This window comes from Perca fluviatilis, chromosome 24 (genome assembly GCF_010015445.1).
Source record: "Perca fluviatilis chromosome 24, GENO_Pfluv_1.0, whole genome shotgun sequence".
Taxonomy (NCBI): Eukaryota; Metazoa; Chordata; class Actinopteri; order Perciformes; family Percidae; genus Perca; species Perca fluviatilis.
In genome coordinates this window covers 17,983,519-18,127,697 of record NC_053135.1, presented here as the reverse complement: position 1 = coordinate 18,127,697, position 144,179 = coordinate 17,983,519, and the positions used below count along the sequence as shown (strand labels likewise).

At 41.3% G+C, this 144,179-nt stretch overlaps 2 protein-coding genes across 10 annotated transcripts in view; both read left to right on the top strand.

Moving 5' to 3' along the window:
- The window catches only part of abi2b (abl-interactor 2b), a 29,459-nt gene extending 15,756 nt beyond the window's left edge, over positions 1-13,703 (top strand). The window contains exons 6-10 of one of the 4 annotated variants that reach the window (XM_039793726.1): positions 4,585-4,709; positions 7,271-7,435; positions 9,574-9,660; positions 12,273-12,458; positions 13,348-13,703. In XM_039793726.1, the coding sequence (XP_039649660.1) occupies positions 4,585-4,709; positions 7,271-7,435; positions 9,574-9,660; positions 12,273-12,458; positions 13,348-13,523 (739 nt within the window). In that variant the 3' untranslated portion in view covers positions 13,524-13,703. The remainder of the gene's footprint in view (positions 1-4,584; positions 4,710-7,270; positions 7,436-9,573; positions 9,661-12,272; positions 12,459-13,347) is intronic. The other 3 variants (XM_039793723.1, XM_039793724.1, XM_039793725.1) reach the window with 3 other exon arrangements.
- An 11,963-nt stretch (positions 13,704-25,666) lies between these two features.
- On the top strand, positions 25,667-97,862 carry LOC120554632 (collagen alpha-1(XVIII) chain-like). Of its 6 annotated transcripts, none has more exons than XM_039793650.1 (43): positions 25,667-25,900; positions 62,311-62,843; positions 67,179-67,259; positions 67,353-67,412; positions 67,793-67,868; positions 69,359-69,418; positions 70,651-70,796; positions 70,884-70,901; positions 71,241-71,447; positions 73,215-73,241; positions 73,357-73,419; positions 73,778-73,861; positions 73,952-74,002; positions 74,456-74,587; positions 74,735-74,788; positions 76,124-76,168; positions 76,315-76,377; positions 77,206-77,337; positions 78,900-78,956; positions 80,319-80,345; positions 80,607-80,705; positions 80,827-80,862; positions 81,731-81,814; positions 83,385-83,417; positions 83,532-83,567; positions 83,663-83,722; positions 85,141-85,218; positions 86,290-86,325; positions 86,447-86,500; positions 86,861-86,932; positions 87,543-87,608; positions 88,363-88,387; positions 89,329-89,382; positions 89,492-89,526; positions 89,608-89,733; positions 90,875-91,022; positions 91,108-91,172; positions 91,556-91,684; positions 91,773-91,805; positions 92,548-92,958; positions 93,721-93,918; positions 95,298-95,407; positions 95,990-97,862. In XM_039793650.1, exons 1-43 carry the CDS (start codon positions 25,810-25,812, stop codon positions 96,201-96,203), a joined length of 4,209 nt encoding a protein of 1,402 aa, XP_039649584.1. In that variant the 5' UTR covers positions 25,667-25,809; the 3' UTR covers positions 96,204-97,862. The 6 variants fall into 6 exon arrangements, with proteins under 6 accessions (XP_039649584.1, XP_039649579.1, XP_039649583.1 ...); XM_039793645.1 differs by lacking the exon at positions 25,667-25,900 and adding an exon at positions 46,140-46,742; XM_039793649.1 differs by lacking the exon at positions 25,667-25,900 and adding an exon at positions 46,141-46,640.
- The last annotated feature ends 46,317 nt before the right edge of the window (positions 97,863-144,179 follow it).

The window sequence follows — 144,179 nt, the reverse complement described above, 5'->3', positions numbered from 1 at the left end:
GTTTGCCAGTTAGATGGAAAAAAAAAAAACAAGCACACAGTGTACATCTTTTGTTTTGGAGGTGTGGTTTTCCAGCCGACAGCAGCGACAGTGCGCCCCCTGACTGCCCCTCTCCCCTGTGGATTCTCATCAGCCAACCCCCAATGTTCACCTGTCATAGCCCATTTTTTAGTTTGCACTTGTTTTGTTTCTTGCTTTCCTCCTCCTCCTCCCCCCAAACTTCTCTGTTTTTGATGTTTCCCCTCTCCCCTCGACTCCTGTCCTCCTGACCTCTCTCACGGCGCCACTCTCTCGATCGCCGTTCGGCCTTTATCCTAAACGATTACGTTCGAGTCCGGCGACGAATCGCGCGCCAGCAGAGGCTCTACACCGTGATCCGTATCCGCGACCGAGAACCGCACAGCCTTTACTCACCCCCCACTCCCCACCCACCTTCCCAGCATGCCTCTCTACACTTCTTAAACACACTCCCCCTTTTTTTCTCTACTTCCTGCCCCCTCTCTTCTTCTCCTCTCACACTCTTAAAAATGCGAGCCAGCTCCTGTGAACATGCCTTTCCCTTTCCACCTCTGAAATGACTCACCGTGGGAATCCCTTTTACTCCCTTCTCCTTTTTGTTTCACCTAAAGGTTGACCCAGACGTTAACCTTTTTTGTACAACAGTTCCTGCTTCCCAGTGAATGTACCGAATTGGTTTATTTTGGAAATCCCTCACCTGTTTGCTTTCCCTCCTCGCCGCTCAAAAAAAAAAAAGGATAAAGAAATGAGGACGAGGTAGAGCTCCAGAGCTGTATTTGTAGCATGGCTAGACACAGGTTCCTATGGCAATAGTCATTAAATAGGCAGCGTCGCCCCCGCAGTCCTGTCAACCCGATGTCAGCTCATCCCCCCCCCCTCCCCACAGATTCCCCCTGTCTGCCGTGAGAGAAGTAAAAGCCTAAGGGTGAACAATATTAAATGTTTGATCATTAGGCCTAATCTGATGGCCAAATGTTTTCTGGTCCAGAAATAGATAACTTTCCCACACTCTCCTCTCAGCACGAGTCTTAATCTGCACCGCTCCATCCACAGCTCTTATTTTTTTTTTATTTTATTTTCTTTTCATCTCTCAGCAACGTGTCTTGACTCTTCCTGCTTTTGTTTTACAGCGTGTCATATCTTTGTTTATGTCTTGTGTCGCTACCGCTTTCGCCTGTGTCGTGTGTCCTTGGTAAAGGCTTCCAGCTGCTTTTTCATTATTTATTTTTTTATCACTGTGACATAGTCATTTCAAAGGCATAACAGCTCGCACTATAACATCAAATTCTCCTTGAAGATGCCACATTAATAATGTGAGTTATTGAGGAAGGGAAACTTCAAAGACTTCAACACGGCGCACAGGATTGGTCCTGGCCGGCTGCAGAAAGATGAATCCTTTAGGGCAGGGGTTCTCAAACCTATCCCTCAAAGGTCCACTTTTTTTTTTTTTTTTTTTAAGTTTAGGGGTACGAAACGATTGTCAATAAATAAACAACAACATTGAATCAACTCACTTTTAACTTTTAGTATTGATTTTGGAAGCGTTACATGGATGTAGGTACCGGTACCTTAATTCAGCTTCCCTCTCTTTCCTTCCCTCCCTCCTTCCCTCTCTCTTCTTCCCTCTCTTTCCTTCCCTACCTCCTTCTTTCTCTCTCCTTCCCTCTCTTTTCCCCTCCCCCCCCCCCCCCCTCTTCTTTCCTCCCCCTCCTCTCCCTTTCTCTCTCTCTCTCTCTCTCTCCCCCCTTTTTTTTTTCCCCCCCTCCCCCTTTTTTTTCTCCTTTCCTCCCCTCTTTCTTTTTTTTTTTCTCCCCCCCTCTCTCCCCCTCTCTCTTTTTCTCTTTTTCTCCCCTTTTTTTTTCTCCCCCTCCCTCTCCCTCTCCTCCCTTCCCTCCCCCTCCCCCCCCCCCCCCCCCTCCCTCTCCCCCCCCCCTCCCTCTTTCCCCCTCCCTTTCTCTTCCTTCTTCTTTCATTTACTAAACCCTCTCTCTCCTCTCCTTCTCCTCTCCTCCCTCCTCCCTTCCCCTCTCCCCCCCCTTTTTTTCTCCCTTTCTCCCTTTCTCCCCCTCTTTTTCCTTCTTTCTCCCCTCCCCCCCTCCCCCTTTTCCTCTCTCTCTTCTTCCCTTCTCCCCCTCCCTCTTTCCCCTCCCTCCGGCACTTTTGATTTCGCCTTCGATCTGCCGGTAATCACCGCCTGTTTATTTTTAAATATCGAACCAACCCACCTGACAATCATCAATGGTTCTTTCTCAACTAGACAGTACAGGCCAAAAGTTTGGACACACCTTCTCATTCAATGTGTTTCTTTATTTTCATGACTATTTACATTGTAGATTCTCACTGAAGGCATCAAAACTATGAATGAACACATATGGAATTATGTACTTAACAAAAAAGTGTGAAATAACTAAAAAAAATGTAAAAGTAGCCACCCTTTGATTTTTTTGATAACTCTGCAAACCCTTGGTGTTCTCTCAATGAGCTTCATGAGGTAGTCACCTGAAATGGTTTTACCTTCACAGGTGTGCTTTGTCAGGGTTAATTAGTGGAATTTTTTCCCTTATTAATAAAAAAGCAAAGGGTGGCTACTTTGAGGAATCTAAAATATAAGACATGTTTTCAGTTATTTCACACTTTTTTGTTAAGTACATAATTCCATATGTGTTCATTCATAGTTTTGATGCCTTCAGTGAGAATCTACAATGTAAATAGTCATGAAAATAAAAAGGAAACGCATTGAATGAGAAGGTGTGTCCAAACTTTTGGCCTGTACTGTACGTAAATTGCGCTGTAGCAAAGCGGTACTTGTGCTATGATATGACTGAGTGCAGACTGCGATATTCCCACTGCTGATGCTATGACTGTTTGAAATGATCCTGATGCCGATATTTGTAATGTAGCGAGGAGTTTAACAACTGCTGGAATGGGATGTGAACGCTGAGTGGGAGATTCAATTTCATCTTTGATTTCTTCCAGTAACTCTAATATTGCATGGCTGCTTGATCTGTAACGCTAAATGATGTTGTGTTCACTGACAAAGTGCGCCCTGTTTGTATATAGCCCGCATCGGTTACGTCCGTCTTTGCGACCAATTAGCGCCTGGAAACAGGCGCAAACGGCTTGATAAATCTAGCCCTCAGTCTCTCTCCTTTCCTCTCTTTCCTTCACTACCTCTTTCTCTCTCTCTCCTTCCCTCTCTTTCCGTTACATGGAATTGGGTACCGGTACATTTTTTCAGCTTCACACAGTAAAAGGAAGGATGTTTTTGTTGCTTTTTTGACTTTTCTGCTGTTACTTTTTCTTCACCTTTTTATTTCAACTTCATTATGTAATGTATTCATAACCCGAGGGCTGACTGGATTGACTTGGCGTTTGGTTCCGGGTGCGAACCTCGGTCAGGACTTTGAGAAGCCCTGCTATAAGGGTTTTTCTTCCAAAATGAGAGATCCACTGATCTACCGCAGGAACTTTTCTCAGGAACTCATGAAGCTTACCTGTGGGACTAATGGTGTGGTACAACCAAACTGCATGTTATTTAAGCATTTACACAACTATTTCTGGTACTTTTTATGCGTCATGTTAAACAATTTTACATTGCCGGCCTTTTGATTCATCTAAATAGAGTGTTAAATGGTTTGCAAATGAGCTCAGAAGAACACGGAGCGCAAGTGAGCGAAGTAATTCATCACGCTTACTAGCACCGAAATAAAGCACGAGGCACATCAGATACTTTGAAGTGTCAGTCTCCGTTCCGTCTCCGTACAGAATGTCTCCTTTCCATTTATTCATCATTCATCACATCCATTCAAATATCGGAGTTACGCCACAGTACGTACACTGAGCAACACGACGACTTGTGTGGTTTTACGCTTCATATGCAGATGTCGTCGTCTTCTCAGCCGTCGGAATAATTTGCAGAATCTTCGCGGTTCAAAAGACGCGACAATGACCCAGAAATGCTCTTTTTAAGTTCCTGAGTTTAGTTCCTGTTGCTGCATAGTCTCCTGGAACTATTTGGTCGAAAAGGGGCGAGAAGTCCAGATTTGATTGCATTATTTATTAATTTTTTTTAAGGTAGAGCCATTTTGAATAAATGGAAAAAAGGGCGTCACATTTTCAAATAATCATCTTTGTCAAAAGAATCAGGCGAGCCCAATCTGATCACAGAGGTGCGACGTTTGCCTGGGCCACGTTCAGCCGCGACAAAACGTAGCACCACGTTTTTCTTTTTATACTGAAACCGGGGTGCGTCGAACACCGTGTTGTTTGCGCTCTGCCTTGTTATTACCACGAGTTCACAGACGCGTCTCTGCTGATTGGGTATCACCTGGGACCCAGCCAATAAACGAGAGACACGCCCACCAAACCGGAGAAAACGCAACTCAAAGCCGTTTCACAACCGTTCCGAGGAAACCCGTCGTTCCAACGCGGAAAGCGTAGCTAAACGGTGCACGCCGTTTTGAGATTGAACGTGCCCCAGGAGTGCGAGTGTATGGCAGTGTGACGGAGTGCGTTTGTTTGGGCGTTTGGGGTCTGACGTGTGTGCTGCCCCCCCCACCCCCTCAGCAGCGGGAGCAGCGGAGGCAGCCATCCCAGCAGCAGTCGCAGCAGCAGCCGAGAGAACAGTGGCAGTGGCAGCGTGGGCGTGCCCATCGCCGTGCCGACCCCAGCCCCGCCCACCGCCTTCCCAGGTAACGCCCGCTTCCTGTTTCTTCTCCAAACAGATGACCGCTGTGTGTGCGTGCGTGCGTGTGTTCGTGTCTGAAACTAACTTGAATTAAAGTGAGATGAAGATGTTGTAGGAACCCTGGATCTACTGGACTCCTTCCCCCCCCCTTTCTCACTCTGATCTTGTCCTGACGTCCCTCAACTATCTTTTTCTCTCCTCCCTTTTTATCTTTTACCTCTTCAATCCCCCTCGGTTCAGCCCCCGTCCCATCCAACCCGGCTCAACCTCCCCCCAACACTGCCACCACCCCCGGAGCCCCTACCACTGCACTAGACGGCCCCCCACAGGCCCCGAACCCCCTATAGAGATCCCGCCTGTACCCCCACCCCCTCCCCAGCTCCCTGCCTCTGCGGCCCCCACTGGCACGGGCCCCGCTGCTTACGGCAACCCTGCACAAGGTGAGTGTAACCGCCGGCAGGAGAAGCTCACCCGCTCCCCTGCACACCCCTCCATCCCGCCTCCCCCCCCCCCGACATGCATCCTCCTGCTTGAAAGACCCAGATGGGTTCATCCGCTGGCGTCACCCTTGATATTCAGTGGTATTGTGTGACAGCTTGCTCTGACTATTGACGGCTATTAGAAGGTTTCTCCTAGGAAGAAGTTCGGAAATGACGTAATGTAACAGTGTCAGTTCCCATTTGTAAAATCAGGGGATGAACTTCAAATATGTCCGAACTTTCGAGCAAATGGGATACCCAGAAAGAAGTGGCAAAAGTGCTTCTGGTATCCTTTTAACCACCGGTGCTCATGGAAGGAAATACAATTCACAAAAAGATTTATGGCCAAAAGTCATAAAAAAATCCGGTTACACTTTACTTGAAGGTATCTAAGTAAGAGTGACATGACACTGTCATGAACGTGTCATAAACATTATAAACAAGTAATAAACGTTTGTGACACAACGCTTCTTTTAGTGAGTGTCATTCGGTTTTTGTCGTAACAGGTTAGGTTAGGCTTCATGTGTCATGTGTTCATGACAGTGTCATGTCACTCTTATGTAGATACCTTCATGTAAAGTGTTACTCCACTCAAGGTTGGTTACAAAAAGTGATTAAAAAGGCCTTTAATTCATAGGGCAAGACATAAAAAATACACTGTGTCAAGCCAACACGCGTTGGTGCATTTTGAATATGTTGCCCTATGAATTAAAGGCCCTTTTTATCACTAAATAAATGATCGTTCTAACTGAACTGGACTGCCTGGCGTAAACGAGGCTTAAGAACCATTTCAAAATCAGATGGATCTGGTCAGTGCATCATGTATTTGTTCCAGGTTACGACTACTTTAGGAGATAGATAAAGCTTTCAGATACCAACCACAGCCTTCTCTGCTTTATCTTCAGAAATGTCCACCTCTCAAGGTGCTGCACACCTAATCAAATCTTTTTTTAAATGCAATCTTGAGTTAAGAAAGTGTAAGGTAAACACGATAATGAAGTATGGAATTTCCTTTTCAAAAGGAAGGCTTTCCATTCAGCCACTGAGTCTTTATTAAGTGCTCGAAAAGAAATTCTACTTTGAAGGCCATCGTAGAGCACTTCGCTCATCAGAACCTGTGTCTGGAATATCAAAAAGTCTGCCCAGTCTGGCCGGCCTGCAGCTCTTCTGCCGCCTACCTCAGATTTTCTGCTGCTGCTCTTCATACCGCACAGCATCTCATCAGCCGCCCGTGTCTGTGTTGATGCTTGTGCTGTTTTCTAATGTAAAATGCATGAGCTGTGTAGTGAAATGCTTGAACATTTGAACTCTTCATTCATGTGTATTTATTCAGGCTTCTTGTTGTTGTTGTGTGGCTGGATATTGTACAGTAACGTATCTGTGTGCAGTGCTGCTGTTAGCAGAGTAGCCAATGGATGAATGATGAATTTAAGGACATTTTAAAAACGCATTTTCTCATTCTCATTCATTTCTCCTCATAAAAAACCCGATTCGGCTGATAAAGTGTGAGTAGACAATGAATTTAGGAAATCTATTGGCCAATGAAAAGTTTATTTGTTGTCGTTGTGTGACCGTTTCTGCAAGGAGTTGTCACTGCTTGGCTTGCAGCCCCTGTATTTTATTATTATCGTTAATGAATGTCATTCGCAGATTATTTTGGTCGTAGCGCTTTCTGCGGCAATGCACCGTTATTACAGTATATATGAAAAATTCATATCATACAGGAAATTAATACAAACCGGTATACCGCCCAGCACTACTTGCTGTGCTAGTCTATCATTAGCTAGCTTTTAGTGCATTTAAAATGCCTAAAGCAAAGCGGTCAAAAGCGTGGCTTTAAACTGTATAAAAGAGCCTTTCTCGGATGTCATTTTTCAGTTTTTCAAGAATCGGTTTAGGAATCGGAATCGTAAACGATGCCCAACCCTAGGAGAAATGCGTCTGGTATGAACAGCCAGGCAAGCGATCAGGCACGACTCTGCCCTTCACGGGTATATGCGACGCTTCCGTGTGCGGTGTTGTTTCTGCTGTATGACCCCTGTTAATTGACCCTGTGCTGTGCCCCCCTGGTGTTGTCTCTTCTCAGGCGCTCCTCAGTTCTACAGCATGAACCGCCCGGCGCAGCCACCCCAGAACTCGCAGGTGGGAGGCTCGCTGCCGTATCGCCGACCCGCGTCCGTCACCGGTCAGCCCAACATGGCCCACAACCAAAGCCAGCTCAACGGGGGACCACACTTCGCCCAGAACCCAGGTACCGCTTACGTGTGTGTGTGTGTGTGTGTGTGTGTGTGTGTGTGTGTGTGTGTGTGTGTGTGTGTGTGTGTGTGTGTGTGTGTGTGTGTGTGTGTGTGTGTGTGTGTGTGTGTGTGTGTGTGTGTGTGTGTGTGTGTGTGTGTGTGTGTGTGTGTGTGTGTGTGCAAGAAGAGACGTTTACTATTTTCACATTTAAGTCCATGAAAGCTTTTGGTAGAAGTTCCCAAACATAAACCTTTTAACCCTAATACTTTTCTGTGTATTTTCACATTAATACATATAATTGACTCTAAAATGAAATGGGTAAACATAATTGAAAATCTGGAGGAATAACGTGGAGAGAAAAAAAAGGATATTGCTATACAAAGTGGACAAAATAAGTAAATAAGTAAAATGTATTAATAAAATCAGTATAAAAGGAAGACAAGCTGAATGTATCTACTCCTAGAGAAACATTTAAATGAACAGTGAACATTTGAGTAGCCTGAACAAAAAAACTAGGAGGAAGAAAACGTATAAATTAGATCATCATCAATTGAGTAAAGTCTGATCTAAGTGTGGATATCTCTTAAACCCAGGATGCCCAACAGTTTTTAAACTTTAAATCGTGCTCAAGTCTTACAGTAAACGTGAGTTTCTCCATCACGTGTCACGAATCACTTGGAACCGATCTTCAACCTTGGGTAAATCTGTTATCAACCACTTTCTTGTAAGGGCTTTCCTACTGTCTATCAATATTAAACATATACTTATTTATAAATCCATAACAGTTTACAGGTACACCCAGGTACATACTCTCAAACTTGAGTGGGATTGCCACCTTCAGCACCTTTTTCCACAAAGGTTTTCATTTGTTTCCAGTTTGTCTACACCTTGTTAAAAAAGGTTTTGTGATCTGTCATTTCCCGCCAACTTAACTTAACAACTACACTTTTCCCCCTTCACCAGCTCTCTCTGTCGTCACTGCTCTTTGCAATCTTTTGTCCTCCATTTGTCCGGTTTCAGTGCCACGCCTATGAACTTTATCCTTATCCTTTTTTCGATAAGAAATCTTCACTGGAATACGTTTCAGTCTAGATTACTTGACCTAAGGGTTTAGTCATCAACATACAATTAAACTTTGATCATTGATTAATTGTTTTAAGTAAATAACACGTAACCATTCTCTGGGTCCAGCTTCTCAAATGGGAGGATTTTCTACTTTTCTCTCTTTTTATAACATTGTTAATTAAATATATTTTGGTTTTAGACCATTAGTCAAACAAAATAAGTCATTTGTAGGACGCTCCCTTGCGCTCTGGGGAATTGTGACAGGCAGTTTGAACTCTTTTTCCGTTTTCTAACGATTAATCAGTAAATATTTTGACTCTTTCTTTTTTGGATTAATTGGTGGGGGAAGTAGATGCAGCTCTGACTCATGGGAGTGCTGTCACATATCTTCCATCTCTGTAGCCAGAGATGGGAAGAAAAATGAATAATTATGGATATCTCAGGTCTGTACTTTGCTGAAATCATTGTTTACATAATGTTAACATTGCATTTCTACTGTTATTCTTATTCCTGTTCTTTAACTCTCTTCTAGGGCTGCACAATATATCGTTTTTTTAATCGTCATCGCGATATCTGCCACAATAGCACCACAATAAACCCATCTCGAAAGGCTGCGACATATCGCCAAAGACACTCAAAGATTTTCTGTGTTAGTTGAAAGAAAATATCAGCAGAAAATTGCATTTTATAACATAACTGTAATAATTCTTCTTTTAGTTACGCCTATTATATTGAATTCAATGAAATTGAAAACAAATTGTTCAATAAAAGAAAGTTTGAAATGATTTCCTTTTTAATTTTATTATAAACTCAACAAGCAATGTGTTGTATTTTTGCAGAATACTGAATGCAGCAGAACTTGAGAACACTTTAATATCTGGTTATTTATCGCATCTAATATCGTTATCGCCATATTCAATTGCGTTGTATTTTCCTCATATCGTGCAGCCCTGCTCTCTTCTGTGCTTTCCTTGAATGTTCTAAGCTAATTTCTCATGTCTTTGCTGTTTGTTACGTCTGTCTTCCTCCCTCTCTCTCTGGCCTCGTCCTCCTCTGCCTCTGTGCATTGATTCTGTTTGGTGATAGCCGGCCCGCTCGCGCCCCCGCCCCCCTCCATGCAGATCACCCCTCAGCTGCCTCTGATGGGCTTTGTGGCCCGAGTTCAGGAGACTAGTAAGTGTGTTTTTTAGCCCCTCGCTCCCCCACCTGCATGACCGCCGTCCGTTTCAAGTCCCCTCCCCAACAGTTAAGGCTCCGATATAGATTTTTTTTTTTTTTAACTACACGTTCGATGGCTGCCACGCGTATCCTGCGTTCCTTTGGAGCGCATGTTGTGCATGTCTTCAGAAATTCACGCTACGCGCCCACAAGATATCATCTGACAGGCTGGTCAGCAGCTGTTCCACACTCCGTGTCGGCCAGGTATGATGTGGCCCTGATCTGCCCCCAGGTGGATATATGCTTAATCCTCAAGTAGTCTCGCATTGCCAGACCTTCCTCCACAGCGCTGCGGAGGAGGGTCTGGCTAGTCCACACAGCATTCCTGGATGGGAGAATAAACGTGCTCTGGTTTATTGGCATTTCTTTAAACAAATCACAATCGTCTTGGGCACCGGACGGAGACACGATGCCTCTGCTAAAAAGCCTCGGGAAGGACCTTGTTTTGGTGGAACTTGTGTACATTCAAAAGTAGTTTTAGTCGTGGAACAGAAAACTCATAACACGTCGTCGACTAATCCTCCAGGTACGCGCAAAGTACGCAGGCAAGTATGTGAACAACGGCGTTCACGTCTCCGTCTGCTTTCTGCTTACATTACCAAAAAGCGAGTATATCGGAGCCTTCAGTGTCAGTCATTCGTCCCCTTGGGTGGAATATTTCCTTTATTGAAGTAAACAAGTGATCAACCTCCAACATCAGCTCGGTCAGGGATCTGAAATATGTCAGAGTGAGAGCTCGGGAGACAGTATGATCGGATTATTCTATATTCTGTTGTTTGACCTTTATTATCTGCCAAGTAGATTTTCTTTAAAGTTCTCATACTGTGAGTGAGCGGCACTGTAACATATTTTCCTGTGGATCCAAATCCCGGCCCCTTCCAGTGTAGGATTCTAAATTGTTTTGTGTGAACGAGAACATTGCGTCCATGGCTAGCAATTATTCCAAACTTGAGCAAGTAGCAAAAGAAGATAGGATTCTTTTTCGGACACCGCGTGTTACAATAGTTGTGAATTTTGAACTAGGGCTGTGCAATTAATCGAAAAATGTTATCGCGATTACGATTTCGTCTCATACGATTTCGTCTCATACGATTTCGTCTCATACGATCACAGAAACGGAGTAATCGAGAAAAACGATTATTTTGCACATGACGTTTTGCACGTTTACTCTTATTTTGTCTTGTGTTCTGAAACAGGAAATTTCACAGTACAAGTGTATTGACTGTTGATTTGTTTTAACTGTTTCACAATTATTATTTTTTACATCTTTCCAAAAGTCTTGATTTCATTATTGACCAAAATAATCGAGCAGGCCCAGTTTGAACAGCAACCAAGTGGGAGATAACTTCTGCTCCCTGTCGCAGGAAATGTTTGTCGTTGACCACTTGTTAACACTACAATAAGTGAGCAAAGTAATGAATGAACGGTGAAGCATGTCTGTTCAGGAGCATGATCACGTTTCCGTGTGATTTCTATTTTTTTTTTGTTTCTGTGAGTGTCGTGGGATTTCTCTGGAGAATCCCTTTAACCAAGTTCCCTACTTGAATTTCGTTTTAAATGCACGTTGAATCAGTATGTGTACATTTTGTTCCTGTTGTGTCACAGTTTTCTGTGTTTGAATGTTGGTGCTTACAGGTCAGTCTCAGTAAAGGGCTGTGGCTATGAAGTTCCATGGTGAATAAAATACACAGTGCGGAGTATCTAAGGATACATTTACAACGATACGTTTTGGTTTTTAAGCGGAGTTTTGAGCCAAAAGTGATCTCCGTGTAGCAAGTGTTTTTTATCTCCAGTATAACTAATCTCTGTTTAAACTAACATGGCCAAACCTCATATCTCATCAACATTCTGGTATACTAGACATAAACAGGAGGCAGCGTGGAGACTCCGCCCACTACTGGTAGTTGCTATGGTGACGTTTGTAACTTAGTCTCAGAGAACGAGACGCCGTGACCCATGAGACCCAATCAGGAGGAGAAACGTTGGCGTCAGTGTCGCCAAAGAGAGCACCAGAGCAGGGGGAATGAGAGGAGGAAACACCAGAGCAGGGGGAATGAGACGGGGAAACCCCAGAGCAGGGGGAATGAGAGGGGGAAACCCCAGAGCAGGGGAATGAACGGGAGGGGGAAACGCCAGCAGGGGGAATGAGAGGAGGAAACGCCAGAGCAGGGGAATGAGAGGGGAAACCCCAGAGCAGGGGAATGAGAGGGGAAACGCCAGAGCAGGGGGAATGAGAGGGGGAAACCCCAGAGCGGGGGGAATGAGAGGGGGAAACACCAGAGCGGAGGGAATGAGAGGGGGAAACACCAGAGCGGAGGGAATGAGAGGGGGAAACACCAGAGCGGAGGGAATGAGAGGTTTAAGATTAAGATTCTCTTTTAAACCAAAACGTAGCGGTGTACATGTAGCTTAAATGTTGTCTGAATGCATCCAGCATGGACTCTTTCTGTTCCTCTCTCCAACGCATGGGGAATGCCGGTCCGTCATGTTGTGTCCCTGACTAACTCGTCTTTGTGCTCCTTTCTTTGCCTCTAATTGTTCCTCTTTGTTTTTAAACCTATTTCTAGTCTCAGACGTGCCGCCTCCACCTCCGCCCGCCGAGGAGCCGGTGTTTGAGGAACCCACACCTCCTCCTCCGCCGCCGGAGGACTACGAGGACGACGAGGACGAGGAAGAGTCGGCCGTGGTGGAGTACAGTGACCCGTACGCCGAGGAGGACCCGCCCTGGGCCCCGCGCACCTACATGGAGAAAGGTCCGCCTCTACCGCTCGCCGCGAAGCACCGCTCCGACCGAAGATGTGCGGCGAGACCAGTTGAAATTTGTAGCTACTTGCAACGCGGCGGTCGGCAGCGTTCTCGTCTCACATTGCCAGACCTTCCTCCACAGCGCTGCGGAGGAGGAGGGTCTAAGTCGGCGCTTGACGTCTTTGACTTTTTCTTTGAGTTTTTTTTATTTATTTATTTATTTTAAGTTTATGACACTTTGACGGCCTTTTTTTTTTTTTTTATTTGTATGGTTTCATTTATTTCGTGTGTGTGTGTGTATGTACACACACACACACACTAGAGCCCGACCGATGAAGGATTTTTAAGGCCGATATCGATACAAATATTTGGTGATTTAAAAATCCAATATTCCGATATATCGGCCGATTATATATTTAAAAAATAATCCAGAAACGCGTAACGAAACATAAACCGATTAGTTATTTAGAGTTATTTAGAGTCCTCACTAAAATAATATGATAATGCAGTTTAATAATATTATTGTCAGAACAGAGGAACATCAAAATATATTAAAGTTCTGATAAATAAAATGTATAAAAATACAAACTTAAGATATGAAACTTAAAGTCCTTGGAACAATAGCACAATAACAACAACAAAAAAACGAGTGTTGCCAGCAGGGAGGTTGTAGAGCGCCCTCTGGTGGACAGACTATTCAACGCCAACACTCAGAACATGGTTGAAGGGTGTTTCGTCCGATTTTATAAATATTAATTTATCGGCCATTATAAATGCTGATACCGATAGTTTGGAAAATGCCTAATATCTGCCGATAATATCGGCCTGCCGATATATCGGTCGGGCTCTAAGAAAAACCTTCCGGTTGCACCCTGACACTTCTTCTCTCCCCTGCAGTGGTGGCCATCTACGACTACGCCCGCGACAAGGAAGACGAGCTCTCGTTCCAGGAGGGCGCCATCATCTACGTCATCAAGAAGAACGACGACGGCTGGTACGAGGGCGTGATGAACGGCACCACGGGCCTGTTCCCCGGCAACTACGTCGAGTCAATCATGCACTACGCCGACTGAACAACCCCCCCGCCCCCCTGCCCCCTCCCTCTCTCAGCGGCGGAGGAGTAAAGGGAGGAGCGTTAGACGGGGGGAGTGGAGGGGGAGGGGGAGCCGTGGGTTTAAAGGTCAAAGACTTTGATCAGACAGAGCATGATCACCTCCGGGCGAAGAGAGAACCGGGAGGGAGGAGGAGGAGGAGGAGGAGGAGGAGGAGGAGGAGGAGGAGGAGGAGGAGGAGTTTTTAAAGAAGTCGCAACATGACAAACTCTGGACACAGGCGCCATTGTAAAACAACCACTACTCGACATATATCCTTCCCTGTAACATTTCTGTCTTTGTCTTCTTTATTTGACTGAGGAGGACCGGGACGGTGGTGGATTTCTTGCGTTTTGAGAGTTTTTTTGCGTTACCTTGGACTACGTTTGATTTTTTTTTTTTGGGTGCTTTTCCGCCTTTAATCGACAGGACAGCTAGGTGAGAAAGGGGAGAGAGGGGGGGGCAGGCAGGAAATCGTCACAGGTCGGACTCGAACCCTGGACCTCTGCGTCGAGGCATAAACCTCTATGTATATGTGCGCCTGCTCTACCCACTGATCCAACCCGGCCACGTTTGATTGTTTTTTGTAACCGATTTTCCCTTATTTTAAAGAATATTTATTTGGATTTTGTAGTGGGACAGATGGTTTGCAGGTAGATGGGGTGGGGGGTTTCCGTGTCGCAGCCTCTGGACAAAAAGGGCTGGAGGAGAACGCCTTCATGTGTCGATTTTTAGAGAAAAATACTGTAATACTGTAATGAAGTATAACACAACAATATCCTCGATGTGGGGCGGTAGTTTCAGTACTTGACTTTGTATTTGTGTAGGTACCTCAGCAGAGAGCGTGCCAAAGCGGACATTCACTAGGATAAAGCACATCAAATGTCTTACGGCGACGCACACGAAGCTAGAAATACAAGCGGGTCGGACAAAAAGGCGTCTGAAAGCAAACCGAAAAGCCCCCAAGAGTGCTTTAACCCCCCCCGGTTTTCTTTCTTTCTTTTTTTTTTTGTTGCTGCTGATTGTGTTCAAGTTCATTCGATAATCTGAACTATCTTAACGCCACGCCGGTCCGCGGTTTAACTTGAAAGAGGCGAGTTCAGTCCCTCTGCAGCGTGAACGTAAAACCAAACCAAAACTGAAAACGCAGCCTTCTGGCGGCTCCGAGCCCGAAGTCCACCGAGCTGTAGGTTACGCCGAGGTTTAACTTGAAGAGTTGGGTCACTACGTGCTTCACTTTGCCGGCCCGGCGTGCATCGTTTTCCGTGAGAAGGAATCGTCTTTCGGCCCTCGAATATGAGAGGAAACGCGGGATTCCTCGATTGCGCAGGGACCTGGATTTTGAAGTCTTTGCTTCCGCAGCTCTTGTCATGACTAGGGTTGGGCATCGTTTGGATGTTTCTACGTTTCCGATGTGACATGTTCACTAGCGATCACGTGCAGTGAGCGGTGATTACGCTTTTATGTCCGTTTTTTGGTGAGCCCAGAGGGAAGATATGGCATTTTAAAAGTAGCCTACATTTACGGTGGCTAGCTAACGGCAGACTACAGAGGAAGGGGGATGTTTTGACGTCCGTTTCGGTGCGACAGAGGGGAAAATATTTCAGTCGACACATTAAGCGGAACCGGAATTGGCGTTCTAATCCGGTCCGATTCCTTACCGGTTGCGTAGTGGAACCGGCTTTCGGTACCCAACCCTAGTCGTGAATACTGGAAGTGTATTTGTTGGGTTGGCGAGGCTAATCATTTGCAGTGTTCACATGCATTTGAGATGAAGGCATTTTAATTTTTATTTCTGGTGTTTCACCCAAGGGGTCCAGGGTTGTTTTGTTTTTTTTGCTCGCAGAGCGGCAGGCTGCATGTTTCGACTGATGATTAATGTCTTAATATTTTTTTTAGATATGGTGTGGTTTGGTTTTTTGATATTCACCCACGACGACGAAGATGCATTTAGGTCATTTCTAATATGCTTGTGCCATATTGAAGTGTGTGTGTGCATGTGTGCGTGTGTGCGTGTGTGTGTGTGCGTGTGTGTGTGTTTGTTGCTGTTCAGAGGTTATCACTTCATTTGCAATAAATCGGGCCGGAGTGGAGTGGCTTTTCGTTTTGAACTGCAAATCTTTATTTTAGTTTTCCCGAGTTTGAAATCAAAAGCACATACATTTGTAGAAAAAAAAAAAAAAAAACGGTGTAGAAGAAGAAATAATAATATAAATGTGAGATGTATTACGTCCTTAATACAGGAATTATTGAATATGAAAAGATGCCAGCTGTTGTGTTGAAAATGGTTTTAACCGTCGCACCCTCGAAACTTCTTAACGCCGTCAGTTTAGGCGCCGTTCGTCCTCCGTACAGTTTCCGATACGCTTGGCTGTTGGGTGTTTGCGAGGGCTCCAGTGCTTGTACTTATGTCAGAATCTTTATTTTCTATTAAAAAAAAAAAAAAAGCAAAGAAATACTAACAAGTGGGTGTGTGTGTGTGTGAGTCTTGCATGCCATTGTTCGTATCTGTACCGGTGTCCCCCAGAACGAGATCGCCCCTTCTTTAAAAAGACAAGCAGCCCTGCAGCTCTGACCAGGTACCGCCCGCCTCATCCAAAGACACTGGACGACTTACGTCAAGCCCACAGCCCGAGGAGTCGCTCTCTGACCCGTGGGGGGGGGGGGGCGGGGCAGAGGCACGTTCAGTCTCAAAACGGTGTACCCCGTGTTGCTCCGGATTTCCTGGTCGAACGACGCGTTTCCCTCGGAAACGGCGGGAAACGGCGGGAAACGGCGAGCAATGGGCTTTGAATGACGTTTTCTCTCGTTTTGGTGGCTGTGTTCAAAGGGGTAATTTAAATTATTGGAGGGGTGGTTCCAACCCCTCCAATAATCAAAACTGGCCAGCGCCAGCTTTCTTTTTTTCAAACTAATAAAATTAGGTTTCTACATAAGCGTGACCTGACTGTCGGCCCCCCGGGTCATCAGCGTCAGCTGCGCAGTCATGAGATCTGGACTGGCGCCTCGATGCTCTTTCGTGCGTCTGGCGACGGAGCGAACGCCGAGCCGTTTTTTTCTGGGACCTCGGCGAAGCGCTTGTGTGTTGTATATAATTCCTCATGACACGTGAACCCTAACACTAACCGTAACCATAACTTGTCATGACAAAAAAACCGAAGGACGCTCACTAAAAGAGGCGTTGTGTCATAAACGTTTATGACTTGTTTATGACACGTTCATGACAGTGTCACGTCCAGATGTCGTGACTGAGCTGCTGACCCTGATGACTCATGGCACTCTTATGTAGATACCTTCAAGTAAAGTCTACATTAATGAAGACATTTGCACCATAAATAGAAAAAAAAGCACCGGAATACAGAAAATTAAGTGTTAATTGCTCAAAAGTGGGCTGAACGTGGCCCTGGCTTTTACGGCCGACGGTAGCCGTCATTACATCAGTGGTGAATAATCGTGTTTTTAAAGCTGCTAGTGAATCCTGCAGAACGAGGGGAACCCTGACCGGTCCGAGGTCAGGAGGACACTAAGGAGGAAAAGAAAAGCCCTTCTTCTGTCTGCAGGATTCACAGCTCCCTGGAGTCCCGGGCGTCCCCTCAGGACGTCCCGTTTAACAGTCCATAATGCCATTGTGTTGCACAGTTGAAGTTGAATTGCAGAATTCATATTTGTAAAATCATGAGAACAAAGATAATAAAATTATTGAGATTTACTGGTGTAGTACCGCTTGGTTCTTGTTTTTATCTATAAATCACTGGAAGGCAGAAAGTCTGGCTTTCGAGGGGTTTTTAAAGCGCCGTTTTCTGCTGATGTTTTCTTTCTACTGACACAAAAACAATTCTTGCGCGATATGTTGCAGCCTTTCACAATGTGTTTATCGCACCAGCTGACGATAGAAATATATATATATATATATATATATATATTGTGCAGCCAGTGGCTGAATGATTTAAAGATTTTCATGCAAATATGACTTTAATGAGAACTGTCCTTTTAATATTCCTACAGGGTCTTTGAATGGTGAATATAATAGTATATACATTACATATTTTATAATATATAGAGCCAATATTATGCTTAATTTTCAGGTATAGACTCATTAAAAGTAATGTCTGTAAAACCTAAAACAACATTGGAAGTCATCTAATTTAAGCCTCCTTTGTTACTACTCCTACCTACTGTATGTAATGTTCTCCCACTTTATTAGTAGAAGAAAAAGCTTTAACTCCGCTATAATTTAGTCAGACAAAATCTTAGTGAAATACTGTCAGTAATTACTAAGATTTTTATTTTTAATAAAACATGCAAACTAAAACTACAAAAATCCCCTTTCCAGGAGAGTTCTTATTTTGAAGGATGCAACCGGAAAGTATTGCCTATGTGCAGTTCCGCTACCTTGATATTAAAGCAGTTGTAGTTGCTGACCGCGGCCACTAGAGGACGTGAAACCCCTTTCAATTCTACATCCATGGCAGTGGTTTTCAGTGCAGTCTACATGAGAACAAAAACCTGTCAAATGTCCCTTTTTTATTGCGTTCTCAGAAGTATAACAGAGCTTCCACAAAGCTGAAAGTGTGTTTCGGACATCATTCCTACTTTACCTGAAATGTCAACACGTTTTCACAACAGTAAGAGGCGCAACAAACATCAGTCGCTCTGCAACCCTAAGTTATGTTTCCCTTATAACCTTAAACTCCAGCGTTGTATCCAAGGTGACAAGAGTAAACCGTATAATGTGGATGTTTATGAAATAAACCTAACTGGCTTGGATTCAAAGTAAGGACTCCTCACATATTTCGACACTGACTACTTTCTATTTAAATGTTACCTAGGCCTATATTATGCATGGATGTATTAAGAGAACATAGATAGGCCTAAATAAGATTGTCGCGTAATTACGTTTTTTTTTCTCTTTGCTTTGGCGCACAACCAGGTGGGTCAAAATGTATTGATTTTGCGGGCCGGATCACAATTTGCGACGGGCCAGATTCGGGCCGCGGGCCTCGAGTTTGACCCATGTGCTCTATTGTAAGCAGCTGCTACACAGAACACAGAGGGAGATTTTCACCGTGTATCACAGTGTAAACAGATCCTACTGTAGGGCTGTTACATGACAGCGTGTTGAGTGACGCTGTGACAATGAACCACCTGCCTACCGTGGGGGGGGGGGGGTACTTTTGTCACGTTTTACTCGAGCTGGAGCGACATTTTGATCAACCTCTCAGTCTGAAACCACGGCGAAACCAAGCCTGGGGACTGACCTTAATTTAGTTGCTAATTAAGGTCAGTCCCCAGGCTTGGTTTCGCCGTGTCTTGGCTGTCTTGAAGAGAGGGCCCCTAAATCTAAATCCAGTTTTTAAAGGGCCTGTATCACGCCCACTTTCAGGTTCATTGTTGTATTTGGGGTTTTCTATTAGAACAGGTTTACATGTATAAATGTTAACAAAAACATTTTCTCATACTGCCTCTGTCTGATACGCTCTGTTTTAGCGCCTGTCTGTTTAAGAACCCCCTTCCGAAAAAGCCCAGTCTGCTCCGATTGGTCAGCATTTCGGGACTGAGTCACTGCAACCTCATTGCAGCCGGGGAATGACTGTAACAGCACTGTAACGCCACTTTCTACTTATATATAAGGTATGAGAGGGAAGGAGAGAGAAAGAAAGAATGAGGTAGGGAAGGAATGAGAGGGAAGGAGAGAGAAGGAATGAGGTAAGGAAGGAAAGAAAGGGAAGGAGAGAGAAGGAAAGAGAGGGAAGGAGAGAGTGAAGAAGGAGAGAGAAGGAAAGAGAGGGAAGGAGAGAGTGAAGAAGGAGGTAGGGAAGGAAAAAGGGAAGGAGAGTGAAGAAGGAGGTAGGGAAGGAAAGAGAGGGAAGGAGAGAGAAGGAAGGAGGTAGGGAAGGAAAGAGAGGGAAGGAGATATATATATATATATATATATATATATATATATATATATATATATTTCCTTTTAATCTTAGTCTAGTTGTGACATCACAACCGTACGGAAATCCTGACGGCTCGTTTTAAGGCCCAGTTTCTGAATACGATTGAGCCAAACTAAATGATCTCCGAAAGAATAATAGTTTACTAATCTATGACTAAGAAGAAGAGGTCTGCAGGGTTCAACGTTAAGGGGCGCGGGTAAGACATGCAGGAAGACCGTCACAGGTCAGACTCGAACCCTGGACCTTCTGCGTCGAGGAACCAACCTCTGCATATGTGCGCCCGCTCTACCAACTGAGCTCACCGGCCACTTTTCAATGTTTTTTTTACGCTTTTTCAAACTTTTTTGGGGAGTTTTTTCTCTCGGCAAAAACTATTTGTATGGGGAGGGACAGTAAAAATGGACTTTGGGCCAGTACAATTTATCACTTGCCTGACTGGACAAGTAAAAAACAAACAAAAAAACCTTAACGTTAAACGTCTTACTTTCTTTATTCTTTCAAATAAGGGTCGGTGTGGCCTGGTTGGTTCAGCGGGTAGAGCAGGCGCACATTTACTTTGAGGCTTATGCCTCAACCCAGAGGTCCAGGGTTTGAGTCTGACCTGAGACGGTTTCCTGCATGTCTTCCCCCCCTCTCTCTCTCACCTAACTGTCCTATCAACAGTTAAAGGTGGAAAAGTCCAAAAAAAAATAATCTTAAAATGAAAAAAAAAAAATAGGGGCCGATCACAGAGACGTATACACAAACAGGATTTGGGATAGTGGGCCCCCAGTGGGAAATTCCACCCTAGGAAGAGACCCACAGTCCAATATTCTTCTCCAACTCTCACACACTAAAAATAAATCAAAAATGACGAGAGTGTTGCACTCATTTCCAACATAAGTGCTACCTGGAGATGACTCTTCCTGAGCGCTGACAGCTGAGAGCGGAGAGACAAGAGGGATGGAATTTAAATTTGAAGTGTGTGAGTGTGAGGGACACATGCACCCCGAATACAGCCGCTGGCGCAAAAAACGTGGGACTTTATCTTTGCCTGTGAGTCAGGATTAACACTGGAACGAGGAGCCGGGGGATCCAGACTAAGCAGTCCAACGGTTCAGGTGCTGGGGAGGGCATGTCCTAACAGACCCTACTGCACTCTCCTTGTGCCTACGGAGCTGTGGAAAACCAAAGAGCAGCGTTGATGCTCGTCTAAGGGCCGATTCTTATCAATAACACTCGCGTGATTGCATGATACTTGCTATCATCTATAAGAAGAAACAAAAGGTGTGTGTGTGTGTGTGTGTGTGTGTGTGTGTGTGTGTGTGTGTGTGTGTGTTTTTTTACCACATATTTCCAAGTCAGTAAAAAAAAGGTTTAAATGCAATAACAACAAAAAAAATATATGTAGTATCTCTCCCTTATATCATTTCAAAAACCAGGAGTTATTATTTGTAGGGCTGGGCGATATGGAGAAAATCAAATATCACGATATTTTTGACCAAATACCTCGATATCGATACCGCAACGATATTGTAGTGTCGACTATTGGTGCTTTCACAAAATATTTACACAATGAGATTTTTGAAAAATAATAATCAGTAATGTTGATATAATGACTAAGTGGGTAAAGGCGAATAATAGCAGTTACAGTCTGGTAAGTTCAGAAAAGTACATCACTTTATTGTAATGTAGCCTTTAAAACCAGGAAAAGACACCACTTATGCCATATTACCATATCCAAAACCTTAGACGATATCTAGTCTCATATCACGATATCGATATAATATCGATATATTGCCCAGCTCTAGTTATTTGTAATTTTTCTGGTATTTAAAGTGACAGCTGTGCTGAAAACATCTTTGAAATCTATTCAAATGTATTTTTGTGAAGTGCAAAATTGCAAAGCATTTGTATTCACATGTCCATCATAATATGTGAACATGCTTTGTCCGATGATGTCCATTTTATGAAATATGGATGTTATGGAACAAAACAATGAGATCACTATTTACAAAAACGCAAAAGAAATGCAAATACTTAGTTTCTTAAGCCAGTGGCTGGACTTGTAGGCCGTTATATTGTTGGCTAGTTTACTTTAGAATCAAACATCAGATTTTATAAACTACATGTGTTCTGTGTGCAGGAATCTTAATGTGTAAAGTAACTAGTAACTAAAGCTGTAACAGATGAATGTAGCGGAGTAACTAAAGTAACTAGTAACTAAAGCTGGAACAGATGAATGTAGTGGAGTAACTAAAGTAACTAGTAACTAAAGCTGGAACAGATGAATGTAGTGGAGTAACTAAAGTAACTAGTAACTAAAGCTGTAACAGATGAATGTAGTGGAGTAACTAAAGTAACTAGTAACTAAAGCTGTAACAGATGAATGTAGTGGAGTAACTAAAGTAACTAGTAACAAAAGTTGTGGTGGAGTAAAAAGTCCAATATTTCTCTCTGAAATGTAGTGGAGTAGAAGTAGAAAGTGGCATGAAAAGAAAAGACTCAAGTAAAGTACAAGTAACTCAACAGTTGGACTTAAGTAGAGTACTGGAGTAAATGTACTTAGTTACATTCCAGCGCTGGCAGTGATGGAGCGTCTGTCATCACAACAAGCCTTTCTCTCGCTCTCAGGAATGCAGATTTTTTATACCGGGCAGCAGACAGGTGCCGCGCTGCAGGCCGACGTGTCTGAACAGAGAGACAGACACTCGGAAAACCTGCATCAGCCCGAGTCTGTGACCCACTCAGCGGTGAGGAAGGAGAGAGGGAGGGAGGGAAGGAGGTAGGGAAGGAGAGAGAGGGAAGGAAGGAGGTCTCACTGTTGCTGTTATATGGAGGCTGGTTAGACTTCTGATCACTTTTAGCTCAAGAATCTCACCACGAGGGTTGCTTAGCTCCATACGTATATTGTATGAAATTGAGATGCATATTAAACTGGCCTATAATCAAGGGCGTAGGTTTTGTTTCAACATGGGGGGGGGGCATTGTAACTAGGGGCTATGGTTCCTCCTCCTCTCTCTTTCCTTCCCTACCTCCTTCCTTCTCTTCTTCCCTCTCTTCTTTCCTCTTTCCGTCTCTTTCCTTCCCTCTCTCTCCTTCCCTCTCTTTTCTTCCCTACCTCCTTCCCTCCCTCTCTTTCCTCCCTTACCTTCCTCCCTCTCTTTCCTTCTCTACCTCCTTTCTTCTCTTTCCTTCCCTACCTCCTTCTTTCTCTCTCCTTCCCTCTCTTTCCTTCCCTAACTCCTTCCCTACCTCCTTCCCTCTCTTTCCTTCCCTACCTCCTTCCTTACCTCCTTCCCTCTCTTTCCTTCCCTACCTTCTTCCCTCTCTTCTTCCCTCTCTTCCTTCCTCTTTCCGTCTCTTTTCTTCCCTCTCTCTCCTTCTCTCTCTTTCCTTCCCTACCTACTTCCCTCTCTTTCCTTCCCTCTCTTTCCTTCCCTACCTCCTTCCCTCCCTCCTTCCCTCTCTTTCCTTCCTTACCTCTCTGCCTCTCTTTCCTTCTCTACCTCCTTTCTTCTCTTTCCTTCCCTCTCTTTCCTTCCCTACCTCCTTCCTTACCTCCTTCCCTCTCTTTCCTTCCCTACCTACTTCTTTCTCTCTCCTTCCCTCTCTTTCCTTCCCTATCTCCTTCCCTCTCTTTACTTCCCCCTTGGTGTAAGGTTGACATTAGACTTGAGGCATGATGTTGGGTGTAACAGAAAGGGACTTGATTAGGGCGTTGATTTGACCCACAAAAAAACAACTTGGACCAAATGACATGAGACTGACTTGAGCACCACGCCGTCATGTTCTCACAATCCACTTTTTTATCTGAAAATGTCAAATCTATGGCGGTACAGTGACTTTTTTTCCCTTCCTTTATTAACTTTCAGATTCTCCACTAATTGGCATTTCTCACGTATTAAATTCATTTAGAATCAAACATCAGATTTTATAAACTACATGTGTTCTGTGTGCAGGAATCCTAATGTGTAAAGTAAGTAGTAACTAAAGCTGTAACAGATGAATGTAGTGGAGTAACTAAAGTAACTAGTAACTAAAGCTGTAACAGATGAATGTAGTGGAGTAACTAAAGTAACTAGTAACTAAAGCTGTAACAGATGAATGTAGTGGAGTAACTAAAGTAACTAGTAACTAAAGCTGTAACAGATGAATGTAGCGGAGTAACTAAAGTAACTAGTAACTAAAGCTGGAACAGATGAATGTAGCGGAGTAACTAAAGTAACTAGTAACTAAAGCTATAACAGATGAATGTAGTGGAGTAACTAAAGTAACTAGTAACTAAAGCTGTAACAGATGAATGTAGTGGAGTAACTAAAGTAACTAGTAACTAAAGCTGTAACAGATGAATGTAGTGGAGTGAAAAGTACAATATTTCTCTCTGAAATGTAGCGGAGTAGAAGTAGAAAGTGGCATGAAAAGAAAAGACTCAAGTAAAGTACAAGTACCTCAACATTTGGACTGAAGTACAGTACTGGAGTAAATGTACTTAGTTACATTCCACCTCTGTGAAGCACCATTTTGTCAGCTCAAGTGAGCACACTCCATGTTTCTGAGTCTGTCAGCTGCCACTCTCCTCCTCTCTGATTGGACACGGGGAGTTTAACAGCTTATTGGAGCCTGCAGGGAACGTTTTTGTGAAACTTCATGAAGTCAGATGGATTGTGAAGCCTCGAGGCTGCACTGAACAGCAGGAGGAGTCCTGCTGGGAAAAAGGTTTCAAGATAAAAAATGTTTTCTCAAAATGTCCCTCACCTTCCGCTTTCTTTGTGTTGGCATTCGCAGCGCTACGGAGGAGGAGGAGGAGGGTCTGGTGAGTCCACACAACACTCCTGGATGGTAGAAAAACGTGCTCTGGTTTATCAGCATTTCTTTAAACCAATCACAATCGTCCTGGGCGGTGCTAAGCTTCGGACGGAGCCACGGTGCCTCTGCTAAATAGTCTCAGGAAGGAACTTGTTTTGGTGGAACATGTGGACGTTCAAAAGTAGTTTTAGTCGTGCAACAGAAAACTCAGATTGGACAGATAGTCTAGCTAGCTGTCTGGATTTACCCTGCAGAGATCTTAGGAGCAGTTAACCATAGTCCTCACAAATCCACCAGAGGTTAGAACACCAACACAGAGACAGAGGAAGGGGACGGACATCCGGCCGAAAATGAGGGTCATCTGGCGGAATTTCCGTCGGCATCGGAACAATCCTAGAAATGAAATGTGGTGGATATAGACTAGGCCACAGGTGTCAAACTCGAGGCCCACAGGCCTCTCACAAGTTTTGATCTGGCTCTGCGTATCAATTAAGGTTCCCAATAAATGTTGGCCCGCCTAGTTGTGCACCAAACCCAAAAGACAGGAAACTGTTTTTCAAACTGTAAATTACGCGACACTCGGAGCAGAATTTGGCCGATTTTCCGATCGTTGAGACTCATAAATTTCCCCAGAAACAGAGTTTTAATATTCAGGCTGTGAAACAGGTTGCTGTTGAGTTGGTTGTGTGGTAGCCTGCTTTTAAAAATGTAATATTTACTTTGCTTGTTGATTTTCTAAATTCTATCATGGCTAGGGAACTTTTTTGCTGACTTTTTGTAGGGCTTTATGTCAACAAAATGTGACAAAAGTAAAAAAAAAAAATAAGCCACAAAATAGTTATAAAAAGCAACAAAACTGTCAAAAAGCTACAAAAATGTGAGAAATGTCTAAAAAGGCGACAAAAAGTTGAGTTTGACCCCCCCTGGACTAGGCAATGCCAGACTACTGAACTGTCTACTTCTTCTTTTGACTTATAAGTATTTATTTCCGTTTTTATTAATTACTTATTAATTAAGTACTCAGTGAAATGACAATAAACTTCAATTTATTCTTTTAAGAATAGGTTGGATGCATTTTGCCTAACTAATTTATGAATTGTTAGACAATTTTAACCATGACATGAATGTGTTTTATAAAAACATGTTAAAATGTGAATATATATATATATATATATATATATATATATATATATATATTCGTTTTGTGTTGCTTGAGTCTGGAATAGAGGATTTTATATCCTGTACCAGGAATCTTTTCAATAAAATTTCAATAAAGTGAATTGACTTTATTACTGCAGAAAAATGGTCACCAGTAGAGCTTTTATTTTGAAAAATAAAACATGCAGGGAGTTCCCTCCAGCTTGCCGCCGATCTCATTTAGCACCCAGCCCCTCCACAGGTAGACGGAGAGGTCGGTGACAGAGACTTATCCCTCCCCCCACCCCCCCAACAAGCTGCTGAAGGTGTCCGCCGGAGATGAACACAGCCTCGGAAGGATTTGAACCGATTTTTTCTCCTAAATAACGAACGGTTGAAGGATGCGTGGAGCCGGCAGGTGGTCGGCATGGAGCTCGCGGACGTGCATCCTCCTGCTGATGGTCGTCACACGGACCCTATCCCAGCGCACAGGTAGGTGGACGATGCACTCTGTACTTTATTCTCGGAACTATTTTTTTTTTGCATGTTTGCAAGGCTACCTGAATTAATACGGCGGAGTTTTGAAGAAAATGTGACTGCAAAAAAAAATATTTTGTACAGTCCATAAAAATTGCAGAAAATACTGCTTTGAAATGATGTCAGACACCAGCAGGTTTGGGATCTTTGGAAATAGGCTACTTTCTAGGGGTCGACCGATACTGGTTCTTCAAGGCCGATATTATATTATTATTATTAGTAGTTAATGAAACCGATAACCGATATTTGGAACCCCGATATGCATTTATGGTAAAAATTAAAATCTTTTCGTCAAAATTAAGATTTTGGAATGTTACAAACGCCAACGCAAATGTTTGTTTCAATGCTTTATGCAATTATGTAATAAAATTGAAACTTTAAAACATAATACACAGTTAAAAAAAATCAAACAAAAATAGCTTCCTGGAGTTTGAACATGTTAACAGTTTGGTTGCAGGTGTTGCAGACTACTTACAGAGCTGTAGCGGAGCCAAAGTAGCGCACTTTTTTAATAATTAACTTTATCGGTTATCGCTAAAATAAAACACAGATACAGATAATCTGCTAATCGCCAAAAAAAACGGGCCGATAATCGATTTATTCTTAGCTCTGGATGAGTGTGTTTTTTGTTTTTTTTTCGTCACTGTGCAGACTGATGTCATGAAGTGGCGTAGGTATGAAACGCCAATTTGTATGCCATTAGTGGCGTGTTATCAGGACGCATACTCGCTTTTTACCGTTGGGCCTCCATTGACTTACATGACCTTGCGATTGCGTTTGACGCCGTAGCGAGTAGTATGAAAGGGTGAAAATCCACGTAGGGAGGTTGGTCGGGGTGGAGGATGGGACTTTTACCCAGGAGACGTGTGACGTTTCCTCACCACGTTTGTTCTTTCCCTAAACCCAACCTGCGTGTGACGTTTCCTAAACCCTACCGTAGCCTCGCGATAACGCGTAGCCTCGCGATAACCCGCCACGTGGCTTTAGAAAGTGGCGTGTATGTTAACGCTGTGACGTTGTAGCGTGCCGTCCGCTGTGTACAGCGTAGACAAACCCGTGGATAACTCAAAATGCGTACAGATAACACGCCACTTGGCTTTTATTTAGTAAAGTGGCGCGTATGTTTACGCAGAGTCATGATATCATGTTGCACTGTGTGAGCATCAGCGGGGTTTGTGAACAGTACTTGCCCTCGACCGATACCGATAATCTGCAAATGGCCGATAATCGGCCCCCGATAATCAGCCAGGCCGATAATTGGTCGACCCCTGCTACCTTTAGTGTCGTTAACTGGCTCTACAGCACTTCTTATCTCAGAAAAAAAAAAAAAAAACTTTTGAATTGAATTTCTGATATTCTCATCCACTGCTGAATTTCTCTGAATAATGAGCAGGCTGTGTGTGCTGACACATGATCTCATCGCTTGGTTTTTTTAGGCTGGAATGAAGTTGTGGTTGATGTGTGAATGCCTGGACTTGTCCATTGGGAATGATGAATGGCTCCTAGCATCCCCTCTACTGTGTTCTGAAGCCTTTGTTTGCTTTGCAAAAGTGAAGCATGTAACCTCTGCGTCTCTTTTTAGTTTGAGTCTATATACTTTTTTTGTAGTTTTGCATCTCTCTCTGGTGGTTTTTACACCCTGAGGTTGTATGGTACCTCGTTGTAATAGTCCTAATTGACTATTTGAAATCACGATTATTTCACACGATTAGCGGTCGACTTTTGGAAAGTTGTTGCATTTATTGAACTTCAAAAAGTAACAGTGAAAACACCTTGAACTGTGAAGTTTCCCTACATGCTTTTTTCCCGTTTGAACTCTTTTTTTTAATTCCTCTTCAGAACACGAGACAAAATAAGAGTTTGCGTGCAAAATGTAACGTGCAAAGTAGCAGTTTTTCTCGATTTTCATTGTTGTTGTGATCATCGGGAGCCGGAATCAAAATTGCGATCAAAATTGGATTAATTGCACAGCACTAAGTTCAACAGAGACTCTGTCCTGGGAAGCCCCCCTGACCCCTCGAGCCCCTGTTCCCGGTCGGCCCTTTAAGTAATCCATCAATGATTTTGAACTTGTGTGTGTGTGCTGGTGTTTTATGCCTTCTTTAGGATTCATATTTAGGTTTAGAGTTAAGAATTAAGTGTTCATGCAGGTGAGGGATGTTACTTGTGAAGGTGCTTTTCAGCATGTTCTAGTGCAGGACTGTGTGTGTGTGTGTGCGCTTTGTGTGCTACTGTGTGTGCTACTGTGTGTGTGTCTGTGTGTGTGTGTGTAAAGGGTGGTGATTTGCGGTTTGTTCATATTTTCCCTTCTTCAGGGCTCATCAGTCTCTGCCCCAGAGGAACAGACACACTCAATCTTCAGCGCCAAGTTTTACCACACACACACACACACACACACACACACACACACACACACACACACTGCACTGACATTCAGGCATGCCCACACATTCGTGTAGAGACTTATTTGCAGAAACCCTCTGACAAACTTCACACAAGAATTCATGAAAAATCTGCTCACACTCAAAGAAATCCATTTTGATGGTGCAATTGTTTTTCTTTCTCTTGTTGTTGTTTTTTGTACATTTCTTATCTCAGTGTCATGTCATTCAAAAGAATATTTGCAGTGTAGAAGGAAAAACTTTCTGCAAGCAATCGTCAACATATGAGTCCGATTTGAGTCCGTCCGTCAGAATTGAAGAATTCTCTCTACGCTCATCGTTTTTCTCCGATGTCCAACAATGATCCAGGGAGAAATCGAGTCACGTATGGAGTAACGTTAGTACAGGGGGAGTGACGGCTGGAAATCTGAAGAAGGATGGGAAACAGTTTTAACATGACTTTAAAATCGACACCCACCGAGCCAAAGTGCTTATGTTATCATTAGTTAGCTCGTTCGTGTTTCCTAACTGCGTCGCGAGTTTTGGAGCTTAGCTGGGAGCTTCATGGAGACAGCTAAAGGTAATGTTAGCTGTCCTACAGCTGCCAGAGTTAGCTTCCACTTCCTATATTACCTTCTAACAGCTGGATTCTCAGTAACGTGACAATCTGCCAGAAACAGGTTGCTTATAAATCACTATATAGTAGTGGCGGCACCATTTGGCTTAGTTATCAATGCCATTAGCATCGTGGCTAACACGTTTGTTACCTAGTTTCTGACAAATCGTTCCGGCTGTGCTTTGTAACATGATGTCGTTGTGCTAACCGAGCACCGTTAGCCTTTACAACCGAGCCGCTTCACTACACTTGTTAGATAATGTTCCATTCCAGAGTTCTCTGTTGAGTTGTGTTTGTCGCTGTGTGCTCGTGGTGGAAAATAATGTAAACGGAGAGCGGTGTGTTGGAAATGCAATGCGCCGTGACGTACAGTAGGTCCCCTTTTAGGCCAGGCTGATGTTAGAAGTCCCTCTAGTGGACAGAATGTGTAAGAAAAACCACATGCTTACAGTAGCATTGACAATGCATAAGAGTAGTGTAGTACATATTAATTACAGGCTGCATATGAGCATTAAATATTAGAATATTATTAGAATATTTAAAAAAATAACAAAAGAAATTTGAATGGTATTATGGTTGAAGACTGACAGCTCTAGTTTACACTTAGCTACAGTAGAGCTCCAGAATGTGGCAACACAAGACATGCATTTTGAGAAACAGATTTTTGCAGATTGACATTGTTTTGTTTTGAGTCCCAAGTTAGTCTCGAGTCATTTGGTCAAAGTCTCAAGTTATTTTTTTATATTAAGACGTTTTCACAGGTTAAGAAACTGTCTCAATTTAATAAAATCCTTTGGCTCTGGCTAAAACCTCTTTGGGGGGGCGCCATCACTTTCTCTATGCAGGAAAAAACCCTGAAGTCGAGTCCTTAGTTAAGGCAAGTCAAGTCCCACCTTTTTGAGTCGTCCAATCGTGATTCACAGTTTCCGCTACTGCATCGCATACTTGATAGTTTGACAGAAACACGACAACGTTAAGTTATATTAATATTAATTATTAAGTTTTATTATTTTATATTTAACAGCTAACATTCAAACTCGTGATGACACAAGTCGTCGTCATGCCTCAAATCAAGTCGTCTCGAGTCACTAACACACAAGTCCAAGTGTTTTTTTATTTTTTTGTCAAATCATAAGTCATCAGAAAGGTGACTCGAGTCTACTCGAGTCCAAATGACCAAGTCTGAAGTCCACATCTGTGAGCAGATTTGAAAGGTTTTCTGGGAAAATGTAGGAAATTGATAACTGAAGTACAGAAGGATGAATCAGGCCTGTGGGAAAAGTGGCTCCACCAAAAAAAGGGATTTGCAAAAAACTGTCAAACATTGAGCATCGTTAATTAATAATTTACTGACTAACGGTGTCAGAGGAGCAGAGGGCGGGTTTTTCCTTCCACGCAAATCTGAGGATTCACAAGCCTTTGTTTTCTTTCTCTGCATTTAACAGATATAGCGCCTCTCAGATTTACTGTGTTTACATAACATGTAAGTACTTAACAAAAGTATGCTGCAACACAGGCAGCAGACGTTTCCCCTGGGTGGTCCTTGATATATGACGCTATATATTTTATCAAAGCGAATGGCAACAAAATGGTCATAAAACCGTCGTACAAATTGAGTAACTGTTCACATAACTGCATGGCATATATTCGGGATGCAAAGGGAATATAATACAGGGGATAGTTACATCAGAAGGGACATGTCAGACTGTTTATCTCATGATTTAACATTTTCTTTCCTGGATGCACAGCCTGTCTGAGCATGACGCCCATTTCTGCTATCACAAATGTGGAAATTTCCCTTGTGTAGGGCCTATATATATCTTTGTATTATAGCTGCAGGCCAAGTTAGACACTGGATACTTTCATGAAGTGATATATTATTATAGCATTTTATTTGCCATCTTGTACACAGAGTCTTGTGACTATGAGTTTGTTTCTTTTAAAGAGTTCTCACAGAAGGACATGTGTGGATTTCTAAAGGAGCACTGCCCCTGGTTTGCCCCATGTTCTGATAAAGAGTAAGATCCCTTTTTAAGGGGGAATGTGTTTGTGGTTAATGATTAAAGGGTGTAAATTGCAAGTCTAGAGTGGGATAAGAGGGTGAAATGAATGGGGACTGGACGCTGGACTAGAGCTGGGCTATATATCGATATCGTGCTATGAGACTAGATATTTTCTTAGATTTTGGATATCGTAATATGGCATAAGTGGTGTCTTTTCCTGGTTTTAAAGGCTGCATTACAGTCATTTTCTGAACTTACCAGACTGTAACTGGTCTATTATTTGCCTTTACCCACTTAGTCATTATATCCACATTACTGATGATTATTTATCTAAAATCTCATTGCGTAAATATATTGTGAAAGCACCAATAGTCGACACTACGATGTTGTTGCGGTATCGATATCGAGGTATTTGGTCAAAAATATCGTGATATTTGATTTTCTCCATATCGCCGTCTGTCACCACTACAGCATCAAAGAGTCTTCTTACCGGACAGCTTAAAAAGCAACGCTTGGTCAGGTGCCTTTTTGGCGTTTGTTACTGATGTAAAAAAAGTCTACTTTAACGCCTCACAGGACAGATCCATTTTTGCGACATGACTGAAGCGTGCGGCGGTTGTGGTTATCGCCAACATCCGTGGTTATGCTCCGCCGATGGGCCGCTGAGAAGAAGGGGGGGGGGGGGGGGGGGACGCCCCAACAAAAAAAAAAAAAGAAAGAAAAAAAAAAAAAAAAACTTTTAAGTGACAAACAGTCACTTAGTTGCTGAATCTGATCGATCTGAATTTCAGATCGACAAATTGTTAAGTTCTGCATCTACTGATCGTAGAAGCGTTCAACAGATTCATTTTCATAAAGATGGGCATCGGCCAGCTTTTTTGACGCGCAGCATTTTTTCAAATGCAGCTCCGCCTTCCCGGGATGCTTTGCGGGCGCGTTAAAGTCGCTTGACGTCACCCGTAGGAATAAAGTGGTGCGCTGCGCGACCGAAGCGTTGCACGGCCAGGTGGATCTGCACTGTCAGTCAGACGCAGTAGGTTGGGACTAGGGCTGGACAATATATCCATAATGTATCGACGTCGATAACGATACCAATACTGTGACTTCGATACAACATTTACACATTACAGCACAAATCTTTTCATTTACGTGTCAGCTTCCTACTACGTGAGCCTCGTCTCTGTGTAACCTAGAGTTTTTCCTGCATGTCTGTACGATGTGTAGCGTTAGACAGCCAAGCTGTTTTTCACACGTACAGGCAATTTGCTTCTCGTTCCTCGCCTTCAAAGTTCAATTCATTTTAGCTTTTAGTCGTGCAACATTGCCCCCATTTTCGCTTGTCGCATGGACGTTCCATGGTCTCGTGCACGGTCCGAAATTCATTTTGGCGAAGCTGCAGCTACTTTATTCTGTTGCTCTGCTGTCTGCACATCAGAGCTTCGCGGGGGGGGGGCGGGCCGACACACAAACACTGGCGCAGCCACCACGTCACTTCTGTTTACTGATAGACAGCGTTTACCTCAGGCTAATTAATTAGGTAGTATGTGTGCCCCCCAACAACTCTTTGGAGTGGGCCAAATCTGGCCCCTTGCAAATTTTTATCCGGCCCGCATATCAGTTTAGCTCCACAATAGATTTTGGCTCGCCTAGCTGTGTGCCAAACCAAAAGGACGGGAAACTGTTTTTCAGAGTGCAGTTACGCGACAATCGGAGCAGAATTTGGCAGATTTGCCAACTTATAGACTCAGAAATACCAGAAAGTTTACATATTCAGGCTGAAAAAAAAAAGATTCCAGGTCGGTCCATCTGAGCTTTCATTTTCTCAAAGGCAGAGCAGGATACCCAGGGCTCGGTTTACACCTATCACCATTTCTAGCCACTGGGGGACCATAGGCAGGCTGGGGGAATGCATATTAATATTTAAAAAAACCTCATAAAGAGAAATTTTCATCCCATGGGACCTTTAATGCGATTCTCATTTTCCAGTGTGGCCCTTAGTGAAGTCCACTTTGACACCCCTGCAGTAGAGAACAAGGTGTTGTATCCTCAGATTGAGCAAACGGCAGCACCTTAAAACAAACTTTATGTTCCACGTAGCCGGGAGGACATTTCTCCACTGCGGTTCATTCCCATTTTTTTTTTTTTAAATCGGTAATTACAGTTTTTATCCTGCGAGCATCTCAAATTCAGCCCTCAGACTGATCCGACCTGTAGACAGTAACACATGGAACATCAAAGCCCCTTTTTACAACCGCACGAAAATGATGAAACCTTCCCTACAGAGGGCTTTAAAAAGGCCCCATAAAGGCAGCTGTGGGTGTTTCCTACCTGCTGCCAGCTACTTAAAGGTGACAGTGGAAGTGTATGTATGATCTCATGCTGAGGGGGGGGGGAGAGGATGTTTTGCTTTCCATCTTTCTATGCAATCTGCCATCTAAACCGGTCGGTCAGAAGCCGCTCTGTGTTACTGGGGAATGCTTTGTTTTCTCAGCTGCAGAGCTTTGAGGTGGTGATGGCGGTGATGGCGGTGATGGCGGTGATGGCGGTGGCTGTGGTCTGCTTCTCCCACCTGCTCCGCTCTTCAAGTTCTAATCAGCTGTAGTCGCCCCACAAATGGCGGGTAAACATTAGGGTTTAATTTCATTTCTAAACGTAGGAATTAGGGCTGCACAATCTTATCGTTATCAGCTGGCACGATAAACACATCGTGAAAGACCCTCAGATAGGGCTGGGCAATATATCAGTATAAATCCATATTGTGATATGAGACTAGATATCGTCTTAGATTTTGGATATCGTAATATCTTGATAGGACTTAAGCTAGGGCTGCACGGTATTTTGGTTGGTCGTCTACATCGCGGTGTGCGCATGCGCGATAATGTCTCATCGCAGGACGTTGCGATGTTGACGCTAAAACCTTTTTTTGCTGCTTGGTAGAAAAGTAAACTTTCACCGTTCTCCTTTTATCGTGATCGTTACCAGCCGACCCTTCCCCTTTTAAGGCCGGTGGTCATGTGACTTAAGATCAATGTATTAACCAACCAGAGCAGGCCCCGCTAGTCGACCACAACCTGAGATTTAGAGAAAGAAACATTCATGCATTATTACTATCATTCACTTTAGCCTGGATTGATAGCATTGGTATGATAGTATGGTGTCATGTCAGTCAACCAGTGTATTTCTTCCTAATGCCCCTCTCCAAAATCACTTGAGAAGAGTAGTCACGGCGCATATTTGCTTTGGTTTTTGTAAAGCATTAAAGTTCAACAGAGAGTGGTTCACATAAGAAAATTTCCTTTTTCATTTTTATTTTCTATGTAGATGAACTCCCCCACAAAATCACCGCAGTAGTCGAGAATGATTTAGTATATCTAAATAGGGCTATGTATGTGATCTTGTAAAAATGTGTCTTTTTTTCATATCGCAGTATATATCGCAGGAAGAAAAAAAATATCGCAATGCCAGTTTTTTTTCAATATTGTGCAGGCGTAACATGAGCTTTGTCTTTCCCTAGTTTTACAGGCAAGTGATGTCATTTTCTGAACTTACCAAACCGAGCTGTTTTTTATTTTTTTTTGTTACCATATTTGCCTTTACCCACTCAGTCATTGTATCCACATTGCTGATGATTATTTATCACAAATCTCATTGTGTAAATATTTTGCCAAAGCACCAATAGTCGACCCTACAAGATCGCCGCAATATCGACATCGAGGTATTTGTCAAAAAGTAAACAAATATTGTGATATTTGATTGTATCGCCCAGCTCTGCTCTGAGATGTTTTGTTGGTTGAAAGAAAATATCAGTAGAAAATTAAAAAATGTCATTCTTATTTCTAGTGCTGCCTTTTATATCCAATTCAATGTTCAATTTGTTCAATATAAAAGAACGTTGGGAATGATTTCCTTTCATTTGTTTTAAATTCAACAAGCAGTTTGTTGTATTTTAGCAGCAGAACTGAGAACACTTTAATATCCGTTTGTTTATCGCGTGTGATAGTTATCGTGATATTCCACAACGTTAGCGCATATTTACCCCATATCGTGCAGCTCTACTAGGAACCGGAATCTGGCTCCTGGTTGGAGCTTTGGACGCAAGTTTGATTGCCACAACAATGCAGCCGAGGTGCCCTTAGGCAAGATATTTCATTTAAGCCTATGTGGACAATGACATCAGCTAAAATCCCTGAAACGTACTGCTAGGACTGACACTGACTCTTAACCCCACCCCCCACCCCCCCATCCATAGTCACTACACTTTGCATTAACCTTCGTCCTGGACTATACATCTGCCAATTGCACATACTATATATTCTTTGCACATTCTGCAAACACTACATTTTTTTCTTCCACCAATAAAAACTGATGGAAATATGTAACTTGTGCGATATAACGCCACAGGTTTGTGCAGGCTTAAGGAACCGAGTGTTAGCAAGGCAATTAACTTCAGCCTGGAGCTAAGTTCATATAAAAGACTTAAGTATCCTTCTCGCACTTGAATCTACAAGCCATGATACCAATAACTGCGCCCAACCCTCCGAAAACAGAAGCGGTTTGTTCACAAGAATCAGTAGCTCTATTCCACGGCTGACTCATTTCTACTTATCATTCAAGTTTACTGGCCGACGCTGCTCTACAGTGGAACTTTTCTGCGTGCAAGACTTGAGCCTGAACTGCCCTCAACCCGAACCCAGAGTTGATTCATCCATTGTCTTCTCTTCCTATGGAGGCAGCAACATGTTTTGCATGGCACATCTCGTCAGTCTTTGTATTTATTTATTTTTTAAATCATTTCCACCAAGTAGGGCCAAAACCGACTCTTGTGTGCACATATCAGGCACAGGGGTGACTGGCCAGCAGCGCTGGAATGTATCTATGTACATATATTTCAGTGCTGTGCTTAAGTCCAAATGTTGAGCTACTTGTACTTTACTTGAGTCTTTTCTTTTCATGCCACTTTCTCCTTCTACTCCGCTACATTTCAGAGAGAAATATTGGACTTTTTACTCCACTACATTCATCTGTTCCAGCTTTAGTTACTAGTTACTTTAGTTACTAATTACTTTACACATTCAGATTCCTGCACACAAAACACATGTAGTTTATAAAATCTGATGTTTGATTCTAAATGAAACTAGCCAACACTATAACGGCTACAAGTCCAGCTGAAATGATTAGATAGATAGATAGATAGATAGATAGATAGATAGATAGATAGATAGATAGATACTTTATTCATCCCGACGGAAATTGTAGGCTTCCAGTAGCTTAACAACCATAACATAACATACACACATATATCTCGCATACGTAAAAATCATAAACACATATTCACAACTGTTTGGATTCTTTTCCTTCTACAATGGGAGGATCTTTCTGCATCGAGTTCTTTTACTTTTGATGCCGTAAGTACATTTCCCCTTATGACTCTTACATTCTTTTACTGAAGTAACATTTTCAATGCAGGACTTTTACCTGTAACAGAGTATTTATTTTTAACAGTGTGGTATTAGTACTTTTACTGAAGTAAAAGATCTGTGTACTTCTTCCACCAGTGGAATGAGGACTAAGTGTCAAAATGCCATGGAGGAATGTGGGAGGACAAAATTCTAGTTTGAAGCAGCTTTCATTTCTGCGTTGATGTCATATATTGGACAAGAGTAGAGCTGTAACTTTCTGGCTAGAGTGTTGATGAGCGTTTGGGGGTTTTTGCGGTTGGTCACATGATGACTCACCGCGAGCATCGGCGGGGTTTATGAACAGTACGTGCCCTCGAGTCCAGTATCTGGGCTGCAGGAATTTGAAACTCTCGTGCAGCACCGAGGCCTCGGATGTCACGTCTGTCCAGGCTCATGGTGCAAAAATGTCCCCGCGGCTGTTGAGATCAAGTGAAAAATATGGAGGATCCCTTCAGATTTCTGTCAACACTGAACTAGAATGGGCAAAACTTGGCAAATTACACATACAGAAACACATTAGGAATGTATATCTGTAATTTGACTTTTACTCGAGTATGTTTATAATATGTTTTAATAGGGCTGGGGCGATAGGGAGAGATTCAGATATCACAATATTATTGACCAAATACCTCGATAGCGATATTGCGGCGATATTCTAGGCTTGACAGTTGGTGCTTTAACAAAATATCTTCACACTTAGATTTTAGATAAATAATCATCAGTAATGTGGACATAATGTCTAAGTGGGGAAAAGGGAAATAATAGAATGGCTAGAACAGTCTGGTAAGTTCAGAAAAGTACATCACTTTAATGTTATGTTAACTGTAATGCAGCCTTTAAAACCAGGAAAAGACACCATTTATGTCATATCACGATATGACGATATCCAAAATCTAAGACGATATCTAGTCTCATATCACGATATCAATATAATATCCATAGGGGAGTGTATAAATTGCAGCATATATTGCCCAGCCCTATGTTTTAATATGTTTGAAATATTGCACTTCTACTTACTGTGGAAAAAAAGGATATAAAAAGTATATAGTCAAATCGAAAGCTGGAAATCTTTTCTTTGGCTTTTTATTGCTTTTTTCCAACATTATTGTTGCTTTTTTTTTCACCGAGTTTTAATCTGCCAGCTGTCAAGATCAGGAACAGTGGTTGTGTCATTTAACTTGTCTCTGCTTATCTGTTCTTGTTCTATGCCCATGTGTTGTATTGTTGTGGCTTATCTCGTGTTTTCTCTGGAACCGCCTCACACCCTCTCGTCTGTAAAAAAAAAAAATCCCCTGCTTTTGTCTGTGCCAAAAACCAAGTTCGACACAGCGCCGCAGGGTGTAAGGATCGGGGGGTGGAGGAGGGTGGAGTGTCATGGGTGTTGATTTCTGCTGAGCATCTGCCAGGAGGCCCCATGGAGGGGCGGAGGGGGGGTTTGCTCCTTTTGCTTTGGAGAATTTGAGTTATTTGATAACTGGTAAAGCACAGCAGGCATGATGGGTTTCTGGGTTAGTAAAATTGAGAGATTGAAAGGCTAAGGACCCAAATGTTGGAACTCATCGGTTCATCTCTGTGCTACTCCAGACTTAGACAACAGGTGGCAGCATTTCACCTTTATTTTCCTGTGTGTCTGTGTGTGTGTGTGTGTGTGTGTGTGTCTGTCTCTGTGTGTGTGTGTGTGTCTCTCTGTCTGTGTGTCTATATGTGTGTCTCTGTGTCTGTATGTGTCTGTGTGTGTGTGTGTGTGTGTGTATCTGTTTGTGTGTGTGTGTGTGTGTGTGTGTGTGTTTGTATGTGTCTCTGTGTCTGTGTGTGTCTGTTGATCTGTGTGTGTGTGTGTGTGTGTGTCTGTGTGTGTTGTGCAGAAACCAGGAAATACTGTTTTTAGTTTAGTTTTGAGTCTCCAAAGTACACTTTGGAAAGTAATTACCAGTAGGTACCTTTTGGCTCAGTAGAAAGAGCAGATACACAATGAAATGACCAAAACTGTGATACCAAAAAAAACTGTTACTGTTCCATATGAACATATGCATATCCATTTCTTTTTATAATCCTAAAATCCTTTGCACCCTTTTTTCCATCATTTCTCATTGCAACCAGTGATCAGTACGGTAACGTACAGCAGACCTGACCCCTGCAGCCTCTGTGCTGCTTCCATCTGCTGGTTCATGGAAGTACTGCGAGTACATGAATGGATCCACTGCAGGGCCAAAAGTATGTGGACATCTGAACATTAACACCCATACGTGACGAAAACACTCCAGTTCCTCCCAAAGGTGTTGGATTGGCTTGTGCAGGCCTGTAATGTTCTTCCACACCAGACTGGGAAACCCATTTCTGCGTGGACCTGGCTGTCGCTGTGATGGAAACCGTTCCCTTATCCACTCCCTCACTATTCCCTAGCTAGTGTTTATTAAATAGTAGGGATGCACCGAATCCAGATTTTTCGGGTTCGGCCGAATACCTGAATCCACTGGTTAAGATTCTGCCGAAACCGAATACTGAATCCTCCTCCCATCTTCAGTCCATGAACACAGTAAACTCATGAATGAAGTAAACGACGTCCCCAGCAGTGTATTTTTCATTTTATTTACCTGAAATTGCTGCATTCTGGCTGCTGTCTGGAGATTCCTTCATGCACAACTATTCTTTCGTACGTTTCATACGCACATGTCTTAACAGCGGCCATGTTGTGTATAGTTTAGGGCCCTCGCCACCACGAGACAAATCGGCATTGCTAATTGAACATGTAGCTGGACTTGAATGGCCTTCTTTTGACTGAAAGTACTGCCAAACTACACTTCTTCTGCTCAAGAGTTCCATTTCCACTTTCTCACAGCCTACTGCAGTGAACGCTCCACCTACGGAAACACCTTCCCGTGATCAACGGCGGCGTCATTACGTCGACCAGCGTAGCGCGCGTAACGCAAGCGTAGGGTTCGGTTCGGTGGGAAAAAAATTTCGGCAGAAACCCAACCCTGTCAAAAAGCCCAATATTCGTGCACCCCTGGTAAATGGGGAACTATATCGGCCAAACCAGATGTCGGACACCGAAGGCATCGTTGCGTACCGGTTGGTTGGTGTGGCGGCGGGCGCACCCGGCATCATGTAAACAAACCCAAACTAAAATCCTTCTAATACGTCCCTGGAACAAACCGAGCACCCAGGAGAATATTGAAGGTTGTGTATTATATACAGTATGTTGCATGTTAAAAAGCGAAAGCCCGCTCCATTTTTCCTTTTTAAATTTTCCGCGGTGACTTCTGCTTGTTCTTCTCCTCCTCCGTGAAAAAGTAAAATGTAGGCTACATCGTATGTACTCTCACATTAGCTGTGCATTGCGGGTATTTTATAGTGGACTATATAGTGAATGAAATGAACTGCAGAGAATTTGAATACCGCTACAAAACGACAAACTGTTAAACAACATTTCCATGATAGGGAACGGTTTCCGACACAGCTTTTGTCACGTGGAAACAGGAAATGGTCTCAATATGGAGAAGGAAAAGAAAATCCTCAAGTTAGTTTTTCAGAAAGGAGGGCGGGACCTAGTGTGGATCGACACAGATGTCCCACCAAAACGAGTTCCTTCCCGAGACTATTTTGCAAAGCCACCGTCGCTGCGTCTGGAGCTTAGCGCCGTCCAAAACGAATGTGATTGGTGTAAAAAAAAAAAAAAAAACCAGAGCGTTATGTCCGAGCCTGTCTCCAGCGCTTCCTCCAGCAGGTTGTCGACTGTGTGGTTTGGAATGAAAGGTAAAAAACCTTCTCGACGACGTAGTTAAGGCGGCAGGCGTGTGTTGCTTAGGCGGCCGCCTTAACTGCAAAGTGCTGCGGGAAACCCTGGTCTGGCAACGCGAGACAAGACGGTACCCGACAAGTTAGTGCTGTTGTAAGATGCCCATTTCCCCTTCAGGAATCCTCTATATATCATGCTGTATATCTGAAATGAATACCCTTCCTTTTCATTTCTGTAGTTTTGCATTTGTTTCAGGATCCATCTACTTCTCTGGCTGTTTCATAACATTGTAGAAGCCCAATATTTCCTCCTTAATTCTGCCAGACACTGACAAACATCGTACCAGAACACATGAACCCACAGTCTAATCATTGAGTTCCCCCACCACTGTGTTATGGTTGAAGAACATACATGGTGTAGCGTGTGAAATGTGGGGTGTCCCCTGAGGAGAACCGAGAGAGAAACACGATACAGCCATTAAACGGAGAGACAAAGAAGCTGCCGGGCCTGAGAAAAACGCCAGCAGAAACATTAGCTCCTGTCATCCTGGACCTTTTTTCTTTCTTTTATGAGATAATAAAAGACTTGTAGATGAGAAGAAGAGCGATGGAGGCTTTCATGTCCCAACAAAGAGGTTAAATGAGGCGAGGAAAGTGGATGACAAATGCCTGTAAAAGTTTGTTAACTTTTAAGTAGGTGGTCGGTGCGATTACCGTCTTGTGTGCGACAAGTTGTAAAGATGGAAAGGCAACTAATCAACTGTGTGATTATATACCGGGGACAGGTATATGAGCTCTAGAAGCCCCAAATATGGAAATGTTTTAATCAATTAAAACACGACAGTCTTACCAAGAGCTCAAAAGTCTTTCAACTGAATTCAGAGAGATGTATTTTTTTTATTTATTTTTTTATTTGCAGGTCTGAGAAAGTTAAACACACACACACACACAAACACACACACTCATAAGTCCCCCGACAGTCTTGCAGCTCTGGAGGAATCTGGTCGGCGATTAGTTGAGGTCGGGGAGATTTAGACACTCACAGCTGCAATTTATACACTCCCCTCTTTCTTTTCACCTCTTGTTCTGTCTCTCTCTCTTACCCCGGTATCCTAAAATGCTCTATGACAACGTAGCTCCTTCTCTTTATTCTGCAGAAGTACTATGTGCCCCTGTATCTCTGGTCTGGCGCTGATGAGTGGTTAAAGAGGAAGTAGACATAACATTCCCGCTGGAGCGTTAATGTGCAGCTGAAGTACTGGAATGTTGTGTGTGTGTGTGTGTGTGTGTGTGTGTGTGTGTGTGTGTGTGTGTGTGTGTGTGTGTGTGTGTGTGTGTGTGTGGGTGCACGTGCATGCGTGCGTGTGTGTGTACACGTGCGTGTGTGTGTGTTTTTGTGTATGTGTGTGTGTGTGTGTGTGTGTGTGTGCATGCGTGTCAGCTGTGCAGAAAACAAGAAATACCGTTCTTAGTAGTCTTGAGTTTCCAAAGTACACTTTTCCTTGGTTTTATATTTATTGTCTTTCTTTTCTTGTGTGTGTGTGTCTGTGTGTGTGTGTCTGTGTGTGATACTCCAAAATGAAAAGCACCAGGGGCCCTTCATGAACTGACATTCACAAACTCACTGAAGCACAATGCCGTGGTGTGTTTACTTACCCTGCTCGTGGCCCTGTGCAGGTCAGAGCAGCTGACAGCTGACAGCGATGAAAAGTTGTTGGACGCACAGCGAGAGGGCTAACATGCGTGTGGAACAGGCCGCAGGGCATGTATGTTCCTTATTGACTAGCGTGTTGAACATGCAAATGGGTTTCACCTTTTTTTTTATATATATATTTAAAATCCAGATGTCTGTAGAAATGGATCTGTAGCTTGTTCCTTCTCTCTCAGGTCATTTTTTTAATGTCAAAAATATCCACATTCTTTAAAGGAAATGTGATCAACTCCCAATTTCTCATCTCATGCTTCTGATTCATGTGATGCTTTTTATTCTGCTGCTGTAGAGGAAGGAAGGAAGAAAGCAAGAAAGAAAGAAAGAAAGGAAAAAGCTTCATGGCACAATCGGCATAGGCAAAAAAAAGAGAGAAAACAAACTAGACAGGAAGTCTCGCTCTCCCCCAAACACACTCTCTGTAATTGCTTTTGGTAATTACAGCAAGACTGAGGCGTATATGAGCCGTTCTGTTATTTGTCGGTGCTCTCTGCTGTACAGTTTTCATATCCATGCTTTGTTTCTGTATGAAAATCCCACCATTGTCTAGTCAGAACGTAGTGAAGGCTGAGGTTCTCAAAGGTCACCCGTATTCACTTCATGTTTTTAAAGTAGCGCAAATCAGTTAAGATCATTTCCAACTTGATTTATTTTTTGTGTTTATTTATTTCTTTTGTCCCACATTTTCTCCCCACGCATCCAAAAGTTCTGTTAGTTGCTGCAGGAACTTTTTTATTTTATTTTTTTTTACCACGCTGGGCATTCACTCTGTCCCTTTGCAGATCGCTCCCTGACAAATCTTTTTGGTCACTTTTTTCAGTTTTTTTTTCTCACTTTTTTGGTCACTTTTTTTTAACAAGTTTTTGTCACCTCTGGCAATGTTATTTATTTGTTGTCACTTTTTCCGATTCTTTTTGGTCACTTTTTTCAGTGTTTACCAAAAAAAAAAAAAAAAGGTTTTGTCAATTTCTTATCTGCGATTTTGTAGCTTTTTCCAACATTTGTCACTTTTTCAACGTTCTTTTGTCATAGTTCTGACATAGGAGGGCTAAGACGAGTGTAAAAGCCTCCTTCCTAAAAGGTTCATCGAGTTAACAGTCACTTGATTAAACTGTTAAATGGGCTTTGGGAGAGAGCTGATCCACCGACTGGTTGTAGACCTCTCTGCACCAGCTGGCTTTCACACGCTCCCCACAGCATCCAGTCGGGAGGACTTGGCTCCTCTTTTCCTGTTCAGTGTCCGGGCAGAATGAGCACATATGCTGACAGCGGTAGCCGCGTTGTATGAATGCCCACATTTTTCAAACTGTGGCAGTTTCCAACCCCTTCAAATGTCATGCAGCGTGGGCGTGGGAGGTCTGAGGGCTGGAATGTGCAACAGCTGGATGTCCTCGCTTGGTGGATGAGGTGGGTAGCTGGATGATGGGGGACACACACAGGCAGCGCTGGAAGAAGCAATCAGATCCTTTTACTTCAGTAAAAGTACTAACGCCACACTGTTAAAAGTCCAGCACTGACAATGTTACGTAGGTAAAAGTGTGTAAGTATCATCAGGAACATGTACTTGAAGTATTAGTAGTAAAAATCCTCACATTTTAGAAACTCAAATAAGTCAAAAAAAGGGTCATTATCGAAAACTATATATTGTTTGCTAGCTTCATTTATAATAAAACATCAGATTTTATAAACTACATGTGTTCTGTGCGCAGACATCTTAATGTGTAAAGTAACTAGTAACTAAAGCTGTAACAGATGAATGTAGTAGAGTAACTAAAGTAACTAGTAACTAAAGCTGTAACAGATGAATGTAGCGGAGTAACTAAAGTAACTAGTAACTAAAGCTGTAACAGATGAATGTAGTGGAGTAACTAAAGTAACTAGTAACTAAAGCTGTAACAGATGAATGTAGTGGAGTAACTAAAGTAACTAGTAACTAAAGCTGTAACAGATGAATGTAGTGGAGTAACTTAAGTAACTAGTAACTAAAGCTGTAACAGATGAATGTAGCGGAGTAACTAAAGTAACTAGTAACTAAAGCTGTAACAGATGAATGTAGTGGAGTAACTAAAGTAACTAGTAACTAAAGCTGTAACAGATGAATGTAGTGGAGTAAAAAGTCCAATATTTCTCTCTGATATGTAGCAGAGTAGAAGTAGAAAGTGGCATGAAAAGAAAAGACTCAAGTAAAGTACAAGTACCTCAACATTTGGACTTAAGTACAGTACTGGAGTAAATGTACCTAGTTACATTCCAGCGCTGCACACAGGCCGTGTGGAGGAGGAGGAGGGTGTGGGGGGATCCCTTTGTTTTTCTCCCATCTGTGAGAACCTGGGTGTGGTACATTTTCCGAGGCTGTTCTCCGATGAGTTGATGAGGTCGCTCCCCCGGGAGGGGAGCTCCGATCCGATCTGCCCCTCACTTTGTCAGCTGCTGTCTTTCGTTCATCCCTCGCTCACTGTTCGCTGCTGCTCTTCTTTCTTCCCCTACGCTATGTCAAAAAAAAGACATCACGCAGTTTGTAGCGCGGCCGTTTCACACACTGAGCCCCAGTTTTAACGATCTGAGCGCACGGTGTGAAGCGCCTGGCGCAGGTGTGTTTAGGGCGTGTCCGAATCCACTTTTGCTAGTTTGACGGCAGAAGAAAGGGTCCTGTGCGCCGGGCGCCTGGTTCTAAAGGGTTGTACTTAGTGTCCTCATTAATCAGAGGTGTGTTTTGGGCGTAACATGCAATCAACCAATCAGAGATCATCTCCCATTCCCTTTAAAAGCCAGGCACGTTTGGATCTTAGCGCATTGCTATTATGATGGAGGATTTGCACCGGAATATTGTTATATGTAATCTTCTGCAATATTTGTGTGTTGCTGTGCGTCCCTGTGTGTGTGTGTGTGTGTGTGTGTGTAACAAGCATAGTGTGCGCGCTGCTGTGCACGAGCCTAGGAGCATTTTACTAATGCTCTGTTAAAATAACAATGAAATGCTGCGTTATTGACTTTAGACCAGGTTTTTGTTGGTCAATGGCGTGATCAGAACACTTCCCGCTGCCTCAAGATAGAAATATTCCCCAGAATGCACCTGAACACACCTCCCTGTAAGACCAGCACGGCCATGGGCGCACAGATAGATGCAAGGTGCATTTGCTATTTAAATGACGCGGGCGCTGGACGGGATATTGAGAAGTGCGTCGGTCTTAGACTAGCAAAGACACCGGCGTCAGGCTTTGCCGGGTGCAAGACAGGGCCCAATATCACATGTTACTGTTTGGGTGTTTCCAGTCTTGTAAAGTACTTGAAGGGCAGTACTTGAGTAAAAGTATCTCATCAGAAAATGACTTGGAAGTGAAAATCACCTTTTAGAATATGACTTGAGTAAAAGTCTTAAATTATCTGAAATGTACTGTACTTTAGTATCAAAAATAATTTTCTGATATTAAATGTACTTCATTTTCAAAAGTAAAAGCCAAGATCAAACTTTGGTTATGAACTTTATTCTGGCTTCCTTATTGTAATCCGCACCTTCTTAAAACGTCAAACTCGAAGAGAAAAACAGAAGAATTTAAATTTTAGAATCTTTCAGAAACATTTCTCGCAAGTAACGAAGACGCTGAGGGGAAATGTATTGGAGAAAGAGTGAAAGTTTCCTGAAATATAAATAAAGTACAGATACGTGAAAATTCTACTTAAGTACAGTAACGTTACATTGCAACACTGTGTATTGCCTATCTAACCTTATGACCCCGCCCCCCCAGGTAGGTAACCACAGCTCTACTCTTCCCCTCACTTTGCTTATTATTACTTTTATTCTAATACATGCATTTTCTACCACACTTACCCATGAAACCTAACCTCTCTGTTGCCCTTATTTTAAGACACGGAGTAAACTCCGTTTAGACCTACAGTAAACTTCTTACTGTTTTTTTTTTTTTAAATACTTTATTTATACTGATAAATAGGGAGGCTGCAGTTCAGCATGTTCCTTTTGATTCTTGCCCATTTTGATACGCATTGGCAACTTGGAATTTAGACACTGAGCCCAATGTGAACCAAACCTCTTTATTATGGCCTATATTTGTTTCAAAAACTCCATGTTTCCCTCCCCAAGGTTATTTCCGTGCAGGACGGGCATGTGGTTGCATGCTTTTTTTTCTTCTCTCCATGCCGCAGAGAAGGTCTTAGTGGACCCACTCATCAACTCACACAGAGGGAGGAGTTTGAGTGTGCGTTGGGGCAACTTGGAGTAACCAATGGCATCCATCATCAGTGTAGCAAGCCAGCCTCTGCACTTTGGGTCTCCCCCCCTGTCCATGCAAGTGCTTTTTTATGAGTTTGCAAGCACTGGGAGATCTAGAGGGAGGGTCTCTGAGTGCAAGCAGAGTTTTTATGTCTTGGTTTTCATTCAGTGGATGCTCAGTGGCCCTTTGAGCAGCTTGGATTTAACTGTTGACCGGCTGGCTAACAGGTGGCCCTTTGGGGGATACAGTGAGAGCACTGTGTGGGAGCGCTGCTGCACGCTGAGACATTTTGGAGGACCGTTAGCCCGGAGCCAGCAGCAATGTCGAGGAGGATCCAGACGGGGTTGCTTCTCCTGGTTCTCTGTGCCGGGAGCTTGGACGCCTGGTGGTGGAACAAAGCTCCGGAGGCCACCACGGAGGCCCCGGCGGACAAGACGACGCCGGCAGGAACGACGGCCGCCGCCGTGACCACTGACATCACGCCGAAGAAGGAAGAGGAGGAGGAGGATGACAACTTGTCCGGGGTCGGGGAAGAAATCCTCAACGTGGCCACGGGAATCCGTAAGTTGGTCGAGGCGTGGGACGCAACCCCGGCCCCGACCGCCAGGACTACTAACGGAGGACTGACAGAGAAGGTGGAGAGCGCTAACCCTAACACCACGGGTAATGCAAACGGGTTCAGAGGGGAGAGGGCGGAGGGGGGGTCTGGGATCCGGGTAGGGGACGGGGATGGGTCAGGATTTGATCTCGGGTCAGATGCAGAGTCAGTTTTGAAAGATGATAAAGTCCCGGCTATCAATTTAATCAGAATTCTAGCCGATGTTCCTAAAACCAATGAGACTGTTGAGGGCGTTACGGATTCCTCGCTAACCCCCCCCGCTAGTCGCCTCAGTGGTTCCGACCCACCTTGTCTCTCCGTGCCTTCCCATTGGCCCATTTGCAAGCGGCCCAAGTTTTTCACGCTGCCCAACTCTTTCAACCACACATCTGTGGAGGAGGTGGGGGCGGTCCTACAGGAGTGGGCGTGGCTCGCGCGGGCGGGGTGTCACCACAGCGCCGAGTGGTTCCTCTGCCTCCTGCTGGTGCCTGGGTGCCCGTCACCGGCCGCGCCCCCGAACCTGCCCTGCCGCAGCTTCTGCCACGTGCTGCAGGACCGCTGCTGGACGTCCCTGGAAAACGGGCGCCTCCCGGTCGAGTGTCACCTCCTGCCCGAAAGAGCGCAGGAGCGCGGGCGTCCTGCGTGCGCGTCGATTAGTAACCTGAAAGGTAACCCCAGCGGGTTAGAATGTATCCTGTCTGCTGATACATTTTGAATCCCATGTCCCGTCACTTTTTCTGTCGATTGTTTTAAGCGTTAGTCTGTGTGTTTGTGCGGTGTTTGTTTTTTTATGGTAACACGTGTCCGAGTGCATTGTCGCTTGTTCGGGGTCTCACGATTCACTTTAAATGATGATTTTTGCATGTTTTTGCCATTTCTTTTTTATGCAATTACAAGGACTTTACGTTACAGCTGACGAAATGTTTGAACTGCAAATGTTCTACTTCTGAGCAACCTTTTGGCACATTTCTTTAACCTGCAGGGACTCCAACGATTTAGTGGTACACTACTATGACATTTTCACAAAAAACATGCAGCAGAACCAGAGATATCATCTTTTTATTTGAATTTCACACATTCTTCTTACTTGTCAAAACCTGCCGTCCACATTATCCACAATTCAGCTCGGCCGCTGACCGTTGAGTCGGAGATTAGCAGCAGGCTCCAGAGGTCTGGTAGGGTTCTTTACAACGTCGCAACCTCAGATTTCTTTTATTTTCAAACTCGTAGTCTTCAGACCCAACCCACGCGAGCTGGTGGACCTCCCACCCTTAAGCCAAGTCCATTAAACGAGCAAACATGTCAGCTTTCATTGTCGTCAAAGTTACATTTGCAGTTGCAGACTGATTGGACGGTCGATAAAAAGCCGACTGAGACGAATGCTCTAACTCAGTGGTTCTCAAGCTTTTTTCAATAAAGTCCCCCCTTTGAACAGTGTTTTTAAGCCATGAAACCCTAACCAGTGCAAATTATTTTTGGTAGAACAAAAAAAAGTCTCTATAAAGAGGAAGAATACAGCGATGTCAGCGCTAGATTTACTAAACAACAGCCTTGGACCTGGAACACATTTAAATGCTGATGAAAAATAAACGACAAACCTTTGAAAAAGACCGTAGAAAGAAGACCGTAGAAGTAACTACAGCCTTGGAACTGAAAAACATTTAGCAAAAAAATGTCCCGTACCCCCTGCAGTCCTCCAAAGTACCCCTAGGGGGACACGCACCCCCATTTGAGAAACGCTCATGTTTCAAGTCTCTGCAAGTTGAATATCCAAGACGTGCATTGGACCGAATGATGCCTGGAAGGTGGGACATGGTTGCCAATAATGTAAAGTCTAAACAATCTGCAACAAATGGGTTGAAACATGCAAAAACCAGCGGTGTTATCGTTGCAGTCGTCGCTGCTGTTGTCGTGCTGCTTTCTGTCCACTTGCACGTGCCCCGAGGAAAAAGAACGCATGACGCAACACCTGAGTTCACGTCACTGTCCCAGGCTGCATGCCGCCTCCATGTGATTGTCTTGCCGATCTGTAAAAGCACCGTTTTTTTTGGACAGCAACGTAACTTTGTAGCTTGTTTTATGTTATTTATGTTGTATTTCGGCAAAGCTGAATGTGAAGACCAAACTAACTAAAAATGCATTCCGGAATATTCCGCTTAGTACATGATTACGTGAATCCAAACCCACTTAACCCTCGTGTTGTCTTCCCGTACACCAGGAACTTGTTTTCCTTCCGGGTCAAAATTCAAAATTAACTTTTTTTTTGGCTCTTTCCCCTGATGCTTTTGACAGTTTTTGTCACTTTTTCCAACGCTTTTTTTTAATTCATAGTCAATAAACCTAATTTAAATGACATTAAACCTAATTTTTTAGTTAAAAAAAAGCAGAAATGATGAATTATTTTGACTAATAGTTAAGATCAGTGGATGTTGAGTGAATCACAGACTGCTTTATGTCAGAGTTCAGTCAGGAGAGAGTTTTAAGACCATTTTAAATTATTTTTTCAAATGCTATGAAATTGAATGAAACGCCCAACATTCAGTGGAAGTTTTCATTAATTTTACCTGCGAAGAACGTTGGATGGGTCCCATACAACATACATGCATGTATCCAAGTTATTTTTCGGCAATTGGGTTGTAAGAAACCCATATTTCGGATTTTAAACAAACTTTGAAGATGGGTCAAATTTGACCTGAGGACAACAGGCGGAGGGTTAAAATGACTTTCTATATTGAATCAAAGGTCTCTAAGTCCATTTATATTAAGAAAAGCATAGAAAAAGCATTTGATTTACACAGTTAAGAAGTATTTCCCCCCCCCCGGGTATAAACCCTTAAGACAGGAAATGCTCCAGAGGCCCATGTCCAGCCTGTTAGCGGCGCCATAAATTGTGCAGTCTTCATCAGCGGAGGTTTGTTGCTGCATGGACTCTTCTTTCAGGGGTTAACAGTATGACCTTAAAACATGAAGCCATCTTTAGAATGCATTTTTCCCACAGGGATATTTAATGCAAATCTCATGGGTTAAAGTGGCAGTTAGTTTTGTTATTTTCCATGTGCCACAAGTGAGGCTCTTGTTTGGATAACCTTTAAACTCCGATACAAGCCATACTGTTGAACACAGTGTTAACTTCTACTATCTGTACAGTCCTTACGTATGCATGTGCTGCAGAATTGAGATTTTCCCTGAATTATAATGATCAAGATGTAGTGAAAGTGGCTTCCTAAATGGGACCCTTTTTTTACATTATACAGTACAGGATGTGAGGCATCGACGTGTTTGTCGTTAGACTGTTTTTTATTGGGTGTGGATTTTCCAAACACCTGCGTTGGCTACCTCGTTCATTAACCAATGCACACACAAGAAAAGGAAGAGGGAGAAATGGGACGTTTAGGGTCTTGTAAGCTAATTATTTTCCAGCAGACATGGTGTACAACAACATTTAACTTCTCTCACTTGATTTTATGGACATTATGTATAATCCGAGAATCCGAGAGGGACCTATTTGTTCTATATATTGCATATAATCAGTCACCTGATTTAGGTTTTAACCCTGCTTTTGTCCTTTGTTCCTCTTTTTAAGTTTAATTCACAGTTTATTAATACATACACAGGGAGAGACACACACACACACACACACACAGATACGCAGAGAGAGACACAGACACACACACACACACACACACACACACACACACACACACACACACACACACACACAGACAGAGACAAATACAGAGACACACAGACTGAGAGACACAGAGAGAGACACACACACACACACACACAGACACACACGCACACAGACACACACACAGACAGAGACAAATACAGAGACAGACAGACTAAGAGACACAGACACACACACACAGACACACACACACACACACACACAGACACACACGCACACAGACACACACACAGACAGAGACAAATACAGAGACACAGACAGACTAAGAGACACAGACACACACACAGACACACACACAGAGACACAGACAGAGAGACAAATACAGAGACACACACACAGACACACACACACACAGAGACACAGACAGAGAGACAAATACAGAGACACACACACACACACACACAGACTGAGAGACACAGACAGACACACACACAGAGGCACACACGCACACAGACAGAGACAAATACAGAGACACACACACACAGACTGAGAGACACAGATACACACACAGATAGAGACACACACACACAGAGATAGAGAGACATGGTTCCAAAAAATGTAAATGGTTTTTAAAACCTTTTTCCTTTCATGTTTATTTGAAAAGGGACAGATGCTTAGCCATAGACATTTGTATACAGCATCACAGCGTTCAAAGCTATTGCTAGTTTCCAATGGCCGTCCCTAGAAGGGCTTTAAGACAGTCATGATACCAAACACTACGTACATAAAGCAATACATAAAGCACATAACACATACATCAAACTAGTGGTAACAAGTCGGAATGAAGTTGGCTATGAAGATGCAACCCAGAATCGGGTGATGATCTGTACTTTATGTTTTAGAAACGGGTAAAACAGACGGAGGACAACACAAGGTTTGATTGTAATAATTGTTCCTACATGCAGCATAAGTCTGGTTGGACAATAATTACTCTATTTGCTTCTGTCAACTCCTGCTCTTGCATGCCCCGTCACACATTTCTGTCCTGGGTTATCTGCTTGGCATCATATTTCACAATTTCTGATCAGCATTGGCGTTGGAATTCTGTGTGGATTTCGAGGCGAATGCTGTTTGAGCTTCTAGAGTCGCAAAGAGGGGGGAACAATTGGACCGTCTGTGGCGGGGAGGATGGGCAGCGGATGGCATTTATGATCGCGCCTGTGGGTGGGAAAGTGGTCTCCCCTGAAGAAAAGAGTGTCGCGATTGTGTGCTCGGTTCGGGGAGAAAAGGGCAACGGTGTCGCGGCGAGTAACAAGAGAGCCTTGTGATTGGGATGAGACTGGGCGGCTCGACGTCTCCACCAGGGGTCAGAGGGCACGGCCAGTCCCCTACCCTCTCTGACCAGTAACACTTGATGGGCGGTAATTAGGCGCATGTGCCAACCGTTAACCCTCCCTCCTCAAATCTGACCCATTTTCAAAACGTTTCTATATCAGAAATATGGGTTTCTTTCAACCAAATTTTAAAACAAAATAACGTGGATGGTTCCGAATTAATTTTTTTACATTTTGACCCAGAAAAACAAAAAGTTGCATGGTCGACGGGGAAGACTAGCCTAGAAATCTAGACGCACCCTAGCGGCGGCAAATGTAATTTGCAGCCAGGGCCAGTCTAGCAACTTGGCTTGTGAGCTGGAAAAACAAACTCTGGTCAGGCCAATCACATCATGTATAGAGTCGGTGGGCGGGGCTTATGGCTGCTGCAGCTGGCGAACAGCGATCTTTCGAAATCGGCTTTGCGACTCTGGAAGACTTGGAGTTGAGCTTTTCTTTGAGAAAAGAACAAAGAACTAGCCGGACAAGCCAGACCCACATCCAGATGTTGGGTCTGGGAACTCACCATTGGCAGGGCTCAATCCGAGGGGCGGGATAAACGGTTGTCTTTCAAATTCCCTCTGCACGCAATAGGATAGCGCTACAACCAGGAAGAGCAACGCTAGTTGATAGATTCAGCTTTAAACTGCGAACACATCTTCCTTTTTTAAGAATGACTTCAGAGCCGTTCTAGGCTAGGGGAAGACAACACAAGGGTTAAAAGCTGAGCAGAGACGGAGACTGGGACAAAGTGTGAGAGGGACTTTTGTGCGAGCGGGAATGAGCCACTCTTTAAAGGAAAAGTGGTCCACAGTCAGTTCGTGAAAAACCCTTTAAACGCTTTAAGCTGCTTATTGGGCCAATTTACAATGAAAAGGGTGATCATGAGTCAGAGTCCTTCCTGTTTGCCTGGACATTTTTGCTCCATTTCCAGTTAGTTAGTGGTGAGCTGCTCGCGGCTGCTGCAGCCATGGCAACGGCAGCGAAGGCGGAAAACAGTGCGAGAGAGAGCACAAAAGGAAACTGCAAAGGAGGAGCTCACCCATTTTAACATGCACGCTAAGAAATAAATCCATAAAATAACAGAAAAAGTTCTGTCTGCTCATTAATCCGGACTTTGTCCCATAATTTAAAAACAGAAATTTGGTGAGTAGCTGCAGTAAAAATACAGAACATTTTCTGTTATTTAAAATTCTCTCATACAAAGCTGCTCAGTTAGTAAAGAAATTAAATCTGTTCTTTAATTTATTCAAAGCCTCTTTTTTTTAAGCCCTTTTGACGCTTGTGGTGATGCCCTTTCCTACGCTTTTAAAAATCTTTTTTGGCGCTTTTGACTCTTGGTAATCCAAGTGCTGGTTAATAATTTACGATAATGGTGTAATTGTCGGGGGGAAGCTAAAAAGTCCCATGATGCAATTTGAAATGTAAATGAACAGAAATACAACCGTAAATCGTGTTCTATGGACAATTTCTGTTAAAATATACAGTCAAACAACTGTCGATACACGGATATTTCTTAGAGTGTAGTCTACTAGTCATCAGGCGTACTAGTAAGCTTGTAGAACAGTTATAGAACGTCTTAACGTTTGGGCTTTGAGATTTGAGTTTTTTTTAAGACGCCAAACAGTGGCGTGGCCTTGAGCCGGGACCAGGCTCAAGGCCGGGGCATTAGCTGTATAAACAAGTCGCCCAAATTAACATCAATGCTGTCGACACATCTGGGACCGACAGACGCTCCATATTCATGCTCCATCTTGAAATACGTTAGCCGGTAAGTGACATACAGGACATACTGCTCCGCCTTTCGCTTTTACGCTGTCACATGATAAACTCCCAAGGTGCTGCTAATGCTGCTAATGGGTATCGTAGCTTCCCGGCCCCGGCAAGTTTGAAGAAGGAAACATGGAGGACCACACGTATTCAAAATCACAATTTCAGGAACAGGAGTCTTCTTCTTCTTCGCCCAGAAAAAGAAAAAGGAGATTGAAAAGAGCAAGAGGCTCATAAAAAAGAGTGAAGGCTACCGTAGCTGTAATACCTACTTTGAACTGCGTGGCGTGAGAGAGTTGATTTCGACATATGATCTCAACGCTAGATGGGAGAAATTCCCACACATTGGACCTTTTAATGCCCATTTTGAATGTAAAGTCGCGAAAAGTCCGAAAACTTTCAGACCGGATGTGTCCGGAACGGTGTCCGAACATGGAACATCCCAACATCCCAACAGACAAGGGGTGTCATTCTCCTTATCTAACTCACAGCAAAAAAAAGCTAGTAAATGTTTTTTCCCCAAATTCTTTAATCATTTCTTTATTAGGGAGACACTATGAGGTTACTCTGTGGAAAGTGTCCAGCGTTTATTGGAGCTCGACCCTTACTGAAGACGAGAAATCATGGTTACCGTTTAGACATTTCTTGCGATTTCCCCCAACCAATCATAACTTTTAATCCAGTGTTTAGAAAAAAAAAAAGAAATGTAAAGAATAAAGTGTTAAAAAAAGCCCCCCCCCCCAATAAAAACAGGAAAGTATGCACACATTCCATCAGCAGCTTATAGTTGATGGTATCTGTTGCAGCTTTCATTTCTCCACACTGCCCGAATACATTCTTCACACAGCAACAACATTTCATTTGGACTGCAGCCAAGAAACCAGACAATTTCACAGCTTAAGAAAATGCTGGATGAGAACAAAAAAAAAACACCACCACCACCACCCGTGTGATGTAATCTGAACTCCTCACTGATCCCCCCCCCCCCACCCCATCAGTCAGTCAGGATTAATTTGCTCTGCGTTGATTTAAACGTGGATTAAAGTGTGGCCGTGGAGCAGAGGGAAGCCGCGGATGTCACAGCTGCGTCGCCTCCGTTTTGAAGTGTTGACTGACGCCACTCGGCTTCTCGGAGGCGTGAAGTCCAGTTGGTTTTCGGTCTCGAGAGGTTCAACTACAGCTGGGGGGTGTTAATGGTTGAACCCGCTGGTTTAACTGGCATGTTTGGTGTCAGAAAGAGACACTGAGGACTTAACATTTCTGTTTCTTAAGTAGGGCAGGGGTATCGAGTTCTATATTCTTTAGGCACCGACCAAAATTGCCTTGGTTAACCGCAAACCCCTACTCTAGTAGGTAAGGGCTCCTGCACACTGGCTGCGTGGCGTGAGCGTGTCATCTGCGTGGCGTGTCCGTTTTTATTTCGGCTCCCATGTTAACCGGTTAGAGCTTGCACGCTGCCTGCGTGACACGTGCGTCTCAGGCGCGGACCGCACCGAAAACGCAACTATTTTTCACGCGACACGCAAGCGTGTTGGAAGAATTTCCAGGGAAAAGATTTTATGTCATTTTGACACGACTACATTTAATAAATGACATGTTGATGTTTGAAAGTCTTTAGGTTTTGACATAAATGCAGATATAAATGTCATTTAAAAAAATAATAAATAATTATTGATTTTCAAATACTGCACCTGTCAATACAGAACCAAATATTCTGGAGCCTATTTTGCCGTCAATACTGCTGAAATTGTCTTTGCTGTTATCAAATCAGTATATGTTTATGTTTAACATGAAGTAAACTACTGCTTGAGTGCAGTACATTTCCACAACTCTCTCCTAGGGCTGGGCGATATGGAGAAAATCTGATATCGCGATATTCTTGTCCTAATACCTCGATGTTGATATTGTGGCGATATTATAGGGTTGACAATTGGTGCTTTAACAAAATATCTTCACAATGACATTTAAGATATGTAATCTTCAGTAATGTATAATGTCTGGGTAAAAAAAATAATAGAACAGCTAGAGTAGTCTGGTAACACAGAAAAGTACATCACTACTGTAATGCAGCCTTTAAAACCAGGAAAAGACAACACTTAAGCCATTTACGATATTATGATATCCAAAATCTAAGACAATATCTAGTCTCATATCACGATATCAATATAATATCGATATATTGCCCAGCCCTACTCTCTCCCCATATGTTGAACAAGGGTGACAGCGCCGCGTCAGAAACGTTTCTGGTGTGCAAAGACATAGAAAACGCCACGCAGCCGCCATGCAGCAGAAACACAACAGAATCGCCACGCTCACGCCACGCTCACGCCACGCTCACGCCACGCAGGCAGTGTGCAGGAGGCCTACGCTCGAAAGAGAATGGCAGGGCGCCGTAAGCGAGTGACGTCAGCGCTTACGGCGCTTACGCTTACAGCGTGTGGTCGCGCAAGGAGAGCGAGCGGTAACGGAGAGTAGCGTACGAGTGCCGCTGTGAGGAAAAAGATAGTAAAGATGATGTAAAGTGAGTTAAAAGTGAACAATAAAACGACAAGCTTGAGCTTCTTGTGCAAAGCTGAAGTGACGATTTTATATATATTTTTTAAATAATTTGTTTTGGCATTTAGGCCTTTTATTGTGACAGCTTAGACATGAAAAGGGGAGAGAGATGGGGAATGACTTGCAGGAAAAATTACCGCGGGCCAGAATCGAACCAGCGGCCTCTGCGTCAGCGACGGAGCCTTTATATGATATGCCTGGCGTTAGCCAGGACCAGTCGGGGTCACTTTACTGGCTGTCTCTCAATTAGTTTTTGCGAGTAACCAACTTGGGTACTCTAGCTATATAATTCAATGTGGGTACACGAATGTTGACATAAATTGGTGTTTGGCATCTTAGCATGTTTCCTTAATATCTGATGTAGGGCTGGGCGATACGGAGAAAATCAAATATCACGATATTTTTGACCAAATACCTCGATATTGATACCGCAACGATATTGTAGTGTTGACTATTGGTGCTTTCACAAACTATTACACAATGAGATTTTTGATAAATAATCATCAGTAATGTTGATATAGTGACTAAGTGGGTAAAGGCGAATAATAGAACAGTTACAACAGTCTGGTAAGTTCAGAAAAAGACATCACTTTACTGTAACGCAGCCTTTGAAACCAGGAAAAGACAACACTTATGCCATATTACGATATCCAAAATCTAAGACGATATCTAGTCTCATATCACGATATCGATATATTTCCCAGCTCTAATCTGATTGAAATTGGGGGTCATTTTTGGATTTATTACAGTAAATATATTACATATTGGACCTTTAACTGCTAATGATCAGTACTGGCCCTGAAAAAAACAGTATCAGTCGATCCCTATGAACAACATTGCGTTCCGTCCCATAAACCTCAAACCTACAATCTGAGTCATCGCTTCCTTCGATCAATGAAAAGTGTTTTGGGTCCAGTTTAAAGAGATTCCAAGGGATGCATAATCTGAATTTTGAAGGTATTTTTTGTGCCTCTTTTCTTAATGTTTCTTATCCTTCAGGGAAGCTGTTTTTTTTTTTTTTGCCCCTTGAGAGGCCAGAAGTTAGCACTCCTTAACTTCTGGAGGAATCCCACCAGTCCCACAATGACGTTTCAGGCTGTTTTTTTTAAACTGGCATGTTGGGTCTGTGCAGGCTTTTGGGACTGATGCAGTCTGTGCGCATCCTATCAAAAGTCCCTAATGATCCACTTTCCCATGGACATCTGACAAGCATTTCCTTCCTCTGCCTCCATCTGTCTGTCCGTCTGAGTCTCTCTCCACCGGCAGTATCTTTTTTTTTTTTTTTCGTTCTTCACACGGTAAAACAGGCATTGGGTTTCACCGGGGTTAAATGTTGGAAAATACGGACGTGGCACTTGAAGTAATCCCTCTGTAACAGAATACATGAGGTCATGTCTTATTGGCCCATGCCTTCAGGGCTGTGGAACGTCGCTGTGTGTCGTTCGGCCATACAATTGGCCGTGTTAGCACGGAGAAAGGGGAGGGAGGGGACAGAAGCAGGGTCAGCAGCATGGTCGGTACATGCCAGCTTCCATCTGTGCTTTGGAGAACAGCCAAGTCAAAAAAAAATATAAAAACATCTGGTCACTGACTCGAAGTAAACAGTCTGTGTTGGTAAAATAGTCATATTCAATAGCAGTAACCAAGGGCGTAACTTTGGGTTCCACATAGGGGGGGGGGACTTAATGGGGGAAATTATGTAGAAATGAACTACAAAACAATTGCCTAGTTCGTGTCCTGTTAATCATCTTGCTTGTTTTGCATTTGGTTAACGTGAAAAACAGAAATAAGTTCGGAGCTGGAGACGTGCGATTGCAACTGCGATAGAGAAATTAGAAAAAGTGTGTGTGTGTGTGTGTGTGTGTGTGTGTGTGTGTGTGTGTGTGTGTGTGTGTGTGTGTGTGGGTACTGTATGAAAGGATAGCTTGCAGACATACTGTAGTTGTTGTTCAGGACTGGGCTGTTGAGTGGGAGAGCTGTGGTTTTACTGGATAGCTTCCAGATGTGAATGTGTACACTGTGCACGAAGTCAAACAGGGTCTGGTATAGAATGTCGGAAACAAATTCACATGCTGGTGCAGAAGAAAAGTTTCCCTATTGCCATTATCATTTAAAAAAATTTTTTTTATTCCAGTAGGCCTTTAACGATGATTACATAATTTTCTAATTGTCAATCTTTTTCCATAATCATGCTTTCTTTGTTTAACCAAATTAACCGCTAACATTAGCTAAGGGCTTTAGGCGTGTGACTGGTAATCGATGATGTTGTTTAGATGTGCCAAATTGTAATTATATAAGTAATTATTGATCAGACTATATATTCAAATTATTATTTAAATTGTTAGTTGTTGGTACAACAAAAACAACAAGGGGTATGTTTTATGATGATAATAAAGAGGCATAGTTTACTTCATAGGCTGTGTGTTTGTGTTATTACATTATCTGGGTCAATGACAGCGATATATATACCCAAAAGATGTCTCCTGGGATTCATTCATAACTTTCATTTGTTTAAAAAAGTAATACATAAATACATCTTTTTAAATTTGACTGAAAGAGACTATTATATTATCGCAATTATTTCTGAGACAATTAATTGCGCGGCAACAGTGTTGAATTGTTACAGCTCTGAATTCCACCAACCCAATTTGAGCCGCCTGATTGGTGCAACAGCTGCAGCAGCTGTGTCACTGTGGGATTAACCAATAGCAGGTGCCCTTGGTGGGAAGTGGACCACCCGGCGCGCTCCGGTTGGATTCTATACTCCTACTGCGCTACATTTCAGAGAGAAATATTGTACTTTATGTACTCCACTACATTCCTCTGTTACAGCTTTAGTTACTAGTTACTTTAGTTACTCCACTACATTCCTCTGTTACAGCTTTAGTTACTAGTTACTTTAGTTACTCTACTACATTCATCTGTTACAGCTTTAGTTACTAGTTACTTTAGTTACATTCCTATACTTACTGACTTCATTACATTCATCTTTTCGGTTTCAGCTTTCGTTACTAATTACGCTACATTCCTCTGTTACAGCTTTAGTTACTAGTTACTTTAGTTACTCCACTACATTCATCTGTTACAACTTTAGTTACTAGTTACTTTAGTTACTCCACTACATTCATCTGTTACAACTTTAGTTACTAGTTACTTTACACGTTAAGATTCCTGCACACAAAACACATGTAGTTTATAGCATCTGATGTTTGATTATAAATGAAACTAGCCGACAGTAGAACGGCCTACAAGTCCAGCCATAGGCGTAATTTACTTGGGGGGTTGTAATAATAACAATAATTAAAACAGGGCTTTTTCCGAAGTTTTTGTTCCTTTTCAACATTTGTGTTGCTTTTTTCATAGTTTTTGTCCCATTTATTGAGGTTTTTTGGACAAACAAACTTTTAACACTTTTTTTGAACACTTTGTTGACGCTTTGGACCCTTTTTTTGATGATTTTACCGCACTATGTGACCCTTTGTTTCCACTTTCTAAAATGGGAGGATTTGTCTGCATCGAGTGCTTTTACTTTTAATACTACTAACTCCATTGTCCTGGTGATACTTACGTACTTTTACTTAAGTAACATTTTCAATTTGGGACTTTTACTTGTAACAGAGTATTTTTTTACAGTGTGGTATGGTATGGTACTTTTACTGCAGTATAGGATCTGAATACTTCTTCCCCCGCTGCATACTTGACACCGTGCTTGAGCCATGTTACTGGTTAGCGGTTGCACGGCGTTCGTGGTTCGACTGGTCATGACTGTTTTCCCAAGATGGCGCCCGCCTGTATACGTGAACGGTTCTGTCTTTATAAACTATCTTTTTAATAAACTGTCTGTACACTTACAAAGTTCTCAATGCTTGAGTTTACATGTAGGGACCCTCATTATGCTACCGTGGAAGTGTGGTGATATTTTGAGCCTTGTTAGTGGTGTAGAAATAGCGATTTCTTTTTACTTTAGCATGTCTTGACGACTAGCATTATAAGCTAATTAGCGGTTTGGGCTAAAACTGGTCACATTCGATTATTATGAAAACATATCCCAGAGAACGGTCGACTCGGTACACGTGTTATTAACCCCTAGGTTCATTTAGCGCCGGATTTGTCCTTTAAACTCAAACGGAGTCTTTGTCAAAGTTACAGTTTTCCTTTTACTTTCTCTGACTGAACACTTCAGATTTATTTAAAACTTTCACATAATTATCATCATAGACCTCCAACCTCTGTGACTTTAAATTTGGTACATTCTGGCTGTCTTCTCTGGCGAGTCTGCGACGACAGGCCACCCCCAGGAGATCACTAAGTGGAAGTGTCCTCAGAGACGGAACCTTTTTCCTCCCCTGTGATTCTGATTTATGAGAATATAATCTATGGGAACTAAAACATCAGCAGTTTCTTCACATCAATTTGAACCCCCCCTCCCGCCGCCCCCAGTCTTACAGAACCTGTCGAAAATAGAAACTTAGGAACTGGAATCCAGCGATAGTTAGGTCATTGTTGGTTTTGTTTAGATATGCCTAGTTGTAATTATATTAGTGATTATTGGTCGGTCTATATGCAGTTATTATTTCAGTTGTTAGTTGTTGGAACACACACACACACACACACACACACACACACACACAGACACACTCACAGACAGACAGACAGACACACACAACAACAACACACACATGACCCTATACACCAAGGGTGTAACTTTGGGTTCAACATTGGCGGGGAGGGTGTTGAGATCTCCAACTATCTGGGGGGAGGTCCGGGACATGTCTGCGTGTATTGAGAAAAGCAACAAAAGCATAGAAAAAAATTGTAGATAAAAAAAAATATATATATATTTGAAAAAAGAGACAAAAATGCCCGAAAAATTGTCAATGTCAAAAGGCAACAAAAAAAACTGGAAAACCCCCTCAAAAAAGACCTCTCAGAAAGAACCAACAAAAACTTGGGGAAAAAACCCTCCAGAAAGGCTAAAAATGGTCCCAAAAAAACCCCCCTCTCAAAACATGAGTCAACTATATTGTTAAGAGCAATTATTTCTGAGACACTTAATTGTACAGCAAACATCTGGAATAGTTCCAGCTTTATTTCTAAGAAAGCAGATTGATTTCAGCCAGTGTTGACCAATCCGACCCGTGGCTTGCAGTTTGACCCTGGGGGGTCAGCGTGGTTTACTGTTTGTTGATCCAGAGCCACTCGGGCGGATCAGTGGAGTCGCTGACTCATTTAAAGCACTCTCCTAACTCGCTGTTCTTCCTGCAGTGAAAACCTTTTGCGTTTTACCGAGTTTTAACACGCCCTAACCCAGTGGTTCTCAAACGTTGTTTCAATAATGTACCCCATTTAAATTGTGTTTTTAAGCCAAGTAGCCCCTGACCAGCGATAGATTTATCAAACTGAAAAACATTTAAATGTTAATGAAAAAAGGCAACAAAAACTGTAAAAAGTGTGTAGAAAGAAAGAAGTAAGGCAAGAATAGGTGGAAAATAGTATCAAAAACTTAGAAAACCGCGACAGAAACTTCGTAAAAAGCGACCGAGAAAAGTAGAAACTTCGAATACAATATCATCACGATACTTATGTCACGATACGATATTATTGCGATTTACATAAACATATTGCAATATTCTGCGATATATTGCAATTTATTTCCTTTTTTCCCAATTTCAAATTATGTCCCCAATGGCGTCTGTGTATCGTTACAGCATTGCCACGGAAAATATTGCGATGCTATGCTGTATCGATTTTTCCCCCCCCAAAAAAAAAACACCCCCCCCCCCCCCCCCCCCCCCCCCGTTTTCCCACCTATCCCCCGGAGAAGTCTGAGCCACCAAAACATTAACACTTTCTAAGTTTTCCCTTTTTAAAGAACTTTTCATCATTTCTGTGATTGAAACTGACCCTGTCTTTGTCACTTTTCCAGTGTTTTTTTTTATTCATGGTGATTAACCTAATTTATGACATTATACCTAATTTTGAGTAAAAAAGAAGCAGAAATTATGAATGATTTTGACTAATAGTTAAGATCAGAGGATGTTGAGTTATGTCAAAGTTTAGTTTTGAAACCATTTAAAAAAAAATTCAATTTATTTTTCAAATGCTCAAAAAGTAATCATTAATTTGACCTGCGAAGAATGTTGTATCCATACAGCATACATGCATGCATCCATGTTATTTTTGGGCAATATGGTTGAAAGAAACCAATATTTCTGAAATAAAAAAATTGGTCAATTTTGACCCGAGGACCATACGAGGGTTAACTTTCTGGCTCTGAATTTCCCGTTCCTCCCTTTCCTGCAGGCATCTCTTTGCTCCAGCTAATCGGAGACCCGCCGCCGGATGAGATCGGCCGCAGCTACGGGCCGGGGGGAGAAACGGCCTACGTCTTCACCCCCGCGGCGGTGTCGGGCCAGCCGGCCCTGGCCCACGTCCCCAACCCTTTCCACCGCCACTTCTCTCTCCTCTTCCACATCAAGCCGTCCACCCCCGCGGCCGCCGTCCTTTTCTCCATCACCGATGGGCCCCAGAGGCTCATGTACATCGGCGTCAAGCTCGGCGCGGTGCGCTCCGGCCGCCAGGCGGTGCAGTTCTTCTACACCGAGCCCGACTCGGAGGCTTCGTACCAGGCGGCCAGCTTCCAGGTGCCGAGCCTGGTGGACACCTGGAGTCGCTTCTCGCTCGCCGTCTTCGAGGAGCAGGTGACCTTCTACCTGGGCTGCGACTCGGAGCCGCAGGTGGTGAAGTTTGAGCGTTCGCCGGATCCCATGGAGCTCGACGCGGGCGCCGGGATCTTTGTGGGTCAGGCAGGAGGAGCCGACACTGACAAGTTCCAGGTAACGTTAGAATAACACCAAATGATGTAGTGTTAAAACTGTAAACGGACCATTGGTGGAAGAAGTATTCATATCCTTTACTTGAGTAAAAGTACTAATACCACACTGTGAAAAAATACTCGTAAACGTAAGTAAACGTCCTGCATTGAAAATATTACTTAAAGTGCTCATATTATGCTCATTTTCAGGTTCATTATTGTATTTAGAGCTTATATCAGAATAGGTTTACATGGTTTAATTTTGAAAAAACGCCATATATTTGTTGTACTGCACATTGCTGCAGCTCCTCTTTTCACCCTGTGTGTTGAGCTCTCTGTTTAGCTACAGAGTGAGACATCGCACTTCTGTTCCATCTTTGTTGGGAGTCGCACATGTGAGGACTGATAAGGACTACTAGCCAGTCAGAAGCAGAGTATGAGGGCGTGCCCTGACAGTACCTAGGTAAGGACTACTAGCCAGTCAGAAGCAGAATATGAGGGCGTGCCCTGACAGTACCTAGGTAAGGACTACTAGCCAGTCAGAAGCAGAGTATGAGGGCGTGCCACGCTAGCAGCTAAGCGAGCATTATAACGTGTGTTCCAAAGTGACCACGTCTGTCTCTGAAGTAAAGGCTGGACTACAATAGAGCTGTTTGGAGCAGTTTGTGAACAGTGTTTTCTGTTGGAGATGGTAAGTCCCTTTGGGGGGGACTTTGGGCTTTTTCACTTTGTAAACCTATAACCTACACATAAAAGATATATAACACAATAAAGGAAAGGGAAAAAGTCAAATAGCATAATATGAGCACTTTAAATACAGTACTTGAGAACTGACACTATTGACGTTTTTTGTAACATGTTTTCAAATGTTTTTTTTGTTTGTTTTTTTTTCTGGGAAAAAAAATTTGTCCAGGAATATTTTTTTGTGTCTTCTAAATTTGGACAAAAGAAGGCTGCACTTTTCATCTGCTTTTGGAGAAGTTATCATTACACTTTAAAATACAGACTTCAGAAGATCCACGTGCAGGTTTGAAACATATTTCACTATGAATATGATGAAGAACAACATCCTTGTATATAAAAATATTCTTTTACTGACATACAGACACTAGAGTACATTATATAACTGAAGCATTGTCTTTAATGAGTGTGTGTGTACATCTCTTCACATCGTCTGCTGTGTAACTGGTGAACAAAATAATCACTTTTACAGACTATAACATCTGTATATTAGAGATGCACCTATTTTACACACTAGCATTTGGAAGAGAAGTCCATTTTTTTTCAGGCTATAAACTCTGGGGTACCAGCAGAGGAAATGCTCAAGTGCTGAAGAGATGTTTTGCTCATCACATTTCTGTCAGAAATTAATGAAAACCTGCTCCAAATGTCACCCACGGGACGTGGAAAAGTTAGAGTAATTCACTGTGTGCTAACAGAGCAGGTTTGTGTGTGTGTGTGTGTGTGTGTGTGTGTTTTTTGTGTGTGTGTGTGTGTGTGTGTGTGGGTCTCTGGGTGTGTGTGTGGTTCTCTGCGTGTGTGTGTGTGGGTCTCTCTATGTGTGTGGGTCTCTGTGTGTGTGTGTGTGTGTGTGTGTGTGTATATGTATCTGGGTCTCTGCGTGTGTGTGTGTTTGTGTGTGTGTGTGTGTGTGTGTGTGTGTGTGTGTGTGTGTGTGTGTGTGTGTGTGTGTGTGTGTGTGGAACACCACAGTCTAATGCCTTGCTGTGTAATATACTCTCTGTGATCTACCGACAGGTAACTTCTTAACCACAAAATAGCTGAGTGTTTATAACCATAACCCATAAGTTTACCAATTAAGAGAGCATGATCAATCACGTCAAACGCAGCACTGAGATCTAGCACAACTGTGCCCACAAGCATCGACCGGTCAACTGATACAAGCCGGCTATCAGACATTTGTAACACAGCGGTGCCAGTAGAGTGACCAGCTCTAGATGCATGTTGGAACATAGAGGTTAAACCATTTGTAGAAAGATAGTCTTCAATTTGCACGGACACAATTCTTTTCTAAAAGTTGACTGAGCACAGGCAAGATGCCGATAGGCCTGCTGATTGGACCATTAATAGTTGACTTTTTGTAGGCTACAATCTGGTCTCCAAGGCAGAGTATTCTCACATGTCTTAAATCCGAACTGTCTGCAGTGTTTTCCACAGATTAGAAAGCAATTTGTGGCGCTCATCTGGATTGAAGCAGCAAACATTCAGTGTAAGAGTAAAAAAATGACATAACATTATTTATAATACGTTTATTTGATTCACAGCTGCTACATATGGTGTTTTGACCTCGACAACCCAACTGCATTTTACCGCAAACTTGATACTAGTTAACTTTCTGAAGCAGGCGCAATAGCTCTCGTTTTCATGGAGACAGACGCTGTGGGCACGGAGGGGAGGGTGTGTGTGTGTGTGTGTGTGTGTGTGTGTGTGTGTGTGTGTGTGTGTGTGTGTGTGTGTGTGTGTGTGTGTGTGTGTGTGTGTGTGTGTGTGTGTGTGTGTGTGTGTGTGTGTGTGTGTGTGTGTGTGTGGGTGGGGGGGGGGGGGGGGGGGGGGGGGGGGGGTGTGTGTGACGCGTGACTGACAGAGAGACGGAGGAGAGCAGGGAAAGGAAATGCAGCTGAATGAATACGCTGCATGTTTTGAATAGCGTTAAAAAAAAAAATAACGAAACGCAATATGTGGCGGCCGGTGTTGGTTGTATGGCGCACCGCCACAAATTAGTCTGTGTGGGAAACACTGGTCTGTATCGTGTTAGAAAGCCCGGATACAGCCCCCTGGTAGAGGACAGCTGACACAATATTCAGCTCGGAATGAGTCCTTTCTCATATTTTCCATCTCTTTGGAGATTTCAGAGGAATCTAAAATCATTCATGACCGACTGCCGGTGGTGGAAAGTAACTAAGTACATTTACTCCAGTGCTGTACTTGAGTCCAACCAGTAGAAGATGTCCTGTTCTGTAGACATGGTCCTTATTTCTATATTTTATACTGTCCAACCAGTAGAAGATGTCCTGTTCTGTAGACATGGTCCTTATTTATATATGTTATACTGTCCAACCAGTAGAACATGTCCTGTTCTGTAGACATGGTCCTTATTTCTATATTTTATACTGTCCAACCAGTAGAACATGTCCTGTTCTGTAGACATGGTCCTTATTTATATGTTATACTGTCCAACCAGTAGAACATGTCCTGTTCTGTAGACATGGTCCTTATTTATATGTTATACTGTCCAACCAGTAGAACATATCCTGTTCTGTAGACATGGTCCTTATTTATATATGTTTTACTGTCCAACCAGTAGAACATGTCCTGTTCTGTAGACATGGTCCTTATTTATATATTTTATACTGTCCAACCAGTAGAACATATCCTGTTCTGTAGACATGGTCCTTATTTATATATTTTATACTGTCCAACCAGTAGAACATATCCTGTTCTGTAGACATGGTCCTTATTTATATATTTTATACTGTTCAACCAGTAGAACATGTCCTGTCCTGTAGACATTAGGGGTGGGAATCACCAGAGGCCTTACGATACGATATCATCACGATACTTATGTCACGATACGATATTGTTGCGATTTTAAACATATTGCAATATTCTGCGATATATTGCAATTCATTAACTTTTTTCCAACTTCAGATTTTTCCCAATTTCAAATTATGTCCCCAGAAGGAAACTTTGTCAACATTTGTTTTAATCTAAAATGATACATTTCTCTGTTTGTTCATCTCACTTCAATTGTATTGCCGTAAAATCAGATTGTCAAGCAGACAGACTGACCAACACATATATAATAAAAGATTGATACTTGGCGTCTGTGTATCGATACAGTATTGCCACAGAAAATATTGCGATACTATGCTGTATTGATTTTTTCCCCCACCCCTAGTAGACATGGTCCTTATTTCTATATTTTATACTGTCCAACCAGTAGAACATGTCCTGTTCTGTAGACATGGTCCTTATTTCTATATTTTGTGCTGTCCAACCAGTAGAACATGTCCTGTTCTGTAGACATTGTCCTTATTTCTATATTTTGTGCTGTCCAACCAGTAGATCATGTCCCGTAGACATGGTCCTTATTTATTTCTTCATGTTGGACCAGTCCAATATGACCGTCAGTTGAAATAAACCTTGTGTTGTTAGAAAACTTGTTTAATTTGTTACGAATCTATTTTGATGGGTTTTCCCGTAACTTTTTCAATTTTGCGTATGTTTAAAAATACTGAAATTAATATCGACATCGCAATATTCATAATCGATATTGCAATATCACATTTTGTCAATATCGTGCAACCCTAGAATGTGTGTGTGTGTGTGTTTTCAGGGTGAGATTGCAGATCTGAGAGTGGTGGGAAACCCTCGGGCGGCCGAGCGTTTGTGCGACGACGAGGACGACTCTGACGCTGTGAGTGTTCGGTTTCTTCCCACGTCAGTGTTTCAGTCAAAGTGTCTGAATGTCGTTTTTTTTTTGCGTGAAAAATCTCTCTCCGTCTCGCAGGCGTCTGGTGACTTTGGCAGCGGCGACGGCGACCGGAGGCACACAGGAAACATTGTGAAGGTCGGTCTTTTCAGTTTTACACCGCCAAACAAAACTTGTGACTGCTGTCATTTGAATTTTAAAAAATCTGCTCGATACGAATCCCTGCAGTTATTTGGTATGCAAATACATGAATGCATGGGCTGGGGGGTTGGGAGGGTTACAACTAATTACCACCAATACAGCATATTCATTAATTCATAATAATAATAATACATGAATAAAGACATTTGCATGCAAAAAAGGCACAAATTGTTGCAGAAAAACCCACCAGAATGCAGGAAATGAAGTGTCTGATGCTTAACATTTCCTGGAGGACGACCACCAGACCCCCCGGTTATAATTTGAACCCCCGTTCTCGCTAGATAGGTGGAGATCTCAACCCCCATTCTGTTTTGCAGACCACACCTGCTTCCCTCCGGCCGGTACCTGAACCCCCTCTGATATCCTCAACCGGAAGCAGACTCAAAGAAACAGGTAAAAGGTCGTCAGCGGCGCCGTCAGTGGAACAGGACTAATATTAATAATAATATATTCTAAACTCAAATATCGGAACGGTAGAAAGACACAAGACATCATGAGAGAGACAAAACATGGTACTACCGCGGCTATCTGCCACACACACATATACACATGTACACATACATGCACAAACAAATACACATACACACATGCACACACACACACACACACATACACACACATATACACACAAACACATATACACACATACACAATCACACAAACACATGCATGCACACACATACACACACACACACATATACACATGCACAGACATGCACACACACACACACACACACACACACACACACACACATATACACATGTATACACATGCACACACACACACACACACACACACACAAACACACACACACACACACTCACTACAACTTCCAAACTTTCTGAATTGAAGAATTGATGAATAACATTTGATAAATTAGGATAATACCGATACAAAAGAAAGTACAAGTAAGTAAAGCAAGTACAAGTAGAACTTTGCAAGTTTAAAACCCGATTTTCTAAATTGTCTGAAAGGCACAAGTGAGCTGTTTAGTTTGAACGTGCTGGTGAGATCTGGAACTCTTTGGCTCCCTCTGGTGGAGAGTTAAACAAGTCAAGCACATCTGGTTCTGCATTAGATTCGATTAGATAGACTTTAAAAATACTTATATACAAGTGGCAAATAAAAATGTATAACTCACTTAAATAGTATTTATAAAAGATATAAGTACACTCAATGAGGAAGTGTTAGATGAAGTGGCAGGAATGGTTTCTTGAGTATTAAATAAGTGGCTCGTAAGGAAAAAAGAAATTCACTTTTGGTAAAAATGTATTTGAAAATCCTAAACCTTTGTTTTTTCTCTTTTTTTTAACATTAACAAGCCAACACTTGCCTCATGCAGCCGGTAAAGTTGTGTTTGTGTCAGCGGCGGAAGAAGTATTCGGATCCTTTACTTCAGTAAAAGTACTAATACCCAGTGTTTCCTCGATTTTGTAGTGGCGGCCCGCCATGGCAAAAGTTTTGCCGCCACACTATCAGAAATAAGGCAGACGCACAATGTAGTCGTGGTTGCCTTTTAAATTATCCTGCCGACATAATGCACCCCCCCCCTTCCAACTCAAAATCAACACCTTTTCAAAACTGGAAACGAAAAGCGTAAAAAAAAAGCTTCAAAACTGTCAAATAGAGCGTTATAAGCATAAAAAAATGGGTCCAAAGGTTCAAAAAGAGTGTTTAAAGCATCAAAAAAGGGTCTAAATAGAATACTATATATTGTTGGCTGGTTTCATTTATAATCAAACATCAGATTTTATAAACTACATGTGTTTTGTGTGCAGACATCTTAATGTGTAAAGTAACTAGTAACTAAAGCTGTCAGTACCTCAACATTTGGAGTAAATGTACTTAGTTACATTCCACCGCTGGTTTGTGTTGCCTGTAGACGTCAGGTTTCAGCAGCCGCCGGTGGACAGCAGCCGGCCCGGATCGCCGGGCCCGAGAGGTGGGTCGCCGGGGGCAACAGGTCGCGCCTGGCAGAAGGACAGATTAGGATTATGTCCTAATCAACCATGTGGCCATCCTATCACAGGATAGAATGAGCGCTGCGTCTCTGCAGCTGTCATGTGTTAAACCTAAGTAACTTTTCCATAATGTAATGTAATGAACAATTCCGCTTCCAGCCTGTAGCGGGAAAAGTTCTCTAGTGTTGCTTTAAACCGGGGCGGTGAGCATGTTGGTGGAGGTCGGTCGACATCTTGGTGTTCCTTTTGTCGCTCAAATTCCCCGACAAAAGATTTTTATTTTATTAACCCATCGGTGCAGCAGGAAATTCTGTGCATCGTCAGTTTGCGTCCACTAAAATTTCTGTTTTTGCCGCTGACAGGCTCAGATTATTATTCTAAGTGTCTGTCAACATTAATGAAAGGATCCCTACAGAGATAGACCTTTGAAACCTATTTGAGACCTTTCTGTTTAACCAGAAACAGATCTGAGGTCGCTATCGCTAAACCCACCGGACTCCATTTAAATAAACAGCGCTTTTAGCGTGTATAGAGCCAACATATTTTCACATGTAAATCTGTAAACTATGTGTTTATTTCAACCCAAACTAGAGTTGTGATGGTTGGAAAAGTGGAAAGACGAACCCAAAACGGCTTTTCATAGTTTTATTTTGTTTCTGTCGACTGTGAATGAAATGTTTTACAATCCTAAAATTATTGTTTATATTCAAGGAGTCTGGTGGGTTTAGCGAACGCAATTTTGCAGATATATGTTTAAAAAAAGGATCTTACCCTTTAACAGAAAGGTCAACCTCCTTAGAAATCCTTTCCATAATGTTGTCAGACACTTAGAATAATAATCTGAGCCTGTCAGTGAACAAACAAGCACTTTTGTGGACGTAAATTGAAAATGCACAATTGCCCATTAAATTGCGTTGTAGCTTGTTTCACTGACTGCCGACTGCAGCGATCTCGCTTAATACTGGACCAATGTCAAAGATTGTTGTTCCCATCAGTCACGTAGACACAAAAACATAGGAAAATAGGGTTGAAAAAAAGCGAACTTACCCTTTAAGTGCATAACATGTGGGGTCAGAATGTGTACTCTTGCTTTTGTTTTGAGCATGCATTTACAAGTGGAGCTGATTACCGTCTTCTGTTCTGCATGATGTATCGACGCCGGACTCCAAAACCAAGTTCTTCCTTATTTATTTCGATGTGACGCGTCCTTCAGGTCCCGGCGGCGCTAAAGGGGAGAAAGGCGACAAAGGAGCGAAAGGCTCAGCGGGGGACACGGGCCCCGCAGGGCCGAAGGGAGACTCCGGCTCCAGCGCCGCTTCCTCCGGTTCGTCCTCTCAGGGTGGAGAACGCGGACAGAAGGTAGAAACATCCCTCTGTGTATCAGTGTCATCAGCTGCATACAGTACTTATACATTACATATTTGTCTTTTTCTTTCTTTATTTCAGGGAGAAAAAGGTGCAAAGGTACGTTAACGTTGTTCACACGGCAGGAGAATTTATTCTTATAGTTTTTTCTACGTTGCTTTCACACCTACCTCGTTTGGTCCGTTTTATCCAAACCAACTGAGCTACCCAGGCGCCCCTGTTTGATGCTTTTTTTCCGCCATTTGATGCTTTTTTCAGCAGCTTATGAAGTTTTCTTAATTATTTCATTTTCTACGAAATTTGACAATGTTTTGGATGTTTGTGTGTTGTTTTTTTTTTACGTTTTGGACTTTTTTCGCCACTTTTTTCAATTAGACAATTATCTGATAATTGTTACAGGCCTATCTGAATATCTCTTCTCCATTTCCTCCCCACCAGGGTAGTTCTGGCTTCGGATACTCCGGCAATAAAGGAGAACGTGGGGCCCCGGGGCCTCCGGGGCTCCCCGGTCCCCCTGGTCCTGCAGCGGAGGTGGTTCGGCTCGGGGATGGCTCTGTGGTGCAGCAGGTGTCTGGACCCCCCGGACCGCCGGGACCACCTGGGTCAGACGGGGCCCCAGGACCTGCAGGAACCGATGGAGAACCTGTGAGTACAGGGTATTTTTAGGATAAACCCTTGGAGATGAATCGTTTCATTTTGCGCGGGGGTCCTTAAAGGTGCCGTAGGTAGGATTGTGAAGATCCAGGAATTAGCCAAAAAACATAGGCAATTTCTCAGTCCCTCCCCCCTTTCTGCTAAAGCCCAAAACGGTCTCCTAAGCCCCTCCCCCCACAAGGGAGAATGAATGCGTGGGCATGAGCAGTGATTGACACGCAGTTAGACCTGGAATATTAGTGGTGGAATATCACTTACCTAATACATAGGTTGATGCAAACATTGACATTAGCTTCAGCTTAGTCTTGCGTTGCCAGACCTTCCTCCACAGCGCTGCGGAGGAAGGTCTGGCTAGTCCACATAGCATTCTGGGATGGGAGAAAAACGTGCTCTGGTTTATCAGCATTTCTTTAAACCAATCACAATCGTCTTGGGCCGCGCTAAGCGCCGGACCGAGCCACGGTGCCTCTGCTAAATAGTCTCAGGAAGGAACTTGTTTTGGTGGAACGTGTACGTTCCAAAGTCGTTTTAGTCGTGCAACAGAAAACTCTGATTGGACAGATAGTCTAGCTAGCTGTCTGGATTTACCCTGCAGAGATCTGAGGAGCAGTTAACCATAGTCCTCACAAATCCACCGGAGGTTAGAACGCCAACACAAAGGAAGAGGAAGGGGACGGACATCGGGCCGAAAATGAGGGTCATCTGGCGGAATTTCTGGCGGCACCGGAGCAATCCCGGAAGTGAAATGTCATGGATATAGACTAATTTGAGTGCAGCCTGTCTAACGTTGGAATATCCGTCTGTGGGCACTGTTTTCACAACTCTGTGGTTCCTTCTCTCAACACAGATTTGTCTGTCATCCTCCGAAAGTTCAATCATCTGGACGCTGGTTCATTTGTCACTAAAGGGGCTTTCAAACCGTCTGATTGAGCAGTGAAAGGGTTAATTAGGAAGGGGATCTGTGGCTGTTTTTTTCCCTCAGGTTGCAGAATCTGTCCTCAAAAACTCTGCTGCATTGTTATTTTAACATTATTGGCAGATTTATTGGCAGTATTGGCAGATGCATTCCAATGCGTTTTGACTTATCTGAGATATGTTTCACGAAGTAAAAGAAAAGCCCGCCAGCCCCACAGTAAGGGCTCCTGCACACTGCCTGCGTGACACGCACGTTTGCGTGCTGCACGTTTGCGTGCTACAAATAGAACCGACGCCTATTTTTCGCGCGACACGCACGCGTGTTGGAAGCGTTTCCAGGCAAAATAAAATAAGAAAAGATGTTTATATGTCATTTAGACACTAATACATTTAATAAATGACATTTTGATGTTTGAAAGTCTCGAGGTTTTGACATAAATGCAGATATAAATGTCATTTAAAAAAAAATTTAAATAAAAAATAATCAATTTTCAAATATTGTACCTGTCAATACAGAACGAAATATTCTGTAGCCTACTACGTTGTCTTTGCTGTAATCATATCAGTATATATTTATGTTTAACATGGTATTTCATTTTATCAATGGGAAACATGCATGTTTCCAGACAAGGCTAGCAGCAGCAGCGCCGCGTCAGACACGTTTCTGGTGTGCAGAGACATAGAAAACGCCACGCAGCCGCCACGCAACAGAAACGCCACGCTCACGCCACACAGCCGGTGTGCAGGAGGCCTAAGAGCCTCACAGGGGCAGGCGAAGAGCCGCAGGTTTCGCCACCCCTGTTCTATATGAATGTCCCTCACTGGTTGTTCTTTATCTTTCAGGGCGATCCAGGAGAGGATGGAAAGGCTGTAAGCATCTTTGTTTGTATTGAACACAATGGGATCTTTCTGTAAAAACATAATAAGGTCTTTGGCGTTTCTAGATCATTTCATTTTGTTTTCTTTTTTTGCTCCCATTTCCCAGGGTCCCGCTGGGCCACGAGGGTTACCAGGAAACGCAGGATCTTCTGGAGCTAAGGGCCAAAAGGTTGGAGTGGAATAAAGATAGATGGATTATTTTGTGTCTTGCAGGGCTGCACAATATATCTGTTTTTTTATGTGTGTGTGTAATTGTCACCTCGATATAAGCTGGCATAATCAAAATATCGCGAAAGACACAGATTTTCTGTGTTAGTTCAAAGAAAATATCAGCCGAAAACGGCACTTTAAAATGTAAATGTTCTTTTTTTTTTTTAACTCTGATTTGTTTGAAAAATAAATTCATGAATAAATATTTTCATAAATTTGACCGGAAGAGACAATTATATTGTTAATTACAATTATTTCGGACACAGTTTGCAGATTGTGGGATTGTTACTGCTGTAATAATGCGTGAATGTTTGCAGGGGGAGGTTGGAGAGGGTCAACCCGGACCCAGAGGCCCCCCAGGTCTACCAGGACCGCCCGGACCGGGCACCGGGGACCGGCCCGTACGTCCACACACTTCAGACTTTTTTCTCCTTTTTAACATTTTAGTTATTGTTTCAATTTTTCATGTGTTTTTTACTATGTGTTGATAGACGTTCTTTGACATGGAGGGCTCGGGATTCCCAGACCTGGACAAAATCCTGGTACGCCGATGATCATTTAAATTATATTAATAAGAGATGGTCTACTTCTACTCCGCTACATTTCAGAGGACAACTTTAGTTACTAGTTACTTTACACATTAAGATTTCTGCACACAAAACACATGTAGTTTATAATATCTGATGTTTTATTATAAATGAAACTAGCCAACAATATAAATGATTAGCCGATTAATCACTTTGTTGATTGACCGAGCTGTTTGGATGTCCAACGAATGCCTCTAAAAACCCAATTATACACATCTTAATTGGAAAATGCTCAATTCTTAAGATCCAGATTGGTAGATGTTGTTTACATGACCTGTATCAGATGCAGAATATTGTCATATTCGGAATAATCATGAAATATTGGATGTGCATGTAAACGTACTCAATGACTTAAACCGTGTTTTGGTCTTTTTATACAACGTAATGACTTTGTGGTTTGTTACTCAGGGTGCCCGTGGTCCTCCGGGCCCCCCAGGCCCCCCCGGCCCCCCTGGGGTCTCAGTGGCTCTGGGACCCAACGGTCCCGTAGCGTTCGGACCCCCTGGACCACCAGGACAGGACGGAGTCCCCGGTCTGCCGGTGAGTAGGGTGACACAGTTTTCATCGTAAAAACGTTGAGTCTTTCAGTCGATTAGATGATTTTCAGGAAATGAGTCGGTGTTACCAAAAAATAGCGACACATTCTTAAACGCTGATTGCTTGTGCCTATCCTGTGTGCCGTTTCAGGGCCCCCCCGGTCCTCCCGGTAAACCGGGTCAACCCGGACTCAGAGGAGAGAAGGTGAGAATGCACGGACTGATGCGAGATTGCTGAATATTTCTCACAAGTTCCAGATAAAAATGTGCAGTTTCCTTTTGCTTTCCATCCCGATCCATCTAAAGGCGCTGACACACCAACCCGATTATGGGCCGTCAGACAGTCTGGCGAGGTCGGTGACTCGAGTCTGTTCGGTGTGTTCCGTGCCGTTGTCGGTCGGAGGAGCCGTCGGCCTTCATTTGGGTTGATTTGACTTGTTGAATCGGAGGGCGGGCAGTCGGACTCAATGGCCAATCTGATTGGTGGAGTGCTAACCCGGAAATGACGAGCGGGATGAGCCTGACTAGAGTCTCTCAAAATCTGACCTTTGTTGAGCTGAAATGAAGACAGATTCAGCAACTGCACGGCCTATTTCTCGCTTAAAATGTTTTCAGAAACACGTTTCGGTGAACGATTTTCATAAAATACGAGATAGTATTTCCGAACGAGCCGCCATGATGGTCCGGCTTTGAAATTCGGGAGAAACCAGACCCACATGACGTGTTCGTCCAGTCAGCTGCCGGTTTAAATTTTTTGGGCCGACAATACTGATTAGCGCCGCCTGCTGTTATGGAGACGTATTACGTCTCGCGCACGCGCAGAACCTACGCTCAAGTCGGCGTCGCTTTGATGTGTTCCGAGGCACTTTTTGGACCGAAGGGAGCCGACTGATCGGTCCGACTGGCTTTTCTGCTGGCGGTCGGCCGTCGGGTTGGTGTGTCACAGCCTTAAGGGTTGTGGAGGTATTTCAGCGAGTTATTATAAGCTCCTAGCGTGGCTATGAACCGTTTAATGTTCTTTTTCCCTTTTCGGTAACTCTTTACAATAACGACACACTATGAGGAAGGGTTCAACATCAAGGGTTGCCCGATGGCCCGGGGCAAGTAAAACGCCACTTCGGGCAAGTAAAGTTGTCCGTTGGGGCGTCATCGTATCATAATCATGATGTGTCTAAAATGTTGGAAAAGCTAGAGCAGATAATAAATAAATAAATAACATTAAAAAAAGCTTAAAGACAAAACTCACTAAAGAAGTCCAGCTACAACGTTAGATCTGAAAAAAGTCTTTTAGTCCCATTAATGTTTTCTTCAAAGTTTTTGGTGCTTTTTTTGCCGCATTTCACATTCATTAAGCTTAGGTGCTGCCAAAACCGGCTCAGGTGCTGCCCCTATTTTTTTATTTTATTTTATTGAAAAACATTTTCTTGAGGAAAGACCCTTGAACCCCTCGGCCAAATATGCGCAAATAAGTCTTGGATGAACCCAGGGAAACCGCTGAAAGTGTTAGCGCATTTTCTCATCACATCACATCCCTCTCTAGGGGGACTCTGGTGATCTTGGTCTTCCTGGTGCAGTTGGAGCAAAGGTGAATTCAGTCAGATTATTTATTTTTAACCTTAAAAGTCTGTGTCTTTTTCTTTAAAAACTAAGTGAACTGAAATGAAAATGAGGACATTTGTGGCGGGTGCATCCACCTAGATTCTCTCCTCCCTGTTTGTTGCCTTCCTCTAGCAAACCTCGCAAGACTCCAACTTTTTCACGGGCCTGTTTTCTTACTTTGCTCCATCCTCTACGGTGTGTAATGGGGCGCGCAGGTTACTCGGGTCTCTGCTTCCGGGATTCCCTTCCTCCCTTTCTCTTTCCCAAACCTTTTGTATCAGTTTCCATCTCTTTGTTTTTAACCAGCTGTGAATGATTCCACTTTTCTGAAACCACATCCTCCAAGCTATATTTCCTAAACCTTTCACTGACAAGAGGTGCTTTACTTTCCAGCGCTGGAACGTAACTAAGTACATTTACTCCAGTGCTGTACTTGAGTACAAATGTTTGAGGTACTTGTACGTTACTTGAGTCTTTTTCTTTTCATGCCACTTTCTACTTCTACTCCGCTACATTCATCTGTTACAGCTTTAGTTACTAGTTACTTTAGTTACTCCACTACATTCATCTGTTACAGCTTTAGTTACTAGTTACTTTACACATTGGGATTCCTGCACTCAAAACACATGGAGTTTATAAAATCTGATGTTTGATTCTAAAGTAAACTAGCCAACAATATAACGGTCCAGCTGATGTTTGGATCCTTTACTCTTTCTACAATGGGAGGAGAGTTCTTTACTTTTAATACTTTAACTACATTTTCCTGATGATACTTACAGACTTTTACTGAAGGAACATTTTCAATGCAGGACTTTAACTTCCACCGCTGTTACTTTTTCCAAGTGTGACATCTTGTTTCTGTTGTTGTTAAGACTTCTGCCTAACCCCTGTCTCTATCTCTGCACACGTTTCATGCACGTCACCTTATTCTCCTCTGTTCCTCTGTTATTCTGCTGCTGTTGCATTAGGGTAATCTCACTACCTGCTAATAACAGGAGTGTCTACCTGTGCGTCCCACCTCAGGGTGCTCAGGGTGATCTAGGACCGCAGGGCACATCGGGGCAGATCGGGCTGGCAGGGCTTCCAGGTCCCATGGGACCAGTTGGACCCCCTGGACCCCCCGGGCCACCGGGGCCACCGTACGGCGTCGGTCATGTGAGTAAACACACACACACACACACACACACACACACACACACACACACACACACAGGTGCATGGGTTAGGGTTGGGGTTAGAACGCAGCGCCCAGGATGGGTGCCAGTTCAATAGAATTAGTCTGCGCGCTAGAGGGGTTATAAACCTTGCTACAGAGAGAGTGGGTCCTGTAAGACAGTGTTTCTCAAATGGGGGTGCGTGTACCCCTAGGGGTACTTTGGAGGACTGTAGGGGGTACGTGACATTTTTTGCAAAATGTTTTTCAGTTACAAGGCTGTAGTTACTTCTACTGGCTTTTGTCGCCGTTTTTGAAGTTTGTCACCTTTTTTTGAAGGTTTTGTCGTTTGTTTTGACCTATTCTTGCCTTTTTTCCTTACTTTTTCTACAGTCTTTTTTTCTTTGAATTTTTTGTCACTTTTGTCACCCTAGTATTGCCTTCCTTCTTTCTACTGTGTTTTTTTTTTTCTCAAAGTATTTGTTACTATTTTCGACCTACTCTTGCCTTACTTCCTTCTTTTTCCAAGTTTTTGTCTCCTTTTTCCATCAGCATTTAAATGTGTTCCAGGTCCAAGGCTGTTGTTTAGTAAATCTATCGCTGACATCGCTGTATTCTTCCTCTTTGTATAGTCTTTTTTTGGCATAGACTTTCGTCAAAGTCTATGCCATAGACTTTGACGGAGATCAGTGAAGTCCCTTTTCCGGTGCTGGCTGAGCGTGCTGTGCAGCCTCAAACTGAGCTTAACGACGTAGATGTGACGTGAGCAACCTGTCTGAAAGTGTGAAGTCTTCTGGTAGCTGTGCCGAGAGAAATCTCAATCATTCCCAGTCTTACAGAGACGGAGAGCGTAGGTATATGTAAGGAGATAACATAGGCACAGGCTAATTACTGATCACTAACATGCTAGTTAACATTAGTCATTAAACCTAAACAGCTAATGGAAGTCCAAACTGCCTGTGAGCTTCTCCTGTACTATACGGTAATTCCTCTACTATGGGACAGTAAGTGGCGTGGTTATTATTATTATACACTATTTTTATAAAAGCGTCTGCTACGGAGCCATAACGTGAGGTACAAGGTAATGGAACCTTTTATACATTGTCGTGTTTCTTTAGAACTAAACAATGGACAAATAGAGTCTTTAAACGCTTCAGATGTAAAGTTATTCTCTGTCAAAGTGACGCCAAAATGAATGGGAGTCAATGGGATGCTAACGGGAGGTGATCGCTTGTTAGCCTAGAATTTCCCCATAGGAGGTACGCTTTCCGATGCTCGCTTACCCCCTTGCTTCAAACGGCGAGGAGCCTCTCAGGAAGTGACGTTGAAAGTTACAGCTCAATGCGTCCGAAAAGATACACACTACTGTTTTTTTTTTTTTTTTAAAGTACGTTAAACGATAGCGTACATGCTGAGTCTGTAGTGCATGGGAGGAGATTTCGGACGCGACCACAGTCTTGTCTCGGTCTCGATACACTCTGGTCTTGGTGATGACTTGGTCTCGGTTTAGGTGGTCTCGACTACAACACTGACCTGTACTCCTCTCTCCTCACACGGTAACCAGGATGGCTACGAGACGAACAACGGCTGGTCTGGACTCAGTGGCCCACCTGGACCACAGGTACGCACTCACCCATACGTGAAACTTTAGCTGTGTTAGAAACCGTTCCCTATCACGGAAACCCTCAGGAGAGACTTTGTTGCAGATATGCAAAGGTTTATTGTACATATGCATAATACGAAATGTACAGAGTCTTTGGAGATTAGACTCCATCGTTATAAAATATTTTTTTGAAGGGGTAGAGAAGCCAAGACATATCTCCCTGATGAAGTCTAGACACTGGTGATGGTGGCGCAGGAGCCCCAAGACCGGACCGAAGGAGATGTCTGCCACAAGGGGACTCAGGTTGCCGTGGGTGACGATGACTGGAGGTGGGAGGGGAGGAGGAGGGTTGCACGTTTGCCTGAAATTACAACTGACAGCAGCAGAGAGAAGACATTTAAAGCAGGATGTCATGCTGTGATTGGCTCATGAATTTCGTGGCCAGTCTGGTTGGTTTACTGAAAAGTGACCGCCTCTAAACAGCTGATTAGTTTTAGGAAGAGAGAGAGGTGACTGGAGTTATTAGAAGTCTTCCTGAAAGAATGTGTGTTGGCCATTTTGTAGTGGTGTTCGAATTTCCCGCGGTTCATTTAATTCACTATGTAGTCCACTATAAAATACCCACAATGCACAACTAATTTGAGCGCAAATATGATGTACCCTCCATTTGACTCCCGTATACCACGATGCAACGCGGTTGTGTTTTCCGGAGGAGAAGCAGTAGAAGAAGTATCAGCCGTGGAAACTGAAAAGGAAAAGTGGAGCGGGCTTTCGTTTCTACACAGTGGACATTTAACATGCAACATATGTAATATACAACCTTTAATATTCTCCTGAGTGCTCGGTTTGTTCCAGGGACGTATTAGAAGTCATTTTGTTTCGGTTTGGGCTCCGTTACACAAATAACCGGCGCATCTTCTGACGCAACCATGTTTTCAGTGTAGTGTCCGACATCTCGTTTGGTCGTTCCCGATATATAGTTCACTATTCAATAAACACGATATATGAGTGAGAGAATGAGGGAACGGTTTCAAACACAGTTAATATCTTTTTAAACCCTGAAAATCATGAAGCCTTCTTTATTGTTGTTCAGTTATTGTCCCTTGCAGCCTGTCATACCAGACATTCAATCCAATGGCGTGATAGAACCCTTACAGCCACATTAAACATGTGCATACATATCTACATTCTTGTGCATATGAGTGAATCCCTTGGACATTTCTGTGTAGTGTTCGAAATCTGGTTTGGTCGTTCCCTATGTAGTTCGCTATAAATTAAACACTATATAGGAAATAGTGAGTGAGTGAAGGGAACGGTTTGGAACACAGCTGATGTCTGTACAGTACCCTGCGTCATGTTTCCATGTGTTCTGTCTTCCAGGGTCCAGCTGGTATCCCAGGGCTGCCTGTAAGTAATACTGCAGAGTCTGCATGTCTTTGTGTCTTTTAATTTCTCAAAATTTCAGCAATTAGTGGCTTTATTGGCAATATATAGCTGTTATTATTATTATTATTATTATTATTATTAATTGAGGTATATTCTTGAAATAAACCAATCAAGTTGTATCTAAACAAAATAAGATATAGATTCAAGCATACTTATCTGAAGGTTTAATGTAGTTTAACCGCTCCAGTATGAGTATTAGTAATGTTGTATTGGGATTTCCAGGGTAGGGCAGGTTTGCCCGGTAACCATGGAGACAAAGGATCAGAGGGACCAAGAGGACCTCCGGGGATACCCGGTCTCGACGGGCTCACAGGACAGCCGGTAGGAGGCCAGATGAATTCTGGGATTTTGGAAATCAAAGAGACTTCTTTACTGTAGTTTAGTCACATTAATCATATTCCTGCCATGATTGTTTTCATTTAACTCTTTGTGTTCTTTTTAGGGTGAAAGGGGAGACAGAGGAGAGAAAGGAGAGAGGGTGAGTCATGTGCAAAATATATAAAAGAATATGTACACTGTTAACATGTCAATATATTTTTGAAGCTGTAATGAAAATGATGTTTTGGTGGCAGAGGGTCGAATCCCAAACATTTGTCTATGCTTCATCCAATTAATATACATATATACATAGATGGATGGATGGATGGATGGATGGATGGATAGATGGACTTTATTAATCCTAAACCTGGAAAAGCAAGTTACAAGGACATACACAAATACAGAAAATACAAGAAATATACTATAAATAAGACAAATAAGATAAAAAAATAGATAACAAAAGATCAAAATACCAGAACACCTACTGAAAATTTTTTTTAGAAGAATGTACATGTATATACAAGTGTAGAATAACATTTACAACCTACATATATATATATATATATCTCAAAATAAAATGTATGATATTAAATAATATTCATCTACCTGCATTTAGTAATATATTTGTAATGTGTTGTGAATGTATTGATATGCAAATACAGTATATGTACAGGATATTTTTCATTTCATATATTTCTATACTTGGTTGTGCAGCTCTCTCTACTAAGGTGCAGCAGTGCTTTGAGCTAAATGCTAACACCAGCATGCTAACACACTCCCAATGACAGGGCTAACACGCTGACGATTAGCAGATGTAAAGTTTACCATGTGCTTACCATCGATGCCTCTTTAGTTTAGCATGCTAACGTGCTAATTAGCACTAAACACAAAGCATGATGGGAAGGTCATTAGTGTCGCAAACCAAAGTACTTTTTTGTTTTCTCAATATGTGTCGATACGTATTTACTATGTCAATGTGTGTTCTTCTGTTCTCCTTATGAATGATTTCATATCCATTTGTGTGGCAGGGTCTGCCAGGGCGAGACGGAGTGCTACCTGGACCTCCAGGGCCTCCTGGACCTCCAGGACAAGTCGTCTACCAGACGAGCGATGTGAGTCAGACGCCCAGTCCCGCCGTTGCCATAGAGATTGAGAACTTAACCCCTCACATGACAGCTTGTCATTTAATCCCTACGGCCGTGTTCACACTTGGCGTCTTTGTTGACGAGAAAAAGTTGACTAGGGTGCTTTGTAGTTTAAAAAACTAACTTCCTTTAAGTAACCTTTTCAATGCAGGACTTTTACTTGTAACAGAGTATTTTTACAGTGTGGTATTAGTACTTTCACTGAAGTAAAGGATCTGAGTACTTCTTCCACCGCTGACTGCTACAGTACTAAAGAGTGCCATGTGGAGCCGTCCGAGATAAAACGAGGCGGTGGAGCGAGCTAGAGAATGAGCAGAGAGAGGGAGCGGCGCTTCTACGGTTAGAAAGAACTAAGAGTTCCCCCAACCGTCATTCCCTGAACATCTCATATAACTCGCTCTGTGTATCAGCACCTTCTCCATTTTTTTGTTGTTGTTATGGAAACAACAAGTCTGGCTTCTCTGTTTGTCATTGGTCAGCTGTCAAAAAGGCGCTTGGCGTAGGGTGTTTTTTTTTACATATTTTCTCTTTTGTTATATGATTTACAGGTTCCTGGTACAAAGGCTAAGAAAGAGAAAGAAAAAAATTATAGAAAAGAAAACCCCAAGGATTTTTCATCTGTCCATAGTTATCCTCATATGGATATGTTTTCTTTTTCTTTCTTTTTTTACTTTTTTTTATGTTAACAGTAGGATCAGTTACAACATAGAGGTGAGTTTTACTACACTTCTCTGAAAGAAAAGAAAGAAAGAAAAAAGCACATGCATATACATAAACAAAAATTAAAAATTAAATTTTTTTTTAACTTCTAAAAGGCGCTCTGAGCTGCAGGAAAAAAAAAACGTTGGCGGTGTCGTTTAAGTAAAAGCGCTCAGGACCTTTTTGAAAACACGGCTTACTCCATAGTATTATAATGAAAAACAGACGCTGGCAGCTTAAAGGACAATTCCGGCACAAAATGAACCTATATGTACCGAGTCGAACATTCCCTGGTTTCTGTTTTTATGCTAATCGAATGCGTCTCTAGCTTGAAACAAGCTACAGCAAACCGGTGGTTAGCTGCTAACGCTATCTTTCGGGGCACATGGTAAATCTCTATTTCTACACCACTAACAAGGCTCAAAATAGCCCCACACTTCAACGGTAGCATAATGAGGGTCCCTACATGTAATCCGAAGCATTGAGAACTTTGCAAGTGTACAGACAGTTTATTAAAAAGATAGTTTATAAAGACCGTAGCTTTCATGTTTACATGCGGGCGCCATCTTGGGAAAACAGTCATGAGCAGTCGAACCACGAACGCTGTGCAACCAGTAACCAGTAACATGGCTCAAGCACAGCGTTCGTGATGTGTGGTGCTATTTTGAGCCTTGTTAGTGGTATAAAATAGAGATTTACCATCAGACGCCAAGTGTGAACATAGCCTAAATCACTTGTTGAGATTTCAGCTCGAGTTACTCATATTCACTAACAGCCACTGCCTGCTCAGCTGTTTGTTTGCCTCCACACTAACGGACCTAACTTTGTCTTGCTGTAGTATAATGACCTTTATTGGAGCGAAGGGTTGCAGGTGAGTGGTCCCCTAACTGACCTCACCATAAACCTCCCTAAACTAAAGTTACTTGAACACGTTTACAGAGTTTTTGCTCATTTTCTTCATGTGTCATCACTCTTTCTTCTTTAGGGAGGAAGTGGCGTTCCGGGTCGACCTGGATTCCCGGTATGTATTACTGCATCCATATCACACAGATTGTAGAAGTCCAGTCTATATGAGAAAATGGATGGAAGTCACGGTGTTGTGTTGTTTTCATTTAGGGGCCCTCCGGACCAAAAGGAGAAAAGGGAGACTCGGGTCCTCCAGGATATGCACCTAAAGTAAGAAAATGTTCTTCTGCGTATTTATTATTATTTTTCCATACCTTTTTTATTTTTTTTGCACATTAACTCCATAGAAACTTAATTCAAACATCAAAATGTACAGCACCATTAGGACATTCCTGCTTCTTTATAAAATGTCCATAACTTTCATACTTTCCGAAATATTCTACGTTTTCGGTGGACATTTTTCCCCATTCAAGTGAATGGACGGAATTTTGTATTTTGACACAAATTCATACGTCATTAATTTAATTCACCTGCGGCCCAGGTGTCTGGAAACCAAGAACGCCCATGTTTGCTCTTTTGTGTTTTTTAAATTCCTGACAGCTCCGATTCATGATTTAACTATCGCGAACTTTTAAGTAAAAAAAGAAAAATAATTCATATTTATTTTTAAGTTAAAGAAATGAATATATTTACTTAATGACTTTGGGCTCCATCTTGCACCCGGCGCAGCGCAAAGCCCGACGCAAGTGTCTTTTCTAGTTTAAGACCGACTCAGTTGTCAGTTTCCCGTCCAGCGCCCGCTTTGTTTAAATAGCAAATGCACCTGCGCCCATCTGTGCGTCCATGGGTGTGCTGGTCTTACAGGGAGGTGTGTTCAGGTGCATTCTGGGCGTGCTGGTCTTACAGGGAGGTGTGTTCAGGTGCATTCTGGGCGTGCTGGTCTTACAGGGAGGTGTGTTCAGGTGCATTCTGGGCATATTGCTATCTTGAGGCAGTGGGAAGTGATCGCACCATTGACCAACAAAAACCTGGTCTAAAGTCAATAACGCCTAGGCTCATGCACAGCGCTCGCACACTATGCTTGTTACACACACAGCAGCACACAAACATGCAAAAGATTACAAATAAAAATATTACGGTGTAAATCCTCCATCATAATAGCAATGCGCCAAGGTCCAAACGCGCCTGGCTTTTAAAGGGAATGGGAGATGATCTCTGATTGGTTGATTGCATGTTACGCCCAAAACACACCTCTGATTAATGAAGACACTAAGTACAACCATTTAGAACCAGGCGCCCGGCGCACAGACCCTTTTTTCCGCCGTCAAACTACCAAAAGTGGATTTGGACATGCCCTAAACGCACTTGCACCAGGCTCTTCACGCCGTGCGCTTAGATCGTTAAAATAGGGCCCTTGGTCTTTCTATTAATCCGTCTACCAAACATATAAATACTTATTTTTTTTCGCAAATTAATGGAAGATATTGCAAGATATCATAGTTGGTTTTTTTTTATTTGAGTTTATCTTGAAGGAAAACAATGCAGCACAGCACTGTAGTTTGTTATCTGAGTAGATCTTATTTCTGTTAAGAAAATTACCCTTAATTTGTTTTCCTTTTAGCTATCTATTTAAGATGTCTCATTTTGTTCAGGTAGTGGTTTTAAGACAAATGTGTTGTTTTGTTCAGGGGGAGAAGGGAGAGCCTGGTATCGTCCTGGGACCTGATGGGAGACCCCAGTACCTCGGTGGTTTGGCAGGACGGACGGTAAAAACCTTTATGAATGACTGGATAATGAGCAATGAGGATGCATTCACCCATTTCTTTCACAGCTGAAATTATATGACAGCGTGTAGCATCTAGCTTTAAGTATTTAAAGGGTAACCCTATTCTTCTATGTGTTTGTGTCTAAGTGACTGATGAGAACTACAACCTTTGACATTGGTTCAGTATTAAGCAAGAACGCTGCAGTCAGCAGTCAGCAAAACAAGCTACAATGTAAGTTAATAGGGCAATTGCGCACCTTCAATTTACGTCAACAAAAGTGCTCATTTTGTCGCTGACAGGCTCAGATTAATATTCTAAGTGTCTGACAACATTATGGAAAGGATTTTTAAGGAGGTCGACCTTTCTGTTAAAGAGTAAGATCCTTTTTTTAAACATAAAAACGTCCACAAACTTGCGTTCGCTAAACCCACCAGACTCCATGTAAATAAACAGTAATTTTATCATCGTAAAATACACTTCATTGAAAGTCGACAGAAATGAAATAAAACTATGAAAAGCCGTTTTGGGTCGTCTTTCCACTTCTCCAACCATCACAACTCTAGTTTTGGTTGAAATAAACACATAGTTTACAGATTTACATGTGAAAATATGTTGCCTCTATACACGCTAAATGTGCAGTTTATTTAAATGAAGTCTGGTGGGTTTCGGTGATAGTAAACTCGGAGCGGTTTCTGGTTAAAACAAAGATGATTTTACTCTTTTAAAAAAAAAAAGGTCTATATCTGTAGGGATCCTTTCCATAATGTTGTCAGACATTTTAGCCTGTCAGCGGCAAAAACGGCACTTTCAGGTGACGAATTGACGATGCACATTTGCCCTACAGGGTTACATTGCAGCCCGGTTAGCGACTGCTGATAGCAGCATTCTTGCTCAATACTGGACCAATTTCAAAGATTGTTGTTCACATCAGTCACTTACACACAAAAACTGGAAAATAGGGTCCAAGTTGGAAAAAAAACTAAAACTACCCTTCAAGTGTCTAAATAAGTGATTATTTGCCTAAAATGTCAGTGTTTACAGTTTTTACAGTATATGTGTATTCGTTTCCAGGGCGATAGTGGACCCCCTGGCCCTGTGGGACCTCCAGTACGTACCATATTTTCAATTACCACATTTTGGGTGTTTTGCTGATAGAACATAGGCTAAAGGAAGCTAACAGCATCGATTCAGTATAATAAACCTGTATGAATTTTTTATTTTTCTCCAGGGTCCTCATGGTCCCCCCGGCCATAAGGGAGAGATTGGATTTCCAGGTAGACCGGTGAGTAGATTTCCTGCTACATTTTTCAAATCGAGTAACACACTACCACTAGGAGTCCCCAAAGTAAGATATGTTTAATTTACACACATATGGGCTTTAATCTTGTTCATATTTTACGTCAAAATGACAATAAAAGTTACCTATCTATCCATCCATCTATCATCTATCCATCATCCGTCTATCATCATCATCCATCTATCATCTGTTCATCTTCCATCTGTCATCTATCTATCCATCCATCCATCCATCTATCATCTATCCATCATCCATATCTATCATGCATCCATCTATAATCCATCTATATATCTATCTATCATCCATCCATCCAGCCATGAGTCTGAATGTTGTGTTTTATTGTAGGGTCGACCCGGGCTGAACGGCGCCAGAGGAGAGAAGGGAGACTCAGGCACTGCATCTGGATCTGGTTACCCTGTGAGTATCACAGATGTTGTCTTATTATGCCATTCAACGTAAGTCACCAGTAGACCTGTAACAATTACTACATAATTGTCTAATCGCAATATTCTTTTACATAATTACAGTTTCTTTGTTCAACCGCTTCAGTTAATTACTAGCATTAGCTAAGGTGCTGAGGGGATGGTAATTGGTGATTTTATTAATCTTTATTTTATATAAGTTACATATTGGGCAGACTGTTGAGCTAAAGCTATGCTTTTTGTTAGCAACAAAAAAGACAAAAGGGGGGGGAAACGGTTAGAAATAAACTGTGTGATGACTAGTTTTGCCAAGAGGCGTTTTTAGATACCTTTCTGTTATTGACAGGTATCTTGCATCTTGTATCTTTCGCTGTTTTATGAAGTGCTGCTTGTTCTAATTTTGGGGTCGGAGGGGAGGGGGGGCTTCCATGGGTTTCTGATTCCTAATTCATATCCTGTAAATCTTTTTAATCTGGAAAGCACTTTGTGCGTAATGCTTGAAAAGTGCTATATAAATACAATCAGTATTATTAGTCCCATTTTCTTCTCAGCTTTATGATCAGGCCATCCACATGCAGTAACCAATATTTGTTGCTTTGTGCCAGGGTCCTCCAGGTCCACCGGGCCCCCCTGGACCTCCCGGATCCTCTGTTCCCAGCGACAGACTCGGAGTGAGTCCAGACACGAAAACATTTAGTGCTTTTGAAGATGTGTGTCCTATTCAGTTTTGGGAAAGATATGATTCATTTATTTATAGCTTATCTTATGCCTGTCCAGTTAAAGTTTAGTGCGTAACTTTTTGATATTGACGAACGCATGATCACGGAAGGCTTTTATCGTGTGCTGTGACGTACTGGGATAAAAAGATTTTCATACATTGAAAGTAATACAATGTAAAACTGCACAAACAATCTTGGATTAATTCGGGGAAATTCTCTAAAACATGGATTATTAATACTTTATTTTAAGATGAATTGAAGTTGACGGTTTGGGTGGGAAATGAGATTAGTAGATGACATTTTCATTCATGCTTTTAAGATACTTAAATCAGTGTTTGCCCTCGTTTTGTGGAAGACTTCGGTGCACATGTTTGGCGGGTCTTACATAAATATTCTTTGCAATTTGCCATCATTTTGTAGCATTATTATCACCATATCTGTGTCTGAAATGTTGGAAAAGCTAGAGCAGATAATAAATGAATTACACTCAAAAAGCTTAAAAAAAACTTGCTAAAGAAGTCCAACTATAATCATTAGATCTAAGAAATGTCAGTTAATTTTGATGCTCAAATTGATATTTACATGAATTTGGCTAAGGTGTTGCCCAAAACTGCTCAGGTGCTGCTCCAAAGCCATATAATGGCAGGGAAAACACTGCTTAAATGTTACTACTTCTGGATGATAATCCTTGTTTTTATCATTTCAGGGATTGGATTCCAGATATTACCAAGGTAAATTCACTTTTTTTATTTATTTTTTTATTTATTAGGATAACCCCTTGAGATGAATCATCAGATTTTCGACGGGGTCCTTAAGACAAATATACAGAAAATACAAAACACAATCACACAAACACACAGCACTCCCAAAGCCTAACTACTCCAACACCAACTGATAAAAAAAGTAAATACACAAGTTTGCATACATCCCAATTGCGCTGAACTTTTGTTATTATAACACAGTCATCTAACACCACTATGCGGAAAAATGAAAAGAGCAGGGGGAATGAGAGGGGGAAACACCAGAGCAGTGGGAATGAGAGGGGGAAACGCCAGAGCAGGGGGAATGAGAGGGGGAAACGCCAGAGCAGGGGGAATGAGAGGGGGAAACGCCAGAGCAGGGGGAATGAGAGGCGACGCAGAGCAGGGGGAATGAGAGGGGAAACGCCAGAGCAGGGGGAATGAGAGGGGGAAACATAGCAGAAGATATTCCTTTTTAAACCAGAAAGTAGCAACGTAAATGTAGCCTTTTGTCTCAAAGTCGGTAAATGTGCCAAATTCAGCTTTGAGTGTCGTGCATCTCTCTCTCTCTCTCTCTCTCTCTGACGGGAAAGCAGTGCTGAGTGCCAAGTCACATAACCACTGTTCATCCTCAAGCTCTGCGACGTCTTTCCCTTCTTTCTTTCTCTTTAACAAAACTGCCGATTTCACTTTACCACGTCTCAGCCATCATACTTCTGTGTGTTCTTGCAAACTGTCTCTTTGGTTTAGAGGCGGGCCAAAATCTATTGTGAACCTGATTTGATATGTGAGGTGCGGGACTTAGCCCGCGGGCCTTGGAGTTTGACACGTGAACTATTCCTTTTTTAAAGGTTTTAACAATTTTCCTCGTTACAAATAAAGTTTGATCCTATCTTAACGTAACTCGTTGTTGCTGTGCCTCTCGTTTATAGCTCTTAAAGGAGAGAAAGGTGATCGTGGACTACCAGGGACACTTGAAATCCAAGGTAGGACCACTTTGTCTGTGCACATATGTGCCGAAGAAGCTGAAAAATAAATGTTTTATGGTTTCAGTGTGTACAAACTCAAAGCAAAGGCATTTTGTTTCTGATCCAGGCGCAGGAGGAACCATTGACATTTACACGTTAAGGGTAAGCCTCAACTCAATGTAGTTTATAGTTCTTTTTATGATTTTTGTTTAAATGTCAGGGATGTTTCTTTAATGTGTCCAGAATGAGTTGAAAGGTGAAACGGGCAGCCCGGGCTACAAAGGAGAGAAAGGAGAACCGGGCGGAGGATATTACGACCCCCGCTACGGAGGGAGCGGAGTCGGAGCCCCAGGAGTGCCTGGACCTCCTGTAAGATCACACTGACCATGTTTCCATCCACACGTTTTTCAAATATATCGAAGTTTGTTCTCATCGGATTCGGCTCGTTCGATAGACGCTGATGTAAACGGAACTTGCCGAATAAATAATGAATTGCGGTTACGTCATTTTATTGTTGCAATCCGCCACAAAACGAAGAAGAAGAAGAAGTTTTAGGTCATTTCCGCTTTCTTTGCAGACACGGTAGGTGTCAACAAAGATGAGGAGACGACAGACTTTAAATTTATGAGCGAAATAGAACGGCTATTTTACATAGCAAAAATCTAAGAAATGCCATAAGGTATCTGAATCACCATAGCGATGTTTTGATAGCGTCGTTGTTGTCTTATCATAGCTTGATATGTCTCCATCAGCTGGAACATAAGCACTATTACAACTTGTGCAACATTCATCATTTGTGGGTAGACGGCGCAATCCATTTTGGCATGGAGACTTTGTTCGCAAATATTAAATGTTAACCAACCATAAAACAAAGACGTTTTAGGTCATTTCCGCCACATATTCCCACTTTCTTTGCGGACACGGCGGGTGTCGACACAGACAGATATAAGTGGACGAACGAGGGGACCTTTTAAATTGAATTTACCTTTACTGTTTGGAGCGTTCCTAAACCACAGGCCGCCGCCATTGTCGTCTGGCATTAAAGGTGCCGTAGGTAGGATTGCGAAGATCCAGGACTTAGCCAAAAAATGTTAACATCAACAACTTCTCAGTCCCTCCCCCCTTTCCGCTAAAGCCCAAAACTGTCTCCATCATTTGTGGGTAGACGGCGCGATCCATTTTGGCGAGCAGACTTTGTTCGCAAATGTTAGCTTGAATGTTGTGCAGTTCAGTTCAAAATTAATGGAAACACCGTAAAATGTCTCAAATCTATCCGATGTACCGAGTTGATCGCAAAACGGCACGTGATGTCATTACCCACAGGTTTTTATTCGCTTTAAAGCCGTTGGATGGAAACACCCTTTCACAGGCTTTATTCGCAGGAACGTTTTTAGCGAAACTTCAGATAATTTGATTGACAAGTGGATGGAAACTTCTATTGTCAAAAACCTAAAGCTTTACGGAGTCAAGTTTAGAAAGAATCTAAATCTTTCTGTCATTGTCCCATCAGGGTCCAAGAGGCGACTCAATCGTTGGCCCACCCGGCCCCCAGGGGCCACCTGGTCAACCAGGAAGAGGCTACGATGGGCAACCTGGGCCACCGGGGCCGCCTGGACCTCCAGGAGCATCCTTATCTGGAAGTTACAGGGGCACACAGAGTGAGTTATAATGATAAACACATGCACACATATATATTCAAGATCATGTGTGATTTCAGTGATGTGACCGTCTTTTGAATGGCAGCTATCAATATTCCCGGACCACCGGGACCACCTGGAGTGCCTGGACTACCTGGACAGTCATCAGGGGTGAGAAAACTTGTTCCCCGTCAGATTTGTCCGCTTTATTTCGTCATTCTCTAACAATATTTTAAAGTATGGGGTGGCACAGTAGGGACCAATAATCGGGCATTTTTTCAGAATACAGCATAGAAGATCTGCTTAGAAATATAGGAAATACTGGATAGGATAGAACAACACTATGTAATTCTGCTAAATAAAACATCACAAGAGAAGAAAAAAGATGAAGATTAAAGGTTCCCCTTTAAAAACCTGCAGAAAACAGAGACTGTGCCACCCCTAGCTCCCCCCTTCTAGCCCTGCTCGTGAATACAAATGCCACGGTCATTATAGCTGTTGGACCAAAGTAGCCCCCCTGGCTTGGTTTACTCTGACTGTTTTTGTGTGTGTAGGTGACGGTGTTTAGGTCTTATGACACCATGACAGCCATCGCTAGGAGACAACCTGAGGGCTCTCTGGTGTACATCATTGAGCAAACCGATCTCTACTTACGGGTCCGAGATGGAATTCGTCAAGTCCAGGTAAAATACGTAGCGATGTTATGATGATGAAATAGTGAAAAGATAAAAATAGTTCCATGCATATTAATTGTTGTCTCCTTTTATTCAGCTTGGCGGCTACATTGCTTTACCCAGTGATGATGTGAGTGTTCTTCTCTTTTTTTTCTCTTCTGAAAGGTTAACTTAATTTTTTTTTTTGTTCAACCTGTACCCTATTTTTTTTTTGTCTTAGTGACCGATGGGAACAACAATCTTTGAAATCTCTAAAGCCACCAGACTCCTTGTATATAAACAGTAATTTTAGCATCGTAAAATACACTTCATTCAAAGTCGACAGAAACAAAATAAAACTATGAAAAGCCTTCTTGGGTCGTCTTTCTACTTTTCCAACAATCACAACTCTAGTTTTGGTTGAAACAAACACATAGTTTACAGGCTTACATGTGAAAATATGTTGGCTCTACACACGCTAAAAGCGCTGTTTATTTAAATGGAGTCTGGTGGGTTTAGCGATAGCGACTTTAGAGCCGTTTCTGGTTAAACAGAGAGGATTTAACTCTTTAAAAAAAGGTCTATCTCTGTAGGGATCCTTACCATAATGTTGTCAGACACTTAGAATAATAATCTGAGTCTCTCAGTGGCTTTTAGTGGACGAAATTGACAATGCACATTTGCCCCATAGGGTTACATTGCAGCCCGGTTCACATCTGCTGGTCACGGTGTTCTCACTTAATACTGGACCAATGTTGAAGATTGTTATTCCCATCAGTCACTTACACACAAAAACATAGGAAAACAGGGTCCAGGTTAAAAAAAGAAAAGGTTCCCCTTTAAGAACATACAATATGCCCTGTTTTCATACATATCATGCACATTATTTTCAGGGTAATGACGTTGCGGCTGTGGAGCCCCCACCAGTCATCCCCTACTCCCCAGACCACCACTCCAACACCGACACCTCCGCCCACGACTCCCAAAGGCCCCCTGAGAGTCCAGTCCACCCGGGCTCTGGGCATCAGTCACACCCGGACCCTCGATACCCGACGCACCCTGACCCCAGATACCCAACCCACCCTGATCCCCGATACCAACCTGACACGCGGTACCAGCCCGATCCTCGGTTTCCAGCACCCACAGATCCCAGGTTTCCAAGCTACTCCGAACGGGTAAATCAGCCAGACGGTAGGTATTCTGTCCACACGGGACCGGATGCTCGTTACCCGGTCACCCCTCAGCGAAGACCACCTCCTCCCGTGCCCCAGACTCCAGTCCACCATCACACCTCAGGTCCCGGGGTAAGAGAGGCCACTTCTTCTTTTTTTCTGTCGTGATTAACAATTTTTATTTAAATTAACAACATACAAAACATTCAACTCAACGCAACATGAACACAACCCCCCACCTTCCGTCTTCACCACCCACCCAGACAGAAATCAAGAAAATTTGACACATCAACTACAATATTCAAGACCATTCAACAAAATAGTGACAAAATAGACCATAAACCAAATAAATATATGTATAAATGACAACACCATAAGCCCATCATACACGTCTCTCTCTCTCCCCAGCACAAAGCTTTTTAGTTAGAGTTCAGGTACTTTCCCATTTTCTAGTGTAGACATCCAATCTGGAAAACGTTTATATGACATCTTTTCAAACGCCGCCACCCTAGCCATCTCACAAGCCCACTCCTGGATTGAAGGTGGCACCCCTTCATTCTTCCATCCCCTTAAAAATCTGTCTGGCTATCATTAAAGTAGTCTGGACCCAGCTACTTATGTGCTTATCCATCCCTATTAGGATCGACCCATCTCCCAAAACAAATAACCTCAGGCTGACTGGAACCTGGGTCCCTGCAATCAGACATAAGTTATCATGTATCCTGGTCCAAAACTCCTGGACCTTACCACAGGACCACAGGACATGAAGTAATTGGCCGTCCTCTGTCTTACACTTCCAGAGAGACCCCTTCTAAACCATCGCACTCACATCTCTGCTCCAGAGTTTGATTTTAAAATGAAATATTGATACGGAGCATGTTGGTGTTTCCCCAGCTCCACCTGATCGCGCTGAACGTCCCTCAGACGGGCGGGATGCGGGGCATCCGCGGCGCAGACTACCAGTGCTTCACTCAGGCTCAGGCCATCGGGATGAAGGGAACTTTCCGGGCCTTCCTGTCCGCCAAACTCCAAGATCTCCACAGCATCGTCCGCAGGGCCGACCGGGACCGTTTCCCAATAGTCAACCTGAAGGTAGCCGACAGAGGCGTTTTTAAGACATTTAAAGGTCCCATGACATGGTGTTCTTTGGATGCTTTTATATAGACCTCAGTGGTTCCCTAATACTGTATCTGAAGTCTCTTATATAGACCTCAGTGGTCCCCTAATACTGTATCTGAAGTCTCTTATATAGACCTCAGTGGTCCCCTAATACTGTATCTGAAGTCTCTTTTATATAGGCCTTAGTGGTCCCCTAATACTGTATCTGAAGTCTCTTTTATATAGGCCTTAGTGGTCCCCTAATACTGTATCTGAAGTCTCTTATATAGACCTCAGTGGTCCCCTAATACTGTATCTGAAGTCTCTTTTATATAGGCCTTAGTGGTCCCCTAATACTGTATCTGAAGTCTCTTTTATATAGACCTTAGTGGTCCCCTAATACTGTCTCTGAAGTCTCTTTTATATAGGCCTTAGTGGTCCCCTAATACTGTATCTGAAGTCTCTTTTATATAGACCTTGGGCGGTGCCCCTAATACTGTATCTGAAGTCTCTTATATAGACCTCAGTGGTCCCCTAATACTGTATCTGAAGTCTCTTTTATATAGACCTTAGTGGTCCCCTAATACTGTATCTGAAGTCTCTTTTATATAGACCTTAGTGGTCCCCTAATACTGTATCTGAAGTCTCTTTTATATAGGCCTTAGTGGTCCCCTAATACTGTATCTGAAGTCTCTTTTACATAGACCTTAGTGGTCCCCTAATACTGCATCTGAAGTCTCTTTTACATAGACCTTAGTGGTCCCCTAATACTGTATCTGAAGTCTCTTTTACATAGACCTTAGTGGTCCCCTAATACTGGATCTGAAGTCTCTTTTATATAGGTCTTACACTGCACTATATTTTTTTATCCTGTCCATGCACCACCTGTCTATACCTGTCTATTCTTGGTACTGTATATCACATTGCACTTTTCTGCTCTTTTTGCACTTCTGCATTTCGTTGTCTTGACAGTAAAGTTGAATCTAATCTAATCCGTGGTCCATACGGATCAACACTCACGGTTCAGAACGCATGTGAACCGCAGATTAATTGCAAAGTTTAACAATAATAGTAGTGTGAAATAAATTGTTACTGTCCCTGTTACTTAAAGTAAGACTGATACATCTCTAGGGTTGCAGTGAAAAGATACAGGCAACGCAATTTTCTGTTCACGTGAACAGAGCATGTTAAAAGTGGTTGATAGAGGCGGCTAAGCTCCATCGTATCAGCGGCAGTTGGTAGTTGAGTTATCCAAGAATAGGGGGCTTAGACTCGGGGTTGGGTACCAAACCCCGGTGCTAATACGTCACCGGTGCCTAAACGACCGGCGTCTACTGATCTCTGTACTGGTTGTGTCGTCTCACCTTTGTCAGGACGAGGTTCTGTTCGACAGCTGGGAAGCCATCTTCAATGGCGGCAGGATGAAGGACAACGTGCCGATCTACTCCTTTGATGGCAAAGACGTTCTCAGTGACGGCACATGGTGAGGCAAATGACAGATGAATATATATATATATATATATATATATATATATATATATATATATATATAGAATGCAATAATACAGACTTAGTTAGAAACTTTCTGACTAACAACTAGGATTGGGCATCGAGAACTTGGAATCATTTAAAAAATGTACGATTCCAATGGAATCTTTTTTTTTTTTTTTGGAACCGTTTGGAAGAAATTTTTTCCGAATCCGATCATCGATTCCAAATTTAAGTTTTGGTTTCCGTAGTGGCCACCTTCCAGCAGGCGCTTGTTGTGTTGCAGCCACGGAGCACAGTAAGCGCCATTGTAGTGTGGCTTTATTTTAAGTTGAAAAAGCCCAGTGAAACTCTAACTCACCATTGAATCGAAATAAAATGTGAAAGTAAGCATGTGACCCGTTTCATCTCCACCACATAAGAAACGGAATCGAAAGGAAGAATCGGAATTTGTTAAATTGTCAGAATTGTTAAATCAAAAACAATGCCCAGCCCTACTAACAATGGAGAAACACTAAAAGAACAAAAGTATGCGTTAAAACTATATTCATGCTGCTCTTCCTGTTTCCCCCCACAGGCCAGATAAGATGATGTGGCACGGGTCGACCGGCGGCGGGCAGGCGCACGGCGACAGCTACTGTGAGATGTGGCGCGTGGGTGAGCAGGCGCTGAGCGGCATGGCCTCGTCGCTGCAGAGCGGCAGCCTGCTCCAGCAGAGCTCCAGCAGCTGCTCCAACTCCTACGCCGTGCTGTGCGTCGAGAACAGCTACATCGGCCACGCCAAGAGATAGACACACACATGCACACACAACACATGCTTTTGTCCTCACATACTTTTCTATCTATTGTAAATAAGTTTTTTTCTTAGGTATAATTAGTTGATGTTTGTTTATGTTGGTGCTACACAGGACGAAACCACATGTTGGACCTAAATTAAGCTCAGGTGACGTACAGCAAAGGGCCGTCCACACCGAGATCGATGACTGTAAGCATAACTAATGGATTCTGATTGGCTGTCAGTGTTTCTATTGTTCATCAAATCGCTCTGAAAGTGATCCCAACGATACCGTTCGCCACTGTCGTTGCCGTTATAGTTGTGGTGTGGACTCCGCCATCCACTGGAGTTGCAACGATTTTTGAAAACTATTTGTTTATAGTTATCGTTTTTTGGTGTGGATGGCCCTTAACGCAGGCAACGGTGTGTTTCCAAAAGGGCCGTTTTGTTGTCTGTGAATGGGTCATGTATTTGTTGTTTGGGACTCGTCAGCTCATGTGTCGCTATAATGTTGATATGGATATTAAATTAGTACGCTTGGTGCTGGTTGGTAAAGCCCAGTTTAATTGAGAGGCGTTGGGATTCAGAAACAATGACTACGTTTACATGCACATAATATTCAGTTTTTTGCCCTTATTTCGGAAAAGACGACATTCCAACTAAGTTGTTTCCACGTCTAACGAAAGTGAATATTCCACTAATATGGGAAAAATGTGTCATCATCAATTTCTGCCGCTGACACGCTTTATGGAAAGGATAGGCCTTTTACAAAAGTCTAAAACCCTCTTTGTTTAAGCAGAAACAGCTTTAGCTAACTCCATTTAAATTAACAGCATATTTAGCGTGTATAGAGCCAACACATGTTCACATGTCAATCGGTAAACTATGTCTTTATTTCAACCAAAGCTGAGTTGTGATGGTTGGAAAAATGGAAAGTGGACCAAAACGGCTTTTCATAATAATAATAATAAATATTGAAAAATACATAATTGTATTGATGCAGTCATCAACACATTTCAGCACCCAAGAGCAGGATTAACACAAGTTATTGTATATGAAATGTATGTTTGTTTTTTTTAAACTTGTTTTCCTTTACACTGATGTAATCTGTAACCCACAGCACTTGAGTAATAGCTTTTTATTTCATTTTGCGACTTTCATACATGGGAAGATGTTTTCAAATCGTATTTTTATCAGTAACAAAGGGATATTTATTTTGTATAAACCGTGCATTTTCTAGTATAATGTGTGATGTGAATGCTTTCACAAAGAATAATATTTCCAAATGTATCCAGCAAATGTGCAAAGCCTACACAAAGATGTGTAATCCTTGAAAAAACGTTTTCTTTTGACATAACGTTTGTGCACATAGCAAGCAAACCCATTTCTGTACAGATATCTGGATAGGATTCAGCCATAAGTGTGTCTGTGCACTGTTGCTTTTTATTTGTTTTTGCGTTTTATCCAAGAACAGTAAATGCACCGCAGCTAGCTTACAGTGGAGAGCATACAAAACACTGGGGTCACACGGTCTCGGTCTAAAATGGAGTATATAGTGACATTTCATGTGCCATAACAAATGCAGCAAGATTTGTGTTATCTGTTTTTCTCCTTGTGCGAGCAACATTTTTGAAATGTTGCATCTCATTGAATAAACCTGTGTGGAACATTGTCAGCTGATGTTGTGGTGCCTGTTTTGAGCTATTTCTACAGTTGATGGATCTCAGTTGTTACATTGTTATTACAGTTATAACACTGCTTATTACATTATTACAGTTATAAAACATTGTAATTACATGTAACACATTGTAATTACACAATGTTATTACAATGTTATTACAGTTATAACAAATTGCATATTATATTATTACACAGTTGTAACAATTCAATTCAATTTTATTTATAGTATCAAATTATAACAAGAGTTTTCTCGAGACACTTTACAGGTTGTGTAGGTCTAGACCACACTATAATTTATAAAGCCCCAACAATTCTAATAATTCCCCCAAGAGCAAGCAGTGCGACAGTGGTGAGAAAAAACTTCCTATTAGGAAGAAACCTGGGACAGACCCAGGCACTTGGTAGGCGGTGTCTGACGGTGCCGATTGGGGATGTGACGAACAGTGGCAATAATAGTCACATTAATAATGGAACAGTGACTTCATATGGTAGTCGTAATAGTTCATGTCATATCAGGGCGCTGCAGGGCGTTACAGGATGTAGCGCGGCACAGCAGAGCATCGATTGATGTAGCAGGAAGCAGCAGGGTTCAGCAGGACGCAGCATGACACTGCAGGGCACCGCTGAGCTTAACAGGGAGTGCAGCAGGACCACGGCGAAAGCTGCAACCAAGAAACACCAGACGTCAAACCTAGAGCTCTCTGAACAAGTCGCACAGCCATTGATTTTGTTCATCTGTGTTTAAGAAGAGGTGGACGCAGGTGCCATCATGGGGCAGGAGGCAGTGCCCGTGCTGGGCATAAAAACGCCATAGTATAGTATGTCGAAAACAGTCATAAAGACGCAATAGTATAGCATGTCGAAAATACTGATAAAAAGCCATAGTATAGTATGTCGAAAAAAGTGACAAAAAAGCCATAGTATAGTATGTTGAAAACAGTGGTAACATCGCCATAGTAGTGTCAAAAAAAGTGATAAAAAAGCCATAGTATAGTATGTCGAAAAAAGTGATAAAACGCCATAGTATAGTATGTCGAAAACAGTGATGAAAACACCATAGTATAGTATGTCGAAAACACTGATAAAATGCCATAGTAAAGTATGTCGAAAATACTGATAAAAACCCTTAGTATAGTATTTCGAAAAACCCATAGTATAGTATGTTGAAAACACTGATAAAATGCCATAGTATAGTATGTTGAAAAAAGTGATAAAAAAAACAATAGTATAGTATGTCGAAAACAGTGATGAAAACGCCATAGTATAGTATGTCGAAAAAAGCCATGGTATAGTATGTCGAAAAAAGGGATAAAAACACCATAGTATAGTATGTTGAAAAAAGCCATAGTATAGTATGTCGAAAATACTGATAAAAAAGCCATAGTATGGTATGTCGAAAAAAGTGATAAAAAAGCCATAGTATAGTATGTCGAAAACAGTGATGAAAACGCCATAGTATAGTATGTTGAAAAAAGCCATAGTATAGTATGTCGAAAAAAGTGATAAAAACGCAATAGTATAGTATGGTGAAAAAAGCCATAGTAAAGTATGTCGAAAAAAGTGATAAAAACGCCATAGTATAGTATGGTGAAAACAGTGATGAAAAAGCCATAGTATAGTATGTCGAAAAAAGTGACACAAAAGCCATAGTATAGCATGTCGAAAAAAGCCATAGTATAGAATGTCGAAAAAAGTGATAAAAACGCCATATTAAGTATGTCGAAAACAGTGATAAAAACGCCAAAGTATAGTATGTCGAAAACAGTGATAAAAACGCCATAGGATAGCATGTCGAAAATACTGATAAAAAGCCATAGTATAGTATGTCGAAAAAAGTGACAAAAAGCCATAGTATAGTATGTCGAAAACAGTGATGAAAACGCCATAGTATAGTATGTCGAAAATACTGATAAAAAGCCATAGTATAGTATGTCGAAAACAGTGATAAAAACGCCATAGTAAAGTATGTCGAAAATACTGATAAAAAAGCCATAGTATAGTATGTCGAAAAAAGTGACAAAAAGCCATAGTATAGTATGTCGAAAACAGTGATGAAAACGCCATAATATAGTATGTCGAAAATACTGACAAAAAAGCCATAGGAAAGTATGCTGAAAAAAGCCATAGTATAGTATGTCGAAAACAGTGATAAAAACGCCATAGTAAAGTATGTTGAAAATACTGATAAAAAGCCTTAGTATAGTATGTCGAAAAAAGTGATAAAAAAGCCATTGTATAGTATGTCGGAAAAAGTGATTAAAAAAGCCATAGTATAGTATGTCGAAAAAAGCCATAGTATAGTATGTCGAAAACAGTGATAAAAACGCCATAGTATAGCATGTCGAAAATACTGATAAAAAGCCATAGTATAGTATGTCGAAAAAAGCCTTAGTATAGTATGTCGAAAAAAGTGATAAAAAAGCCATAGTATAGTATGTCAAAAAAAGCCATAGTAAAGTATGTCAAAAAAGTGATAAAAAAGCCTTAGTATAGTATGTCGAAAAAAGTGATAAAAAAGCCATAGTATAGTATGTCGAAAACAGTGTTGAAAACGCCATAGTATAGTATGTCGAAAAAAGCCATAGTATAGTATGTTGAAAAAAAACATATTATAGTATGTCGAAAATACTGATAAAAAGCCTTAGTATAGTCTGTCGAAAAACCCATATTATAGTATGTCGAAAACACTGATAAAATGCCATAGTATAGTATGTTGAAAAAAGTGATAAAAAAGCCATAGCATATTATGTCGAAAACTGTGATAAAAACTCCATAGTATAGTATGTCGAAAAAAGCGATAAAAAAGCCATAGCATATTATGTCGAAAACATTGATAAAAAAGCCATAGTATAGTATGTCAATAAAAGCCATGCTATAGTATGTCGAAAAAAGTGATAAAAACACCATAGTATAGTATGTCGAAAACAGTGATGAAAACGCCATAGTATAGCATGTCGAAAAAAGCCATAGTATAGTATGTCGAAAAGCCATATGTCGAAAAAAGTGATAAAAAGCCATAGTATAGTATGTCGAAAAAAGTGGTAAAAAAGCCATAGTATAGTATGTTGAAAAAAGTGATAAAAAAGCCATAGCATATTATGTCGAAAACTGTGATAAAAACTCCATAGTAAAGTATGTCGAAAAATCCTGATAAAAAGCCATAGTATAGGCCGACGAAAAAAGTGATAAAAAAGCCATAGTATAGTATGTCGAAAATACTGATAAAAAGCCATAGTATAGTCTGTCGAAAAAAGTGATAAAAAAGCCATTGTATAGTATGTCGGAAAAAGTGATTAAAAAAAGCCATAGTATAGTATGTCGAAAATACTGATAAAAAGCCATAGTATAGTATGTCGAAAAAAGTGATAAAAACGCTATAGTATAGTATGTCGAAAACAGTGATGAAAAAGCCATAGTATAGTATGTCGAAAAAAAAAGCCATAGTATAGCATGTCGAAAAAAGCCATAGTATAGAATGTCGAAAAAAGTGATAAAAACGCCATAGTATAGTATGTCGAAAATGCGGATAAAAACGCCATATTAAGTATGTCGAAAACAGTGATAAAAACGCCATAGTATAGCATGTCGAAAATAACTGATAAAAAGCCATAGTATAGCATGTCGAAAACAGTGATGAAAAACGCCATAGTATAGTATGTCGAAAAAAGTGATAAAAAAGCCATAGTATAGTATGTCAAAAAGTGATAAAAAAGCCATAGTATAGTATGTCGAAAACAGTGATAAAAACGCCATAGTATAGTATGTCGAAAAAAGTGATAAAAAAGCCATAGTATAGTATGTTGAAAAAAGTGATAAAAACGCCATAGTATAGTATGTCGAAAAAAGCCATAGTATAGTATGTCGAAAAAAGTGATAAAAAAGCCATAGTATAGTATGTCGAAAAAAGTGATAAAAAAGCCATAGTATAGTATGTCGAAAAAGTGATAAAAAAGCCATAGCATTATATTGCGAAAACTGTGATAAAACTCCATAGTAAAGTATGTCGAAAATCCTGATAAAAAGCCATAGTATAGGCCGTCGAAAAAGTGATAAAAAGCCATAGTATAGTATGTCGAAAATACTGATAAAAAGCCATAGTGTAGTATGTCAAAAAGTGATTAAAAAAAGCCATTGTATAGTATGCCGAAGAGGATTAAAAAAGCTCATAGTATAGTAATGTCGAAAATACTGATAAAAAGCCATAGATAGTCTCGCCGAAAAAGTGATTAAAAAAAGCCATAGTATAGTATGTCAAAAAAGCGCATAGTATAGTATGTCGAAAACAGTGATGAAAACGCTATAGTATAGTATGGCTTAAAAAGCCATAGTATAGTATGTCAAAAAGTGATAAAAAAGCCATAGTATAGTATGTCGAAAATGCGGATAAAAACGCCGTAGGTAGTATAGGTCGAAAAACAGTGATGAAAAGTTACTATTTGGTAAGGTGGCCCGTCCCAGAAATGCTTGTTACTTAATCCTAGCTTCTGGGAGTTTACTCCCCGGAGTCCTTATGTTTTTCCCGAGCATATTTCCTTGGAGAACGTTGGCACCAAGACCCTGGTTGTAGCTGTCGCCGTGGTCCCTGTTGCAACCCCTGCTGAGCTCAGCGATGTCCTGCAATGTCATGGCGCGTCCCTGCTGAACCCTGCAGCTCCCGCAACATCCAGTCACTGTTCGTATTATAATGTGACTACTATCGCCACTGTTCATCACACCCCTAACCGCTCAGACAACCGCCTACCAAGAGCCTGGTCTGTCCGAGGTTTCTTCCCAAGAGGGAGTTTTTCCTCGCCAATCGTCGCACTGCTTGCTCTTTGAGGGAATTACTGTAATTGTTGGAATTGTTGGGGCTTTGTAAATTGTGTAGAGTGTGGTCTAGACCTACTCTATCTGTAAAATGTCGCGGATAACTTATGTTGTGATTTGATACTATAAATAAAATTGAATTGAATTGAATTGAAATCGAAAAGCATAGTATATATGAAAAAGTGATAAAAAAGCCATAGTATAGTATGTCAAAAACAGTGATGAAAACGTCATAGTATAGTATGTCGAAAACAGTGATGAAAACGCCATAGTATAGTATGTCGAAAAAAGTGATAAAAAAGCCATAGTATTGTATGTCAAAAAAGTGATAAAAAAAACAAGTATAGTATGTCGAAAACAGTGGATATAAAACGCCCTAGTATAGTATGTCGAAAAAGTGATAAAAAAAGCCAGTTAGTATGTGTTGAAAAAATGATAAAAACGCATAGTATAGTATGTCGAAAAAAGCCTTAGTATAGTATGTCGAAAAAGTGGTAAAAAAGCCATAGTATAGTATGTTGAAAAAAGTGATAAAAAAGCCAAGCATATATGCAAAAAGTGATAAAAAAGCCATAGCATATTATGGCGAAAAACTGTGATAAAAACTCCATAGTAAAGTATGTCGAAAAATCCTGATAAAAAGCCATAGTATAGGCCGTCGAAAAAAGTGATAAAAAAGCCATAGTATAGTATGTCGAAAATACTGATAAAAAGCCATAGTATAGTATGTCAAAAAAAGTGATTAAAAAAAGCCATTGAATAGTATGTCGAAAAAAGTGATTAAAAAAAGCCATAGTATAGTATGTCGAAAATACTGATAAAAGCCATAGTATAGTCTGTCGAAAAGGATTTGATAAAAAGCCATAGTATAGTATGTCGAAAAAGCCATAGTATAGTATGTCGAAAACAGTGATGAAAACGCCATAGTATAGTATGGCGAAAAAAGCCATAGTATAGTATGTCGAAAAAAGTGATAAAAAAGCCATAGCATATTATGTCGAAAACTGTGATAAAAAAAAGCCATAGTATAGTATGTCGAAAAAAGTGATAAAAACGCTATAGTATAGTATGTCGAAAACAGTGATGAAAAAGCCATAGTATAGTATGTCGAAAAAAGTGAAACAAAAGCCATAGTATAGCATGTCGAAAAAAGCCATAGTATAGAATGTCGAAAAAAGTGATAAAAACGCCATAGTATAGTATGTCGAAAATGCGGATAAAAACGCCATATTAAGTATGTCGAAAACAGTGATCAAAAACGCCATAGTATAGTATGTCGAAAATACTGATAAAAAGCCATAGTATAGCATGTCGAAAACAGTGATGAAAACGCCATAGTATAGTATGTCGAAAACAGTGATGAAAACGCCATAGTATAGTATGTCGAAAAAAGTGATAAAAAAGCCATAGTATAGTATGTTGAAAAAAATGATAAAAACGCCATAGTATAGTATGTTGAAAAAAGCCTTAGTATAGTATGTCGAAAAAAGTGGTAAAAAAGCCATAGTATAGTATGTTGAAAAAAGTGATAAAAAAGCCATAGCATATTATGTCGAAAAAGTGATAAAAAAGCCATAGCATATTATGTCGAAAACTGTGATAAAAACTCCATAGTAAAGTATGTCGAAAAATCCTGATAAAAAGCCATAGTATAGGCCGTCGAAAAAAGTGATAAAAAAGCCATAGTATAGTATGTCGAAAATACTGATAAAAAGCCATAGTATAGTATGTCAAAAAAAGTGATTAAAAAAAGCCATTGTATAGTATGTCGAAAAAAGTGATTAAAAAAAGCCATAGTATAGTATGTCGAAAATACTGATAAAAAGCCATAGTATAGTCTGTCGAAAAAAGTGATTAAAAAAAGCCATAGTATAGTATGTCGAAAAAAGCCATAGTATAGTATGTCGAAAACAGTGATGAAAACGCCATAGTATAGTATGGCGAAAAAAGCCATAGTATAGTATGTCGAAAAAAGTGATAAAAAAGCCATAGTATAGTATGTCGAAAAAAGTGATAAAAACGCCGTAGTATAGTATGTCGAAAACAGTGATGAAAAAGTTACTATTTGTGTGCAGCCCGTCCCAGAAATGCTTGTTACTAATCCTAGCTTCTGGGGAGTTTACTCCCCGGAGTCCTTATGTTTTTTCCCCCAGCATATTTCCTTGGAGAACGTTGGCACCAAGACCCTGGTTGCAGCTGTCGCCGTGGTCCTGCTGCACTCCCTGCTGAGCTCAGCGATGCCCTGCAATGTCATCGTTGCGTCCTGCTGAACCCTGCAGCTTCCCGCTACATCCAGTCACTGTTCCATTATTAATGTGACTACTATCGCCACTGTTCATCACACCCTAACCGGCTCGTCAGACAACCGCCTACCAAGAGCCTGGGTCTGTCCGGGTTTCTTCCCAAGAGGGAGTTTTTCCTCGCCACTGTCGCACTGCTTGCTCTTGAGGGAATTACTGTAATTGTTGGAATTGTTGGGGCTTTGTAAATTATAGAGTGTGGTCTAGACCTACTCTATCTGTAAAGTGTCTCGAGATAACTTATGTTATGATTTGATACTATAAATAAAATTGAATTGAATTGAATTGAATTGAAAAGCCATAGTATAGTATGTCGAAAAAAGTGATAAAAAAGCCATAGTATAGTATGTCAAAAACAGTGATGAAAACGCCATAGTATAGTATGTCGAAAACAGTGATGAAAACGCCATAGTATAGTATGGTGAAAAAAGCCATAGTAAAGTATGTCGAAAAAAGTGATAAAAATGCCATAGTATAACATGTCGAAAACAGTGATGAAAAAGCCATAGTATAGTATGTCGAAAAAAGTGACACAAAAGCCATAGTATAACATGTCGAAAAAAGTGACACAAAAGCCATAGTATAGCATGTCGAAAAAAGTGACACAAAAGCCATAGTATAGCATGTCGAAAAACGCCATAGTATAGTATGTCGAAAATGCGGATAAAAACGCCATATTAAGTATGTCGAAAACAGTGATCAAAACGCCAAAGTATAGTATGTTGAAAACAGTGATAAAAACGCCATAGTATAGTATGTCGAAAACAATGATGAAAAAGCCATAGTATAGTATGTCGAAAATACTGACGAAAAAGCCATAGTATTGTATGTCAACAAAAGTGATAAAAACGCCATAGCATATTATGTCGAAAACTGTGATAAAAACTCCATAGTAAAGTATGTCAAAAATCCTGATAAAAGGCCATAGTACAGTCCGTCGAAAAAAGTGATAAAAAAGCCATAGTATAGTATGTCGAAAAAAGCGATAAAAAAGCCATAGCATATTATGTCGAAAACATTGATAAAAAAGCCATAGTATAGTATGTCAATAAAAGCCATGCTATAGTATGTCGAAAAAAGTGATAAAAACACCATAGTATAGTATTTCGAAAACAGTGATAAAAATACCATAGTATAGTATGTCGAAAAGAGTGATAAAAACGCCATAGTATAGCACGTTGAAAAAAGCCATATGTCGAAAAAAGTGATAAAAAGCCATAGTATAGTATGTCGAAAAATGGATAAAAAAGCCATAGCATATTATGTCGAAAACAGTGATAAAAACGCCATAGTAAAGTATGTCGAAAATACTGACAAAAAACCTTAGTATAGTCTGTCGAAAAACCCATATTATGGTATGTCGAAAACACTGATAAAATGCCATAGTATAGTATGTCGAAAAAGTGATAAAAAAGCCATAGTATAGTATGTTGAAAAAGTGATAAAAAAGCCATAGCATATTATGTCGAAAACTGTGATAAAAACTCCATAGTAAAAATTATGTGAAAAGTCTGATAAAACCATGGTATGAGTATGTCCGGAAAAAGTGATAAAACCATGAGTATGGTATGTCGGAAAAAACCATGGTATGGTATGTCGAAACAGGTGATTAAGAAAACCCATGGTGGGTAATAATCGAAAATGTCTGATAAAAGCATGCATGGAATAGTGTGGTGAAAATTATTGATAAAAGCCATATGGGTATGTCGAAAAAACCATAATTATGGTATGTCAAAACTGTGATGAAAAGCCATAATTATTGTATCAGCCGAGATAAAGTGTCCTTGTCATAGGAAAGTATGTTGAAAATGCGATAAATAATATGGTATAGGTATGTCGAAAAATACTGATAAAAGTACATAGTATAGTATGTCAAAACTGTGATGAAACTTATGCATAATTAAAAGAATATGTCGAGATAAAATTGTCCAAAACGCCATGGGATAGCATGTCGAAAAAGTGATGAAAACGCCATACTATGGTATGTCGAAAAGCCATGGTATAATTATGTCGAAAAAATTAAAAAATACATGGTATGTGAATTGATATACAAAAAATGTGCTTTGGATAAAGGCAGCTCGGCAAAATGCATAATATAAATGAAGGCCGAGTGCCGAGGTGTCTCACTTTTAAAGTTGACTTCTACTAGCAATGGAAATGAATCATCTACAGTCATAGTACAGCTCTGTGCACAGGATTTTAAAATGTTGTCAGCCCAGTAGCTGGGATTTGACTGAGAGTCTAGGCTCACATCACTTAAATACAGAGACTCTGCAAGTAGATGATGTCAAATAGCAAAACTGGCGAAATTTACCCATTATAGCTTTACTTTTATTTCCATCCAGGCCGCCTCTTTCCCCCATCTCCCCTTTGAAACCTTGGATTCTCCTGAGGAAAAAGTTGTTTCTCAGTATGAAAAATAACCAGTATATAGTTTCATTTTCTATTACAAGTATTTATCAATCAAAAATGGTTGAAAACAGACACATTACGTTTTACGTCGGTCTGATCGAGTATTATGCTTTCACTCCTACGAAAGCACTCAAAGCTTTTTACAATGTATGCCCCCACATTCCCACCCATTCACACATCAGCGGGCGGAGGCTGCTATGCATGTGGTGCCAACCTGCCACTGGGAGAAGTTTGGGGCTCCCAGCATCTTGCCTAAGGACACTTTGATGGGTCAGGCAGAGCTGGGCTCGAATCAAATGGTACCTCTACCACCCAAGCCACCATCACTTTTAATCAAATTATTACTAATAATCAGGCTAAGACCTGAATTCCAGTATAAGGCACGTAACACAAACGCATGAAAATACAGCAGCAGGTTCCATTGAAGAAGGCCAGAAGGCAGACAACACGCAAGCAGGGTTCCTCCAGTCCGAACTTCAGTTCAATTGCGTATACTGTACATGCACAAGTTATTTGACTTTCCAATTGCATTGTCTGGGTGTCTTAATCGAATAAGAGGTAGACCAGTTGGCTCGATTCCAATCAGTTCAGTAAGGTAGTTCTGAGCCAGAGGGTTGGTTGCTACCATCTACAAGTAGTATGTTCTCAAACTTTTTTCAGTCATTCCCTTACTTTTTGAAGATGGAGGATCACACCTACTGGTGACGCAGTTAAGTCACTAAGGAAGCGAAAAAGAGAATTATAACGCATTAACGCATTAGGAAAACAAAGACCAAAGTCAATATTGGAGAGTGGCTTCTTCCAAGATGGAATGACCTCATGAGGAACAAGGATTTAAAAAGGGAACGCCAAAAGTTGCCTGCTTTTCTCGACAGGTGTAATTCAGCCTATTCGGGCTCTAAATCTATACAGTCTATGGTGTAAATTGAAGTTTTATAGTTGCTTGGCTAACTATAGCATGAGCAGTGGCAAACGCCAAACGACGCCTAGGATACTTTTCCTTGCTCGATGAAAGCATTTGTCTTAGGCTACGCGGTAACGATAAATCTGTGTACAGACGATCACTGGCAAAGGACACTCTAAATTGTGAAGTTATTTTTTCATTGCTTTTGCTTTGTACTGGAAGCCTTTACATGGTGAAACGCCACCGAGAGAGTAAAACGCCACGAAATTGAGGGGCTAGGAAAGTAATATTCAGTTGGTTGTCATATTGGAATTTCACCGGGCTAGATGGAGGAAGCTTTACACAATGTAGCTTTAAACATAACAAATGTGACCATAGAATAAGCATTTTTAACCACACTCTACACTACTGCACAGACAATACTCAACCTCTCAAATTACTTTGACGAAAGTGTTTCAAATGTCGTCAATTCCCCAAGCAGCAAAAATCCTCGCCATTGAAGTCCCACTGGATTCCTGGCAAGCAGAGCTACCACACACTTCATGTACGTAAACACCTGCTGAACCCGACAATTTCTTCCTATGTTGAAAACAAAATAAAATTGATAGGGCTTAAAGTCTTATTTCCAGTATAGTGTAAAACCAATATATCCAGCATTCCAGATTTATGTACAATTGGATCGTTGGAATTGGTCCCATATAGTATTATGACAAGCTATCTGATCCCTACCGTCAATGTTGGAGATTTCATATTATCAATAAGTAGTGTCAAAAAGAGCAATCGCCACAAGGTACCAGGAAATTTGGGAGGATTAAGATTAGGGACAAATTCCCTTTACAGTAAACTGTATCTCGACATGACCAATTAATATAGAAGACAAGGTGATTGCAAGCAGTCTCACATACTTTCCAACAGCACTGCATAAAAAGTACTCACTTTATTTGAAATAACAGGGTTTGAAGGGCTGGGAGAGACTCCTGAACGTTTCAGAGGTATTGAGCTATTGTACTTCTTTATCTTGATGGTATCTCAATATTAACAAGAAAAACGGATGTGGAAAGACTGTGTTAGCCAATAAGTATAAGAATAGAAGTGATACTCTTTTGATCCTGAGTGGAAACGTCTGGCTGCAAATTTATCCCATCTAATAAACATTAGTGAGACTCACTGTTGAAAACATCACACTTTATCAGTCCTTTTTAAAATAATAATGAGGCCATCCTTAAAAATATTGCAGTAACAGAAAAAAAGAAGAAAAAAGTGGCTCTGTAGGTAGATTCATTTTTTTTTCTAGATTCAATGTAAAAAAGCAACTTTTTGTCAGGTGGATTAAAAAGCAGGTCGATTTATTATGCATTCAGCAAAAATAAAAGCCCCAGCCATTTAAGCTTTCCTACTGTGTGTATGTGTTTTTGTAGAATGGAAATTATAATACATTTACCTGTGAAGATTAATTTTTTATTTAGCCAATTTTGACGTGATAAGTGAGATCTCGTGTCACTATTTTCTGCTTGTTCTTCCAAGGAAGCTAGGATTTCACTTCCTTTGATTGTGAATGGAGCCTGTGGCAACATATAAATAATGTTTTTTCTAAATTTAAAACATAAGCAAAATTATCAGAGTTATATATATCATTATGCTTACAAGCTTACTGTATGAAGTTTTTGTCCCAAACACCCAAAATTTATAAAAAATAGTGTTGCTTGGGAGGGGGGATGGATTACTAAATAGAGCTGCTTTGAAGTACAAAACAGGAAGAAATCTGAGCAGCTTGTTTTGTAGTTTGGTTTGGTAGTATGGGTACAGAAGGGTAGATATGTTATAAGCTATTATACAGCAAGCATTTACAACTGAATGGCGTATAACGATGTCCTCTCTTTATCTGGAGTAAATCAAAAACAATGATGGAATATCAAATAATACCATTAAATAGATAATCAAATCATTTAAGTTAATCCAATACAATATTTCAACTTTAACCACCCACCCTCACCAAACGAAGTACGACGATACGTACTACCCTAAACACAGGCGGGCGCTGAGGAGTGGGAAGGGGATGAAGGATTCTTTGTGTGATTTTACTCTGCTTAATGGTACCTATTATTATTTTAACCCTCCACGCCATTTGGGGAATTAACACCCGCTAATGGTTGAACTGTTCTTCTTTGCTGCTTGATTTGAGGACGCGCTGCAGAGGTGTCACCAGGTATGTGAGTTGAGACGCACTGTTACTTGAGGTCAAAAGGGTGCTTCAAACGAGACAAGCTAAAAACAACAAATCTGCCATTTTGGGTACAGTAGCAAATATGCCTTTTATGGGGTAAAGAATTAATGTTAGTACATTAAACAAAACTCACTTTGGTTCCACTGATGTGGCCACGCAGTAAGGGGGTCCTCATCCTCATCCTCCCACCACGTTTTGGCAACACTGGATTCTCTTCCCACAATGGGTTTTTCGGAATCTTTCTTCTAACGCTTATCCAACTTCCCCAAAGTATTCATGTCTATTGCAGAGAAATATCATCACCATTGCTACTTAAACTGATAGTTACCAACAATGTCTAGCTAAAACAATGTAAGCATAATATGATATTATAAGACGTTTGATACGAGGATTATGGTGATATTATCACAAAAAACCCATACGAACTGCTCATTAACGTTATCCTACACAACTCCTCGAGGTAACGTGAAGTTTTAGTAAGCAGGGCTTGACATTAACTTTTGAGGCACTTGTCCTTACGCTTCTACTTTTCCATGCACAAAAGCACTGTCCGGGTAAAGATTCCATAATTTTATGATAAAACCGCTGGAAAGGGATCCAAACACTATCAGCATTAATAAAGTACTAAGTCAATATATTGAGATACTAAGTCAATATATTAAAAAGTCAATTTTCACATCATATTGAGATTCCTAGTTTATATTCTTGAGATACTTCAAGTCAATATTTTGACCAGAGGTTGTGGTGGCGAAACTTGAACTTCTATACTATATCAAAAATAATTTTGTAGATATAACAATGGATTTTGCCACTAAATGTTGGTGTTAACTTTTTTATTTATCTATACAACTTCACTAATTTCTACCCAGCAATTGATTTAGAGACTTAGCGCTGTAGCTTTACAGTTGATTATTACCGATATTTAACCCTATTATTTATTTATTTGTTTCAAAAGGAGTACAAAAAATTACATTATGAACGGCAAAAACCACCACTGGAGGAACGGTATTTCACAACAACTAGAAGTAAACAAACGCAAAAATTGGCGTTTTTTACCATCGTACAGCAGCTGCACCGTCATACGCTACCCCCCAGTGAAATACAGATAGACATATTTTACACCGCTTAGCTGCCGCACTTTTAACTCTGACGCACTCTTAGCTGCTAGTTAACGGTAGGCTAACTTACCTGCTGCCAAGTGTTGTTTTTAACTAGCATGACATGGTGATAAAGTTTGCATCTCTAATCCCGTTTTGGAGCACAGACAGAAGCATTTCAGTGGCACTAAAACTTGATGTAATATGGTCGGTAGATAACGGTGTGAGCATAAGCACCGTGACGATTAGCACCGGTCTCTCATTTTGTCAACGAGGTAGGAGGTAAGTTAAAGCACAAAAGAAGTTTAAGAGACACGGTTGGTTCGTTTGCGCTGCATTGCTTACAGAGAATGAGCTGAACAGGTCTGGTGTAAGGTAGCTGCGCCCGATTGCGGGAAAAATGAGCTATTGTTTCAAATCGGTAAAAATCCACTTTTCCCGACAAGCGCAAGTGAATGTGCAAGTCTAAAGATTTTGCCAACAAATCTAAACACATATAACGTTAACTAAACACATTCTGACAACGTAGTTTGCTATAAAATTATCTATTAGTTAAGGAGCATACCCCGTGTAACCAATACAAAGCAGTAAAAACTTAACTATCAACATTAACGGTACATAAAATAATATTTTGCTTTACCTAACAATGTAAATTAAATACAAAATTTATAATAATTAACAATACTAAACCCTAAACACCCACACCATTTACACATTCTGCCTAAGCTTCACGTGGTGGGAGGATACAATAAACAAACAATCAAAAAAAATTTCGAAAAATCAAAACAACAAAAAAAATAAAAGAGATGAGGTAAGGGTGTTGAAACTAGTGAAGAGATGAAGACAAAGAGGGAAAAGTTTAAAGAACTGGAAATGGGATAATGATGTAGGTAAATATATTATTCTGACACACTCATTTCAAAGCATGTAGCAACTGGAGGTGGCTTACAACGCTGCAAAACAGGCAAAAAAACAATACAGTGATTTCAGAGTCAACTATGAAGACGGTATTTTGATTTAAGTTATAATGGAGTATCGAAATACCTTACCATTGGGCAGCAGTTCTGCGCCAACTGCACGTCGCGGAAAAGGTAAGTGCAATAGATATAGTACACTTAAAAGACAATTACGCTGCATAAGACATAACGTTAGTTACCTTAGCAATTATCACTAGCTAACTTGAACCAGCGAAGCAAGCATCCTTCGATATTATTATTCGCTTCGTATAATTTAGAAAGCAAAAAAAAGGGAAAACTTGAGTATTATTACCTTTTCCTTCGATTTCATGAGAATTGTTTATGTATTACCAGGGGTGGTCCATGTATTTGATTTTCAGTAAAAAAAAATGAGGGAAATTACTTTTTTTATGGTTTATCTCTTCAACAGTTTGAAAACCAATAAAGAGAAAAGTTAATAATTGCTTTTCATTTATTTGTTAAAAAAAAAATAAATTAACCAAAAAGTACACGGAACATGATGGGCGTATGGTTGGGGCCATAGAAAGATGGCTCTGCAGGTAGTTTAAGTTTATTGTAGCTGTGCAAAGGAGACATAAAGGCAATGTGAATGTTAACCAGGAGAACAAACTGCTGCTGTATCTCAATGATTGGGGGAAAAAGTATAATAGCAAGGTACAAAGTATACATTTGTAAATATGTTTGTATTTGACTGAAGTTTTAGCAACCTCAAACTGATGTTCTTTAAAAATCCATTTTAAAAATATCTACATATATGTGTAAACATGGCCTTAAAGACAATAATAATATAATAAATTGCCAAAACCTGAAGGATACGCACGCTTAATGTTAAAATACAGATAAGTTTTTTCTTATTTTCTCTTTCAGGTCACTGCATGTCCAGGCTCCCCAGGGAGAAAAAAAGTAAGTCACTTTACATGTAACAACTAATGAAATTCTGTCTAATTCTACACCCTGATCTGTGTCAGGATTGTAGTCTACCTGCTACCATTTTACTATTTTACCTGCACCAAATTTATAAATCTAACTTAGTTATAACGTTATCTATTGCAGTTTATTAGCTCTAGCTCGTGTTTAGCCATTTTAAGTTGGCAAGTTATTGTACAAAAAAAATCAGTGTGCTATCAGAGATTAAGGGAAACCTGTTGAATTGAAATACTGCCTTGAAGCAGGGTTGGACTGAGACAAAAATTGTTCCGGCATTTTTGGCCCAGCCGGCTAACACCCACTGTGATTGGTCAGACATTAGTCGCTCCCTGCAGACAGTCCTCTTAAAATCTGCTTGCATTCTATGATAACAATTGCCTAGTGTTCTGTGTTCATGTGATAGTTTTGGATCCTTCAAGAGGGGTCTCAAGACTTATCTGTTGATCTTACACTTAAATAATTAATTCATTCTTGTAGTTACGATTTGTGTATATTTATGGTATTTTTTTATTTGATATTGTATTGCCATTATTGTTATTATTAATATTGGCTTAGCAACTTTAAAACCAGTTTACTGTTAATTTTAACTATTGTAAGATTCATATTTTGTCGCTAAATACTATAACCATAACACTTCCCAAAAACTACACTAAATCTGAGAGAGTATATGCCCTGGAAAAGAGCACCAATACGAGAGAAGCTAATTAAACATTTCAAGGAACTCTGATGCTTGTATCAACACAGACTTTTCAGCTACCCAACAGGCTAACGCAGCATTTCAATGTAAGCTTAAACAGTTAGGTTACCTGACAGCCACTAATTTTAATGTTACAGCCAAACTGCTTGTTGTTGTTATGATGTGACACACACGCACATGCATGCAGGCGCCGCGACACACACACACACACACAGCCTCCCTCCTTCCTGAGAGTCCCTGTTAATTTGCCTACTCCTTACCACATCGCCATCTACTCTCTCTTCATCTTTTTCCTCACTTCGTTCCCACGGCCGTGTCATGGTCACTCTCCTCCTTCTTTCTGCTTCTCTGTATATCCAGCCACCTCTCCTCCTCTTCTTCAGGTAATGCTGATGTTGAAGCAGCTACTACAGACCCAAACATGTCAGAAGTGTTGGCACATTTTGAGGAATCCGCCTGTAGATTCTTAATCTTTTTCTCCTCTAATTTCTCTGCACCTCCCTTGCACTTGGTGGTCGTTTGTCCATTTTAACATGGATGCTAAACTTCCAGCATAACTATTACAGCTCACGTCTCAGGGCCGGGAGGCGTGGCCATAGTGGGATTCGTAAATTTGCGCCGGAGGGGAAGAGGGTTCCTGGATTTGATTGGGTCAGGCCAGTGCCAATAAAGAAAATTAACCAATGGGCTGCAGTGAGTTCCTTTATGGGCCGGCCCGCCAAAAATAAAAAGGCCTATTTATATCGGGCGATTCGGCCCAAAGGGCGGCCCACCGAAAATGCCCGGTATGCCAGATGGCCAGTCCAGCCCTGCCTTGAAGTGATATTATTATTTTCATAATAATATGAAATATTGGTTTCCTATTTCAGGTATGTGATCCTGCACTCATCTCCTCTGATCCTGCACTCGTCTCGTCTGATCCTGCACTGAACTCACATGGTACTGGTCCTGCACTTGACTCCCGTCATCCTGCTCCTGCACTCGACTCACTTAATCCTGATCCTGCACTCGTCTCACATGATCCTGATCTCGCACGCGTCTCCTGTGATCCTGCACTTGTGTCGCCTGATCCTGATCCTGCACTCATTAGTACTATATCGGGTAAATGTTAATAGCTGTCTCTATATCTATAAATACTATAAATATTAAATAAAATAATATTATTATATTAAATTCTATAAACATACTCCGTCACATATTAAGGCTCGTTTTTGCTTATTTGTGAAATTTCAACAAACCTGAATGTTAATTGTTATGCAAGTTTTACTTTATAATAGTAAGATTAATACACTTACTTTATCATTTATCAAACATGTTGAATTGAAATACTACCTTGAGTGATATTATTATTTTCATAATAATATGAAATATTTGTTTCCTATTTCAGGTATGTGATTCTGCTGTTACCCTAAGTGATCCTGCACGCATCTCCTGTGGTCCTGCACTCTACTCCCGTCATCCTGGTCCTGCACTCGACTCTCGGCCATCCTGGTCCTGCACTTTCGACTCACTTAATCCTGATCCTGCACTTCGACTCGCAGGATCCTGCACTCCGACTGCGAGGATCCTGCACTCGTCTCCTGTGATCCTGCACTTGACTCACATGGTCCTGATCCTGCACTGAACTCACATGGTCCTGGTCCTGCACTTGACTCCCCGTCATCCTGGTCCTGCACTCGACTCACTTAATCCTGATCCTGCACTCGTCTCCTGTGATCCTGCACTGAACTCACATGGTCCTGATCCTGCACTTGTCTCCTGTGATCCTGCACTGAACTCACATGGTCCTGATCCTGCCCCTCGTCTCCTGTGATCCTGCACTGAACTCACATGGTCCTGATCCTGCACTTGCTCTCCTGTGATCCTGGTCCTGCACTTCGACTCACATGATCCTGATCTCGGACGCTGCGTCTCCTGTGATCCTGCACTTGTGTCAGCCTGATCCTACACTCATTAGTACTATATCGGAAAATGTTAATAGCTGTCTCTATATCTATGAATACTATAAATATTAAATAAAATAATACTATTATATTAAATTCTATAAACTACTCCCGTCACATATTAAGGCTCGTTTTTGCTTATTTGTGAAATTTCAACAAACCTGAATGTTAATTGTTATGAAAGTTTTACTTTATAATAGTAAGATTAATAAACTTACTTTATCATTGATATTTGGAATTGTTGGCTGAAATAAAATAATATTTTAAATTTCTTTGTGTGTTGCAGGTCTGTGAAGAACCTCCCCTCTCATTCATACCACCAGTCCACCAAACCTCTACAAACACTTCTTCTGTGCGAAATGGGCAGGTACAACAAACTGCTACTGTCGAGGATACAAGAAAACAGCATGAGTTGCTACTTCTTGCTTTAAAACTCAAGCATGGACTGACTGATGAAGCTTTAGAAGACACACTTAAAGTTGTTAACGTTATAAGTCAGAGGCATGCTGTGTCATCTACCAAACATCACTTTTACAAAACTTTTGATGACTTGAAAAGAAATATTCAGTTTCACTACATATGTGAGGGATGCACAATTTCTGTAAACATTGACGGAGAAAAAGTGGTTTGTCCTAACTGTCAATATTCTTGTAGTGTAGCCGATCACATGAAACAGGGGCACTTCTTTATTGTTTTTCCACTAGAATCACAATTAAGGAATATGATGGAACAAGAGGAACTCTTCAGCCAGTTGACTAGGCCTAACAGTGGTGCTCACTCTAGCCCACTGACAGATATCACAGATGGTGAGCTTTACAAGAGGGTTAACGGAAATAGTGAAGGCCAATCTGAGCATCAAGTCAATCTCACACTAACCTTTAGCTTTGACGGGTACCTGTGTTTAAGAAATCTTCTTACAGTATTTGGCCCACTTCTCTATACAGTCAATGAATTACCACCTGATCTGAGAGCAAAACAAGTCATGTTGTCAGCCTTATGGTTTGGTTCATCAAAGCCAAACTGTAACACATACTTATCACCATTTGTGAAAGAATGCAATCAATTGCTTACTCATGGGTTTGAGGGATCAGTGCAAATGGTATTCGTGGCCGTTCCAAAGTATTTCCCTTGGTGGCAGTATGTGATTCTGTTGCAAGACCGATGATTCAAAATTTTAAGCAATTCAATGGAGAATTTGGATGTTCATACTGTTTACAAAAGGTACAGTGGTTGAGAAGGGTCAAGGTCATGTACCGGTCTCTATCCTTTTGAGTCTGATACTGAAAGCAGAAATCATGGTAGCAGCCTAAATAATTACTTCGAGAGGCTATAGAAAATCACACTACTGTGAAAGGAGTGAAAGGACCGGCTATTTTGTCCTTGATCCCATCAGTTGACCTGATACAAGGTTGCGTACTGACTACATGCACGCCTGCTTCTTGGTGTTGCAAGATCTATGACTTATATGTGGGTTAGAAGTGACAATCATGAAAACCCATGGTATGTAGGAAGGTGTATCCAAGAGATTGATCAAAAACTTCACCTTATCCATCCACCCCTCCTGTGTTTCCAGAGTGCCTAGATCACTGCAAGAGAGAAACTATTGGAAGGCGCATGAGTGGTATATGTGGCTTTTCTACTATAGCATCCCAGTGCTTAAAGGGATCTTACCAGAGCGCTATCTAATACACTGGACACGGTTTTTGAAGGCTTTGGCATTGCTCTTAACTGAAAGTGTCACCTTGCAACAAATTCAGGAAGCAGACATCATGCTTAGGAGATTTGTGATGGAAATGGGGGATCTCTATGGTATACAAAATGTGTCCTATAATGTCCATCTCTCTTCACCCTGTGCAAAGTAGTGCGAAACTGGGGTCCTTTATGGGCTCATTCAGCTTTCACATTTGAGTCATATAATCACAGGCTTCTCAAAATGATCAAGAGCACACAAGGGGTCCCTTTGCAGATTGCCAAAACATTTCAGTTACAGAAGGGTCTGCCCTTATATGCCAAGAACAAACACTTTCCCCTGCATCCTACGAAGCATTTCGGCTCCCTTTGAAGACTTAGTCAGTCCTACACACACCCAGAGTGCAATAAGGTGTAAAGAGGTCATTGCACTTGGAGGCAGACATGAGAAAGTAAGACTTGAGCAAGATGACTACCTTGCCCTCCACAATGTAGCTTATAACATAGAGAGAGAACTTCTTGTCAGTTACCGTGACAGGGCAGTAATTAATGGTGAAGTTAAGACTCTAAAAGACATATCGTGAGAGGAAGAGAAACTCGCATGTTGTACGAACTCACAGATAACAGTATTTTCGGTGTTGATACGTTTGTTGTTGCGCAGACTTAGGAAGTGGAGGAAACGCTGCGCCATAGGACATTATTTTGAAACAAAGCGACACAGTTTTTTTGCTTCATTGTCGAACCCACACCACTTTGTTGCTGTTGGCAAAAGTTGGGGCATTTGACAGCTGTTCCAGCTGCAGTTATTCAGAGAAAGTGTCTCTTTATGAATCTTCCAAACCTGAATGTTAATTATGTTTTTATGTTTTTGAATCGTAATGAGTTGACGAATTGATTAAAAACAAAACAAAGGGGTCAAAGAATGGAAAACATTTTTACCCATGCAGACCAAATAGTGAAAACACAATCTTTTAGAGTTTTCGCTTGTCAGTGAAATGCCAATTGATAGTTAAAAAGAATATTGTCTAACTCTGAATACCTTGACATGAAATGTCAATAGGTTAAAAAAGAATGAACTTATGTCTGATATCTAGTGGAGTCCTAAATAGTAAGAATACTGCCTGCACATGTCTGAATGTGGAATGTCACTTAATAGTTAAGAATATTGCTGTACTTCAAAATGTCATGTAATGAAATGCCAGTTAATAATAGAAATGTTGTATGTACTTGTCTGAATAGTTTAAAAAGATGATACTTAATGTCTCAATACCTCAAATGCCAATATTTAAAATTTAATGTTTTATATCTTATATCTGAATGCCTGGGGGACACGGTGGTGCGGTGGTTAGCACTGTCGCCTCACAGCAAGAAGGTTGTGGGTTCGTACCCCGGTTGGCCTGGCCTTTCTGTGTGGAGTTTGCATGTTCCCCCTGTGTCTGTGTGGGTTCTCTCCGGGTACTCCGGCTTCCTCCCGCCGGCCAAAGACATGCGGGTGTCCCTAAAATTGTCCGTAGGTGTGCATGTGTGAGTGAGTGGTTGTTTGTCTATGTGTGGCCCTGCGATGGACTGGCGACCTGTCCAGGGTGTACCCCGCCTTTCGCCCGACGTATGCTGGGATTGGCTCCAGCCCCCCCACGACCCTGTGCGCGGGATGAGTGGTTGACGATGGATGGATGGATCTGAATGCCTTGTAATTAAATGCCTATAGTTGGAGATTTTGTGTCTGTATTGTGTGAATACCAAATATAGTATTTTTAATACAATAATGCAGTGTTTTCTTTGTCATTTTTGACAAATACATTGACAAAGTACCATAACCATATGCCATAGCTTTAAAAATGCATCAGTATCACATGCATGTATGTTTACATACATTTATTAAATATGTGGAAAACAAATATGTATGTCACATATTTATACTTAATGTTGTCCATATATGCGAGAAACCAATACGATACTGTAATATATGCAGATATATGGTATCATATATGGATGAACTCAAATATTTTCTTCACATGTTTGGACACATAAATGTTCATATATGTTGCAGGCATATATTGTGTTCTCAGATAAGTCAAATATATGTATAGATATATGTCATGCTATTTAAAATATAAGTACATATATGGCCATATATTACATTTTTGTATGGGTCTCTCTCTCTCTCTTTTTCTCTCTCTCTCCTTCTTTCTCCATCCCGCCTTCTCCCTCCCTCTCTATCTCTCTGTTTCTCTTTTCTTTCTCTCTCTCTCCCTGTTTCTCTCTCTTTTCTCTCTCTCTGTCCTCTCTCCATCCCTCCTTCTCCCTCCATCTCTCTCTCTTTTTCTCTCTCTCTCCTTCTCTCTCATCCCGCCTTCTCCCTCCCTCTCTCCCTGTCTCTTTCTCTTTTTCTCTCTCTCTCCTCTCTCCATCCCTCCTCCCTCCCTCTCTTACTTTCTTTAACTTATTGAACCAATTTCCGCTTTTTCAACTATTCTTCAGCTTCAGCTAAAGACTCCACAATGTTCTACATATTTTGTCATTTTTCAGCTTTTAAAGCCAACTTTTTAACGATTTCCACTTTTTCAACTATTCTCACTATTTCAACTTCTTCTTACAGATTTAAGCTATTCATACAGTTTAGCTTTAGCAATTCAGCTATTCAGCATTCCCACGCATTTTCCGCAGGAAATGCATTTTCTAGTTCTTATTCTTAGTTTTATTATTATTCCGTACGTTTTTTGGCTCTCCGTAACTTCTGCATACTTTCACCTATTTAAACCATTCCACTTTTCAAATGTTCAGCTCTTTCAGCTAATGATGGGACTTCTTCAACTTTTTTTCTACTATTTATACTTTTTAAAATATTCAGCTTTTTATCACTTTTTTTAACATTAAAGTCAATGAGAGCCTCTTCAACTCCTTAAAATCTTCTTCCCGCCCCAAAAGATTCAGCTCCTTCCATACTTTCACCTACAGACGCAAACAAACTTTAAAATGTTCACAAAATATTCAGCTATCCAAACGTAACTTTTCAGTTTGATATCTTTTACAGTTTTTGTGAAAGTATGTTTGTTTAAGTGGATCTTTTCAGGAAATATTATCGATTAAACAGAGTGTGTGTGTGGCTGGTTAGAGTGATGATGTCATCGCTCAGAGGGTGAAGCTTCAAAAAAATTATCTTTGTCCCTTCTCCTCAAATTGCTCTCACGCCCACAATATCTACTTGTCATACACAATTTATACATCAAAACGTAGGTATTTTTGTCTAGTTTCAGAAAATCTGCTCAGTTTTGTGATACGCCTTTTACTTTTGGCTGGTTGAGCTTCCAAATGACAAGATGTCCATATCGTTCTCCATTGGCTTCAATGATCAAACTCCTAGATATTTCCCAGCGAAACACTGAACGAACCACTTTTTGAAATCGCTGATATGACCACATTTTTACGTTTATCCATATAAATTTTATACCGATACGTTCACAAAGGCCTTGTGATGCTCAGGATCACGTCATTTGACTGATAGCAGTTATGGTGTTGCCACTGTGAGGCTTTGTTTGAGAGCTTGCTCTCAGGGACTCTGAATAGCTGCAGCACAGCTGACAGATTCAGCAGGTGACAGGCTCGTTAGCTTGATTACAGACATCAAAGCAAGTTTATAAACATTCCCAGGCCATGGTTACCATGACAACACTTTCACAGACACACACCCTGATACTACAGGCAGTAATATGAACAGTAGTCTATACAGATACTACAGGCAGTAATATGAACAGTAGTCTGTGGTCTTCCACTTCTCTCTGACTGTCTTCTCTCTCCCCCTCTCTATCTCTCTGTTTCTCTTTTCTTTCTCTCTCTCTCCCCCTGTTTCTCTCTCTTTTCTCTCTCCATCCCTCCTCCCTGTCTCTCTGTCCTCTCTCCATCCCTCCCTCTCTCTCTGTCTCTCTCTCTCTGTCTCTCTCTGTCTCTCTCTCTCTCTTTTTCTCTCTCTCTCATTCTTTCTCCATCCCGCCTTCTCCCTCCTCTTCTCTCTCTCCCCTGTTTCTCTCTCTCTCTTTTTTCTTCTCTCTGTCCTCTCTCCATCCCCCTTCTCCCTCCATCTCTCTCTGTCTCTCTCTCTCTTTTTTCTCTCTCTCCTCTCTCTCTCATCCCGCCTTTCCCTCCCTCTCTCCCCTGTCTCTTTCTTTTTCTCTCTCTCTCTCCTCTCTCCATCCCTCCTCCCTCCCTCTCTTACTTTCTTTAACTTATTGAACAATTTCCACTTTTTCAACTATTCTTCAGCTTCAGCTAAAGACTCCACAATGTTCTACATATTTTGTCATTTTTCAGCTTTTAAAGCCAACTTTTTAACGATTTCCACTTTTTCAACTATTCTCACTATTTCAACTTCTTCTTACAGATTTAAGCTATTCATACAGTTTAGCTTTAGCAATTCAGCTATTCAGCATTCCCACGCATTTTCCGCAGGAAATGCATTTTCTAGTTAGTGGGAATGCTGTTCAACAGCATTCCAACTATTGTTATTAGTGGGAATGCTGTTCAACAGCATTCCAACTATTGTTATCCTGTTCTTTATTTATTCTTCATTTTATTATTCCGTATGTTTTTTGGCTCTCTGTAACTTCTGCATACTTTCACCTATTTAAACCATTCAACTTTTCAAATGTTCAGCTCTTTCAGCTAATGATGGGACTTCTTCAACCTTTTTTGTACTATTTATACTTTTTAAAATATTCAGCTTTTTAACACTTTTTTTTAACATTGAAGTGAATGAGAGCCGGCTTCAACCCCTTAAAATCTTCTTCCGGTCCCAAAAGTTTCAGCTCCTTCATACTTTCACCTACAGACGTCAAAGAAACTTTAAAATGTTCACAAAATATTCAGCTATCCAAACGTATCTTTTCAGTTTGATATCTTTTATAGTTTTTGTGAAACAGCTGTTTAAGTTTAGTAATTATTTCAGGAAATTTTATCGATTAAACAGAGTGTGTATTGCGTTTGCTAGAGTGGATGACATCACAGCTAGAGGGTGAAGCATCGAAAAAATTATCTTAGTTCCTTGTCTGTAAACTGCTCTCACGCCCACAATATCTACTTGTCATACACAATTTATACATCAAAACGTAGGTATTTTTGTCTAGTTTCAAAAAAATCTGCTCAGTTTTGTGATACGCCTTTTACTTTTGGCTGGTTGAGCTTCCAAATGACAAGAGGTCAATTTCTTTCTCCATTGGCGCCAATGTTACAACTTGTGGATATTTCCCAGCGAAACACTGAACGAACCACTTTTTGAAATCGCTGATATGACCACATTTTTAGGTTTATCCATATAAATTTTATACCGATACGTTCACAAAGGCCGTGTGTCTCTAAAGGTCAGGTCGCTGTTTCAATAGCATGTACTGTTGTGGATTTATTTAGGCTTGTTTGAAGGGTTCTCCCACACTGTCTCTCACTAATCAGGTGTGGGGATTGATGATCAAAGGTAGGCTTTATAAATACTGAAGGAACATTGTTTGTATGTTCTGAAGATGGCGCAGTGGTTATGGCACATGGCTAGGGTGTGGGGGGCCCGGGTTCAAAATCCCACTGTGGCATATCAATCAGTGTGTCCCTGGCCAAGGTGTTATTTGACTTTTCAACTACTCTCAGTACTTCAACTTATTTTTACGGTTTTAAGCTATTCATCCAGTTTAGCTTTAGCAATTCAGCTATTCATATTTTATTTTGCAAACTCACACACATGCACACACGCAAACACACACACACACACACACATATACACACACACAGACACACAAGCAGACACATAAACACACACACACAAACATACACACACAAAGAAACACACAGACACACATGCAAACACACACATGCAAACACACACACACAAACACACACACACACACACTACTCAAAACACACACACACACACACCCCCACAAACACACACACACACAAACACACTCCCCACACACACACACACACACAGATACACACACACACCTACACACACACGCACATAGCCACACACATACACACAGACCGACACACACACAGACCCACGACAGGACGGTTATCAGATCAAAGAGATGTTTATAAACATGGCCGGGCTCTTAGTAACCATGACAACCCTTTCACAGACAGTCTACTGACTACCCCAGGCTTGCTGTAGGAGTCAACTAACTAGACTAACTATGATCATCAGGCTATATCATTTTGCGTTCCACTTCTGTCTGTCTGTCTGTCTGTCTCTGTCTCCTTATCTGTCTATCTCCCTCCCCCTCCTGTCTTCCTCTCTTTCTCTATGCCTTCCTCCTCCCACTCTCTTTTCTCTGTCTTCCTCCCTCCTCTGTTCCCCTCCTTCCTTCCCTTTTAGTCTCCCTCCATCTGTCTCTCCCTCCCTCTGTCTCTCCCTCCCTCCATCCTTCTCAATCTTCTCTCCTTCCATCACCCCTTCTCTGTCTGTCTCTCTCTCCCTCCCTTCCTCTCCTTCACTCCCTCTCTCCCTTCCTTCTTCTGTCTCTCCCTCCCTCCCTCCAGGGTCATTTGTGATTTCATCCATGTATATAGCCCGTTTCTTTTCAGACAATATATCCGCCTCTCAGCTCTTTAGGGTCATGCTTGTTTGTTCTACGCAATGGATATGGCTGATAATAATACAAAGTCCTTAAACTTTCTGCCTTTTTAGTCAATTTTAGTCAAAGTTGCTGTCTTTCTTTTCCTCTCCTCTCTTTCCTCTCTCTCTCCTCTCTTTATTCTCTTTCTCTCCTCTCTCTTCTCTTCTCTTCTGCTCTCCTTTCTTCTCTCTCTCTCTTTTTCTCTCTTTCTTCTTGTTCAGAGCCATTCTTTTCACCTAATATATTTGACATCCAGCAAGATTGATGCTTTTTCGTTCTATGCAGTGTATATATCTGATAATAATGAAAATATTTCTTCTTTCAGCCTTTTCAACTTTCATCTTTAACAGTATTACAGTATTAATTTGTTTCATATTTCTGCATATGTGAGTCATTATCAGTTAGAAAATCTACTCAGACCTCACAATGTTCTACATATTTTGTCATTATTCAACCTTTAAAGCAAACAGTTCAAACAAACTTTTAACTTTTTAATGAAATTCATACTTATTAAACCGGCTATTCCGCTTTTTCAACTATTTTCACTACTTCAACTTCTTCTTACGGATTTAAGCTATTCAACCAGTTTAGCTTTAGCAATTCAGCTATTCAGCATTCCCACGCATTTTCTGCAGGAAATGCATTTTCTAGTTCGTTTTTATTGGGGAATGCTGTTCTACAGCATTTTCCGCCTTTGTTTGGTTTTTTTTACGTTATTGGCTCTCTGTAACTTCTGCATACTTTCACCTATTTAAACCATTCAACTTTTCAAATGTTCAGCTCTTTCAGCTAATGATGGGACTTCTTCAACTTTTTTCTACTATTTATACTTTTAAAATTTTTAGCTTTTAACACTTTTTTTTAACATTAAAGTCAATGGAGAGCCTTCAAATCCTTCAAATCCTCTTCTGCTTCCAAAATGTATCTCCTCCTACATTCTTCCACCTACAGACGTGATTCAAAATTTAAAATGTTCACAAAATATTCAGGTATTCGGTGCTCACTTTTTTGATATACTTTACAGTTTTTGTGAAAAAGCCTTTTAGTTTTAGTTATTTTTTGGGATTTTTGTATCGATTAAACAGGGTGTATTGCGTTTGCTAGAGTGGATGATGTCATAGCTAGAGGAGTCAAGCTTAAAAAATTATCTTAGTTCCTTGTCTGTAAACTGCTCTCACGCCCACAATATCTACTTACTACACAATTTATACATCAAAACGTAGGTATTTTTGTCTAGTTTCAGAAAACCTGCTCGGTTTTGTGTACGTCTTATACTTTTGGCTCAGCGAGCTCCAAATGACGAAAACAAATTTCTGCATCAGATCCGCGCATGTTAAAACTTCCATATTTTCCAGCCGAGACAGAACGAACCACTTTTTAAATTGCTGATATGCCCACATTTTTATATTTATCCATATAATTTATAACCGATATCGTACCCAAGTTCGCCTTGCCGTCAGCTAACGGTCAACTCGCTGTTTCGATAGCATGTACTGTTGTGGATTTATTAAGGATTGTTTGAAGGGTTCTCTCACACTGTCTCTCACTCATTAGGTGTGGCGATTAATGATCAAAGAGAGGCTTTATAAATACTAAAGGAAAAATGTTTGTCTGTTTCTGAAGATGGCTGGCGGTTTATGGCACATGGTTAGGTGTGGGGGCCGGTTCAAATCCCACTGTGGCATATCCATCATTGTGTCCCTGGCTAAGTGTGTATTTGACTTTTCAACTACTCTCACTACTTTAAACTTATTTTTACGGTTTTAAGCTATTCATCCAGTTTAGCTTTAGCAATTCAGCTATTCATGTTTTATTTTGCAAACACACACATGCACGCACGCAAACACACACACACATATACACACACACAGAACACACACAAAACAGACACACAGCAAACACACACACAAACACACACACAACACACACAAAAACACAAACACACACACACAAACACACACACACAAAGACAGACACATGTAAACACACACACAAACACACACAACACACACCTACCAAAACACACACACACACACACTCCCACTCCACACACACACACACAAACACACTCCCCACACACACACACACACCGCCGCTCGCACTTACACCACACTCTTTCTCTCTTCTCATCTCTTTTCTTCTGCTTTCCTTTCTTTCTCTTTCTCTCCCTCTCTCTTTCCTCTCTTTCTTCTTGTTCAGCCCCAATCTTTTCACCTAATATATTTCACATCTCATCTCAGCTAGATTGATGCTTTTTCGTTCTATGCAGTATATATCTGATAATAATGAAAATATTTCTTCTGCTCTCAGTGTCTGAAGTGCTGGCGTGTACTACAGGAGACATATTAAGAGCAGGTGCTATCGTTATCAGATCAAAGAGATGTTTATAAACATTGCCCAGGCCCTTAGTAACCATGACAACACTTTCACAGACAGTCTACTGATTACCTCAGGCTTGCGTAGGAGTCAACTAACTAGACTAACTATGATCATCAGTCTATATCATTTGCGTTCCACTTCTGTCTGTCTGTCTGAAAATCTGGGGAAAATCTGCTCAGTTTTGTGATACGCCTTTTACTTTTGGCTGGTTGATTTCCAAATGACAAGATGTCCATTTCTTCTCCATTTTGCTTCCAATGATCAAACTCCTGGATATTTCCCAGCGAAACACTGAACAAACCACTTTTGAAATCGCTGATATGACCACATTTTTACGTTTATCCAATAAAACTTATACCGGATATCACCTTACAAGCGCCTTGTGGCCAGGATCACGTGATTTGACTGATAGTAGTTGGGGTGTGCCACAGTGAGGCTTTGTTTTGAGCTTGCTCTCAGGGACTCTGAATAGCTGCAGCACAGCACAGTGGTCTTCCAACTTCTCTCTGAATGTCTTCTCTCCCCATCTCTCTCTGTTTCTCTCTCTTTTCTCTCTCCATCCCTCCTCCCTCCTCTCTCTCTGTCCTCTCCATCCCTCCCTCCTCTCTCTGTCTCTCTCTCTCCTTTCTCCATCCCGCCTTCTCCCTCCCTCTCTCTCTGTTTCTTTCTTTCTCTCTCTCCCCTGTTTCTCTCTTTTCTCTCTCTCTGTCCCCTCTCCATCCCTCCTTCTCCCTCTCTCTCTCTCTCTCTTCTCTCCATCCCTCCTTCTCCCTCCATCTCTCTCTCCTGTCTCTCTCTTTTCTCTCTCTCTCCCTCTCTCTCTCACCCGCCTTCTCCCTCCCTCTCCCCGTCTCTCTTTTCTCTCTCTCCTTCTTTCTCCATCCCTCCTCCCTCCCCTCTCTTTACTTTCTTTTAATTTATTGAACCAATTTCCACTCTTTTCAACTATTCTTCAGCTTCAGCTAAAGACTTCACAATGTTCTACATATTTTGTCATTTTTCAGCTTTTAAAGCTAACTTTTTAACGATTTCCACTTTTTCAACTATTCTCACTATTTCAACTTCTTCTTACAGATTTCAGCTATTCAACCAGTTAGCTTTAGCAGTTCAGCTATTCAGCATTCCCACGCATTTTCCGCAGGAAATGCATTTTCTAGTTTCTGCTTATTCCCTCTTCCGTACGTTTTTTGGCTCTCTGTAACTTCTGCATACTTTCAGCTATTTAAACCATTCAACTTTTCAAATGTTCAGCTCTTTCAGCTAATGATGGGACTTCTTCAACTTTTTCTACTATTTATACTTTTTCAAATTTTCGCTTTTAACACACTTTTTTAACATTGAAGTGAATGAGAGCAGCCTTCAACAACTTGAAATCCTCTTCTGCTTCCAACATGTATCTCCTCCTACATTCTTCCACCTACAGACGTGATTCAAAATGTAAAATGTTCACAAAATATTCAGGTATTCGGTGTGCTCAGTGTTTTGATATCTTTTACAGTTTTTGTGAAAAATCTGTTTGTTTAGTGATTATTTCAGGAAATCTTATCGATTAAACAGGTGTGTATTGCGCTTGCTTAGAGTGGATGACATCACAGCAGAGGTGAAGCTCGAAAAAATTATCTTAGTTCCTTGTCTGTAAACTGCTCTCACGCCCACAATATCTACTTGTCATACACAATTTATACACCAAAACGTAGGTATTTTTGTCTAGTTTCAGGCATTCTACTCAGCTTTGTGATACGCCTTTTACTTTTGGCTGGTTGAGCTTCCAAATGACAAGATGTCCAAATCTATCTCCATTGGGTCCATTGTTAAAACTCGTGGATATTTCCCAGCGAAACACTGAACGAACCACTTTTTTAAATCGCTGATATGCCCACATTTCTAAGTTTATCAACATAAATTTTATACCGATACGTTCACAAAGGCCATGTGGTGCTCACAATGACATCATTTGACTGATAGGAGTTATAGTTTTGTCAGTCCGAGGCTTTGTTTGAGAGCTTGCTCTCAGTGTCTGAAGTGTGCACGAGACAGTTAAGAGCAGGTGCTATCGTTATCAGATCAAAGAGATGTTTATAAACATGGGCCAGGCCCTTAGTAACCATGACAACCCTTTCACAGACAGTCTACTGATTACTGCAGGCTTGCTGTAGGAGTCAACTAACTAGACTAACTATGATCATCAGGCTAGATCATTTGCGTTCCACTTCTGTCTGTCTGTCTGTCTGTCTGTCTGTCCGTCTGTCTGTCTGTCTGTCTGTCTGTCTGTCTGTCTCCTTATCTGTCTGTATCTCCCTCCCTCCCTCTGTCTGTATCCCTCCCTCTTGTCTCCCCGTCTTTCTCTATGCCTCCCTCCTTCCTTCTTTCTCTTTTCTCTGTCTTCCTCCCTCCTCTCTTCCCCTCCTTCCTTCCTTTAGTCTCCCTCCCTCTGTCTCTCCCTCCCTCTGTCTCTCCCTCCCTCCATCCTCTCACAAATCCTCTCCTTCCATCACTCCTTCTCTGTCTGTCTCTCTCTCTCCCTCCTCCCTTCCTCTCTCTACCCCCTCTCTCCCTTCCTCCTTCTGTCTCTCCCTCCAGGGTCATTTGTGATTTCATCCATGTTATAGCCCGTTTCTTTTCAGCCAATATATCCACCTCCTCAGCTCTTTAGGCTCATGCTTGTTTGTTCTAACGCAATGGATATGGCTGATAATAATACAAAGTCTTTAAACTTTCAGCCTTTTTTCGTCCAAAGTTAGCTGTGTTTCTTTTCTTTCCTCTCTCTCTTTCCTCTCTCTCTCTCCTTCTCTTTTTATTCTCTTTCTCTCCTCTCTCTCTCTCTCTTCTAGTCTCTTCTCTCCTGCTCTCCTTTCTCTTTTCTCTTTCCTCTCTCTTTCCTCTCTTTCTTCTTGTTGAGACCCACTCTTTTCACCTAATATATTTCACATCTCATCTCAGCTAGATTGATGCTTTTTCGTTCTATGCAGTGTATATATCTGATAATAATAAATATTTCTTCTTTCAGCCTTTTCAACTTTCATCTTTATCAGTATTACAGTATTAATTTCCTTCATATTTCTGCATATGTAAGTCATTATCAGTTAGAAAATCTACTCACACCTCACAATGTTCTACATATGTTGTCATTATTCAACCTTTAAAGCAAACAGTTCAGTTTAGCATAAACTTTGAACTTTATAATGAAATTCATACTTATTAAAACGATTTCCGCTTTTTTAACTATTTTCACTACTTCAACTTCTTCTTACGGATTTAAGCTATTCAACCAGTTTAGCTTTAGCAATTCAGCTGTTCATGTTTTATTTTGCCAACACACACACATAGAGACACACACACACACACAGACAGACACAGACACACACGCACACACAAAGACACACACACACAGACAGACACACAGACACACAAACACACACACGCAAGCACACACAGACACATACACACATGCAGACATACACAGACACACATACACAAAGCATGTTTATAAACACATCACAGACACTTAGTAGCCATGAAAACCCTTTCACAGACAGTCAAACTCTAAGCCTTTTTAGTCAATTTTACTCAAAGTTGCTCTCTTTCTAATTTTTTCTATCTTTCCTCTCTTTCTTCTCTCCTCTCTTTCCTTTCTCTCTCTTCTTTATTCTTTCTCTCCTCTCTTTTATTCTTCTTTCTCTCCTCTATCTTCTTCTCTCTCTCCTCTCTCCTTCTCTTCTTTCTTCTCTCTTTCTCTCCTTGTCTCTTTCCTCTATTTCTTCTTGTTCAGCCCCAGTTTTTCACCTAATATATTTCACATCTCATCTCACCTAGATTGTTGCTTTTTTGTTGTATGCGTGTATATATCTGATAATAATAAAATATTTCTTCTTTCAGCCTTTTCAACTTTCATCTTTAACAGTATTACAGTATTAATTTGTTTCATATTTCTGCATATGTGAGTCATTATCAGTTAGAAAATCTACTCAGACCTCACAGTCTTCTACATATCTTGTCATTATTCAACCTTCAAAGCAAACAGTTCAGTTTAGCATGAACTTTGAACTTTTAATGAAATTCATACTTATTAAAACGATTTCCGCTTTTTTAACTATTTTCACTACTTCAACTTCTTCTTACGGATTTAAGCTATTCAACCAGTTTAGCTTTAGCAATTCAGCTATTCAGTATTCCCACGCATTTTCTGCAGGAAATGCATTTTCTAGTTATTCTTAGTTTTATTATTCCGTACGTTTTTTGGCTCTCCGTAACTTCTGCATACTTTCACCTATTTAAACCATTCCACTTTTCAAATGTTCAGCTCTTTCAGCTAATGATGGGACTTCTTCAACTTTTTTTCTACTATTTATACTTTTTAAAATATTGAGCTTTTTAACACTTTTTTTAACATTAAAGTCAATGAGAGGAGCCTTCAACTCCTTAAAATCTTCTTCCGCTCCCAAAAGATTCAGCTCCTTCATACTTTGACCTACAGACGCCAAACAAACTTTAAAATGTTCACAAAATATTCAGCTATCCAAACGTATCTTTTCAGTTTGACATCTTTTACAGTTTTTGTGAAAAAGGTGTTTAAGTTTAGTGATCTTTTCAGGAAATTTTATCGATTAAACAGAGTGTGTGTGTGTGGCTGGTTAGAGTGATGATGTCATCGCTCAGAGGGTGAAGCTTCAAAAAAATTATCTTTGTCCCTTCTCCTCAAATTGCTCTCACGCCCACAATATCTACTTGTCATACACAATTTATACATCAAAACGTAGGTATTTTTGTCTAGTTTCAGAAAATCTGCTCAGTTTTGTGATCCGCCTTTTACTTTTGGCTGGTTGAGCTTCCAAATGACAAGATGTCCATATCGTTCTCCATTGGCTTCAATGATCAAACTCCTAGATATTTCCCAGCGAAACACTGAACGAACCACTTTTTGAAATCGCTGATATGACCACATTTTTACGTTTATCCATATAAATTTCATACCGATACGTTCACAAAGGCCTTGTGGTGCTCAGGATCACATCATTTGACTGATAGCCATTATCGTTTTGCCACTGTGAGGCTTTGTTTGAGAGCTCGCTCTCAGGGACTCTGAATAGCTGAAGCACAGCACAGCTGACAGATTCAGCAGGTGTTGCTCATCAACTTGATTACAGACATCAAAGCAAGTTTATAAACATATCCACTGGCCATTCGTTACCATGACAACACTTTCACAGACACACCCAGATACTACAGGCAGTAATATGAACAGTAGTCTATACAGATACTACAGGCAGTAATATGAACAGTAGTCTATACAGATACTACAGGCAGTAATATGAACAGTAGTCTATACAGATACTACAGGCAGTAATATGAACAGTAGTCTAGATCTGTTGCCTTCCACTTCTGTCTGTCTGTCTTCTCTGTTCTATCTCTTGTTCTGGTCTGTCTGTTTGTCTGTCTGTCTGTCCTCCCGTCTCTGTCCTGGTCTCAGTCCTGGTCTCTGTCTGTCTGTCTGTCCTCTGCTCTCTTTCTGTCCTCTTTTGTCTTTCCTCTTTCTGTCCTCTTTCTTCTTTCTGTTCTCTTTCTATCTTCTTTCCTCTTTCTATCGTCTCGCTCTCTGTTCTGTTTCCTCTCTGTTCTCTGTCCTCTTTCCTCTTTCTGTCCTCTTTCTGTCCTCTTTCTGTCCTCTTTCCTCTTTCTGTCCTCTCACTCTCTTTCCTCTTTCTGTCCTCTTTCTGTCCTCTCGCTCTCTGTTCTCTTTCCTCTTTCCTCTTTATGTCCTCTTTCTGTTCTCTTTCCTCTTTCCTCTGTCTATCGTCTCGCTCTCTGTTCTCTTTCATCTCTGTCCTCTGTCCTCTTTCTTCTTTCCTCTTTCTTCATTCCATTTTTCTTTCCTCTTTCTGTCCTCCTTTTCTGCTTTCTTTCCTCTTTCTGTCCTCTCGCTCTCTGTTCTCTTTCCTCTTTCTGTCCTCTCGCTCTCTTTCCTCTGTCGTCTTTCTGTCCTCTTCTTTCCTCTTTCTGTCCTCTTTCTTCTTTCTGTCCTCTTTCTTCTTTCTTTCCTCTTTCTTCTTTCCTCTTTCTGTCCTCTCGCTCTCTGTTCTCTTTACTCTTTCTGTCCTCTTTCTGTCCTCTTTCCTCTTTCTGTCCCTCTTTCTTCATTCTGTCCTCTCGCTCTCTTTCCTCTTTCTGTCCTCATTCTTTCCTCTTTCTGTCCTCTCGCTCTCTGTTCTCTTTCCCCTTTCTGTCCTCTCGCTCTCTTTCTGTCCTCTTTCCTCTTTCCTTCCTCTTTCTGTTCTCTCGCTCTCTGTTCTCTTTCCTCTTTCTGTCCTCTCGCTCTCTTTCTGTCCTCTTTCCTCTTTCTATCCTCTGTTCTCTTTAGCAATTCAGCTATTCAGCATTCCCACGCATTTTCCGCAGGAAATGCATTTTCTAGTTATTCTTAGTTTTATTATTATTATTCCGTACGTTTTTTGGCTCTCCGTAACTTCTGCATACTTTCACCTATTTAAACCATTCCACTTTTCAAATGTTCAGCTCTTTCAGCTAATGATGGGACTTCTTCAACTTTTTTTCTACTATTTATACTTTTTAAATATTCAGCTTTTTAACACTTTTTTTTAACATTAAAGTCAATGAGGGCGCCTTCAACTCCTTAAAATCTTCTTCCTCGCTCCCAAAAGATTCCGCTCCTTCATACTTTCACCTACAGACGCCAAACAAACTTTAAAACGTTCACAAAATATTCAGCTATCCAAACGTATCTTTTCAGTTTGATATCTTTTACAGTTTTTGTGAAAAGGTGTTTAAGTTTAGTGATCTTCTCAGAAAATTTTATCGATTAAACAGAGTGTGTGTGTGGCGTGGTTAGAGTGATGATGTCATCGCTCAGAGGGTGAAGCTTCAAAAAATTATCTTTGTCCCTTCTCCTCAAATTGCTCTCCCCCCACAATATCTACTTGTCATACACAATTTATACAACAAAACGTAGGTATTTGTTGTCTAGTTTCAGAAAATCTGCTCAGTTTTGTGATACGGCTTTACTTTTGCTGGTTGAGCTTCCAAATGACAAGATATCCATATCGTTCTCCATTGGCTTCAATGATCAAACTCCTAGGTATTTCCCAGCGAAACACTGAACGAACCACTTTTGAAATCGCTGATATGACCACATTTTTACGTTTATCCTTATAAATTTCATACCGATACGTTCACAAAGGCCTTGTGGTGCTCAGGATCACATCATTTGACTGATAGCAGTTATGGTGTTGCCACAGTGAGGCTTTGTTTGAGAGCTCGCTCTCAGGGACTCTGAATAGCTGCAGCACAGCACAGCTGACAGATTCAGCAGATGACAGGCTCGTTAGCTTAATTACAGACATCAATGCAAGTTTATAAACATTCCCAGGCCATGGTTACCATGACAACACTTTCACAGACACACACCCAGATACTACAGGCAGTAATATGAACAGTAGTCTATACAGATACTACAGGCAGTAATATGAACAGTAGGGCCTGATTTACTAACACTAGCGCAGTTTGCGCTGCGTCTGTTTATGCGAGTTCGGTAATAGCGCACGCTATGCTTCCACAGTTTGCGTAGTATTTATCAAACCTGACACCCATCAGGCAATCAGCGTCTTTCTCCGCCCACTAGACCGTAAATTGCGCTGTAGCAAAGCGGTACTGGTGCTATGATATGGCTGAGTGTAGACTGCGATATTCCCAGTGCTGATGCTATGACTGTTTGAAATGATCCTGATGCCAATATTTGTAATGTAGCGAGGAGTTTAACAACTGCTGGAATGGGATGTGAACGCTGAGTGGGAGATTTAATTTCATCTTTGATTTCTTCCAGTAACTCTAATATTGCATGGCTGCTTGATCTGTAACGCTAAATGATGTTGTGTTCACTGACAAAGTGCGATTCTCGTGTTAAAAATATTTTCAGCCTCGCGCCTTCGCTCTTCGTTCGCCAAATTACTGTTGCCATTTCACCAGCGGCATATAAAGGTTCACGAGGAAACTCGATTAGGCGGCGTTTTAAAGAGGTGGAGAATTTTCCCCGCAGAATAGAGGGCTTACTGACAGTCTTTGTAAATACCACGGAATATATAATTAGGTGCACTTTGCGCTTATCCTCCCACCTTTTGGGTGGAACTCCCACTTTCCCCACGACCCTCCCACGAACGCATATTGAAAGCGCAACTCGTCTCCTCTCGCTCATGTGGCAGACAATCTCCGATTTTACCCGAGTGCGCCTTGTTTGTAAATAGCCCGCATCGGTTACGTCCGTTTTTGCGACCAATTAGCGCCTGGAAACAGGCGCAAACGGCTTGATAAATCTAGCCCAGTAGTCTATACAGATACTACAGGCAGTAATATGAACAGTACTCTATACAGATACTACAGGCAGTAATATGAACAGTAGTCAATACAGATTCTACAGGCAGTAATATGAACAGTAGTCTATACAGATACTACAGGCAGTAATATGAACAGTAGTCTATACAGATACTACAGGCAGTAATATGAACAGTAGTCTGTGGTCTTCCACTTCTCTCTGACTGTCTTCTTCTCCCTCTCTATTTCTCTGTTTCTCTTTTCTTTCTCTCTCTCCCCCTGTTTCTCTCTCTTTCTCTCTCCATCCCTCCTTCTCCCTCTCTCTCTGTCTCTCTCTCTCTCTCTCTCTCTCTCTCTCTCTTTTTCTCTCTCTCTCCTTCTTTCTCCATCCCGCCTTCTCCCTCCCTCTCTACTCTTTTCTCTGTTTCTCTTTTTCTCTCTCTCTCCCTGTTTCTTTTCTCTCTCTTTTCTCTCTCTTCTGTCCTTCTCTCCATCCCTCCTCCTTCTCCTCCATCTCTCTCTGTCTCTCTGTCTCTCTCTTTTTCTCTCTCTCTCCTTCTCTCTCATCCGCCTTCTCCCTCCCTCTTCTCCCTGTCTCTTTCTCTTTTTCTCTCTTTCCTCTCTCCATCCCTCCTCCCTCCCTCTCTTACTTCCTTTAACTTATTGAACCAATTTCCACTTTTTTCAACTATTCTTCAGCTTCAGCTAAAGACTCCACACTGTTTTACATATTTTGTCATTTTTCAGCTTTTAAAGCCAACTTTTTAACGATTTCCACTTTTTCTATTCTCACTATTTCAACTTCTTCTTACAGATTTAAGCTATTCATACAGTTTAGCTTTAGCAATTCAGCTATTCAGCATTCCCACGCATTTTCCGCAGGAAATGCATTTTCTAGTTTTTTTAAGCTTCACCCTCTGAGCGATGACATCATCACTCTAACCAGCCACACACACACTCTGTTTAATCGATAAAATTTCCTGAAAAGATCACTAAACTTAAACACCTTTTTCACAAAAACTGTAAAAGATATCAAACTGAAAAGATAAGTTTGGATAGCTGAATATTGTGTGAACATTTTAAAGTTTGTTTGGCGTCTGTAGGTGAAAGTATGAAGGAGCTGAATCTTTTGGGAGCGGAAGAAGATTTTAAGGAGTTGAAGGCTCCTCTCATTGACTTTAATGTTAAAAAAAGTGTTAAAAAGCTGAATATTTTAAAAAGTATAAATAGTAGAAAAAAAGTTGAAGAAGTCCCATCATTAGCTGAAAGAGCTGAACATTTGAAAAGTGGAATGGTTTAAATAGGTGAAAGTATGCAGAAGTTACGGAGAGCCAAAAAAAGTACGGAATAATAAAACTAAGAATAACTAGAAAATGCATTTCCTGCAGAAAATGCGTGGGAATGCTGAATAGCTTAATTGCTAAAGCTAAACTGGTTGAATAGCTTAAATCCGTAAGAAGAAGTTGAAGTAGTGAAAATAGTTGAAAAAGCGGAAATCGTTTTAATAAGTATGAATTTCATTAAAAAGTTCAAAGTTTATGCTAAACTGCATTGTTTGCTTTAAAGGTTGAATAATGACAAAATATGTAGAACATTGTGAGGTCTGAGTAGATTTTCTAACTGATAATGACTCACATATGCAGAAATATGAAACAAATTAATACTGTAATACTGTTAAAGATGAAAGTTGAAAAGGCTGAAAGAAGAAATATTTTTATTATTATCAGATATATACACTGCATAGAACGAAAAAGCATCAATCTAGCTGAGATGAGATGTGAAATATATTAGGTGAAAAGAATGGGTCTGAACAAGAAGAAAGAGAGGAAAGAGAGGAGAGAAAGAGAGAAGAAAGGAGAGCAGGAGAGAAGAGACGAAGAGAGAAGAGAGAGGAGAGAAAGAGAATAAAGGGAGAGAAGAAGAGAGAGGAAAGAGAGGAGAGGAAAAGAAAGACAGCAACTTTGACTGAAATTGACTAAAAAGGCTGAAAGTTTAAAGACTTTGTATTATTATCAGCCATATCCATTGGGTAGAACAAACAAGCATGACCCTAAAGAGCTGAGAGGTGTATATATTGTCTGAAAAGAAACGGGCTATATACATGGATGAAATCACAAATGACCCTGGAGGGAGAGACAGAAGAAGGAAGGGAGAGAGGGAGTGAAGGAGAGGAAGGGAGGGAGAGAGAGAGAGAGAGAGAGAAGGAGGAGGAAGGAGAGAGAGGAATTGAGAAGGATGGAGGGAGGGAGAGACAGGGGAGGGAGAGACAGGGAGGGAGAGACAGAGGGAGGGAGACTAAAGGAAGGAAAGGGAACGAGAGGAGGGAGGAAGACAGAGAAACGAGAAAGGAGGGAGGGGGGGCATAGAGAAAGAGAGGGAGAATGGAGAGAGGGAGACAGACAGATAAGGAGACAGACAGACAGACAGAAGTGGAACACGAAATGATATAGACTGATGATCATATGTAGTCTAGTTAGTTGACTCCTACAGCAAGCCTGGAGTAATCAGTAGACTGTCTGTGAAAAGGGTTGTCATGGTTACTAAGGCGGGCCGGGGCCATGTTTATAAACATCTCTTTGATCTGGTAACGATAGCACCTGGTCTTAATATGTCTCCTGTAGCACATAACACCAGTCATACTCAAAACTGATAGCAAGCTCTCAAACAAAGCCTCAGAGTGCCAAAACTATAACTGCTATCACACAAATGGCGTGCGATCCTGAGCACCACAAGGCATTTGTGAACGTGAATGTATAAAATTTATATGGATAAACATAGAAATGTGGTCAATCGATTTATAAAAGTGGTTTGTTCTGCGCCTCTTCTGGAAAATATGCAGGACTTTTATCATTGTGGTGGATTGAGGAAAATATGGTACTCTCATCATTTGGAAGCTTGCCGAGCCCAAAGTATAAGACTATCACAAAATACTGTAGTACATTTTCTGAAACTAGACAAAAATACCTACGCTTTGATGTATGAACTATGTATGACATGTAGATATTGTGGTAGCTGACAGCAATTTGTTAAGAAGGAACTAAGATAATTTTTTCAGCCACCCCCCTTGCTAGCTATGACATCATCCACCCTAGCTACCTAATACACACTTTGTTTAATCGATAAAATTTCCTGAAATGATCACTTCAACTTACCCCGGTGGTCCTTTCCCTCCTATTAACCAAAAACAAAAACCCTTTTTTTTTTTAAACCTCCCTAAACCCTAAAAAAAAAACAACAAAAAAAACAAAAAACAAAACCCCTAACCAAAAAAAAAAAAACCCCTTTCTTCAAAAAAAAAAAACAGATATTTAACAAAACTGTAAAAATACAAACTGAAAAGATAAGTTTGGATAGCTGAATATCTTTGTGAACATTTTAAAGTTTGTTTACGCCTGTAGGTGAAAGTATGAAGGAGCTGAAACTTTGGGAGCGGAAGAAGATTTTTAAGGAGTTGAAGGCTGCTCTCATTGACTTCTTAATGTTAAAAAAGTGTTAAAAAGCTGAATATTTTAAAAAGTATAAATAGTAGAAAAAAAAGTTGAAGAAGTCCCATCATTAGCTGAAAGAGCTGAACAATTGAAAAGTTGAATGGTTTAAATAGGTGAAAGTATGCAGAAGTTACAGGAGAGCCAAAAACGTACGGAATAAAAAAGAGAAGAATAATAAAGAAAGAATAACAATAGGTGGAATGTGTAACAGCATCCCAATAAAAACAGAGGATAACAATAGTTGAATGCAAACAGCATCCCACCCAATAAATAAAGAACAGCAAAACAATAGTTGAAAAAGACGCACCCAGCACAACAGCCCCGAAAAGCGCGTGGGAATGCTGAATAGCTGAATTGCTTAAAGCTAAACCGATGAATAGCTCCATCCGTAAGAAGAAGTTGAAATAAGTGAGAATAGTTGAAAAAGTGGAAAAAATTCAAGTTGCGTTACTTGGTAAAAGCTGAAAAAATGACAAAATATGTAAAACATTGTGAGGTCTTTAGCTGAAGCTGAAGAATAGTTGAAACACAGGCAAACTGGCACAGAAGGAAAAGAAAGAAAGAGGAAGAAGAAAGAGGGAGGAGGGAAAGAGAGGAGGAGAGAGAAAAGAGAAAGAGACAGGAGAAAGAGGAAGGGAGAAGATGAAGAGAAGGAAGAAAGAGAAAAGAGAAAGAGACAGAGGAGAGAGGGAGAGAGACCTAGAGGAGAGAGGAGAGAGAAAGAGAAAGAGAGGAGGAGAACGAGGATGAGAGAGGAGAAGAGGAGAGAAAAGAGAGAGAGGACAGAGAGAGATGGAGGAAAAGAAAGAGAGCAAAGAGAGAAAGAGAGAGAGAGAGAAAAGAGAGAGAGAGACAGAGAGATAGAGGAGAAGGAGGGAAGAAGAGAGAGGACAGAAGAGAGAGAAAGAGAGAGAACAGGAGAGAGAGAGAAAGAAAAGAGAAACAGAGAGGATAGAGAGGAAAGAGGAGAGAAAGAGGCTGGATAGAGAAAGGAGGAGAGAGAGAAGAGAGAGAGAGGAGAGAGAGAGGAAAGATGAAAGAGGACAGAGAGAGAGGGAGAAAGAGGAAATAGAGAGAGAAAAGAGAAACAGGGGAGAGAGAGAAAGAAAAAGAAACAGAGAGAAGAGAGAGAGAAAAAAAGAGAAGACAGACAAAGAAGTGGAAGACAACAGACTACTGTTCATATTACCGTCTGTAGTATCTGTATAGATTACTGTTCATATTACTGCCTAGTATCTGTATAGACTACTGTTCATATTACGCCTGTAGTATCTGCAAAATATAACTGCTGTAGAAAAAGTAACTGTAAAAAGAACTGTGTGTATCTGGGAAAGTTGAGAAAGTGTTGTCATGGTAACAATGGCCCAGGGTATGTTTATAAACTTGTTTGATGTCTGTAATCAAGCTAACGAGCCAGACCTGCTGAAACTTTCAGCTGTGCTGTGCTGCAGCTATTAGAGTCCCTGAGAGCGAGCTCTCAAACAAAGCCTCACTGTGGCAACAACGATAACGGCTATCAGTCAAATGACGGATCCTGAGCACCACAAGGACTTTGTGAACGAATCGGTATAAAAATTTATATGGATAAACGTAAAAATGGGCATACAGCATTTCAAAAAGTGGTCTCGCTCAGTGTTTCGCGCGAAATATCTAAAGCTTAATCATTGAAGCAAATGGAGAAAGAGATTTGGACATCTTGTCATTTGGAAGCTCAACCAGCCGCAACACAAAACTGAGTAGATTTATGAAAGTAGACAAAAAAACCTACGCTTTGATGTATAAATTGTGTATGACAAGTAGAAAATGGGCGGAGAGCAATTTAAGGAGAAGGGACAAAGATAGTTTTTTGAAGTCACTTGTGGAAGCTATACATCATCACTCTAAGCAGCCACACACACACCCTGTTTAATCATAGAATTTCCTGAAAAGATCACTAAACTTAAACACCTTTTTCACAAAAACTGTAAAAAGATAACAAACTAAAAAGATACCCTTGATAGTTGAATATTTTGTGAACATTTTAAAGTTTGTTTGGGCACTGTAGGTGAAAGTATGAAGGAGCTGAAAATTTTTGGGAGCGGAAGGAGGTTTTAAGGAGTTTGAAGGTCCTCTCATTGACTTTAATGTTAAAAAAAGGTTTAAAAAGCTGAATATTTTAAAAAGTATAAATAGTAGAAAAAAGGTTGAAGAAGTCCCATCATTAGCTGAAAGAGCTTGAACATTTGAAAAAGTGGAATGGTTTAAATAGGTGGAAAGTATGCAGAAGTTACGGAGAACCAAAAAAACGCATGGAATAATTAAAACTAAGAATAATAAAAACAAACAAATAGGTGGAATGTAAAACAAGCATCCCCCAATAAAACTAATAACAATAGGTGGAATGTGTAAACAGCATTCCCCAAAAATAAAAAACAGGATAACAATAGTTGAATGTTGTGGAACAGCATCCCACTAACTAAGAATAACTAGAAAATGCATTCCATGGAAAATGCGGGAATGCTGAATAGCTGAATTGCTAAAGCTAACTGGATGAATAGCCCAAACCGTAAGAAGAAGGAAGAGAGTGAGAAGTAGTTGAAAAAGTGGAAATCATTAAAAGTTCAAAGTTGACGCTAAACTAAATTGTTTTGCATAAAAGTTGAAAATGACAAAATATGTAGAACATTGTGAGGTCTTAACTGAACTGAAGATAGAGAAAAACAGCTCTTACTGACAGAAAGGAAAGAAGAAAGAGGACAGAAAGAGGAAAGAAGAAAGAGGACAGAAAGAGGAAAGAGAGTGAAGGAGAAAGAGGAAAAAGAAAGAAAAGAAAAAAAAAAAAAAAAAAAAAAAAAGAAGGAAAGAGAACAGAGAGAGGACAGAAAGAGGAAAGAAAGAGGACAGAAAGAGGAAAGAGAGCGAGAGGACAGAAAGAGGACAGAAAGAGGAAAGAGGACAGAAAGAGGACAGAAGAAAGAGTAAAGAAAGAAGAAAGAGGACAGAAAGAGGAAAGAGAGTGAGAGGACAGAAAGAGGAAAGAAGAAAGAGGAAAGAGAACAGAGGATAGAAAGAGGAAAGAGGACAGAAAGAGAGCGAGAGGACAGAAAGAGGAAAGAGAACAGAGAGCGAGAGAACAGAAAGAGGAAAGAGGACAGAAAGAGAGGACAGAAAGAGGAAAGAAAGAGGACAGAAAGAGGAAAGAGAGCGAGAGGACAGAAAGAAGAAAGAGGACAGAAAGAGGAAAGAGGACAGAAGAAAGAGTAAAGAAAGAAGAAAGAGGACAGAAAGAGGAAAGAAGAGGACAGAAAGACGACAGAGGAAAGAGAGCGAGAGGACAGAAAGAGGAAAGAGAACAGAGAGCGAGAGGACAGAAAGAGGAAAGAGAACAGAGAGCGAGAGGACAGAAAGAGGAAAGAAGAAAGTGGAAAGAAGAAAGAGGAAAGAAGAAAGAGGACAGAGGACAGAGATGAAAGACAACAGAGAGCGAGACGAGAGAGAGGAAAGAGGAAAGAGAACAGAAAGAGGACATAAAGAGGAAAGAGGATAGAAAGAGGACATAAAGAGGAAAGAGGATAGAGAACAGAGAGCGAGAGGACAGAAAGAGGACAGAAAGAAGACAGAAAGAGGAAAGAGGACAGAGAACAGAGAGGAAACAGAACAGAGAGCGAGACGATAGAAAGAGGAAAGAAGATAGAAAGAAGAAAGAGAACAGAAAGAAGAAAGAGGACAGAAAGAGGAAAGACAAAAGAGGACAGAAAGAGAGCAGAGGACAGACAGACAGACAGAGACCAGGACTGAGACCAGGACAGAGACCAGAGGACAGACAGACAGACAGACCAGAACAAGAGATAGAACAGAGAAGACAGACAGACAGAAGATGAAGGCAACAGATCTAGACTACTGTTCATATTACTGCCTGTAGTATCTGTATAGACTACTGTTCATATTACTGCCTGTAGTATCTGTAAATACTACTGTTCATATTACTGCCTGTAGTATCTGGGTGTGTCTGTGAAAGTGTTGTCATGGTAACGAATGGCCAGTGGATAAGTTTATAAACATGCTTTGATGTCTGTAATCAAGTTGATGAGCAACACCTGCTGAATCTGTCAGCTGTGCTGTGCTTCAGCTATTCAGAGTCCCTGAGAGCGAGCTCTCAAACAAAGCCTCACAGTGGCAAAACGATAACGGCTATCAGTCAAATGACGTGATCCTGAGCACCACAAGGACTTTGTGAACGTATCGGTATAAAATTTATATGGATAAACGTAACAATGTGGTCGTATCAGCGATTTCAAAGAGTGGTTCGTTCAGTGTTTCGCTGGGAAATATCCACGAGTTTTAACATTGGAGCAAATGGAGATAGATTTGGACATCTTGTCATTTGGAAGGTCAACCAGCCAAAAGTAAAAGGCGTATCACAAAACCGAGCAGATTTTCTGAAACTAGACAAAAATACCTACGTTTTGATGTATAAATTGTGTATCACAAGTAGAAAATGTTGGCGTGAGAGCAATTTAAGCAGCAGGGACAAAGATAGTTTTTTTTAAGGCTCTGTGCTCTAGCTATGATGTCATCCACTCTAAGCAGCGCAATACACACCCTGTTTAATCGATAAAATTTCCTGAAAAGATCACTAAACTTAAACACCTTTTTCACAAAAACTGTAAAAGATATCAAACTGAAAAGATACGTTTGGATAGCTGAATATTTTGTGAACATTTTAAAGTTTGTTTGGCGTCTGTAGGTGAAAGTATGAAGGAGCTGAATCTTTTGGGAGCGGAAGAAGATTTTAAGGAGTTGAAGGCTCCTCTCATTGACTTTAATGTTAAAAAAAAGTGTTAAAAAGCTGAATATTTTAAAAAGTATAAATAGTAGAAAAAAGTTAAAGAAGTCCCATCATTAGCTGAAAGAGCTGAACATTTGAAAAGTGGAATGGTTTAAATAGGTGAAAGTATGCAGAAGTTATGGAGAGCCAAAAAACGTACGGAATAATAAAACTAAGAATAATAAAAAAACGAATAACACTAGAAAATGCATTTCCTGCGGAAAATGCGTGGGAATGCTGAATAGCTGAATTGCTAAAGCTAAACTGGTTGAATAGCTTAAATCCGTAAGAAGAAGTTGAAGTAGTGAAAATAGTTGAAAAAGCGGAAATCGGTTTAATAAGTATGAATTTCATTAAAAAGTTAAAAGTTTATGCTAAACTGAACTGTTTGCTTTAAAGGTTGAATAATGACAAAATATGTAGAACATTGTGAGGTCTGAGTAGATTTTCTAACTGATAATGACTCTATACATGGATGAAATCACAAATGACCCTGGAGGGAGAGACAGAAGAAGGAAGGGAGAGAGGGAGTGAAGGAGAGGAAGGGAGGGAGAGAGAGACAGACAGACAGAGAAGGAGTGATGGAAGGAGAGAGAGATTGAGAAGGATGGAGGGAGGGAGAGACAGAGGGAGGGAGAGACAGATGGAGGGAGACTAAAGGAAGGAAGGAGGGGAACAGAGGAGGGAGGAAGACAGAGAAAAGAAAGAGTGGGAGGAAGGCATAGAGAAAGAGAGGGATACAGG

Bases quoted from the DNA above. Each gene is read 5' to 3' on its own strand.
- LOC120554632 (XM_039793645.1), top strand. From the start codon at position 46,400: ATGTCGAGGAGGATCCAGACGGGGTTGCTTCTCCTGGTTCTCTGTGCC. The intron at 69,419-70,650 runs GTGGGTCGCCGG...CGCGTCCTTCAG, and splicing joins CGGATCGCCGGGCCCGAGAG to GTCCCGGCGGCGCTAAAGGG. The intron at 89,527-89,607 runs GTAAGCCTCAAC...TAATGTGTCCAG, and splicing joins TTGACATTTACACGTTAAGG to AATGAGTTGAAAGGTGAAAC.